At 35.7% G+C, this 128,320-nt stretch overlaps 14 protein-coding genes across 24 annotated transcripts; 8 read left to right on the top strand and 6 right to left on the bottom strand.

The window, feature by feature from the left end:
• Positions 1 to 11,009: 11,009 nt before the first annotated feature.
• Positions 11,010 to 16,450, top strand: LOC121252297 (putative pentatricopeptide repeat-containing protein At3g23330). Of its 2 annotated transcripts, XM_041151898.1 has the most exons (6): positions 11,010 to 11,368; positions 12,328 to 12,397; positions 12,549 to 15,087; positions 15,177 to 15,290; positions 15,390 to 15,437; positions 16,157 to 16,450. In XM_041151898.1, exon 3 carries the CDS (start codon positions 12,601 to 12,603, stop codon positions 14,872 to 14,874), a length of 2,274 nt encoding a protein of 757 aa, XP_041007832.1. In that variant the 5' UTR covers positions 11,010 to 11,368; positions 12,328 to 12,397; positions 12,549 to 12,600; the 3' UTR covers positions 14,875 to 15,087; positions 15,177 to 15,290; positions 15,390 to 15,437; positions 16,157 to 16,450. The 2 variants fall into 2 exon arrangements, with proteins under 2 accessions (XP_041007832.1, XP_041007823.1); XM_041151889.1 differs by having other exon boundaries at positions 12,328 to 15,087.
• A 1,416-nt stretch (positions 16,451 to 17,866) lies between these two features.
• LOC121252373 (uncharacterized protein At4g14342) lies at positions 17,867 to 20,764 on the top strand. Of its 4 annotated transcripts, none has more exons than XM_041151985.1 (5): positions 17,867 to 18,008; positions 18,346 to 18,431; positions 18,558 to 18,681; positions 19,647 to 19,684; positions 20,511 to 20,764. In XM_041151985.1, the coding sequence occupies exons 1-4, from the start codon at positions 18,003 to 18,005 to the stop codon at positions 19,656 to 19,658; spliced, it is 228 nt and encodes a 75-aa protein (XP_041007919.1). In that variant the 5' UTR covers positions 17,867 to 18,002; the 3' UTR covers positions 19,659 to 19,684; positions 20,511 to 20,764. The 4 variants fall into 4 exon arrangements, with proteins under 4 accessions (XP_041007919.1, XP_041007912.1, XP_041007902.1 ...); XM_041151978.1 differs by having other exon boundaries at positions 19,644 to 19,684; XM_041151968.1 differs by lacking the exon at positions 19,647 to 19,684.
• A 10,776-nt stretch (positions 20,765 to 31,540) lies between these two features.
• LOC121252349 (casein kinase 1-like protein 11) lies at positions 31,541 to 38,646 on the top strand. The gene is made up of 14 exons (XM_041151960.1): positions 31,541 to 32,371; positions 32,487 to 32,527; positions 33,110 to 33,179; positions 33,331 to 33,479; positions 33,611 to 33,706; positions 35,882 to 35,952; positions 36,511 to 36,572; positions 36,668 to 36,731; positions 36,818 to 36,902; positions 37,100 to 37,226; positions 37,378 to 37,451; positions 37,551 to 37,611; positions 37,902 to 38,035; positions 38,132 to 38,646. The coding sequence occupies exons 1-14, from the start codon at positions 32,296 to 32,298 to the stop codon at positions 38,354 to 38,356; spliced, it is 1,335 nt and encodes a 444-aa protein (XP_041007894.1). The 5' UTR covers positions 31,541 to 32,295; the 3' UTR covers positions 38,357 to 38,646.
• Positions 38,647 to 45,256: 6,610 nt separating this feature from the next.
• On the top strand, positions 45,257 to 46,761 carry LOC121235690 (clathrin interactor 1-like). The gene is made up of 3 exons (XM_041132061.1): positions 45,257 to 45,407; positions 45,577 to 45,738; positions 45,957 to 46,761. Exons 1-3 carry the CDS (start codon positions 45,337 to 45,339, stop codon positions 46,564 to 46,566), a joined length of 843 nt encoding a protein of 280 aa, XP_040987995.1. The 5' UTR covers positions 45,257 to 45,336; the 3' UTR covers positions 46,567 to 46,761.
• A 9,296-nt stretch (positions 46,762 to 56,057) lies between these two features.
• On the top strand, positions 56,058 to 65,920 carry LOC121247132 (COP1-interacting protein 7-like). Its single transcript, XM_041145475.1, has 14 exons — positions 56,058 to 56,582; positions 56,988 to 57,167; positions 57,410 to 57,530; positions 57,614 to 57,653; positions 58,040 to 58,092; positions 58,175 to 58,230; positions 58,889 to 59,041; positions 59,134 to 59,342; positions 60,034 to 61,649; positions 62,059 to 63,015; positions 63,420 to 63,426; positions 63,731 to 64,135; positions 65,484 to 65,546; positions 65,660 to 65,920. The coding sequence occupies exons 1-14, from the start codon at positions 56,524 to 56,526 to the stop codon at positions 65,725 to 65,727; spliced, it is 3,987 nt and encodes a 1,328-aa protein (XP_041001409.1). The 5' UTR covers positions 56,058 to 56,523; the 3' UTR covers positions 65,728 to 65,920.
• A 289-nt stretch (positions 65,921 to 66,209) lies between these two features.
• LOC121247687 (putative protein phosphatase 2C-like protein 44) lies at positions 66,210 to 68,884 on the bottom strand. Of its 2 annotated transcripts, none has more exons than XM_041146097.1 (5): positions 68,727 to 68,884; positions 68,204 to 68,491; positions 67,680 to 67,938; positions 67,072 to 67,205; positions 66,210 to 66,633 (listed from the first exon to the last, which is right to left on the bottom strand). In XM_041146097.1, the coding sequence occupies exons 1-5, from the start codon at positions 68,757 to 68,759 to the stop codon at positions 66,496 to 66,498; spliced, it is 852 nt and encodes a 283-aa protein (XP_041002031.1). In that variant the 5' UTR covers positions 68,760 to 68,884; the 3' UTR covers positions 66,210 to 66,495. The 2 variants fall into 2 exon arrangements, with proteins under 2 accessions (XP_041002031.1, XP_041002038.1); XM_041146104.1 differs by having other exon boundaries at positions 66,498 to 66,633; positions 67,072 to 67,186.
• A 6,773-nt stretch (positions 68,885 to 75,657) lies between these two features.
• LOC121237254 (60S ribosomal protein L14-1) lies at positions 75,658 to 77,974 on the bottom strand. Its single transcript, XM_041133921.1, has 5 exons — positions 77,839 to 77,974; positions 77,574 to 77,675; positions 76,812 to 76,941; positions 76,082 to 76,194; positions 75,658 to 75,945 (listed from the first exon to the last, which is right to left on the bottom strand). Exons 1-5 carry the CDS (start codon positions 77,839 to 77,841, stop codon positions 75,889 to 75,891), a joined length of 405 nt encoding a protein of 134 aa, XP_040989855.1. The 5' UTR covers positions 77,842 to 77,974; the 3' UTR covers positions 75,658 to 75,888.
• A 7,107-nt stretch (positions 77,975 to 85,081) lies between these two features.
• LOC121248994 (dCTP pyrophosphatase 1-like) lies at positions 85,082 to 86,039 on the top strand. The gene is made up of 2 exons (XM_041147635.1): positions 85,082 to 85,346; positions 85,706 to 86,039. Exons 1-2 carry the CDS (start codon positions 85,116 to 85,118, stop codon positions 85,928 to 85,930), a joined length of 456 nt encoding a protein of 151 aa, XP_041003569.1. The 5' UTR covers positions 85,082 to 85,115; the 3' UTR covers positions 85,931 to 86,039.
• A 609-nt stretch (positions 86,040 to 86,648) lies between these two features.
• On the top strand, positions 86,649 to 90,349 carry LOC121239236 (glycolipid transfer protein 1-like). Of its 4 annotated transcripts, none has more exons than XM_041136459.1 (8): positions 86,649 to 86,854; positions 86,947 to 86,970; positions 87,485 to 87,611; positions 87,979 to 88,034; positions 88,704 to 88,834; positions 89,312 to 89,447; positions 89,661 to 89,792; positions 90,194 to 90,349. In XM_041136459.1, exons 3-8 carry the CDS (start codon positions 87,494 to 87,496, stop codon positions 90,227 to 90,229), a joined length of 609 nt encoding a protein of 202 aa, XP_040992393.1. In that variant the 5' UTR covers positions 86,649 to 86,854; positions 86,947 to 86,970; positions 87,485 to 87,493; the 3' UTR covers positions 90,230 to 90,349. The 4 variants fall into 4 exon arrangements, with proteins under 4 accessions (XP_040992393.1, XP_040992384.1, XP_040992366.1 ...); XM_041136450.1 differs by having other exon boundaries at positions 86,947 to 87,138; XM_041136432.1 differs by having other exon boundaries at positions 86,650 to 86,854; positions 87,482 to 87,611.
• Positions 90,350 to 98,686: 8,337 nt separating this feature from the next.
• LOC121247121 (CRIB domain-containing protein RIC7-like) lies at positions 98,687 to 99,728 on the top strand. Its single transcript, XM_041145465.1, has 3 exons — positions 98,687 to 98,784; positions 98,954 to 99,032; positions 99,158 to 99,728. The coding sequence occupies exons 1-3, from the start codon at positions 98,704 to 98,706 to the stop codon at positions 99,538 to 99,540; spliced, it is 543 nt and encodes a 180-aa protein (XP_041001399.1). The 5' UTR covers positions 98,687 to 98,703; the 3' UTR covers positions 99,541 to 99,728.
• A 922-nt stretch (positions 99,729 to 100,650) lies between these two features.
• On the bottom strand, positions 100,651 to 108,137 carry LOC121247110 (polyubiquitin-B-like). Its single transcript, XM_041145455.1, has 2 exons — positions 107,956 to 108,137; positions 100,651 to 101,733 (listed from the first exon to the last, which is right to left on the bottom strand). The coding sequence occupies exons 1-2, from the start codon at positions 108,019 to 108,021 to the stop codon at positions 100,651 to 100,653; spliced, it is 1,149 nt and encodes a 382-aa protein (XP_041001389.1). The 5' UTR covers positions 108,022 to 108,137.
• On the bottom strand, positions 105,542 to 106,734 carry LOC121234899 (polyubiquitin 11-like). Its single transcript, XM_041131040.1, has one exon. The coding sequence runs from the start codon at positions 106,728 to 106,730 to the stop codon at positions 105,702 to 105,704; it is 1,029 nt and encodes a 342-aa protein (XP_040986974.1). The 5' UTR covers positions 106,731 to 106,734; the 3' UTR covers positions 105,542 to 105,701.
• A 1,453-nt stretch (positions 108,138 to 109,590) lies between the features above and the next one.
• On the bottom strand, positions 109,591 to 114,232 carry LOC121239230 (kinesin-like protein KIN-10A). Its single transcript, XM_041136420.1, is given in 8 exon segments — positions 109,591 to 109,978; positions 110,291 to 110,832; positions 110,947 to 112,024; positions 112,114 to 112,224; positions 112,327 to 112,434; positions 112,503 to 112,658; positions 113,358 to 113,401; positions 113,404 to 114,232. Coding segments are annotated over 8 exon segments (2,910 nt in total). The 5' UTR covers positions 113,993 to 114,232; the 3' UTR covers positions 109,591 to 109,696.
• A 5,065-nt stretch (positions 114,233 to 119,297) lies between these two features.
• On the bottom strand, positions 119,298 to 126,341 carry LOC121238938 (plastid-lipid-associated protein 6, chloroplastic). 3 transcript variants are annotated; one of them, XM_041136058.1, is made up of 4 exons: positions 125,834 to 126,277; positions 124,990 to 125,226; positions 124,465 to 124,591; positions 119,298 to 119,347 (listed from the first exon to the last, which is right to left on the bottom strand). In XM_041136058.1, the coding sequence occupies exons 1-4, from the start codon at positions 126,101 to 126,103 to the stop codon at positions 119,313 to 119,315; spliced, it is 669 nt and encodes a 222-aa protein (XP_040991992.1). In that variant the 5' UTR covers positions 126,104 to 126,277; the 3' UTR covers positions 119,298 to 119,312. The 3 variants fall into 3 exon arrangements, with proteins under 3 accessions (XP_040991992.1, XP_040991977.1, XP_040991984.1); XM_041136043.1 differs by lacking the exon at positions 119,298 to 119,347 and adding an exon at positions 124,031 to 124,346 and having other exon boundaries at positions 125,834 to 126,341; XM_041136050.1 differs by lacking the exon at positions 119,298 to 119,347 and adding an exon at positions 124,031 to 124,368.
• Positions 126,342 to 128,320: the final 1,979 nt, after the last annotated feature.

The raw sequence follows: 128,320 nt of genomic DNA, 5'->3' as shown, positions 1-128,320 counted from the left end.
GGATATGCCTTTGGATTTGGCTCATACTAAGCTTCTTGAGGGAGCTAGATCAGATTCTATCGTTGTTGTGGAGTGTGGAAACACATCAGAGATAGAAGGGGAAGGCCTGTTGATGGTGTTTGATCCATGTTTAACAGAGGGGGTGGAGTTTGTAGGAGATCCTACTCTAATAAGTATGATTCCTCCTACTGGTTCAGAGGATTGGGTATTGAAAAAGGTAGAGGAACTTCAAAGTTGTATGGGAATTTCTTGTAAAGGCTATGAAGATCAGTTTAAGGCACTAATTATAGCCATTGAGGCAGGACAACATGGTGCAGGATCAAAGAGAGATAGGGAGTTGAAGAGGTTGACGTGGTCCATTAATTATGATGGGAATGAGGGGAGTGCAAGTCGTGGAAGAAACAAGGGGAGGGCTGGAACAGTTGATAAATGAAGCCCAGAATATTGTGTTGGAATGTTAGGGGGCTGAACGAGATAAATAAACGTCTTCAAATAAGAGCTTTATTAAGGCAATGGAAAGTGGACATCATTTGCCTACAGGAAACAAAGTTGAAACTTATCACTAGAAGAATTATTTGGAGCATATGGAGTTGTCAATATGTAGGCTAGTTATATTTACCCTCAAAAGGAGCATCGGGTGGTATTTTGATCATGTGAGACAAGAGGGTGGTGGAGAATATTGATGAGTTTGTGGGAAAATACTCAGTGGGGGTGTTTTTTTAAAAATTTTGAAGATGATTTTTTATGGGCATTTGTTTGGGTATATGGTCCTAACTTGGATAGTGAGAGGAGGTTGCTTTGGGATGAACTTGTTGGCCTATGTTCTTGGTGGGAGGTCCCATGGTGTATTGGTGGGGATTTTACGTTACAAGATTTTCCAACGAAAGATCAGGGGAAGGACGACAAAATCAAGCAATGGTGGAATTTTCGAATTTCATTTTTGAGGTAGGTCTGATGGACTTACCGTTAATGGGAGGAGATTTCACTTGGTCTAATAATCAAACCTGGTCAAGACTGGACAGATTTCTCATTTCTCCCTTGTGGGAGATACAATATCCAGATGTAAGTCAGACAAGGCTTCCAAGGTTATGCTCAGATCATTTTCCTGTATTGTTAGACTGCAGTGGTGTTCAAGGGGGTAGAAGGCCGTTCAAGTTTGAGAATATGTGGTTAAAGATGGATGCTTTTGTGGACTTGGTCAGACAATGGTGGAATTCATACCTTATTGAGGGCAATCCGAGTTATGTATTGGCTGGAAAGTTGAAAGTTTTGAAGAAGGATTTGAAGACTTCGAATGAACAGGTGGTTGGTAATGTAATCTCGCAGAAGAAGAGTTTGTTCCAAGAGTTAGAAGGCCTGGAAGGTGTAGGGGATGAAAACAACAGAAAAGATCAAGTAGTTGTTGATTTAGAAAGACTGACTCTAATGGAGGAGATTTCATGGAGACAAAAGTCAAGGGCTTTGTGGTTTCGAGAGGGGGATAAAAGCACAAAGTTCTTTCACCGTATTGCCAATGCACATAAGAGGTTTAACTCCATTGAGTCCTTGAACATAAATGGAAATGTATCCTCAGATCAGGTGGAGATAAAGGAGCATGTGGTTGGGCATTTTGAACATTTGTTGTCGAAACCTCATTCATGGAGGCCTTCCGTAGATGAACTAGCCTTTAGGTCATTGATCAAAATAGTATGGCGTGGGTGGAAAGACCATTCAAAGAAGAAGAAGTAAATCAAGTAATCAAGAAAATGAATAAAGATAAAGCTCCAGGCCCAGATGGTTTCACTATGGCTTTTTTTCAGGAGTGTTGGGAGGTGGTGCGTGAGGAAGTAATGCCGGTTTTTCAGGAATTCTTCACTTATGACAGATTTGAGAAAAGCTTAAATGCTACTTTCATTGCATTAATCCCTAAAAAGGCCGGTGCAAGAGAGGTACAAGATTTCAAGCCGATTAGTCTTGTGGGCAGCATGTATAAGATACTCGTCAAAGTTCTTGCTAATAGGATGAGCACGGTCATGGAGAAGATTATCTCAAAGACCCAAAATGTCTTTGTGTGAGAGAGGCAAATTTTGGACTTGGTTCTTATAGCTAATGAATGCTTGGATAGTAGGATCAAGTCGGGAGCTCTAGGAATTTTATGCAAACTCGATATGCAGAAGGCCTATGATCATGTTAACTGGGATTTTCTGATATATATGTTGAGTAAATGCGGGTTTGGGGAAAAATGGAGGAAGTGGATGAGGTATTGTGTGTCAATGGCTCGCTTTTCGGTTCTGGTTAATGGCGATCCTGTGGGTTTCTTTAATAGCTCGCGAGGTCTACGACAAGGTGACTGTAATGCTCGTCCTTGTGGTGGGACTTTTTGTAAAATATTTTTATAAAGGACGACGGGAATTACCATCCGATTTAAAACTTTTTACTTGCATACCCAGGGTGCAAGACTCTACATTTATATCATAAAATGTGCTTTTAGAATAAAAGAAGTTTACAGCAGAAAACATTATTCTTACAATAAAAGGGTCTCTCGTACGATTAAAACTCGTGCCTAGACTTACGTGCTCTTCCCCATGGGCTGTATCCGTCCTTTTCACTCAGTTCCTGTGAGGGGAAGGGATATGCATAAAAACTAAAATGAGTCGATGACTCGTAAGCATTACTTCATACAGTTAAAATATAACAACATAGGTGTTCATTCATGCATTCATCATTTGTACATACTATACGTACATGCTTACATGCATACGTGCGTTCGTTTGAAAACATCACTGGACGGGATTTTCCTTTGAAAATAGATTTTTTTTTTGTAAAACATTTCCCCCATCAGTGACTTCATTTTTGCAAGAATGCGGTGCATTCTTGCATATGTGCGTTCATTCGAAAACATCCCTGGATGGGATTTTCCTTTCAAGAGGGACTTTCTTTTTGTTAAACGTTTCCCCCGTCAGTGTCTTCATTTCTTAAAAGTTCACACGTTCGTGCGTACATGCATTCATGCATACATACATTCTTTCTTATCACTTTCATAGGCCAGTACACACTGTTACGTCCCGTGTGTTGGGGTTAGTGGTCTTCCTTTTGACCCGGACTCCGTCCGTGGCCACGAGTTGGGAATCCCTTTCATAGGGGGTAGCACTGGGTGCACTACCAGTACTATTTACCCAGCATTGCAATTTGCCCATTCATTGGTACCCTTTCATTCATTCATGTGGCCGTTATGTGTCTTCATACATTTAATGCTTTTATTCATTCTTGTTTTTCATTCGTTCATGCTAGCTCTAAAGAGCTGGAGCTTTCATTCGGTTCTTTCTTTCATTTAACAGTTCAGTTCATGAGAAAACATTGTTAACAGTCCGTTTGTGGAAAACTTCATTTTAAAACATGCATGGGCTTAAACGTTGACTTTCGTGAAGTCCACAAGCGTCACCTTGAACTTCGTCCTTCACGGCATCCGCGAGCATCACCTCACGGCGCGCGTGAAAGCGTCGGTTCGTAGGATCCGCGAAATCTTCCGTCTTCATGCCTTTCGTGCAGTTCGTGGATTTTCTCAGAAAATACATACAATAGATACATCGTATAGTCATCAGTTCACATGCGTACAATTAATACTTTCGTTGCGTAAAAAGGGGCTGCCAAGGAGGGCCGTACATACGTATACCATTGAACACTTAGCTTTTTCTTTCATAAAACGTCTTTCGCGTCTTTTCGTGAGGCATCGTGAGGAAAAGCGTTTCGTTTTCGTTTCTTTATATTTTAGAAGACTCTAGAAGAGTATGAACGTAACACTTACCTGGACTCCATGCTATTTGCATACCATGCAGTCCATTCATGTGCGCGTCAGATGGCAACCTATATGCATACACATAACCTTAACGTCATTCTCTATCTAATGCATAATCAACTTAAACTAGAAATAGAGCTACACATCACTTGGAACACTCTCCTTCTATCTCGTGCACTTACGTGCCATTCACTATGCTAACCCTTCAGAATCTACTTACGGTCACTATCTCTTCCAAACTCAATGTTCTACTTCGAGTGCTCATTCACTAAGGTGAACCCATGATTTACCTTAGGATTAAGACACTAGAACCTTCGTCTTACTTTCCTTATTAACCACATTTCGATGCATGATTCTGACTGATGAAATCACGCATCCCAATCCTAACAATACATCTGTCATTACTTTCATGCACCTTAGCCCACACTAAATCATTATTCCCATCCATACAAGCCACACGACTCTAAGCCAACTCTGAGGCTTAAGCACTGTGTAACTGTGCTCAAGACAGGCTACCCATTATATATGGTGAATCCGTCCGGCACATGTGTCTAACCAGATTACACATATACCTTACTGCTTTATCACCTAAGATCAACATATAACATGTTGATCACCTGATCGGAGGGACAAGGGTCATATTCCGATACCAACCTTCTCTTAACCCGGCTAGCATGGCTCCTCATGCTATTCGTCCATTTTGACAGTTCATTCCAACACTTAACATGACAAGACTCCATTCACAACCACGCCTAATGTCATGTCATATAGCTCGAGACTATACCCAAGCTACACCATGACCTTGTCACGTCACTTGACATTCCGCTACGTCATTCTTACATCAACCCTTAACTCATCACAAGTACGGTTCCTCACGTATTCCTATCACATCGTGACATCTCGTCACGTTCCTGCTACGCCATTTCTATAATAACTCTTCACCCATCATAAGTATGACTGTCAGGAACCACGTCACTTCGTGACGTTGTCCAGTCATGCTTCTGCTGCGTACTCTTATACTTGTTCTGCTGCTTCACGCATTCTCCTAGCCATAAGTCCATCACGGTGAAACTTGTCACCTCAGACTACAGACTACGCCATAACTACTTTGGGATATTGTTCTACAGTTCCCGACACTACTCATCACATTCGACGCCCATCATCACACAACCATCATTTTCTCTGCAACATGCCACATGGAGTGTCGCTGCCTCGTGGAGTACACTCCATGTATACTCTATTTTCATACACTACAACCTATCATCAATATGGCATGCTCGCCATACGGTGCATCACTCTATCACATGGAGTACACTCCGCGTATACTCCCTTCATACACGCCATGTCACATCATCATTATGGCATACTCGCCATATAGTGTATCACTCCACCACATAGAGTACACTCCACGTGTACTCTCTTCACACACATTACGCCACATCACCATTATGACATACTCGCCATATGGTGCATCTTTCCACCACATAGGGTATATTTCTCGTGTACTCCATTCACACACGTTACGTCACATCACTATTATGGCATACCTGCCATATGGTGCATTGCTCCACTATATAGAGTACACTCCGCGTATACTCCATTTTCACACACTACGACCCATCACCATTATGGCATACCCGTCATACGATGCATCTCTCCACCACATAGAGTACACTTCCCGTGTACTCTCTTCACACACGTTATGCCACACAGAGTACACTCCAGGTGTACTCTCCCCATTTCGCATCACGCCAGGAGGGTATATTTTATATATACTCTCCTTATTCCACACTACGCCACACACAGAGTATACTCAGCGTGTACTGTTCCCACTCCACATGCTACGTCACCAATACAACACATAATCCGCAACTACATTACACCGCACAGTCCACACCATTGCACAACACAATTCCCAACTACGCTCCACACTTCACAATGCACTACACAGATAAGCCCAACACTTCGCTACACAGGATGCCCAACATTTCACTATACAAAACGCCCAACACTTCACAGAAACTCCACTAATACTAAAAGCACAGTTCACAACCTAATCAACTAATCAATATCTAATATAAATAACGAGAGATAGATGGTTATACCATCGACGGGATAACCCGTGCGTTACTCGCTGATTGTCACAGCCGATGACGTCGGAAATGTCGTACGTGGTGGGTAACTCACGTACGTTGACTGTTTGGACGTTTGGATAGCTAAGTGTGGTCTTGGAAGGGCTCGTGAAGGCCTTGTGATGGTGGCAAGGAGCGTAACACAGCGGATCTAGCCGTGTACAGTGGCGGTCAGTCACGCGTAGTGACTGTCCATCACGTGCAGTGGTTACTCACCACATAAAGTGGTGGTTTGGACCTTGGGTTCGGCTAAGGGAGGTGCGGTGGAACTCATGATGGCGTCGAGGTGGAGCCACGGTGGCTCACGGCAGCGGTTCTAGCCGCACAGTGGAGGAGAAGTCGTGGGAGAGTGAGAGAGAGTGTGCGTGCATGGGTGGCAGATCGGGGCCATGGGTGGTTAGGTTGGCTTGGTGGTGGCCTGAGGAGGCTCATGAGGGTGGTTACCCGCCGTAGGTGGCAGCACACGGCGGTGGATGTGTGCAACCCGTGCACTTGAGGGAGAGGGAGAAGCCGTGCATGGAGAGAGGCTTCTAGCCATGGGTCACGTGGAGGAGGAAGGGGGAGGAAGAGGGAAGTCCATGGCAGTGTTTGGTGGTCATGGGTGCCGCCCACGGTGAAGCCATGCGTGGGTCTCTTGTGCGTGCGGTACAGGGAAGGTGGCTGCATGGGAGGGGCTGGGTTCGCTGGAGAGTGATGGCCGGCGACAGAGGAAGCTGCCGTGAAGGTGGTGGTGCCGGAGGACGGCGCACGGCGCTACATGCATCAAGCCCATTCAGGCTTTGCACTTTCGAAAGGGAGAAAGGGAGAGCGTAAGGGAGAGAGATCGGGCTGGGGAGGCTTGCCGGCATGAGGCGGAGTTGGTGGTGCTGGCGGTGAGGTCTGGCGACGCACGGCGGCGCCGGGCTTAGCAGTGGAGGCTTCGGCGTGAAGGAGCTGCATACAACATACGTCGAAGGAGAGAGGGATGAGAGAGAGAGAGAGCGGGCTGGGAAAAAAGTGAGGGAAAGAGAGATGGGGTCTAGGTATTTAATCCAGTCCCTTCGTCTGGGAATCTTCAAAACGATCTAACATTGAGATACTAAAACACTAATTTGAAAATGCATAAACATTAACTTAATTAAAAGTACTTAGAGAAATTAAGGTAGAATATTATTTAAACTAACTTTAGTTTATAAAATACTATTTTCATCATTAATAAATGATAAAGTCTTATTTAATATATTTAAAAGGATAAAACCATTTAATTAATTAAAACTTTCAACATAATTTAAATCCCATAATAATTTAAATAGCTGAAATCATTTTAATAATAATATTAAAATGATTTCCAACAATTATAATATTTTTGGAGCTCTTCAAGAATATTATAATTGTCGTATTTAAAATCAAGCTTAGTTCAATAACATTGGAAATACTCCTTATAAATATTTCCAGTATATTTAAAACACTGGGCATGCTTTAGAAGTCACATAATATCTTTTGAAACATGCCATCGTGGTTCGGCACTCATGATGAGGCTCGCAGTTGCTAAATAGAAGGGGCAGACAGATCACATAATCTCTGCCCTCGAAATTTGCTTACGTCATAAAAAGGGAACGTACGTCAGAAAGAGAGAAACGTACGTAAGAATGAAGGAGCAGGGTATTATAGTGACCCACTATCACCCCTTTCATTTGTCCTAGTAATGGAGGCTCTAAGTCGAATGGTGACGGTGGTGGTAGAAGGAGGATTTTTTCAGGGTTCTCATTGGGAGATATCCACGGCTCCACCATTATTTCTCACATTTTATTTGCAGATGACACTTTGTTATTTTGTGAGGCAAATGCAGGACATATCCAATCTTTGAAGGCCATTCTACTTTGTTTTGAAGTGGTATCTGGTTTGAAGATTAATCTTTCCAAGACGGAGATAGTTGCGATTGGCAATATTAGCAATATTAGAGGGTTGGCGAATATTTTGGGATGTGGGGTTTCTTTATTGCCATTGAAGTACCTTGGACTCCCGTTGGGGGCTTCTTTCAAAGCTAAGAGTATTTGGGAGGTGGTACTGGAAAAATTTGAGCGTAGGTTGGCCGGGTGGAAAAGGTTGTATCTTTTTAAAGGGGGGGAAATCACACTCATTAAGAGCACCTTATCCAATCTCCCCACATATTACTTATCTTTATTTCCCCTACCCGCTAGTATTGCTTCTAGAATAGAGAAGCTTCAACGTGATTTTTTGTGGAGTGGGCTAGGAGAGGAGTTTAAGTTTCACTTAGTAAGGATAAGGTATGCTCTCCTTTGAGAGACGGTGGATTGAGGGTTTGGAATGTGAGGGCGTTCAATAAGGCATTATTAGGTAAATAGTTGTGGCATTACAACCATGAGATGGAAGCTTTATAGAAAGGGATGGTTGACATGAAGTATGGAAGTGAATGGGGGGGGTTGGTGTATGGAAGTATATACGAAAAGGTTGGTACTCTTTTGCTAGTAATACTCGGTTGTGTTTGGGGGATGATAGTAGGATTAGTTTCTGGCAAGATGTGTGGTTGGGAGACACAGCCTTGAAGGATGCTTATCCTATGATTTTCAGAATTGCACGAGAAAAAGAAGCTATGGTAGCTGATTTGCAGGTAATTAATCAAGGTTCACAGGAGTGGAACATCAGCCTTTTGAGATGCACATGACTGGGAAGTGACTGTGCTGGTGAAATTTCTGAACATGTTGTACAACATTTCTACTGCTGCCACAAGGGAAGACATGATGGAATGGCGACATTCTAGAAAAAGGAAATTTTCGGTATGCTCTTTTTATGACTCTATTACTATGCATCAAAGGCATAATTTCCCTTAGAAGAATATATGGAGGACTAAAGCACCTACAAAGGCTGCATTTTTTGTCTAGATGGCAACTCTAGGGAAGATTATGACTATTGAGAATCTTAGAAGACGTGGCCTCATTATTATGGATTGGTGCTGTTTGTGCAGAAATAGTGGTGAAACGGTGGACCATCTACTTTTACACTGTGAATTTGCTTGAGGTATTTGGACTTATTTTCTCAGTAGAATGGGTATAGCATGGGTGATGCCGGGTAGGGTGGTTGATTTGTTAGCAAGCTGGAGAGGGATCACAGGGACACCACATATTGCAGTTGTGTGGAAGATGGTTCCTATATGTATTTTCTGGTGTATTTGGAATGAAAAAACGAGAGACTCTTTGAGGATCATGAACGCTCATTGGAAGAGTTTAGGAGATTTTTCTGGAAGACTTTATTTTTGTGGGCCATTGCTCTTTATTGGAATGGTCGCAGCTTCTATAATTTTCTTGTAACTGTTTCTAGTTCCTAAATAGGTGTAATCATATATATACTTCTAGTGTATTTAGACTATGCCTACCTTTTTATCAATGAAATAACTTATTACTTATCAAAAAAAAAAAAAAAAAATCTTGGAGGGCGTTGATCAATTGATATATAATGATGTGCTTTGTCTTATCAATCATAAAAAAATTCGTTACTCTTTTTTATTATGTTTAAATACATTGATTAATATAAGATATTTTAAAAGTTTCATAAATCAATCCCATTTCAATAAAAATTATTTAGAATATATAATGACAAAAATTAAAATAAGGAATAACAATTAAATAAACAAATTTAATTCAACTGCCTTTTTTTATTTTTTATTTTTATAGCAATTCAACTACTTATTAGTAATTACGTTAAAGTTAATTGCGAATTTTACACTCGGGAATTTGACGGACTCTACACTTGCGAATCCCATCCAATCCCGTATGCCCAACAAATCGGTAAATCGCAGTCCCTCAGCGCGATGAAAGTTGGCTCGTTCCTTGTTGCTGCACTGCTCGTTCGGTTGTAATTTGTGTTTTCGGAACGTGCTGACGTTCGTATTTTGTCAATTAAGAACATTCGATTATAAATTAAATGTGTTCCTAACTCATTTAGATAACGGATAGTAACTGTGTTACTCGTTTTGATTTATTTAATAATTAATTAAAAAATAGTTAACATAATATAATTTATTTAAATTCATTTCATTTAAATGGATTAAATCAACATGTATAACACATTTGATTTGATTAATATAATTTCACATAAAGTTAAAATATATATTTTTTAATAACCACAATATCTTAAAAATTATAAGACAACTTATTAACAATAAAGTATCAATATTTTTCCAATTTGAACATATAATAAAACTAATATTACAGACTATATAGTAATAAATATAAGTATCGGTCCATAATTACAATCCAGATAATATAAACATAAACATATTGAGGAATTTTTTTTTTTATATAAAACACATATTGAGAAATACTAATATTACAATTTAACAATAATAAAATTATAATTTTAAAATAAAATTTATATGGGTGAAAATGAGTTAGATTTCAGATTAAGCAGATTAACTCGTTTATAAGTCTTATATTGACAAATCAATTTATGTTGATCTAAACCCATTAACATCAAATTCAGACTTGTCAATTTTTCATGGTATTCATATTAATTCATGAATTGCATCCACCCTTAGCTTGTTTATAGTTTCAAGATGGTCTCGTTTATTTTCACAAATGAGATAAATTGAGATTAAAGTTAAAAGTTGAATAAAATATTGTTAAAATATATATTTTTAATATTATTTTTGTTTTAGGATTTAAAAAAGTTGAATTGTTTATTTTATTTTGTGTAGAGATTTGAAAAAATGTAATAATTAGATGAGATGAGATGAGATGAATTGAAAAGAATTGTAAAAACTAACGAGACCTCAAGTTGCACCATTTTGTTTTTAAAAAAAATTAAAGATTTTAATTATACGTTAAATAATCAGGTATGAGTAATGATACTCACACAATATATTTCACAATATATTTTATAACACATCTTTTAAAATAATAATATTTTTATATTGTAATATTATTTTTATAAAATATTTTACTAAACTACCCTTTATTTCAAAACATAATTATAGTATATTGTGAAAAATGATATCTATTTATTATTTTTCATCGAGCCATGCTACTCATAATCATCACATTCTACGCACCACAAGTCATTTTATTTTTTTTTTATCTCATTTTACTTACAACTAGGCAACTCCTCTTCTCTGTCGAAGCCTTCTGAGTTCATAACACAGATTAGGATTTCTTCCCCGACTACGACTTCCCAATCCCATTCTTTTTTCCTCACATCAATAATCTACACACTACCAACTTCCATTAAAAAGAAGGCCTTTTTTCTTGCTCTCTTTCCCTTCACATTCCTTTTCCCATCCCGATTACCCCGTTGATTAATGGGGTTCCCTTAGGATTGGATTGGATTGTAAGCCAAGACGGTGAAGGGGCTGAGCTTGCTGCTTGTCTTTGTTTGATTGGGAACTGAATCATGGAGCATGTGATTGGTGGAAAGTTTAAGCTTGGGCGGAAGATCGGTAGCGGATGGTTTGGCGAGCTTTATTTGGGTATGCAATTCATGCTATAAAGTAGTATTGTTTCCTCGTTCACTTTTTGGTTTTCTATTTTTTGTTGAGAATTAGTATGGGGGTTTATACTCATAATGCTTTGGCTTGATGTGGGTGTTTCAGGGGTTAATGTACAAAGTGGTATGTGGAGAGGGGGGAGGCTCATTTTCTTTGTTCCGCGTAAATTTTGAGGTAGTGATAGGCTACTGCCCATCTATTATTTATAGTATTTTTATTTTTTTATTATTTTATTTTAAGTATTTTTTTAAGATCTTTAACATTAAGAAAAAATTTAAAAAATATATAAGATTACTAATAATCACTTCTTTAACCTAAGATAAAATTAAAAATTAAAAAAATATATTAAATATAAAAAAAATAATAAATGAGTAATAGGTAATAAATGAGTTTCGGAAAATTGTTTAAGTGGAACAGTTTTTCTTTTTCTTTGCCGTAATTTAGTAGATCGACGTGTTGAGTTGTACTGTGAAGGTCCCGTCATTGATTGAATAAGCGAAAAAGCATGGCGCTGGTATCCTACCATATATTATTATTTATTGGTTGCCTCCCTCGGTTAACTTTTTTGTATGGAGGATTTTGCTATGCCTAAAAACACCTTAATTTTAGGAAACGCATTTTCGTTTGCAAGCGAAGTCTTTTTCCTCCAGCATTCTGCATAGTCTTTTTCCTCCAGCATTCTGCATATATTACTATCTTCACTTATTTTGGTCTTAATACCCATTTTAACCTGTATGTTGACTGTGCATCTGGTGTTAATACATTGTTTAATTGATATTTCTTGTTGTATGTTTGAATGGTGTTGATACAAGGGCTTGTACTTCAATTGAAGTTTTTATTGTTTTATTGTATCTTTGGAATCTATAATTTTGGTTTTATGGATTTACCTTATTAAAGTCGGTAACTTTTATTGGATACCTATATTTTACCCGTTTCCCCAGGAGTCTGTGGAGACCAAGCACCCTCAGCTTCACTATGAGTCAAAATTATACATGCTTCCTCAAGGAGGAAGTAAGTTTCCGATTGTAGTCCTCTTGTTTATAGTGAGTTGATATGGAAAGTCAGATTTATTATATGTTTATTGTTTATTAGTCCTCTTTTCGTCTTTTTTATAGTGAGTTCAAATCAACTTATGTGGCTATTATCTTTTCTCTGTATGAAGCGGGTATTCCCCATCTGTTGACCAAAGCCCATGTCCAAGACCCTTCTTATCAATGTCTTCCCCCAAAACCCTGCTCAGAACCCTCCTCAGAAATTCCACAACGATCAGAACCAAGTCCCAGGCCAAACAGCTTCACGCCCATATCCTCACAACCAAAGGCACATGTTCCACTCACTTGTCTGTCCTCTTATCGGTATACTCAAACCTTAACCTCTTGCATGAGTTACTGCTGGTCTTCAACACCATTCACTCCCCTCCTGCTCTTGCTTGGAAGTCACTCATCAAATGTTACACTTTCCATGGCTTTTTTCACAAATCCTTGGCTTCTTTCATAGAAATGAGGGCTGCTGGTGAGCACCCGGACCCCCATGTGTTCCCTTCTGTGCTGAAATCTTGCACATTGATGATGGACTTGAAGTTAGGCGAGTCGCTACACGCCTGCATTATAAGGCTCGGTATGGATTTCGATTTGTATACGGGCAATGCGCTTATGAATATGTACTCAAAATTTCAGAGCTTGGGTGAGAGTGGGACGCTGTCTGGTGCGCCCGAAGTGCTTGATGGAATGCCTGAGGAACGGGGAAAAGGCGAAGGTGAAAATGTTGTGGTTACTGTTAGGGAATTGACTGGAAGAATTGTGACTGGGGAGTTAGTAGACCAAGGACGCATGCTATACTTTGATGAGAAATCAAAGAGACAGATGGGTGGTGGTGAGGTTTTGAATAATTATAAGAATAATAGTAACTCGAATCAAAGCAGTGTGAGAAAGATATTTGATATGATGCCAAAAAAGGATCTTGTTTCTTGGAATACAGTGATTGCAGGAAATGCACAAAATGGAATGTATGAAGATGCTTTAACAATAGTCAGGGAGATGGGGAATGACAACATGAAGCCGGATTCCTTCACTTTGTCAAGTGTCCTTCCTATCTTTGCAGAATATGTGGATGTTATTAAGGGAAAGGAAATACATGGGTATGCCATCAGACATGGGTTGGATGCGGATTTATTTGTTGGAAGTAGCTTAATTGACATGTATGCAAAGTGTACTTGCGTGGAAGATTCATGCCGGCTGTTCAATCTCTTACCTTGGCACGATGGCATCTCATGGAACTCTATAATTGCAGGGTGTGTGCAAAATGGTCTGTTTGATGAAGGTCTGAGATTCTTTCGACAGATGTTGAAGGCTAAAATCAAGCCGATGCATGTTTCCTTTTCAAGTATCATGCCAGCTTGTGCTCACTTGACGACCCTACATTTGGGGAAGCAGCTACATGGATATATAATTAGGTGTGGATTTGATGATAATGTGTTTATAGCTAGCTCCCTTGTTGACATGTATGCCAAATGTGGGAACATTAGGATAGCTAGATGGATTTTTGATAAGATGGAGCTACATGACATGGTGTCATGGACTGCCATGATCATGGGATATGCTTTGCATGGGCATGCCCATGATGCCATTTCCTTATTTGAGCAGATGGAAATGGAGGGAGTAAAACCAAATGATGTGGCTTTTGTGGCTGTGTTGACTGCCTGCAGCCATGCTGGATTGGTAGATGAAGCTTGGAAATATTTCAATAGTATGACAGAGGATTTTGGAATTGCTCCTGGCTTGGAGCACTATGCTGCTGTTGCAGACCTTCTGAGTCGGGCAGGAAGGCTGGATGAAGCTTACAAGTTTATATCCGACATGCATATAGGACCAACAGGGAGCATATGGTCAACACTTTTGTCAGCTTGTAGAGTTCAGAAGAATGTTGAATTGGCAGAAAAGGTGGCTGAGAGAATATTCAGGGTTGATCCGGAGAATATGGGAGCTTACATTCTATTGTCAAACATATATTCTTCTGCCAGGAGATGGAAAGATGTAGCGAAGTTGAGAATCTTCATTAGAAATAAGGGCATGAAAAAGAAACCAGCTTGCAGCTGGATCGAAGTTAAGAACAAGGTGCATGCTTTTGTGTCCGGAGATAAATCCCATCCATATTATGACAGAATAAACGAGGCCCTGGAAGTTTTACTAAAGCAGATGGAGCGAGAAGGGTATGTTCCCGACACAAAGGAGGTGCTCCATGATGTTGAAGAGGAGCAGAAGAAAAACTTACTTTGTAGACACAGTGAAAGGCTCGCTATAGCATTCGGCATCATTAGCACTCCTGCGGGAACAACAATTCGAGTAACAAAGAACATTCGTGTCTGCGTGGACTGCCACACAGCAACCAAGTTTATATCAAAGATTGTGGGGAGAGAGATCATTGTGAGGGATAATAGCCGATTTCACCATTTCAAGGATGGAAAGTGCTCTTGTGGTGATTATTGGTGACTCGGCATAGCGAGATCATGCCATTTTGGTTGTCAGATCACAGTTTTAAGCATGTCGAAGACATTGATTGCTACACAAGTTTTGATTCCATTGATTGGTATATCTGTGATTAGTTTTATCAGAAACTCTTATGAAACCTTCTTTTTCAACAGTTTATCATTCGAAAAGTGGTGTTTCTATCGTCTTGGAACAAAAGGCGCAGATGAAATAAAGGTGTTGTATGATGTGTTTATTATATTGGCTTGCATTTTAACTTTGTGTTGCTAATTAACAAATTTGCTTGTTGACCTGGTTATTTTTAGGCTCATCCATGGTTCAAAGGCACTGAATGGGACAGATTGTATCAAATGAAAGCTGCATTTATTCCCGAGGTCAATGATGAGTTGGATACTCAAAACTTTGAGAAGTTTGAAGAGGTAAATTAGTTTGTATTTTTTTTTTCATTTCGTAATTGTATGAGAATACATAGACCTAATGTTTATGTTCTTTCTCATGATTCATCATTGATTCTTTAGGCTGATAAGGAAATTCAAACTTCATCAAAAGCAGGTCCATGGAGAAAGGTTGGTATACATAATTTGAGTTTATGCATTCCAAGCCTAAAGACTTGGCATGGTAGTATCTTCACTAGTATCCCACATGTATGCTTTTTCTGCTTGTGCCGTTTCACAGCTAAGCCAGGGTCCCTTTTTCTCGATAGGTAGTCGGAAAATTTTATTAACCAATGCAAAGTCTTTGCCCAAGTACCTGGGGACTGTTTATCCTCAGCTTGGCTAGTATCTCAATATACAGTACACTCTTTATGAAACGAAGTCCCGTTTGTAGTTTGTGTATTTATAATATTGACTACGAGAATTGTTGGTACTGTGTTTTTCCTATAAACACCATTGCTGTTTTAGCTGTTGATAATTACTCGCTGATAATGGAACCACTGCTCAGTTTGCATTTTTTTGTTTAATCTATAGTTGTACAGTTGAGTTTCTTCTACAGATATAGCAGCAGGTACTTTTAGAATGCTGTTAATTACTAATGAAAAAAGGAATCTATTTGGTTACTTTGCAATGAGCTCATTTGGAGTAAGAGGGCACTGACGGGATGATTAATTTTTCTTCTATTTTACTTATAAAAAAAAAATCTTCTATTTTGCTAGATATAGTTTATTAGTAGTTTTCTTCTATTAATGAAGCATCTTCAGAGTGATTCTGTTTAGCATATGTTTCTGCTTTAAATATAGCCGACCAGTTTCTGCATTTGTTATTAATTTGGCTCATCTATATGACAGATGATGAGTCAGCCAAGGCTGCCAGTCAACCTGTTCAAGGGAGCTTTCTGAACCTCTTGCCTCCCAACTAGAAGTCCCGGAGAAACAGAGTCAATCCTATTGAGCTACACTAATATTTCTAATAACATCAGATGGCCACAAAGAGTGCTTTGTTCCATGTTGAATGGCTTTTGTTTTATTGCTTCCTGGATTTGGTTGTTTTAGGGTCAAAGTTTTTGGGGACAAAGGCCCCAAACGAGCTGAAACGTCTCTACCAAATATTTTCTGGAAATATATATTCTTTGATACTCTTGATGATAGTTGCAATATTTTTTTTTTTTTTCTTCGCAAGAGAGAGGCTGGGGCAACCAGCTTAGCCATCCTCACTGGGCATGACTATATGAGCCCTTATCTGCTATGGAATATCTGGTTTGAGCTATAGCTACTGCTCCAAGGGCAAGTCCGTCACCACATGACTCCCAAAGTATCTAGTTAGTTCAAAGTCTATCTCATGGTCCAAAGGTCATACTGTACTACTATAAGTGGTTTCAACTTATATTATGACTCGAACTCCTAACTTCGAAGTCATGAAATATCAGCTCGTTTTGTTTGAGCCACCATCTTGGTGGTGATAGTTGTACTACTTATATGTGAAAAAAGAGTTAATTAATCAATTTCTTTGAAATTAGGTTTGTTATCTCGCTCTATTTGAATGAGTGGGCGCGACTGGGTGATTACGGTTCAAAGTCAAAGCCTAATGCCAATGACGACGGTCAATAACATGTTTGAGATTTATGAGAGTACATTTTAAGGGTGAGAGAGATATGGCTTTGCTTTTCAAAATTAATAAATAAAAGAAAATTCTAATATATAAGTCGGTACACACACACACACTTAGCAAATCGATTATATATGATATGATTTTATTTGATTGATAACATTTAAAATTAAATTATTATAAATTAGATTTTATCATATAAATAATAATTTAAATATGATAAATTAAATTTTATTATATAAGTGATGTGGATGATGTATCTTGCATTGATTAATATTTTAGATATATTTTAAAAGAAACAGAACTCTGGTGTATGTTAGGGGACGTTGATTAATCGATATATAGATGTGTTTGTCTTATCAATTATAAAAAAAGTTGTTACTCTTTTTATTATGTTTAATTACATTAATCATAGAAGATTTTTTAAAAGTTTCATAAATCAATAAAAAATTATTTAAAATATATAATGACAAAAATTAAAATAAGGAATAACAATTTCTAAAAAAATAATTTAATTCAATTGTCCAGGAAAAAGATTAAATGAAAAGATTATAGAATTAAAATATTTTGATAATATAATTTTTTGAGGTTTACTATTCATTATCAACACACACCATACTTTTTTTTTAAATATTTTAAATATTTATTTTTGGTTTTATTCTTCCTAAATTAATTGAATTCTTTTACTCATTATCCATACACCACATATTTGATAAGTTGAAAAAATAAAAAATAATATATGGTGTGTAGTGTGTGGGATGATGACTATAATTTTTCTAATTTTTATTTTGAGATTTGAAAAAATTGAATTATTTTTTATGTTTTGTTTAAAAATTTGATAAAATTATAATGATTAAGTACTAATTAAATAAAAAAATTAAATAATATTTATATTTAAATAATATTTAAAATTTTAAATGTTAAAATGAGATGAGAAGTATATCTCAACATCCAAACGGTTAAGAATCCCATCCAATATCGTATGCCCAGCAAAGTCGGTCTGTCGCATTCTACCTGCGCGGGGAAAGTTTGCTCGTTCTTCCGTTGCTCGTTCCTCGTTACTGCAGTTCAATTCACCCAGACGTCAATATGCAGGTAAGTCTCTCCCTCGAGTTTAACTTCTTGCATTCTGAACCCCTTACGACGGTACAATCGAAGCCCTAAACCCTAATCCCCTATTCCTTCTAACTCCCGTTGCTCGTCAAAAACCTAATACACTATCGGTGCTGCCTTGTGGAACACTTTTTGTTTGTCTTTCATTTTCTACAAGTGTCATACTTTGAAATTATTAGCTATTCGATTTAGCTTGACTTTTGTCTTTAAAATCGTTGCTGAATTTTGAATTTTTACATCCTTTGATACTAAAATCTTTATATTTTAATTTCTTTAGTCGCTTGAAAAATCGATAAGCTTGCTACGTTTGACTGTGCAGGCCAGCGACAGGTTTAACATCAATTCCCAGCTTGAGCACCTTCAAGCTAAATATGTCGGTACTGGGCATGCAGATTTGAATAGATTGTGAGGCTGCCAATTCTTTGAAAACCCATGTTTTATCTTCTTCTTCTTGTTTTTTTTTGTAAAGTTTACTTGTTAGTTTGTTGTTCTTCATTTGAATGTGTATATACACGTACTTTGGATGGGCAGTGAGTGGGCAGTGAACATTCAACGAGATAGCTATGCATCATACGTTGGCCATTACCCCATGCTAGCGTACTTCGCTATTGCAGAAAATGAATCAATTGGGAGAGAGCACTACAACTTCATGCAGGTTTTGTCTAACCTGTTGTCTTTTTCTCTACTTGATATTTTGTTTATACCTGTATTCTGGATATTTTCTTTATACCTGTATAATGATCTTAGGCTTTAGTTTGGGGTGGTAATTTTTCCATTTTGCACTTATCACTTCTCGTGAGCTTTTGTATACGTAGGTTAGGTAACAGGTTACATGTTGAAATTTTACGAGGCCAATGTTATACTTACATACTCAGTCTGTACCAAAGCTATAATGTGGCTTGAAGCTCAATCACGTGTTATAAGGTTTTCCTGAACCATCAAAGATTTCTTTTTGTAGATCTGAAGGACTTGATATGATATACTTCACAGAGAGGAAGACACTTGACTTTGTTTTTTGCTTTAGCCAGATAATAAGTTCGCCGAGTTATGCCTAGTTTGTTTACTCACTGTCATATGACATATTTCGAAATGCTGTTTAAGATTGCTGATTTGGTTGACGTCATGATAAGTCAGGATGGCTTGTGATTGTGGTTGAAAAAACTGTAAAGTTCGCCAAGTCTGTTTACTCGCTGTCATATGACATATTTGGAAAAGCTGTTTAAGATTGCTTATTTGTTTGGTTGACATCAAGATAAGTCAGGATGGCTTGTGATTGTGATTGAAAGAACTTACAGTTTTTAATTAGATTGATCATGGGGATGGAGGACTAGGTTATGAAGGCAGGAGTGTGAACATGAGGGAATCTGGTTACACGAACTTTCTGTAGTGGCTAAATATGAGGGATTGGGGTTGGTTTTGCTGGGTTAAAAAGATGACTGAAGGAAGCTGAAAACTTTTCACCTATTTTCTTGGTATTTCATATGCACAACTTTAATAGAATATCTCTTCTTTTTTTAATAAGAAATTGAATATCTCTTTCTTGCCTCACATTTGTTTCATTTAATAGAGCTGATATTCTTTTATTTCTTGATAAGTAATAAAAAATTTTATCGAAAGAAGTTGAAGGCCTAGCCCAAGCACAAAGAACGGACACAGGAGTAAGGAAAGGACTCTCTTTTATTGTATTGAGGTTTTAGCCATTGTATTATGTTGTCTTTTTCCTTCAAGATAGAGGTTCATTGCCCCTCCCCCCTCCCTCTTTCTCCTCTTAAAACTGGTATTAATTTTTATTTGTTATATATCCTGCTTTTGAACACAGTGCAGATGATGTGGTTTCTATAATCCACGCACATTTCCTTATAGATGACATATTCTACACACTAGTTTTCAATCTAAAGCTTTATGTCTGAGTGATGATCACCAACTATTTCTTATTCAATTAACGCTATTCTTGGTTCGTATTGAACCATCTAAGCACTTTCTTTGAATTTTAATCTAAAAATGCTTGGAGAATGACATGAGATGAGAATTTTGTGAATAACAGTAAGATGTTTTGTGAATAGTAGTAAGATGGTTTAAGTTAAATATTTATTGGATTTTGAAAAATGAGAGAGAAAAAGTTGAATAAAAAATATTATAAAGTTAAAATATTGTTAGAATATAATTTTTTAATATAATTTTTGTTTTGGAATTTGAAAAAGTTGAATTGTTTTTTGTTTTTGTTTAAAGTTTGGGAAAGTTATAATAAATAGTTTGAAAAAACTGTAATGATTAGTTTGAAAGTGATTGTGTTTGAATGATATTTGGAAAGGAAATGAGATGGAATGCAATGGGATGAGATGAAAATTTTTTTCCAAACATCTCTGATTTTGGATGACGGCTCAGTTATTTTTAAAACCGTACTGACTTATCAAATTTTTTTTCTTTTTAAACCTTACTGATAAATCACCTAATCCTTTCTGCCACTCGATTTTGGTTGTGCAGAAAATGCTTTTGCCTTGTGGTCTCCCCCCTGAAAGAGAAGACGATTGAGAACTGCCATTTAAACCAAAATCTGAAGCATGTCAAACTCTTGGTCCGGCAGGCTGAATGTTTATGTCCCCATATGTGTAATGCATGCTTGTTGCGTAAAGGAACTATTATCGTTTGTAAGACCAATGAATCGAGTGCTCATCTAACTTTGTGTTTTTGGGCGTGTAAAACATCAGTCATTGGTCAGGCTTGGATGTTTTAGTGTTGATCTGGTTATGGCTTTAATCTGACCTCTCAGCTTCTTTTAAATTTCAATTGAAGCACGCATCTAAATTTTGCTAAAGAAAGTTCTTCCTGTCGAATCAGCTCACACGTTCAATTCCTTCATGTCTTCATGACAGACCCGGTTCTGGTGCATTGATTAAATGGAAGATGATGGACATACATTTTTTTTACGACTCTGTTTCAAATGAGTATTTTTATAAAATAATTTATAAAACTAACATTATTTTATAGAAATATCTTTAATTTAAAATAGAGTTATATAAAGAGATGTAAAAATTGTTGTATGTATATTATTTCTCGAATGAAGTTAGAATATGGAACGAAGTAGGATATCAACGGTCAATGACAAGATACATCGGATTAACCACTCAAGAAATGGCTATGTAACACTCTCTTGGGTACTTGGGCTTATACACTCACTTAGAGGAGGAGCATTCTCTCCAAAGGAGAAATTTTAAAAAAGTTATGCATTCATCAATTATCTTTTCAAAGGGAATTACATAGTATATGAACAGACACATATAACAAACTCTGTCATTCTGTAGGAATATTTTCTAACATGATATTGACTAGACACCTCTACATAACAGAATACAAATAACAAAAGATATAACATGTGCATAATAGACTAATACTAAATTGACTCGTACTGGACTGGGCCAAGGCCCGTCTCTTATTAGTACTGTGTCTTCAACTTTTCACTTAAGCCCAACTTCCACTTCAAGTCTCGGCCCACTAGATTTGAAAAGGGAGGAAATGGAATTCGTGGTGGGGGACATGGTTTTCCTGAGGTTGCAGCTATTTCGTCAACTTTTGGTGGCCCAAACGGAGGAATGCCAAGCTAGCCCTGAGATTCTATGGATTGTTTCCTGTGACTTAGCATATCAGATCCGTTGTCTGCCGTTTGAAGCTTCCTGAGTCTGCCATGATTCATTTGGTGTTCCACGTGTCTCTGTTGAAGATGAAGTTGGGCCGCTTAGAAGTCCTTATGGCCCAATTGCCTCCCGTCGATGCCATGGGGGTGTGCAAACCCAGGCCCAAAGAGATTCTGGAACGACATCTTCGCCAAGTCAAACAGCGGCCAGTGGTGGAAGTTTTGACTCGATGGTAGGGGCAGACAACGGAGGACGCCTCCTAGGAGCCCTACCACCGTCTAAATGATGCCTACCCACACCTTGTGGGCAAGGTGTTCAAAACGGCGGGGCAATTTCACGAGCAACCCTAGGAGTCCAAGAGAAAAGGGAGAAGAACGAAGGAGGCATTGTGGATGGATCAGAGTAATACAATAATGACTTGATTTATTCCCTGAAATGAAGTGTGGAGTCCACTGCTTCCATTGGTGATGATCTCGTTAAGTAACTCAGTAGGCTGGGTGGGGGTAGCCGTATAGGGCTTCAAAGGGGGTCATCTGTATCGAGGAGTGTTTAGTGGTATTATACCACATTTCTGCCAATGGGATCCACAAGGCCCAATCTTTGGGCCTTTCACCTATAAAGCAGCGTAGGTAATTTTCAAGAGTTTTGTTGATTGCCGCTGACTGACCATCTATTTGAGGATGGTAGGCCGTACTAAAGGCTAGTTTCACACCCTGTTGTTTGAATAGCTCCCTCCAAAATCTGCTGGTGAAGCTCTTGTCCCTGTCAAAATTAATTGAATTGGGCATGCCATGAAGTCTGAAAATATTTTTGAGGAAGGAGTGGGCTAGGGAAGAGGTAGTGTAAGGGTGAGAGAGGGGGGGGGGGTTGAAATGAGAGTACTTAGTTAGGCGATCTACAACCACCTATAATAGTTAAATGTTTGTGAGGTGGGAAGGCCTTCAATGAAGTCCATGGTAAAGTGGGTCCAGGGTTTATAGGGTATGGGTAGAGGGTTCAAAAGGCCTCCATGGAGGGAGTTCTCAGGTTTAACCCGTTGGCATACATCCAAACTCCTCACATAGTCACATAGTCACCAACTTCAGATCTTAGGTCTGGCTGGTAAATCTCTCTTTTAACCCTGTGTAGGGTTTTATCTAGCCCAGAGTGTCCACTTGAGGGACTGTTGTGTAATAGGTAGAGCAGTTTAGTCTTGAGGCCAGAGTTATTAAGAATGTAGAGCCTATTTTTATAGTATAGGCATCCCTCCTTAACTGATAATTGGGGATTAGCTTCTCCCTTATCCACCTTCTGCAAGAGCTTCTATACCTCAGAGTCATCTTTATAATAGAGTTGCACCTCTTCCAATAAGTCCCAAGTAGGGACAAAAATCACTGAAAGTGCCACTTGGCCTTCATCTTCACCCTTCTTAGAGAGAGCATCTGTTGCTCCATTTTCAGATCTTTTTATATATTCCACCAAAAAGTCATAGCCTAGGAGCTTGCTAATTCATTTCTATTGGATGGTAGATCCCACCATTTGATCTAACAGGAATTTCTAACTTTGATGGTCTGTTTTAACAATGAATGGCCTACCCAAAAGGTAAGGTCTCCACTTTTGCACTGATGAGACTAGTGCAAAAAGTTCTTTTTCATAAGTTGACATACTCAAGGCCCTACCCTTCAAAGCTTGACTAAAAAAGGAAATGTGGTGCCCCTTTTGCATAAGGACAACACCCGCAGCCTTTCCCGATGGATCACACTCTACTTCAAAGGGAATGGATAAATTTGGTAGGGCTAACAATGGAGGGTTGGTTATTGCCTCCTTGAGGTCATAGAAGGTCCTTTCTGCTGCAATAGACCATTTGAACCCTTCATTCCTGAGTAAGTTAGTGAGGGGAGCAGCCACCCCACCATACCTCTTGATAAACCTCTTGTAGTAGCTAGTCAGCCCCAAGAAGCCCTTAAGGATCTCACCGTGGTAGGATTAGGCCATTCACACATGGCTCTAAGCTTCTCATGATCAGTTTTGACCCCCTGGGCAGAGATAAAATGCCCTAGGTAAGCCACCTCAACACATCCAATTGTACATTTGGATGTTTTTGCATATAGTTGATACTGTCTTAGAGTGTCCAATGCAATTTTCAAATGTCTTCCATGTTCCTCTTCACTATGGCTGTAAGTCAAAATGTCATAAAAAAAAAACAAGTATAAATCTTCTTAGGAAGGGAAATCAGATTCATTAGATTTTGAAAAGTTGATGGGGGCATTAGTCAAGCCAAATTGCATGACTAGGAATTCGTAATGGCTTTCGTGGGTTCGAGATTGTTTTGGAATATCTTTTGTTTTGACTCTAATATGGTGATAACCATATCTGAGATCCAGATTAGAGAATATAATCAAGCCATTAAGTTCATCCAGTAGCTCATCCACCACTGGTATGTGATATCTATCATTAACAGTGACTTTGTTTAGAGCTCTATAGTCTACACAGAGGTGCCAGGAGCCATCAACTTTCCTTACCAACAACACTGGTGAGGAACAAGGGCTCTGACTTGGTTGAATAACCTCTAAAGTCAGCAATTCCCACATAATCTTCTCTATCTCATCTTTTTTATAGTAAAGGTACTATAGGGTCTCATAGAAATAGGGTTGGTTTCAGGTTGTAAGGGAATGACATGGTCATGAGATCTTTGTGGTGGTAACCCTGTGGGTTCAATAAATATGTCAGGATATTGGTTTAGGAGTTTTAGGAGGGATGTTGGGATTTCAGGTATTTTTTTATTCAGGTTTCAGGTAGTGTAACAATATTCCATTGTTCCTCATGTTGTGGGTCTTAAGTACCCTTCCCACCTCCACTAACTTCGAGTTGAATAACTCCTTAGTAAACTGCATAATTAGCGCTTGGAAACTTCATAAAATAAACCCCAAGGTTTGAAGCCAAACCACTCCGAGAATCATATCACACCCAGCTAGTAAGAGTACATAAGTCTCACAAAGGAATGGGGTATTTTGTATAACTAGGGCAAAATCATTCACTCTTCCAATACTATAAACCAATTCTCTATTAGCCACCTTAACTTGAACTTTTTCATCCTCATGCACCACTGCCCTGGTTTTAGTCACTATAGCAGGGTCAATGAAATTATGGTTGCTGCCTGAGTCAATAAGTATGATTATCCAACAGTCCCCAATCTTCCCTTTGACCCTCATGGTTTTGGGGTTTCCAGAACTAGTGATAGAATGCAGGGAGATTGCCGGTCCCCCTTTTATAGTGGTCAATTATAACAGTTGTTCTTCAGATTCCTTCCCATTTAAGTCCCATCATAGCCACTTCTTCATCTGAAATATCACAGATCTCCCCAATTAAATACAACTTAGGTTTATGACATTTGTGGTCAGGGCTCCACCTAACTTCACAATAGTAGCACAGACCTTTGTCCCTAGAATCTTGCATTTGGGTTTGGTTGATTTTTTGTACTGGTAAGGTCTGTTTTTTATTAGGTTTCTGTGTATTAGTTTGGGAATGGAAATTTCTAGACAGGGTTGGTTCATTTGGGTAAAGTAAAGTTCCTTTATGGGTTTTCTTGGTAAGGGTTAAATTCCATTCTTGTATCTTAGCTAAGCTGTAGCCTGAGATAAGTTTGGAGGGTTGAGCATCCTCACAGGTAGACAGATGTCATCTTTAAGTCTACTAAAAAAATAGCTTAGCTTATAGGGATCTGACAAACCCTTCAGCCTATTAGATAATGACTCAAAGTAGGTATTATAGTCCTCTACAAACCCAGTTTGTCTTAACCTTATTAAGGCCTCCATGAGGTCATCATAACAGCTTGGACCAAACTTAATGAGTAAAAAGCCCTTACAAAGTGCTCCCAGTCCATTAATTGTCCAGCTCCATCCAATTCCTGGAACTAAACCAAAGCCCTACCTTCTATATGGAAGGATGCTAACCTTAATTTGTGTTGTGGCAGTGTATTGTGGAAGGTAAATAATTGTTATACCTTTTACAACCACCTCGTTGGGTCACCACCAATGAACACAGGAAAATCAAGCCTTATCAAGCGGGTCTGCACCTCATCCATTTGCACCATCTGAAGATCTTGATGTCCTTTTAGCCTAGAGGATGATTAGCCTGCTCCTAGTTTTTCTTTTGCAACTCCATTGTCAAAATTGATAGTTGTCTCTTCAAAGCCAGCATTTCAGTCTCTAAACTTTTGTATTGTGACTCAGAGGTCTTTTTCAAGAAATTGAAGCCCTCTTGCAGCTGGGAAAATCTTGGTCCTTCAGCCATTAGCATGCTCTTGTATGAAGGGGAATGGGGTATCTTTGATACCATATTTGTAACACCCTATAGGGTACTTGGGCTTATACACTCACTTAGAAGAGAAGCATCCTCTCGAGAAGGAGAAATTGTAGAAAAGTTATGCATTCATCAATGATCTTTCCAAAGGGAATTACAGAGTATATAAACAGACACGCATAACAAACTTTGCCATTTTGCTGGAATATTTCGTAACATGATACTGACTAGACATCTCAGCATAACATAATATAAATAACGGAAGATATAATATGTGCGTAATAGACTAATACTAGATTGACTCATACTAGACCGGGTCAATGCCCATCTCTTATTTTAACCTAAGTAGTACTGGGTCTTCAACTCTACACTTAAACCCAACTTTTACTTCAAGTCTCGGCCCACTTATCATTAGTGTATTACTCTGATCCATGTAACCCTCTATGCCTCCCTCATTCTTCTCCCTTTTCTCTTCGATTCCTAAGGTTGCTCGTGACACTCTATAAACTCTGTGTCATTGTGCCACATTGGTTGCCTACCCAAGTATGTTGAGTTCAGCTGGATACAACCCCCCCATGTCAAGACATATTGGAACACATTACTTTTTTGACAACATTTTATCTTTAAAAAGAATTAGTCTTAATAGAATATATTAGAAAACAAAATCAGAAATTATTTTATTGTTTAAAATATGTTTTGTTATTTAAAATCATATTCTCTCAGGAAGGTGCATGCTTTTGTGTTCAGAGATAAATCTCATCCATATTATGACAGAATAAACGAGGCCCTGGAAGTTTTACTAGTGCAGATGGAGCAAGAAGGAAATGTTCCCAACACAAAGGAGATGCTTCATGATGTTAAAGAGGAGCAGAAGAAAACTTTGTAGCGACAATGAATGGCTCGTTATAGCATTCGACATCATTAGCACTACAAAGGGAACACAAATTCGAGTAACAAAGAACATTTGTGTCTGCGTGGACTACCACACAACAACCAAGTTTTTATCAAAGATTGTTGGGAGAGAGATCATTGTGAGGGATAAATATAATAGCAATTTCACCATTTCAAGGATGGAAAGTACTTTTGTCGTGATTATTGGTAACTCGGCATAACAAGATTGTGCCATTTTAGTTGTCAGAATGCAGTTTTAAGCATGTCAAAGACATTGATTGCTACACAAGTTTTGATTCCATTGATTGGTATATATGTGATTAGTTTTATCAAAAACTCTCATGAAACCTTCTTTATCAAAAAGTGGTGTTTATACCGTCTTATAAATCATTGATTCTACTTTGAGAACTACTCAAATATGTCTGAATTGAGGGTACTTGTTCAACGAAATAATTAGTAACATGAAGCTATGAGTAATAATACACCTATATAACTATTTTATAACATCGAGAGAAATTATGTAAAATACACTGACATTATGTGGTGCTTGTGAATGGAGAGAAATGATGAGTGCTTTGAAGATTGGAAACGTCCGTTAGACGGGTTGAAGAGATTCTTTTTTAACACACTATTTTCTTGAGTTTTGGTCAATGTTTGTAACGGAGATAGTTTTCATAATTTGCTTGTATTCATCATTGGTGCTTAATGGTTTTTAAGTATATTCTGTAATACTTCTTGTGTCACTGGTACTAGCTATGCCTTTTACCATCAATAAAGTTTTACTTTTTCTTACCTTATAAAAGACTATGCAAAATGAAAAGATTCTAAGTAAAGAAAACATTTACATTGTTGATAAGGTGACATAATCACGTTGAGGATTGCTTATAAAGGAGTTCTAATATAATTATAAGTTCATCATTTTAGCAGAAGCAATTGTTTCCTAATGCACTCTAATTTATTTGAAGATTGGCTACCTGGGCTGGTAAAATTTAGGGCTGGTCTGGTTACATAAAATAAAATTATTTTTTCTCATATAATCATTATAATTTTTTCAAACTCTCACATAAAATATAATAAATAATTTCAATTTTTTCAAATCTCAAAATAAAAATAATATTAAAAAATAATATTATAAAAATATTTTATTTATTTTTTAAAAATATCTCATTTCATCTCATCTAACTGCATAACTAAGAGCATCCTCATTGGCTTGGTCAAAGTTGAAGGATGGCTAAAATTTAGATAATCTGTGTCAAAAAAATCTCACATTGGATTGGGCATCTCTAAAACAATTTAGATTTCAGCTACAGTACTTCACCAAATATAGCTAACTACAATTGTTTCATCAAATATTAAAATATTAGTTTCTCACTCCAAGCAAACAAATTAAATTAATTAGAATATAATTAACATTTAACAACAAATTAAATTAATTAGAATATAATTAACATTTAACATTTAGAATATAATTATTATTAACATTTAATAATAATTTTTTTAATAATAATTTAATTTGAATATAATTATTATTAACATTTAATAATACTTTTTTTAATATTAATTTAATTAGAATATAATTATTATTAACATTTAATAATACCTTTTTAATATTAATTTAATTAGAATATTAATTATTATTAATTTAATATTTTTTAATATTAATTTAATTAGAATATAATTATTATTAACATTTAATTGGTAGAACTACAAAATGTGATAAAAAAATTAATTAATTAATTATTAAAATAATAATAATTTATTATTATATAGAGAGTAAATGAATAATCTAATGTGGTGATTGAATTTAAATAGAATAGGTAAATATAAATTCATGTGATATTAATTAAAATTTAAATATGTATTTAACCAATCCAATAAGAATGCTCTAAATGTTAAACAAAGCCCAACCAGCCAGCCCTCATAACTGTAGGGGTGTAACCGGTCCGGTCCGGTCCAGTTTTTGACAAAACTTAGGACCGAACCGGTATGTACCGGTTTTGTATTTTTCAAAACCGATTACACACCGGTTACCCTCCTAAACCGGTATCTCCGGTTTTACTGGTTTCCGGTCCAGTCCGGTTTTTTGATTTTTTAAAATGTAAGTTTGTCATTAAAAATAAAAATCTGTTAATAAAAAAAACTGCTTCAAAAAATCTGTTCTAAAAATCTGTTCCTATTACAAAATCTGCACTACTAAAAAAATATGTTTTAGTAAAAAAAATTAGTATTAGTTATAAACTTATATATTAGTTTATGTATATAATATATTAGACTATATAATAGTATTAATATTATACTATTAGTATAGTTATATATTAGTATTAGTCATAAACTTATATAGTAGAATAGCTATATAATATATTAGACTATATATAATATAATTTAATATATATTTTATGTTTAAAGTATATAATCAATTAAATTTTCATATTCAAAATTAAACTTTTATTTTATAAATTATAATAACATTATCTTGTATATAATTATATTAATAATATATGATCAAACAAATTATAAATGTTTATATTTAAAATTAACATTTTATGTTATAATTTATAAATTATAATATGAAATTATTTTATATATGATATATAAAACTTATACATAAAATATTAATTTTTATATTTTTTTTAATCGGTCTAGTTCAGTTCTAGAAATTGTAAAGTCAGAACTGGTGGACCAATTCCGACTTGTTTGTATAATTCAAGAATCGGTTTCGAATCGGATCGATTCAAAACCAATTTAATCAATCTAGTCCAATCCAATTTCGAATCAATTTTCTGATTTTTCGATTTAAATTTACAACAGTACTCATACTCGATAGGTTTAATCCTAAACCCATATGCAGTATACGTTTGGTTTCTGTCCCAAAGGGGAAATTAAAAGAATTCAACTTTGTGGACAAGACCCAATTAACAATGTCAAGGTCAAATCAGCTGCCATCCATTTGTCGCGATGTGCACTACCGAAAGCTACGCTTTAGAGTGAGAGATATTCTCCAATTAATTATTAATGAAATTTATTATTTTTTAATTTTTTTGTAAAAAATATTTAAACTTATTTCAAAAAAATTAAATACATTTTAATTTAAAAAAATTAAATACATTTTAATTTAAAAAATAAATTTTAATTTAAAAAAAATTAAATCTATCTTAATAAAATTTATAAAATATTACTATTCACAATTTCGACAAAGCTGCATTTGGATATTCTTAATTACTAGAGATGCTTTTTTTGGTTGTGTGTTTTATGACTTGGAGAGAGAAGCTCGCCCAGAGACACAAAAATAAAAGATAAAGAAAGAAAAAAAGGAAAGGACTGGGGGAGGACTTCATCATCGCCTTTAAGCCTTTTGAGGGACTTGAAAAGAAAAAGAAAGTGCACGTTTGCTACAAAGGTGTCGAGTCATGGAGGGTCTGTTAAGCAATTAAAGTTTAGACTTAATAGATTATCCTTCACCCACCCTTATCACTACCAAATATATCCCACCTTCTCACTTTTTGGTTGCAATATGACATTAGAATGGTTTTCATTTTCCTCTTCTTTTTTTTTTTTTCTTTTTTAAAAAAAAAAGTTTAAGGTTAACACTCAAAACTTCACCTAGGAATCCATCTTTTATTTAAGGTTAATCAGGAACTTTTAAGACAACATTACCACCCACCGGTGGGGACAATCTTAAATGATGCTTTCCATTGATATTTATTTATTTATTTATTTTTAAGCGAATTTGTTTGAAGTTCAAATTGCAAATTAAATGTCCGTTGTTGTTATGTCCAACTTTCCTATTAGATAAATAATAGTTATAATTGTGAGTACATTATTGTAATGTAATCACTTTAAAAAAAAAAATAAATATAAAATTTAAATAAAAATAAATTAATTTTTTAATAGTAGACCACATTCTTTTTCAAAGTGACTATATATTACTTGTGTACTCTACAATTGTATATAGTATTACTCTTTTTACTGTGACATGATTCACAGTAAAAAATCTTTCTATCATGCATTGCTCTTTTTTCAATGAGATATTATACTAAGGCCAAGAACTTAAAGAGAGAGTTCCACCACTTTATTTTTAATTAAAAATTATGCAGGTGATAAAATGAAAGTGAGAGAATTTGTAGTTTTTTTAAATTTAATGATATTAATTATACATTAAATAATAAGGTATATAGTGATCACAAGTGTGCATCAATTGTCTAGAACAATAATACAGGGGCTCATAAAAAATTCACTTCAAAGTTCATACATAAAAGTCTTTAAATAAAAATGCAATGACTTTACTTTTTTTAAAGAATAAATATTTACAACCTTTTCACATTCTATACTTTACATTTTTTTTAATTTTTATTATTTTTTTTATCAAATTTTTATTATATGAATAATGAATAGAAAATTTGAAATTATTTTAAAAAAATAAATTCAAAAAAAATATTAAAAAATTTAAAAAAATATAAAATATAAATTGTGGTGAAAGTTCCGTAACAAAACTCTTGTTTAAATAGGAACACTTTCCTTCCTAAACATGCTCGTAAACTGTACTGAAGTTGAATAAAAAGTTGAGAGTTCATGAGTAGCGTAGGGCAGCGTTCGGGTTATAATTCGTATAATTTTCTCAGTTCAACCAAATAAATACTATTACAATAATAAAAAGTAAAATTAAAAAAAAAAACCAAATTCAATAATATCATCAAGCTTTTGCTTCATCAATCATCCACTTTCTCGTCCATCTTCATCAACCCTTTCACACACCCACCACACCCCCCCCCCCCCCCCCCCCCCCACCCCCCCCCCGCGTCTCTGCCAATCTCCCAATACTCCTTTCCAGAGAATCTGAAGAATTTTCCGAGAGAAAAAACCAATCCCGGTCCCAAACCCAGATCCAAAAGACCCCTTCGGAGTCTACCTTCAGAGTCTACCTTCATTTTTTCTTGACGGTGATCGTTAGCAGATTAGGATTTCTTCTCCGACTACGAAGTCCCAATCCCATTCTTTTTTCTCACAACAATAATCTTTACCCACTACCAATTTCCATTAAAAAAGAAGGCCTTTTTTCTCGCTCTCTTTTCCTTCACGTTCTTTTTCTCATCCCGATTAGCCAAGAAAAAACTCCCGTGTGATGACCCTAAAACCCGAGTTTAATTCGGTGATTAATGGGGTTCCCTTAGGATTTTAATTTTCTAGTACAGCTAGATGCTAGAGCTCTCTCTACATATATCGGTTAGACTTTTTTTTTTGAGGAAGTCCGGATGTTTTAGTTTGGTTTTTGATGTATAGAAAAGGTTATTTGATTGTTGTGTTTGTGTTGGGACGCGATGGATCTGAGACTGAATTGAAATCGAAGATCTGTCGGCGATGAACAAAAGCTTTTAGATCATTGTATTACCAGATTGTATTGGATTGCCAGCTAAGACGGTGAAGGGGCTGAGCTTGCTGCTTGTCTTTGTTTGATTGGGAGCTGAATCATGGAGCATGTGATTGGTGGAAAGTTTAAGCTCGGGCGGAAGATCGGTAGCGGATCGTTTGGCGAGCTCTATTTGGGTATGCAACTCATGCTGTAAAGTAGCATTATTTATTCGTTTCACTTTATGGCTTTGTATTTTTTGTTGAGAATTAGTAGGGTTCATAATGCTTTGGCTTGATGTGGGTGTTTCAGGGGTTAATGTACAAAGTGGAGAGGAAGTGGCTGTCAAGCTGGTATGTGGAGAGGGGGGAGGTTCATTTTCTTTGTTGCACTTAAATTTTGTTCTGGGAGTTTGATCTTTTCGCCCTTTCGGTGTTGGATGACAGTGAATTATTTTTGTGTTCGATTTTTCGGAAAATTGTTATAAGTGGAACAGTTTTTCTTTTTAATTCAGTAGATCGACATGTTGAGTTGTACTGTGAAGATCCTACTATATATTATTGGTTGCCTCTCTCAGTTAACTTTTTTGTAAGGATGCCTTAAAACGCCTTAAATTTGTAGGAAATGCATTCTCGTTTGCAAGCGAAGTCTTTTTCCTCCAGCATCCTCCATATATTACTATCTTATCTTATTTTGGTCTTAATACCCTTTTTTTTTTTATAATCGTAATACCCATTTTAACTTGTATGTTGACTGTGTATCTGGTGTTAATACATTGTTGTATGCTTGAATGGTGTTGATACAAGGTCGTGTACTTCAATTGAAGTTTTTATTGTTTTCTTATATCTTAGGAATCTATTATTTTGGTTTTATGGATTGACCTTATTAAAGTCAATAACTTTTATTGGGAACCTATATTTTACCTGTTTCCCCAGGAGTCTGTGAAGACCAAGCACCCTCAGCTTCACTATGAGTCAAAATTATACATGCTTCTGCAAGGAGGAAGTAAGTTTTCCATTGTAGTCCTCTTGTTTATAGTGAGTTGATATGGAAAGCCGCATTTATCATGTGTTTATTGTTTATTAGTCCTCTTTTCATCTTGTTCATAGTGAGTTCAAGTCAACTTATGTAGCTATTGTATTTTCTCTGTATGAAGCGGGTATTCCCCATCTGAAATGGTTTGGTGTTGAGGGTGAGTACAATGTTATGGTTATTGACCTTCTTGGACCAAGCCTAGAAGACCTATTCAACTATTGCAACCGGAAGTTTACTTTAAAAACAGTTTTGATGCTTGCAGATCAGTTAGTAAGTCAATTGATTGTTAATATGTTTGGTATTTTGTTAATATGTTGTTACTTATTCAGAAAAAATGGAGGTATCTATGGTTAAGTGGCTTCCATTCTGATGCCTTTTCTTTTCCTTTTAATTTAATGTAGATAAACAGAGTTGAGTATATGCACTCACGGGGTTTTCTTCACCGTGACATAAAGCCTGATAACTTTTTAATGGGTTTAGGGCGCAAAGCTAATCAGGTAATTTTTCCATATGGTGTTGATTTCTTTATGTATGCTTTCAACTTGCATTAGTTTGAATTATGTACTCATTGGATCTTAATTATTCCATAAATGTCTGTGTATGGATTTTGTTAGTAATATCATGTTTTGTGACAATATTCTCAGTTTGTATTCTACCCCAATCCAAGTGTCTTGTTGCTGATTTAGAAGATTGCATGCTTAAGAGAATCTTATATGGGTTTGGTGATTGAAACAGTGTATGGTTTTATTGGTAGTTTTTTGGGTTCCTAAGAAATACTTGTTGGGGATCAAGGGCAACAAATTTCATCTCAAATTCTAAAGAAGTCTGATTTCCAACTGCCTGTTATAGCACTTCAATTAGTGAGACCAAAATGTGTATAGGTTATAATACGGGGAATCTTTTAGTTGATTTGAGGAGTTTATGTATTTCATGTGCATTCATGGGTGAAAAATAACTATTGGGTAGGCCAACACTTATGTTAAATATTGTGTTAGGTAATAATACTTGCATTATGAGCAATTATGCATTGGCATACTGCTTTTGGTTCTGTTTTAAGTCCTAAGGGCATCTAATCTCCTAGACTGAGTATAGGTGGAGGTTGAATGAGATCCCACATTTCCTGGGAAAGAGAAGCTTTTACACTTTATAATGATTCCAAAGGGCTCCATTAAAAATTTGACTTCTTTTGTCATGACAAGATAGGTGACTTATCACTTAACAAAAGACTAATACCAGTGGCAGTAGCAATTCATAAACGACTAAATGGTCCTAAAAGTCTTCTTCACCCTTTTTTTTTTTTCATATATGTATAACGGTGTTAGTGATCCGTGATCCCCATGCTTCACCTAGCCACAAGAGAGTTTACAAATGATTGATCAATGTCTTGTAGTTTACTCTCCATAGTTGCGAATAGAGAATGCGTCGTCATTAGAATATGTAAACTTTATTGAGTAATGATACGATGATCAACTATGGGAACTTGAAAGATCTCCTATATGGCTAATCCCAAGTTGGTTGAGCCTGAATGTAAAGATCCAAGGGAGGCCCAAGCCACAACTAAAACATAGTCCAAAAGACTAGTCAATGGTACGATTGGAGTATTTTAGAATCCTTAGATAGAGTACAAACTTGTCCCTCCCAAGCTAAGAGCCAAATAATAAAGGCCTAGGGGTTGGCTCAAGTTGTAAAGGCCTTGGGCTTGGGGTATGCTCCCCCAGGTCTAAGGTTCAAATCTCCTTGGGTGCAAACAATCTCTAGGGGTCATCGGACTGAGGGATTTTTCCCTTGAATTATCCAAGGTGGACTTGCGGGAAACTCCTCATCGAGGGTCTGTGTGCACCCCTGGGATTAGTCGGGATGTTGTTCTACCAATCAAGAAAATAACTTCTCCCTCCCAAACAATATGAGATCCCATTCACAACCCATACTCACTCAATATGGGGGGTATCACAATCCCCCCCCCCCCCCAAAAAAAAAAAATACTCGTGCCATTTCATCATAGGTGGCACGGCTCAAGTCAATTTTGGTTGGGATTGACTTTGATGGTGCTATATGTAATGGCCCAAGGGAGGGCCCAAGTCACATCTAGATCATATACTAGGATCAGTCATTGATACAATTGAAGTAGAATTATTATTATTATTATTGTTATTTATGTCGGGGAACCTCTCCAAGGCATGGCCCTTCTGACCCACCCATGCAGAGTAAACCCCGGTCCCTTGCACTGCACCCTCAGAAGTTTTCCTACACGGAAACAATTGAAGTAGAATTATTATAAAGAGCAATAACTTCTCATTCCCAAGCAACGTGGGATCCCATTCACTACTTATTTGTTTTCTTCTGAAGTGAAAATATCTCAACCTTGTATCCAGAGGGGGATCGGTAAAGTACGATATCATGGGAGAGATAGGGGTTTTGATTTTTGATAAGTATAACCTGGCTACTTTGCCAATCCCTCACTTGACTGATTTCACTTAATAATGTTGAATGGCATATTGTATTGGCAAATGCCCTAGTCACTTGGCAGCACTGATCTGTTTGATTGATGCTTGCTTAGGCTCATGTACATTACCAAACTCCCTCTGAAACTAATTGTTTTGGTGTTTTAGATGTGTCCTTACATGCATTGCTTGGCATTTCCTTGCTTTAACTAGGTTTATTTTGAACAACAGGTATATATAATTGATTATGGTCTGGCAAAAAAGTACAGGGATCTTCAAACACACAAGCACATACCGTACAGGTAATCCAGCATTCTTGTTTCTTGTAACTTTGATCAAGTTATTCTCAGCACTAGAGAACCTCATTGGTACCATTTCCCGATTAGGTTTTAATTTCTACGCTGTATTTACTGCTTTGTGGTTTTTGTTGGGGTCCCCACTCCCTTATGTATTTTTTTTCTTATTAATGAAATTATCTCAACTTATACAAAATAAAACCCTCACTGAAAGCTTCTTGCATATAAATGTCATGCAAGAATTTCAACAACCTTGAAACACTAATTTTAACATATATTATAAGTGGAATGGGAGCTTTAGCAAGTACTGACATGATCCTGTAGGTGTCTATGTATGCTTCGATGGGTCTACTTATAATACAGGCTGTTGAGCGTTTCATTATACCCTTTCTTTTTGTTATGTTTAAGCTCCAATCACAAGTGAATTAGTGGCTTCCTGATGTATCTATATGCTACATGTCTTTCACATGTTTAGTATGTCACCATATTTTAATACAAAGCCCCTCTTCTTCTCCCTCTTCAAGTCTTTCTGCTATCGTTTTGTGAGATTTTCTTTTGGTTCAGGGAAAACAAAAATCTCACAGGAACTGCTCGTTATGCAAGTGTTAATACTCACCTTGGAGTTGGTGAGTGAACTTCTGTTTATGCAGCTAATGTAATGTGAGATGGTTTTGTATTCTTCCTGTCATGTATTTAGATGGGACAATGATTCTACTTGCAGAACAAAGCAGAAGAGATGATCTGGAGTCTCTTGGTTATTTGCTTATGTACTTTCTGAGGGGAAGGTTGATCACTTAATTTATTGTCACTTTTCCTAGTTTGATTAAGCTTATTCATATTTTTAACTCATTGCATATAAATTCTGTTTCAGCCTTCCTTGGCAAGGATTAAAAGCGGGTACTAAGAAGCAGAAGTATGACAAGATCAGTGAAAAGAAGATGCTTACTCCCATAGAGGTATCATCACTTGCTCCTGCAAGCAGCTTATGCCAAGACACTTAATTTTATGATGAGACATGGTTTGAGTTCATAACAGGAAAAAAATCACCAGTTTATGCTATCAAGAGTCTAATATCCAGTCCTCCTCCTATTTTTCAAGTGCTCAAAACATGGGTAAACTAAAGGCATATAAAAACATATATGCTATTTGACAGGTCCTTTGCAAATCGTATCCATCAGAGTTCACCTCATACTTTCATTACTGCCGATCACTAAGGTTTGAAGACAAACCAGATTATTCATATCTGAAGAGGCTTTTCCGGGATCTATTTATTCGAGAAGGTTACTTGCAGATTATTATGCCCCAGCCCTTGAGATTGTTTTCACTTATTTTATTCAAGAAGTGTTGAATGATTCTTTCTCCAATGCTCATCTTGTATCTGATCAAAGGGTTTCACATAACTTGGAATTCAGTAAGTTGTAATTGGTGCAGGTTATCAGTTTGACTATGTATTTGATTGGACGATATTAAAGTATCCTCAAATTGGCTCCAGTTCTAGAGCACGAGTCAGTAAATAATTTGTTGGTGTTTATTTCTTATTAAAGAATATTCTATACATGGGTAGTAAATGATCTTACTATCTTTTCTTGTCAATTTTCTAACAGCCAAGTGGGAAACCTGCATTGAACCCAGGAACATCTGCTGAAAAAACAGAGAAGCCTTCAGGTCTGTTTCCCTTTCACATCCTAGGATTGTAACAAATTGTTTTTGAACAATCAAGTTCCATAGATGATTATAATTCAACTAATATGTAATGAACACTTTGAGCTTCAAGTGTTTAGCCTGTTCTGTGACGTGGCCTAAGATATCTATTTTCATTTTCATTTGCTGGATTCCATCTTTGATCGTTTGGGGAATTCTTTGTTTAAATTGTAAATTTATATACGCAGTTAATAGAAATAAGAAGATGAACAAATTTTTAATGTATGGCACGTACCATTGTATGTTTCTTCTAGTGGGACAAGAAATTCGAGATAGGTTCTCGGGTGCTGTTGAGGCCTTTTCTAGAAGGAATGGCTCAGGGCACGGTTTGCATGGTGATCACTCGAGGCACAGATCTTCAGATGATGTGCCATCGTCCAAGGATGTGGTTTGTAGTTGCAAGTTGCGTTATGCACTTTTTCTGCATTGGTTCCATCGGTTTATCCTTTTAAATTCACTTTTTTGTTTGTTTTCCACTTTGAAGCAACCTGATTCTGAAAGGGGACGCAGTTCTTCTCGTAATGGCAGTACCTCAAAAAGGCCTGTAAAATCAAGCAGCCGGCCTAGCTCCTCTGGTGAGCCCAGTGAGAATCGGTCAAGTCGGCTGGTTTCAAGCAGTGGTCGGCTGTCCACCACCCTGAGGATTCAACCTGGGTTTGAATCCAAGACATCATCTTTTAACCGTAATGCAGCCACCAGAGGTGGTTGAGATGATGCTCTTCGGAGCTTTGAGCTCCTGTCGATCGGCACAGGAAAGAGGAAATAAAGCACGAATCCATGTGGGAAGGAGTGCCTAAGTCAAGGCTCAAGACGACTCTTTTCAGTTTGTGACGATGCCAGTAATGTTATGGTTTTGCCTCGGTTACTTTGTATATGTGTATCAATTGTTGGGTTCAATTCACAGCTAAAAGCTCACTGAAATTTCTCCCAAAAATACGTCCAGACGCTTGTACCCCACTGGGTCTCAAGCCTTTATAATGAGATGTGGCTCTTTAGACTCGTCCAAAACCCAAAACCTTGCTTTGTCAACGAATACGTCCTTTGTTTTCTTGTAGTGCGTTTCATAATATATTTATCATCGTTCATCGAGCTTCAGTTGGAGTAAACTAAGTTATCATATATATATATATATATATATATATATATATATATATATATATATATTAATTTGATCGCCACATTAATTAGATATCTTGAACTTCTCCAATTAATATTAGACTTTAAAAAATTATATGATTTCTTGTGATGCATGCATCCATCAATTAAATTAGCCCAATCTTCTTTTCTTTTATTGTTTTGACACATCTACTTCTTATGAGAGCATCAAATTTCCAGCATTGATAAGACACTGACCTGTAGGCTGTAATCGAGTCGAGTCGAGCCAGTTTTTGGCTTGTTGAGCTCGAGTTCGAGTTCAAGATTTTTATTTAATCTTTATTTGAGTTGTTTATTTGTTTTTCTACTTTTTGAATGAGATTTAATATTGAATAAATTAGATTAAAAAAAATCTACTATTAAATTTGTACAACTAACAAGTATAATCTCTATTAAATTATAAGATTTTATAAATTTATAAATAATTAATATATAACTAGTTTAATATTTATCTATAATAATAATATATTATATGCCTATATAAATTATTAATACATACACATAATATGATAGTATATATCTATTTTATATATGATTTTCACATACTAGTATATGAAATTATTAAGTCTTAGCGACTAATTATTATACAAATCATTAACTATAGCTATGAAACATATTCAATACATAGGCATATGTGTCTAGGTTATATATATCATATATTTAATTATAAAAGTGATATGCTTATATCATTAGCTAATACACATATATATGTATATATACATAAGTCATATATGTATATATTTAATAATATATAAATGAGTTTTAATTAAGTCGAGCTAACAAGTTAACTCAAGTATAAACGAGAGCAGGCCTTAGTGAGCTTTAGTCGAGTCAAATCAAATTTGGTCAAATATGTCTTATTTACTAATTGAGTGGATATCTGCTTTAATGAGCGAGCATTTTTTTTTTTATGAGTCTAGTTTGATTCAAATTTAACCGAGCGAGTATCGAGTAAACTATCGAACAAACTGGTTTATTTATAGTCCTACTGTCGTGTCTGGTTTTCAATCAATTATAGAATTTCAGTTTTCCGCAAAAGGAAACTATATTTCATTATATGCCTTTCGTGTGTTTTGTGACGCATCAATTTCTTTGCTGTGTCCGAATTCTGGATGGTTTCTGGCTGTAAGGGATAAATATTTTTATCCCAACTTAAAACATCCGAAAATGTTTCAACATGATTTTTCGAGTTTTAATTCCCACCAATCAATGGAAAGCCAATAATTTTTTTTTTTTTATTTTTTTTCCAGAAATCAAATATTTTCCCCTTGAAACGTGTGCAGACCTTATTAATGAGTAATAATATTACTTGTTTATACTACACAAAATCACTAATACTTCTAATTAATGAAACGCGAATTCAAAATAAGTGTAATAATTATTGCAAAGTCGGTCGTTTTCTTCGGTTATGGAATAATATCTTAAGGCTAGATATTATAGAACATCGTATTATGACCATGAATGTAAAAAGGGAAAAGTTACTCATCAGCTTCTTTGTTTGAGAATTGAGGCGAATATATATATATATATATATATATATATATATATATATATATAATATATGGGGGGATCACCTGATCATTAAAATTCACGTGATGATGATCATATGAATATCATTAAAACAGAAGAAATTTAATTAGTAGTGCCACCAAAAATGAACAGAAGAGATATCATTCATGGATCACAGAAATGGTTTTATAAATTACCGCTACTTTTTTGGAAATTAGCTTTAAATTAATATTATGAACTTTCTATTTAACGACGGAGCGAGAAACCAATATATAGCCATGCTGCCATGCAAATAGATTCTGGAACCACAGCACTATCATCCATCCTAAATATACAGCCATAAATTAAATTCCCTTCCATTTTTGGTGTCACACTCGTGCTTTATTATGACAACAACTTGATGAGCAATATTATATCAGTCAAACACAATTATGGCAACATAAATAACCTGCATCCCATTCCTTGCCAGCACCTAAAATGGTTAGAAATTTACCTATAAATTGCTCACTTGTCTAAGGCTCTCGTCGCATCATTCCTTGTCCTGTTCCAGTGCCTGCCCACCAAATCTTGCCAAGTAAATCATCCAAAAGTCCAATCCTTTTCTTCTTAAACTGATCTCTGATCCTTGTCTAGCTAGGGTTCCCTCACCATGGCCGAGTATGGATGGAACATTAGGAGGCATAGATACAGTGCTAATGGGTTAAACCGAGGTCGGCAAGTACTACGGCCTCTTAATCGAACGCAGATTGCATGTCGATTTTGTGACCTTGTGTTTATGAACACCCAAGCCTTCATACGTCACGTGGAGTCTCACATGGTGGAAGAGGAGTCTTCCTCGAGAAGAAGGCAACATAGAAGATCAAACCGCATGCCCTCCCAAAGAGCTATCTTTAATTCTTTCGTAACCGCCAATTACTTTTCTTTGCCAACACCACCACGAGGAACTACTGTTCCACTTTTCGTGAACAGGTTACGGCCGCCGGTGCAATTGCCCTCTGCAGTGCTGCCAGAAAGACACCCTTTTCTTGGTGTTAACCGGATCGTTGCCCCGCGGCCAAGGCCAGCCCCACCACTGCAAGTTTCTTCTCCGATGGCAAGGCGTCATGACTCCTCACAGCTTACGTCGTCACGGTTGACACCTGCTGCTGCCCCGCAAGCGCAAACGAGAGCGTTGGAACCGGAAGAGACTAGGCCTACCGATAGCACTCAGCCGTATCTTAATCAGTTGGAGCACCCCATCACGGCAATAGTTGAAGTTGTTGATAGCAACAATGACAACTGCACAATTTCTGGCTTAAACAAGCTTGATTTGGCCTTGAAGCTGTAAAACGGCCTACTTTACGGTTTAGGCATAAGTTTTTTATATTCTAAATAATAAGGGATAAATACTCTTTTTGTGATCCTTTAACTAAGAAACACCTTATACTCTATAGTTTATACTCTAAATAATCAAAATTGAGACATTATGACGTCCAATTATTAAAAATTGACAAAGGCATTGGACAATACGTAGAGATTAGAAAATGGGTACTGCTGGTGGTGCACTAGTGTGTCAATTTTGATACAATTTAAGGTGCAAATTGCAGAGTGTAGAATGTTCATTAGTTTAAAAGGGTGAAGAATATATTCTCCCAACAATCTTGCTATGCTAGCCCTATTGTGTTACCATTCATGTTGCCTATTTCATTTTATAAAACCAATGACTCTTTTGGAATTGATTTTTTGTTCTTGCCCTTTTGGATTTGGTCAATTCAAATTGAAATTTAAGAAATCGTGATTTTTTTTTTTTTTCTTTTAAGCTGCATCTTTTATCTAGGAGATAATGCATTAAATCAAGTAATTTTAAGATCAAAGATAAAAGAGGTGCAAAAGAGTTTATCTTTTGATCTTTTCTTAATTTCATGGTTTTCTTTACCATTGATGATTTAATCCCAAGGACAAGAGTCATGAGGGAGTTGCCTCTAGGGTTTCCAGGGTTTCTTTCTTTTATTGTCCCAACACCAAAAACTCACTAGGGTTTATTTCTTTTCTCTCCGGCTCCTCCATTTCCCAAAACTTAACCAACTACCCCAGCCCCAAACCCGGCCGGAGGTCCACCCTCACTCGTCCCCTTTGCCCTTCAATTTTCTTTCCTTTTCTTCTCATTTTTCTCTTTTTTTCAAGTCATTAAAGGCTAGATTTAGGTTTTTTATCTACAAAATCACTACACCAACCCCACCTCCGGAGTCGGCATGTGGCAGCCTCTAGCTCATCTCGAATTTGAGCCTCCTCTTGTTGCCCGACACTTCTAACTCATCGATGATTTGCAACCTTGTTATATTGATTTTCTATTTTTTTTTTCCCCTTTTTTAGGGACTTTCAACTACATATTTGTGTCCAACCATCACCGGCCACCGTACATGCATGTGCCCCACCGGAAAGTCTTCTAGTGTCTAGCTCCTTCTTCCTTCCAAACGCTACATTTTGATCGGCGTGTGGGCCACATGTGCCTCCATGTTTCGCTACCTATGATTCTGCCATCCGTTACTTCGTATGCTCCACTATCTAACAATGTAGGAAATGAGATCCTCAATATACAAACAGCTGATGGACTCTCCTCCAACCAGCAAAACTGTATTTATGACGACTTTTTCTTGAACATGAGTCGAGAAGTACTACTTATGGGACTAGAATTCATATATTCTATTTTTCAATTTATTTTTTATTTTCAGCACTAAAATGTTTGGTTTGACTATATGGTTGTTGGGTATCTCACCCCTTTCAATTTTTATTGTTCTAATTTTCCCAGTAGGAAAAAAACTTAATCCCCAAGTTTTCGCCGATATTTTAGTTTTCTTTTTTCTCCATAAGTTCTAGAATTATTTAATATGTAAAGGAAATAAAAAAGATTAGTGATATATAATAAATGTCTTCATCTTGCAATGGAAATTTAGAGTAATTATTGTCCTATGGTTGGGAATGAACTTTAGATGGATTATACCTTAATGATCTACCGGCCAGTCTGGGCGGCCAAATGCAAAAACCGCATCATCATAATTCGGAGCATGTGTATAACGTATGAAGTCTGAGATGTTTATATATACCAGGAAAATGTTATTTACACTTACAGCTTTTACTTACATAACCGTGCATGCTGACGCATTAGCTATTGATATATTGAACATTATGAATTTTGAATTAAATTCAAAATTCAAATTAAAAAAGAAAAAAACTAATAAAACATGTTGTCTTTTACTCAATACGTATAATGTTGTGCCTAAAATTGTAAGTACATATGACACTACTTTATATACTAATATAGTTTGAGATCTATAAAATTTTGGAGACCAAATTGAACATCACAATATTTATACTAGCAAAACATAATTACAAATAGTGATAACCCGAAACTATGTTCACTAAAATGGAAGACGTTTATGTGACCACTCAACAAACAGGAGCTACGTTTGGATGCTAAGATGATCTGAGTTGATTTATGAATAATAATATTTTGTGAGTCTCATTAAGATGTGTTTAAATATAAATAGGTTGAAATATATGTTTAAATGTATGAAGTGGGTTGATATGAGTTTAACTTTCTTATAAAAAGTTGAAAAAGTAGTAGATCTCATTAATGATTAGATTGAGATGAGTTTAACAACCAAATACAGTCAATACTGGATAAAGAACGTGAAAGAAGGATTTATATATATTTCTGGGCATGATGGTACTTTTGATGGTCCTAAGCTTCAGTTCAGTCCATATACATACGCGCGCGCACATATATTCAGATTGGAGAGAAAAATTATATGGATTATAATTGGTCAAATTCTAATATTAGCCAATTTTGTATTCCCTTTTCATGAAAATACTTGTCCTTTATTATCTGAGCTAGAATCATGGATACCCAAGTACAATGGTTGTGGTCTAATTCTCGTCTCAAAATAGTGCATGGGTTTTCTTTGGATAAGCTAGCTTTTTTTTCCTGTTTAAGGAGCTCATCATGTAGTGGCCGTGTGGTGACTTTTATTTCTCATGATGTTGTGGTGTTCGAAAATTAAACTTCTTTTAAACGTTCAACTATATTGGCTTTCAAGGGAAACTCTTGCATTCAGCTCGTCTGGCTGATCATGGTTTATTTTCACTGAAAAGTAATCAGAATTGGGTTTCGTTAATCAAATAAGGGTTCAAACTAGCTAGGGTTCATATATATATATATATATATATATATATATATATATAATTAACTTTTGCCGATCGAAGAAGTCTCTGCCTTCTTATGGGGTCCTTATTGCTAGGCCAGTTTAAAAGGCAAACATCTTTTTTCCTACAACAGAAATACAGAACTGCCAGGCTGGTCTTCACTGATGTTAGTGAAGCTGAACTGTAAGTGATCTTTTTCTCCTTTTCTTTTCATCACACTCATAAACACGGGAGCACACATATACATGTATAGCAAATAAATTATATACCTTTCTGAACAGTACTAAAAGAAGCATGCATGCATCATGCGATCGATCATGCGTAATGCAAGACTACCGATTGACAGTGCCTATATATACCTTTTGTTCGCTTATAAAATTAAATATTATGATCAGTTATAAACCCTAATTTTCTTGTTTTCGTGATCTGTTATTTTTACGAGCGACGTTTGAATTCATGAGAGAGAGAGAGAGCTAGAGACAGAGAGATCAGAGGGAGGGAGGGAGAATGGTTAGATCGATCACCAAGCATGAAAGAGGTCATTTGTTGCCAACCAAATGATTTTTTTTTTTTTTCGGAAGGGTACGTTTCCTTATAGAAAAGAGGGAAAATTAAAGTAGAGATTTATAGTTTGGTACTGAAAAGTTATCCCTTGTGTTACGATATTAAAAAGAAATGCAAAAAGGTTTTTTTTTTTAGTTTCGATTCAGAGACACACACACGTATATTCGCCGTTTTCTCTGTCTGTCCTGCATTGCGATAACGTATCAGATTGATGTTCGTTTCTCAAGGTTGGCCGAAGAAGCTACAAATAACGATCCATGTAGCCCTGATGCGAGAACAATGACAAGAATAGCTGAAGCATCCTTTGAGGTGGATGATTATTGGAGAATTATTGATGTTCTTCATAGAAGGTCGGTTTGTTTACTTTAGCCTAAAAAAGTACGTTGATTTTTTTGAACATTACATGACCATTTAACAGTCTTTATTCGCACGTACGCATACATCACCATTCCCAGCTTGTTCTGTTAAGACCCCAATTGCTACCGATTCTTAAATGTTAATATAGAAATATTAATGCAGGTTCTATAGCATTGATTGGAAGCGATGGAGACAATCCTACAAATCACTGGTACTTCTTGCGTTCTTACTAACTCATGGTCCTGAAGATTTGGCTGAAGAATTCCAACGTGATGCTGATCTTATTCAAGAGCTTGGAACATTTAAACACATAGATGAGAAGGGGTAATTCCTTAAAATCCTCAGGTTTCTCTGGTAAAATGTATGTATATATATATATACATAGCACGAGCTATTTTTTTCTTTTCCAGGCAATTTGAGCGCGTTAGAGCCTTGTTCCTTTAAGGGATTGCCAACAATATTGGCCGACAGGCCATTAGTATAGCACTAGCTTTATATCATATGCTTGCTTTCATTTTCAAAATCCTGGTGAATGATGTTAGGTTCAACTGGGGCGTCAGCATGCAGAAGAAATCAGAGGAGATACTTAAACTTCTAGGAGGAGGAATAGCACTCAAAGAAGCGCGTCTGAAAGCTCTCAAAATAACAAAAGAAATCCAAGGATTTGGAAGTCCAAACACGACTTCTCCTTCCTCTAGTACTGCTAGTACTACTCCCTCATCTTCCTCCGAAACGTCAAGGTTTTCTTCAATTCTCTCATCGTGTTCTACAACAAGTACTCCCACATGGAATGATACATATGAGTTGAACAAACATGATCAACTGCGCTCACCTACAAAAGATTCTAATTCAGAAGAAGGAACACGCGATCATGAGGAGAATAGCAAATATTTCACATTTAAAAACAAGAATGTTAATGTAGGATCACACCAATGGGATAGCCCTGAGGTTCTAGAAACGGGTTTTTTGCTTGATTCTGAAGATGAAAAGGCGGATGGTTTTATTAGTGGAATTTGCTCAAAGCTTGCTGGCATTAGTCCCTCTGGAGGCAATGATGATCAGGAATTTGGATTTAGGAGTGTTTCTGATGCTGGAAGATCATCCTCAGTGACGAAGAAAAAGTTTGATCGCCAGTATTCACTCTGGTATTGAAAGAGTCACGGGGATATAAATTATTTTTGGTCTGGATATTTCTAGTACTTATGTTTCGTGTGAACATGTGTGTTACGTACGTAGTACCATATATAGTAGCTAGAGCCTGGAATATGCATGGTTTTGTAATAAACACATTTCTTAAAACATCTCAAAACAGCATTAATGATCACATAAGATTTTTGTTTCACCCAACGCACTTTTTGATGCTTGAAAAGGAATGGAGCTAATCCCAAAGCCAAAGGCCGTAAACGTCATGCTTTCCAACCAATCGAGTTCAATATTATTAATGTATCCGAAGTACATCTTATCGTGCTCACACCAATCCCCATCTAAACTCTATCATGCATAAATACTGTACCCTAGTTAATTACTATATATTATATTTTTCGCTCGACAGTTTACTATTAAGTGAGATGCGCGCCTGTGCAGCAAATGAATAGATCAGTAGACAGCACACAGATCAGTTCCGGTTTTACAGTCTGAGTCATGCGGCCGGCCTTCAAAGAAGATCAGTCGAATAAGGCACGTCACTGTAATAAAACTACTTATATGTTGCAGTTATTTTTTACGAAAATTATTTTTCTCAGTTAAAATCAGTCTATTTTTGTTGTAAAAAGTCATTCTCATCGTAAATAATTCGTCACAAATAATTATTTTTCTTATAATGCGTTTGAAACTTATTTCACTTTAGTCTAATTTTAAGTTGAGTCTAATATTCAAACATTCAATTCTCACGATTTTTTTCAACTCAATATATATTTATATACGGGACTCATAACCTCTTTTAACTTCTCGTAAATACATCAAACTCATCTTAACATCCAAATATATTTAAACTCACCTTAAGTAAACTTCACAAAATTTACTCTACCATCTCAATTTATTACTATTCATAAAGAACTCAACTTATATCAACTTAGTTCAACATCTAAACGGACCTAACTGTTCAGTCCGTGAGCCATGAGCACTAGTGAGATCAGACTTATAACTTGAAAGTACCAGATTTCCCATGCATGAAGTGGTCTAAACGGTAGTCTTGTTGGGCCTTAACCTCTTCAAGTGATGGCCTGCATCTGCAAGCGTTATATACCCAAGCTACTTGCAATAGACATTTGAAGTTGGAGTCTAGAAAATCATGAGTACCATGCTATGTAGGAAACTTTCTAGAAAAAAAAAAGAAGAAGAAAGGAAATGACTTAAAACATAAAGTTATGAATGGTAAGCAATTAGTTTGTGTATGCATAAAACGATTGACTGGGATGCAGATTAATCAATTATGTAGTTGGGCTGTCTTGAGTGTATGTGGTCATTTTCTCATGTCTCAGGGTACTCTTTGTTAATTTCTTTCCTAATTATGTTTTTTTAATGCAAAGTCCGGTGTGGTGTCACTATAAATTCTTGACTCGTCACTGTCTGATCATGAAGATGTGGGTTCTTATTTATGCCATTGCCTTTTTCACTTTGACGCCATTTGATAGTTAATATATAACTAGTACTGCGCTGGCCTTTATCTTGATGATCTCTAGATAAGATATAGTGATTAGTTCTTGTTGATATTAAATGTACGCAACATTTTTGTTATGGTATCAAATATCAATAATATTTATTATTAATATTTTATTAAAAGATTTTTTTTTTTTTTTAAGTTCTGAGGTATTAAGGGAAAAAAGAAAAGAAAAAGAAAACGCTAATGATGCTCTAAGGCTTCCGCTAATCATGATTTGAGCTAGCTAGACAATGTTGTTCCGGTAGGACAACTGATGGAACTGATCCTAAGAGGTAATTGGTTGACTGGGAGTAACTTTCTTACAAGACAAACAAGATCTACCATGTCAGGATAAAAGAAATGAGGCTCCCTCAATCTCACTTAGTGCATTGGTATTGGCTTCATCAAAAGTCTAGTTAAATAGAAAATATAATGAATTTCATCAAAAGAGAACTGCATTGAATTAGCCAGAGAGATAAGTGTGAAACTTTGAACTACAGTAAATAGATATATTTCTTCAAATTTAAAGGACTACTGTTCACTCATCAAATTTATTTTTTATTCACTTTTAATCTCTAATTGTCTTTTTTATTCATGTTTAATCTCCAATCATCTTATAATAATCATATAAGAATAAAATTAAATTATTAATTATAATATGATTAGTATAATTATAAAATATAAAAAATAATACTATTATTAAAAAATAATATTATATTATTATTTTTATGAATTCAATAGCTAATCCAATGTAGAATTATGGATAAAGAATTTTTTATATATGAAAAAAAATATACTTTTCATCAAAATTTGAAGATGAATTTGACGAGTCTAATGCTAATGCTCTAATTTTGATAAAAAAAAATAACAATTTTGATTAAAGCGTTGTCCTTGATTAATTAGAGACTAATTTCAAAAATTTTGTTTTTGGAAAAATTTTATATATAGTTATTTTTGTGTATTTATTTATATTTTTTTTTTTTACTCACAAGTTAACGTGATTGGCTGTATTATTTTTTTTAATATAAAATAGTTGTTGAATTTTGTCAGATCAGTGGAGTACGCTTAATTAACTGTACGTAACAAAATTGCTTAGGAGATTTAACTAAGATTATTCACACGACTCTTCCACATGAACAGAGTAAAGAAATTAAAGAAAAACCACCTGCAAAATACTAAATCCCAGCTAGTTTGGGCTGGCAATTAATTTCCTTTTGGGTAGGGTTTGGTTTATTTTTGCTTTTCTGTAATTGACTAGCTGGCTTTAATTATTGGCTTTACACATACGGCCCTATTATTTATATCGAGACATTAATTGACGATTACGAATATAAGATCAGTGTTAAAAACATGATGTCACCCAGATCACATGAGACTATACATATTGTCGCCCTAATATAAAAGTAAAAGAAAAATAAGATTGCATAGAAAATATAATACTATATATATTCACCTGATCTATTCAGCATATTAAATATATATATATATATATATATATATATTCAGTCCAAACTGAAAGAAGTTTGTCCTATGATCTCGTGACTCTTATTTTATCTAATTTATCGGAGTGATCATCAGGACATATTATAAATATTTTTTACTATAATGTCTGCACTGCAGGCACACGACATTTATTATAACAGCACGAAGCTATATCAGGCCAAGGCTCGAAAAAAGGAATCAGGTACTTCGGAGTTCGATAAGCACCGATTGATTGAATTGGCAATGATCATGACAATTTTGAATCGAATATCTCAATATTAATAAGAGTTATTAAAAATCATATTTGATGTAATTAAAAAAAATATAAAATAAAAATTCATTGAATAGCTTTAATAAAAATATGATATGTATCTAAATAATTTCAATAAATATGTAATTTATGTATTTAACTATCTTATATATGAAAAAGATAAAAGCCATTAAGTTATAAACACATGGTAAATATAGCATTTTATGCATAACTATAAATTTAATATAAAATAGTACTAATTCATCTCTTTAATTTTTTGTTCATCTAAAAAAAAAATAACTACATGTTTTATCTTTCTGTTTTTTTACTATTTTTATGGAATACAATAATGAATAAATTAATATATGTTTAATTCTATCATATTTTTATACAATAAATTAAAAAAAAAACTCAATTGTTAGACAACTTAAAAATAAATATAGTTTTGAATCGATTGAAACCGGTCAAATAGATCTAAAATTGGCTTGAATTAATTTGAATCGGTCAATTAAATCGGTTCAGTGAACAATTCAATACATTCACTAAAATCAATTCGGTTTTTTACCGATTTAATTTAAATCGGTTAAATCGAATAATTTTTTCAAGCTTTATATCATGTACCATTCACATTGTTCTACCATGCATGCCGACAGAAATAAAAATAGAAGTTGCATTATTTTATTTTTATTTATTAAAGACAACGTCAAATTAAATAAAACAATAGTAGATCTATCGGTTGGCGGAGGGAATCGGAACCACCCCATGCCTTGAAGTTGGAGGACTCACTCGAGCTCAAGTGGACCTGCAGTTCCTTGCTGCATTTTATTTTTAAAAAAACTTTCATCATTCATTCATCAATAAATTTATATTTATGAATAGATATATTCTGAAATATACTTATATCAAACATGATATTATAAATCAAAATAATACATTTAGAGTTCTATCACTACACTATTTCATTTTGTGATTAATTTGATATTCATTACTACTGATACTTTCTATAAATAAACGTTCAAAAAAAACCCAACTTCATCCTTCATAGAAGAATATGACTCAACCTTTACAGATAAAATTTGAAAATGATTTTTTTTATTTTAATTAAAAATGAAAAAGAAAAATAGTAAGATAGATGCGAAAAATAACAGATTATAGTTTAGACCAACTCCAATAAATTTTGGAACTTGTGACAGCGTAAGAAGGTAACACATTTGTATATTTTCAACCACAAAGCTCAAATTTAAAAAATTTAATGTGGCAAGTCCGGTGATCTATCGCTTGTGGCAAGAAAAGCTTGCCTGAAATGATGATGTGTGAGGACCACTTGTGATTTTCTGCAAAACCGTCACTTTACTTCAAACGATTTATAACCTAAGAGTCTGCTTGTTCATTGCTTGTCTATCGGAAGGGGAGACGACTAGCCCTTGCTGCATCTTGATATATAATATATATGATATAATCAATGTATGTACCGCGAGATCTCTTAGGATACTGTATGTTAAAAAATATATTTATAGATATATAGTTGCTTTATAAATTATAGCAAAATGATAATCCTACAACCATTTTATAATTCTATTTAAAATGAATGGTATTTATGTAAAATTGAGAATATTTTTTAATGAAATGACATAATTACATTACTTGATTTGAAGTGAGTAATAAAATAATTATAAAAGAGTTGTAGGTGTATGAATATCCTTAATTATAGACTAAACACAGTTGATATGAAAGCCTGCAACGTAAGTTAATATAAAAAATATTAGTGTTTTAGTTTTTTTATAATATTTATAATAAGTTTTACTATATACATTATATATACCGTGTTTATTCATAAGTTGTAACTGACAAAACCCTTATTTATATATATGCGTGTGTATTTTTAGAGTTTTGTTACTCATCATTCTCATACATTGTATTATATTATACATCACATTTATTTTTATTTTTTTAAATTTTATTTTATTTTATTTTATTTATTTCTAAATTAATTGAATTCTTCTATTCATTATTTATACACCACATATTTAATAAAAAATAATTAAAAATTAAAAAATTATATATAGTGTTTACTGTGAAAATGATAGTAGAATTTTACATATGTTTAATTAGATAATTGGCACATTCTGTCACTTCCATTAAAATATATCTAGATGGAGGGGAGAAGTCAAAATAGTCGTAATCATGTCATGATGCTGCCCAAAGCCAAAAATTAATTTAAAGGAAGAAAAGAAAGGCATAGCACGACTTCCACCACACATTTCTATTTTATCTTAATGTCATTTGATAAAATAGTCATTTGATATCTTAATGTCATTTTATCTTAATATTTAAATATGTATGTGTTTAAATAAAAAGATAAAAATGACAAATTATATGTTAATTAAATAAAAGTATAAGATGTAAGACTTTTTTATAATATTTTTCGTATATATATATATAGGCTTGGATTACTGCTCTACTCATACACCCTTGAGTGGGTTTTGAGTGGTTACAAATTTCCAATTATCTGATGCATGATCGGTAAGAGTATTATTCTAACTACAATGATGGCATGATCGGTAAGAGTATTATTCTAACTACAATGATGGCCGGGCCGGGAGTTTCTTTCTTTTCTACTTTTTCACTAGGTTTTTTCTTTTTCATGAACTTAAAAACCATCCTTCTTTCACTTTTGAAATTATTATTATTGGCTGAGTGAGGATTGCCGTTACTAATTTAGGTGCACTATCTCCATTTTTTTCTTTATTGAAATCTCACTGTCTTTATGAGGAGGTAAAATACATCAAATCCATAATAATTTTCAAGACCCAGCTCATTAAGAGGCCGTCATTAAGAGGCAAAATAAGAGAGAGAGAGAAGGGACAAGAAGGAATAAGGGAGTAATGGTATTAAGAGGTAGAGATGTGTGATGAGAAAGTAGGAAGGAGAGAGACGGTCAGACACGCAAGACAGACATCTCTCACCACTAATAAGACGCATGCGTGAAGAGGGCTAGATAAAAAAAAGCAACTAGACGACTCAATAGGGTTCTTCTTTGACTTATTTTTCAACCTCTAGACAGAGAGTTTCAAAGAGAATCTCTTATCCAGCAAGTGGATCTTCAATTCTCATTATATAGTGAGAAATAAAAAGTTATGAGAGATTGTAAACAAATATATTATAGTGGAATCTCCCATCTCCAAACTCCCGTTGACATTATGCCTAGTATCGAACCACATAAATTTATATTTTATCTCTTCTTATTTTATCTGCATTTAAATAATGTTCATTACCATGGACGTACGCATGGACACCGTACAATTATACCGAATTACCGTCGGGGGCTCCACACCTCATCGATCGAGGCCCAGCCCACCTTAGTGCATTTGAGAATAGATATTTCTTTCCTTTTGATCTGTATCGTTTTTGGGCATTAACAGTCTCGATATTAATTAACTTGAAAACAATTAAATAATGAAAGGAAGTAGAGTGAAAATCAAGCATATATATATATATATATGTTTAAAAAAGAATACGTAGACTTGGGGAGAGCTGAATTTGCTACATACGCATTACAATAACAGTTGGTGCAAATTATTACCAACAAATATAGCATTGCCAGGCTTTTTTTCCTACCGAATAGAGAGAGAGAGAGAGATTTTATAATGCCCATAACCATAAGAGAACATCTTCAAGAATTCAATTATTATATCTATAAATTTTCTTTTAATTTGACTCTTTTTGGTTGTGGTTGTTGAGAAAACTAAAGGTAACATTTTGTTTTCCAATTCAAATATTCAATATTGCATGTTTTCTCTACTCTTAATAAAGTTAAAAATAAAATGATAAAAAAAACTAATAACAACTAATATGAAATAAATGAAAAATTATTTACGAATTTGAGTTAGGTACCAGACAATTGTACTCGGTCCGATAAAAGGGAAAAGAGGACAAGTTTATTGGAGTTATTTAAAGAGTAAATTAAGATTAATTCTATTGGATGGCGTAGTAGGTAAATCCCAGTGCCAGTGGCTCGAGCACACAAGTCAAGTCATACAGATGGACGCTAGAAGGGCATGCTAGTCATTGTGCTTGCCCGTAAAAAACGAGTGAGAACTGAGAACAGATATTTATTATTATTATAAAGAAGAGGAATCTCCGTTACCGCTGTTTCCATTCCCAATTTGGACCACCATCTTTATTTCAATTCACCGCACCGTCTTTACTTTATGCTGGCTCCTTCTCCTGCTGTTTTTAGGGAAATAAATATTCTCCTGCTGTGCGTTTAGCACGGCCAAAGAGGAAGTTTGGAAATAAATATATCACATTTATTGAGAAACTTTTTACTATTTATAAGTTAACGTATAAATTCGTCGCTTACTGTAAAATCACGTTAATCATAAAATATTAAAAATACAAATATTTTTATATGAAAGAACGTAGTAATGATGCCAATAATTTAGTTCAAAATGGTCATTCTCATTCATCTTTGACTGGAAGAATATATGCCTAAACCATACATACATACAGCCAGCCGCCAAACAAGCCTTATGAGCATTGGCATAGGTTTAAAATTACTAAAAGTTAAGATTTTGACTAAAATTAAAGCCATTGAAGATATTTTATATTGGATTATTTATTCTAGAGTTAAAATAATAATATAATATTATCTATTTTTATAATACATTTTTTTCAATATTTTTTTTTATATTTTATAAATACACTATATATATATTAATTAATAATTTAATTTTTACTTAAAATTATTGTTTCTCAATTATTTTTTATATCAATTTAATTATCCAACATAATATAACATTGTTTGTAAAAAATATTTCCTGAAAATTTTGAATATAATATAGTCTTGTTTACTATTAAAAGTTTTAAAAATAATTTAATAAAATTTTATTGATTATTTGTGAATAAAATATGAATTTGATAGATAAATAATGACTTTCCAATTTTAAAAATTCTTTTAGAGTACTTAGCTCAAAATGCTAAAAATTTCTAACTAATCCAATACAGATCTTGACTAACCCAATATCAGTATCCTAAAAGGCTACTCCCTCTCACCTCCCTCCTGTCTATATGTTCAATATGTTAGTTTTGTTTTATTTTGACGTGTTTTCGTTTTAGCTCTATTAAGGGGTGCTCTTTTAGGTGATCCATTTTTTGCATAAATTTTGTTCCTCTTTCTTTCTATGTTTTGTGTTTCTGAATATACTTATAGATCTAAAACCTCATCTTTAATTTTTTCTTTCGAACTCGTGTGTGGTGTTGAGTCGCCTGGAACGACCGCAGCTGGGGCAGGAGTTGGTCGAGAGGGGCGGGCGATGCTATGGCCGGTTGGTCTTGCAGCGGAGCTTGTGCGTAGGAGGTCTTCTGCGCAGTGGAGGCTGGTGTTCGTGCGAGCTGGGTGCTTGTGCCGTCTGGGCTCGAGATGCCAATGTTTGCGATGGACGCACTGTTCTGGGCTCACGCCGGTGCTCGTGGAGGGTGGTGGTAGCAGAGAGGGAGATGGCCTTGGGAGAGAGCGGCGAAGGGGGGTGATGGGCAACGTAAATCGCAGAAGAATAAGGTAGAAGAAGGTAGTAGAAGACAGTAGCAGAAAAAGAAAAGAATAGAAAAAAGAAAATAAAGGAAAGTAGAAAGGGGCGGCGAGCCCACTTGTTTTTTCGTGTTTTGGTATTGTTATTGTGTTTTTCGTGTGTAATTTTCAGTTTTTAGTTTTTAATAAAAAAAGAAATAGGCTATTTTGGATTTGATTTTTATAGTAGCAGAGTCCTATATTCCTTCTGTCTGGAAGGATAGAAGGGTCTAATGCTTCTCTTCTTTGGATGAGGGTTTAGTTCTGTTTTTACAGAGCGCTCTCTATGTTAGGAGAGAGTTTTATAAAAGTTAAGACAATGTCCGTCATAATTAAATTTATGTGCAGAGGTGCCTCTGAGCAGATGCACGTAATTTAACTTGTAGTTCAGATTTATCCTATATTTATAAATCATAAATGTAATTTTAATTTATGAAATGAAATAAAGTGTATTTAAAAAAAAAATAATGCTAAAAGGCCTTCAATTGCGTAGAAAGTGGCATTTCAGTGATTTCCGAATAAAAAAAACCCGGAAGTGCGGGACATCTCCAGTGTACTGTATGATATTTTTGTCCTTCCGCTGTGCTACAGCGTTTCCCGTGCCGTTGGTCACCTCCACTATCAATTTACCAGAAAGTCCTTACCTTTTTCACCTATGGCGATATCCACTCTAGGCAATATTCAACGAAGCAAAGCAAAATACGATTTTTTTTATTTTTTATTTTGATGTGAAATGTAGTTTATTTTGCAGGAGTTTCTGGTTGGCATCCTATGCCAAACTGTCTTACAGATCCTTTTATTTCTTATTTATTTATTTCTTTTTAGTTCTCACTCCCTCTAGTCAGTAATCACACTCTCTCTGGTGGCCATTGAAAGCTCATCTTTCGGAGCTATGGCTTTCCTCTTTTCGTGTTCTGCAGGAAACTTTTTTTCTGAGCTGTAAAAGAAAGAAAATATATAAAGGAAAAAAAAAAAGAGAAAAAGAAACGCCCACATATCCAAGCAGAACCTATTCGCCGGTCGCAGAGAGTGTAAATCCGCTTTTTCACGGGTTTTACTGATTTTTGAACTTCTCTGATCCAACTTTTTCAGTTTGCTCTTCTTCGTGGACCTGGACCTGTTCAGTTACAGCTTCTCTTACCGTTTCTCCTCTTTGTCTTCTAAAAAATGAAGTCTTCGACTCGCCTCGACTTGGCTGTGTTTCAGCTAACGCCCACTCGAACCAGGTTTCTTTTTCTTCTTCTTCTTTTTTTTTTTTGTTTATTTTCTCTTCTCCTTGATGAATAGAAAGGTAATAATCTTGAATCAATAGCGTATACTGCTTGTTCCTTTCGGTTTGTTTTACTATTTCGAAATAAGTTTTAGTTAAAACAAACGGCTGAGTTTTTGGTTACATTTTTATCTCTTCAAGAGAAATTTACTTGTTTCTCAAGCGGTCTGAATAGCCGTGCTTTACGTAGTTGGAAGTTTAAATCTTGCGGCAATTCTTTGTAGCGTATTCTATAAAAATGTAAAATCTTTCTTCCTGAGACTTGACTGTGATTTTGGTAGAGCTGTAGGGAAACTATGTGAAATTTTCCTTGGCTACTTTGAGATTAAACTATAGTAACCTAATTTTGGATTTTTCTTAGGTGTGATTTGGTTATATCTGCAAATGGGAAGGAAGAAAAAATAGCTTCAGGTTTGCTGAATCCATTCCTTGCACACTTGAAGGCTGCACAAGAGCAGATGGCAAAGGGAGGTTATTCGATTGTTCTAGAGCCGGAGTCTGGAAGTGACGACACATGGTTTACAAAGGACACGATCGAAAGGTGTTGTGTGACTTTTCTATTTTACTTACAAAAATTGTTATCGACTTTTTCCCCCTCACGAGAAAGGGGAAGTGTTTCCTTATATCTACCCGAACCATGCCTTGTTGGTTACACATGTAGTCATACTGATGTCGTGCCTTGTGACCATTGATGTTGCTACACACATCGAACTTGTAATTTGCTACATTAACACTTTTTACCCGTAAATTGCATGTTTGACTAAAATGTGATGCTTTCTATAGGTTTGTTCGTTTTGTAAGCACTCCAGAGGTCTTAGAAAGGGTCTACACTCTCGAGTCAGAGATCTTGCAAATTGACGAGGCAATTGTGATTCAAGGCAACAATGATATGGGGCTGACTACTGTAAGTAAATTCTATCAGCTCCCTATTATTTCAAGGTCAAATTGAGAAGGAAAGGTTAATTTCAGTTTTTTTCCATGTTGCAGGTAGAAGATTATCAAGCTAAACCTGGAGAAGTCAACGAAGGTGCATTTTTGCACTAATTTTGTGTTGTGACACGTTTTGATCATCCCTGTCTTTGGCTTCATAGAGTGTCTTCTTCTTCTTCTTCTTTCTATTTTTGTTTTTTTTTTGCATTGGTGCAGGGAGAGAGTTTTTTTTTGGGGGGGGGGGGGGGGGGGGGGGGGGGGGGAGTATGGGAGCTGTAGGGGGCATAGGAGATTGGGTTATTCTTAACTAGCATACTCTCTCTCTCTCCCCCCTCCCCCCCACCCTAAAAAAGTTGTATATATTGTCATACTATGAAATTTGGCTTCTGTCAAGCATCAGCTTTGGCTAATAGACGCGACCTGACTTGCGAACTTTAATGGGTTTTGTATTTTTTTTGTCAACATTTCCTCCATTTTTGACAGGTAGCAGGCCTGTGCCTGATTCTAATGAGGATAAAGCAATTGTCCTTTACAAAGTGAGTCCTCACTGATTACTCTTGCAATACAATCGACATTTTAGCCTCTTAGTTTAAGTGGGTTTCTTTTGGTCTCTGGCAGCCTGCAGCAAATCCAACTGAAGTGAATGTATCCACCACACAGGAGGGAAATTCAAAGTATCTTTTCTTGCTTATATGTCTTAAACATTCCTGCCATGAGTAATAAAATTATCAGAAAACTAAACTGCTTATCCAGAGTTGTTGTGTGTGAGGGATAATATATGGTTTTCACTATTCACAGAAAACTATCGGATTTGTTGTGATTACATTATATTTTAGCCTCTTACAAGTTTCTGCTTGTGGTGAGTAAGTTATGGATGTCATAAATATGTCCAAGTGCAATCCTATTTACGCTTATAAGCTGTACAAAAAATTTATTGTATCCTTTATCAATGACATTCCATTTTTTGAATGTATGTTGTTTATTTTCACACCAATTTCTAACAGGCAGATGAGTTGCTTAGAAAATTCTGCCCAAGTATGCATGGACTTCTATTCTCCCACTACTAAGAAAATGTTTGTTTTGAGGGGAGCCATATTTGGGTTGAGAATAATGCAGCATAACTTTTTTTTTTTGATAAGTAATGATCTTTATTGATGTGAAATAATGCAGCATAACTTGTCTCCAGAAAAAGGAAAAAAGAAAAAAAAAGAAAAAAGAAAAAGAAAAAAAAAAGGAAGTAATGGGTGGAAACTCCTCATGTTGTGCCTAACTTTGAGATTGCTATGATCTTAATGTCTTTTTTGTCACATATTTATGACCGGTTTGTATTAGGGTTCAACTTTTGAAAGTTCTGGAGACACGCAAAACTGTGCTGCAGAAAGAGCAAGGCATGGCCTTTGCACGTGCTGTAGCTGCCGGTTTTGACATTGATCACATGTCACCATTGGTCTCATTTGCTGAATGCTTTGGAGCCTTGCGTTTAATGTAAGCAGCTTGTCTTTGAGGGACCATCTTTATCATTTTGTGGTGGAGATTTCATATTTTTTCAGCAAATCGACCACTTATCAATGTAACAGGGATGCATGTATAAAGTTTATGGAGTTATGGAGAAGAAAGCATGAAACTGGTCAGTGGCTTGAAATCGAAGCAGCTGAAGCAATGTCTAGCCGATCAGACTTCTCTACCATGAATGCATCAGGCATTATGCTAGCAAATGTGGACAATAAGCCCAAAGACTATGAGTTGGCTTTAGAAAATAACGGGAAAGCTAGTGCCGTAAGTGCAGGTATATTCTCATAGCTACCCTTTAAATACATAATTATGGTGCTATCATTAGTAATATGTCGGGGCCCCATTTTTCTTTTTTCTTGAAATGTTTGCCTGAACTGCTAATTTCCATTTCTGAAAATAGAGAAAGGTTTCAGTTGTATTTCATTAGATGGATGAATGTGTTTGCATGATGAAGTTTGACTTGCAAATACAAAAGGGACCACTCAATCATTTATTCTAACTATTACTTATGGTCTAATCATATGGAAAGGAGAGTTTCAAGTGACATGCACAGGTTAGAATAATGGCCCCAAAACTTTATGTGTGACTTTTCAAAGTAAACAGTGTTTGTATAACTAACCAATTGAATTAAACAGTGAACCCTTATGTTGGCTACGTTCTGGGCTTATAGCTTCAGAGCTTTCTGAAAGATTCAGGGGGTAATATCTATTTTCTGGCAGCATCCCTGAAACTCTTGAGAAGGGTAAAAAATAAGTAAGTCTGGCACTGGTATTGGTGTCAAAACCATGAGGTGTCCACATAGCTCAAGACAATTGGACTATGTACAATTATTAGGGCTTTAAAGGTGCTTACTGATTGCATGGATTATTTTCAATATTATTCCTCTACTAACCCTAAATGTGGTGTTGTATGTATGAATATATTTATAATTTTCAGTTAGAAAACTTTTCTCCTTATTTGCCCAGATGAAAAGCCTCCTGTGGATCACAAAACACCATCAGGGCATCAAGAATACTTTCAGGGGCAGTTTCCTCCTCATATGTTCCCTCCCTGGCCTGTTCATTCTCCTCCTGGTGCTCCCCCACTCTATCAAGCGTATCCCATGCAAGGCCTGCCATATTATCAGAATTATCCAGGAAACGGCCCATTTTTTCAGCCACCATATCCATCAGTGTCGGACCCTAGACTTAATACTGATCCAAGAATGGGACACAGGAGGCATTCTATGGATAGTAGGAACAGCAATGCTGAAATAGAAACTTGGGAGACGGATGCTTTAAAAACAGTATCACAAGATGAAGTAGAGTTGGACAAGGAAGCTTTACAAACTCGAGATTCACGGAAGAAGGCTAGCCGATCAGGTAAAAAGCAATCAGGCATGGTTGTCATGCGGAACATTAATTACATCACTTCAAAGAGGCAGAACTCTTCTGGTAGTGAATCACAATCAGCTTCTGACTCTGAAACTGATGAAGGTGGAGATTTACAGGCTAGTACTCTGGAGATGAGGCGTATGGACTCCCAGAGATCTTCCAGGAGAAAAGGAAGCCATGCAAAATCCATGGATAAATGGAATTCATCTGACAAAGAAGAAATGACTCATGGTAAGGACGTAGATGGTGGACATTGGCAAGCATTTCAAAATTATTTACTGAGAGATGCTGATGAGGACAAACGTGCAGTTGACCAAGGCATGTTTGCAATGGAAAAGGAGGCTCAAGTGAAAAGGAGACAAAATACTGTAGGTGATGATCCTTTAGTTTTTAGTGGGCAAGAAAAGGGTGAAACACAAGAAGATAATGTGATGGACATGCATAAATTTAGTGGAAACATGACCTACAAGTCCAAGGCATCAAATGATGAATTGTTGAGCTCTAGAAGAGACGGTCGATCTGGTGATGGTAGAAGGCATATGGATATACAGTCTGCAGAAATAGATGGAAGACGAGGTGGATATAGGAGGGGTGGCAGTGATGATTTTATGGTACATAGACAAGGAGGCCAGTCTGGCTATAGAAATTTGCCCTCGGATGTGCTTGTAAATGGATTTGATCGTGTAGCCAATAACTTGGACAGAAGATCATCACATGATATGGATGATGATTCTTACATTGTTGCACTAAGGGAAAATTCACTAGATCAAGTTGGAAACAATGTCAGAAATGCTATTGACATGGATTCTGAATTCCCATTGGCATCTCAGTTGTCAGAGAACTCGTCTAATAGAGTTGGGAGCCAAGTCAATCATGAGCCAGATGAATTGAGTTTGATGCCTGAACGTGGAATAGAAAAGGAGTCAATTGGTTATGACCCTGCTTTAGATTATGAAATGCAGATTCGTGTTCAAGATGGTGCTTCTCTAGATAAAAAAAATATCGAGGTGGATGTCAAGCAAGGGTCTAAAAGGTTAAGCAACGACCGTAAATCAAGACTTGTGCCAGATAATTTAGATAAAAAGAAGACTGTGGGACCAATAAGGAAAGGAAAACCTTCGAAGTCAAGTCCTTTGGAAGAAGCACGAGCACGTGCAGAGAGGCTAAGAACCTTCAAAGCTGATCTTCAGAAAATGAAGAAAGAGAAGGTTTGTTTTTCATTCTACTTGTGCATTAAATTTTGGGGGAAAGCAGCAACCGGGACCCCCCGGGTGTGGGGGGGGGGGGGGGGGGGTGGGGGGGCGGCATGCTTGCTTATCTCTTCAAATAAAAAAGTAGCTTAATTAGTGGCCAGTGATCTAGGCTACAACCTATCCATTCAGTTTTGTATACTAGTTTTTTTTTTTTATATGAGTAAACCTTTTGTTAATAGAGGACTACGCAAAGTCCGAGTACACTGGATGTATACAAGAGAACACCTAGTTACACCTCTTGATTCAGTTTTGTATACTTGTTCATCAGCTATGTTATTTTTTCATTCTGGTGAAGACTTTTTCCAGCTCACCTCGCTTGCTTATTGAACACATGTTTTTGTTTTTTCATTGTCCGTTTTCTCAGGAAGACGAAGAGTTAAAACGATTGGAAGCTTTAAAGATAGAGAGACAAAAGAGAATTGCTGCAAGAGGGAGTTCCATCCCAGCTAAGTCACCACTTGCGTCAAATCAAGCCAGGAAACCATTGCCAACAAAACTTTCCCCAAGCTCTCACAAAGGATCAAAGTTTAGTGACTCAGAACCAGGATCATCGTCGCCTCTAAAAAGGTCCTCCATCAGAACTGCCCTTGTAGCCAGTGATTCTCAGGAAGCTTCTAAACCCAGCAGATTAAGTACTGGAAGTCACTCGGTTGGAAACAGGTTAAACCACACTGTGTCTCCACTGCCTGAACCAAAGAAAGAGAACAGCAGTGTTATAGCTGATTCTAAGGCATCCATGGCACGGATTAGAAGATTATCTGAACCTAAAATGGGTAGCAGCCATCATGGTACTTCAGTGAAGTCACGAAGTGCTGAATCAGTATCGAAGGCAAAGATATCCGTTGCCCCTGAGAGTAAGAAAATATCTGCAATTATGAACCATGATAGAAGCAAAGCTGCAACCCTTCCAGAACTGAAAATTAGGACATCAAAAGGACCTGATGTTGCCCAGAGCAAATCAGGAGCTAAAGATACAGCTCAGAAGGTTAATGGAAATAAGTATTCTACAACTTCTGAAGGTGCTGAAGTGAAGAGGAACCATGAAAATAATTCTCATCATAGTGACGGAGATGACAACCCTGTGATTGAAAAGACCGTTCTGATGCTAGAATGTGAGAAGCCGTCTGTTCCCACTGCACATGCAAAGGAAGGAAATTTGGGGGCACAAAATGGACAGTATGATAACTTTAAGATAGGGAAGAAAGTTGAGTTGGTGTCTGATTATGCTGTTATATGTGCTCCAGCTTCACCACTTAAGATGGATAAAATTGATGGCGAATCTTCGGAACACCAATCCCAAGAGCAACACACTTCTTTTGAGGTATGATTGGTCAAATGAAAGGGCTTTGATCATGGGTAACTGTTTTTGGTTTTTCTCTCATAAATATATATTTTTATGGGTCTAAATATATTTCGTTGCCTTAGAACTTTGATGGATATAACATGCATCAACATTCTTTAAGAAGTAAGCTTAAATTATATTCTCTTGATTGTTGCACGCCTTGCTAGAGGATATAACACGTTATGATGTGTGATTCACCAACTCAGTGTTGGTTCATAATATCTTGATCTTATTGCTGTACTTTCTACAATGTAATATTTCCAAATAATAGAAGTAACAAGTAGTTTCAGGTAATTTCTTACACCAGCAATCCTTGATGTTGTTACCTTGCCAGTTAAACGGTTTATTGTATTTATATGATATGTATCTTTATGTATGTTAAGAAAAGTGGTTAGCTACTACTAGCAGAGCTTGGTGAAAATTTTGTTCTATCATCTATGGTTAAACTTGATAAGCACGTTGCCTTATTGTTGAATAATTGTCCTAGTCGTAGTAATGGCAGTCTCGGTCCCATGCTCTGTTATATTTTTGAAGTTATTTTTTTCCTTTCTTTCACTTCAAAACGAATAATAATTAAAATATCTTTGATTTGGGATACATTTTAATTCTTTAATTTCTTTGGCAAAGATGAGAGTTTTTCACAATAGTCTGATTTTCTCTCTTCTACTTCTTTTTTAACATCATCTGAGGTTAGGTCACGACAAAAAATGCAGACAAGAACCTCCACAGTTTTTAAGCACTAGTATTGCTAAGAAACCATATCTAGCCCCCTATGCTCAGGTTTCTTCTTTGGAAGGTCGATGTACTGGGAATTCTGAGTATGGCAGAACTCCACCAAGCTCGGAGATTGTGACAACAGGCACAGAGTCTGTCACAGCACTCATATCTGATTCTAGAAACTTGAGACTGGAAAAGATTTCAGAATCATTGGAGAAACCTCAAGTAAAGGACTCGCCTAAAGGGCTTAGACGGCTGTTGAAGTTTGGAAGAAAGAATCATAGCTCAGCTACAGGGGAACGTAGTATGGAATCCGATAATGCCAGTGTCAATGGATCTGAGGCAGATGATGCTGGGACAAACTCTGTTTCTACTAGTGAAGGTAGTGCCAGTACACCTTCTTGCACTCTGTTGAGCAATTTAGAAATGCATGATTGACGTTCATTTGAAACATTTGAAGTCTACTGACTATGGCTAACAGATTATGCTCACACGTAAGTTTAAAAAAAAAGTGACATTTCTCGGAATCCCATTTGTGCAAATGATTATTTAATGTAAAGAATTAGGCTACGTTTGGGTAGTGAGAATACCTGAGAAGTGTTGAGAATGTTTGTGAATAATAGTGAAAAAGTAGTGAAAAAGTAGTGAAAAAGTAATAATAGAATAATGAATAGTAGGTAAAAAGTAATGAATAGTAAAAAAGTAGGTGAAAGTAATAATAAAGTAAGGAATAGTAGTGAGAGTACTTGAAGTACTCTTGGTACCCAAACGTAGCCTTTAAACCATTCAACAATGGTAAGGTTCTTGTTTGTGCTTGTATGTGTGATGTTGAAGTCTCTACTGACGATGGCTAACATATTATGCTCACAAGTCACACGTAAGTTTAAAAAAAAAAAAAAGTGACATTTCTCGGAATCCCATTTGTGCAAATGATTATATAATGAAAAGAATTAAACCATTCAACAATGGTAAGGTTCTTGTTTGTGCTTGTATGTGTGATGTTCTAGAGATTTGTATGAGAGTGAGAAATCGACTCTTGGCTTTATCACACCACCACAAAGAAAGTGTTAAGATTTTATTTTACTTCACTACTTTTTAGATATAAAAACCCAGTTTAAAATTTTTGTCTATGTCGATTGTGTTGAATTTATGAAACTCTCTTCCATGATCTATGTTCTGAATCATTAAATGTTCTATATTCCTACATTGACTACATTTCCATTTTTTTGTAAGAAAATTTTAGTTTTCAATCAGAAGTGCTTGTTTTGTTAGAGGTTATTGCATATATATATATATATTCATTCATTTTTCACTCATTATAAGGCAGTCTGACCTTCCCTATTCCCTTTTTAAGTAAGTCAGATTCTTTTACGATTTTTTTTACAACTAAAGACTTCCTTCTGTTATATATATATATATATATATAAACCTTCCTTCCTTCAAAGTTGCAAAAGATGCACTTCAAGTACACAGGAAATATACAAATAAATCAAATTATTCAAAAAAAAAAAAAAAAAAAAAAAAAAAAAAAAAAAAAAAGAAAAAGAAAAAGAAAAAAGTGGGCATATATCAATTATTGACTTGGCTAAAAGTATACAAAGTTTTCTTACTCAAATGCTTGAAGATCAAATTTTTCGGTGATGTAAGTTCTCAAATGGGAGTTTAATAATAAGATCTTGTTTTACTGCACGAGTGCTAACCACCATTTTTATTTTTGTTGATGTCATTAGTACATACATTGAAGAATTTGATCTCTCAAGACGAAACGCCCACAGCTGGGTCTACTCAAAAGGGTAAGTGCTGTTTATGATGCAGTGTACTTGCCAAACTCCACTTGTTTCTTTAATTCTGGCTCTTCCCCTGCCGGCTGGATGCGAGATTGAGGATTTAATTTGTCTGCCTGCAGGTTCTCGCTCTTTCTCCTTGTTATCACCCTTCCGGGGCAAGACTAGCGAAAAGAAACTTGCATCATGAGAAGTGGATGATGTATCTGAAGGTGAGGAACCAGTTTGTAATTGTATATTTCGCACTATCTGGATTGTGAGTTTTACAAAAATAATTGTTGTAATGTGAAAAAAAAAAACATAATTATTAGTCACATTATTGTCAAAAGCTCATTGTACATCACATTCATGTTTTAAATGTTTGAATGGTGAATTATTCTGGAGCTCCTCGTGTGAAATTATTAAATCAACATTAGCTGTAAGCTCTACATAAATTTGTTTGGCACATGTGGATCATATCGGAACGTGTAAAATGGCTAGACTAAGCTAAAATCATTACAAATGATTGCGTATACATCCGAGTTTTTTAGTTCTGTTTGGTTGACGAGAGAGTAGAACTGTAATATGCTAATATTCTACTACATTTACCTCAGATCGATATTGCATCACAGACAGACAGACATATTGTAAAATGAGAAATACTTTAGTCATAATGTGAATACATAAAAGTAATCTTACAAAGTGCCTCACTTGATGTGATACATTAGATTGTAAAGTTGCTTTTATCATAAAGTAGATCTGATAGATTACATGAAAATACGTCAGTTTGTGAGTTTGTTTTTATATTATTCCTTTGTGCCTAAAGTACTTCTCAAAGTAAAATAGACTCCGCGTGTAAATATCAATACCATTCATTTATACCATAAAGCAAAATCTCATTGAGCATCTAACAAAAAAGTTGCAGTTAAAAAAAAAAAAAAAAAAAATCCCAGGAAAAACTTTTTAAAAATCTCTGCAATTAGTCAAAGCGAATGATTAAGCAAGAAACATTGCTTTTGCTCATTCTGGTTAAAGCCTCCTTTGCCAAGCACTCAGCTGCTTCTTGTGGGTCTTCTAAGTGCCTGATGAGATTCACGGCCTCTTGGTTCTTCATAACCTAAATAAACAAGACAAGTGTTGTGTGCGCATTTATCCAAGAAAAGAATTACTATTTGCAAGTCCGTTTATTAACACACCCAAGACACCACTAATATTATCAGTAAGGCAGCATAAAAAAAAATAAATAATGGCGTTTTGAACTTTCTTTTTTCAATAACTGTAATGGGCCTAAAAAAGTCATGGCTTTTTCAGTAGCAAAGCTCTTAGTACGACCCAACAATAAGCAAGAAACCATTTTTGTTGTGAAAAATGCATGCATGGAACTTGGAAGCAGGAGTGTCTGATGCCAATCAGCGTGAAACCAATTGGAAACCATATCAAATTGGACTTGTATTTGGGTTTTTTATTTTCCCTTTTTGAAGTGGTGAAATAGATGTATACATATTGGAAACAGAGTCTCTAGTGCTAAATGGTGTACTGAAAAAATGCGTCGTACCTCCCATATGCCAGTGCTTGCCAAGACGACAAATTCAGTACTGGAATCAATTCTTTCAGAACCAACGACAAGCTCAGAGCTTTTGGTTTGTTTACTGCCTGCAGATCTGCCCAAACTGTATCCAAATATGCGTACTTTATGCGCAAGAAATACCGCAGTGTTAGTTATATGGTACATTTAAATGAAGTATGAGGACCCATTCACCCAAGTACTTATGTAATTTGTTAGCTGCGTCTCTTTCAAAGTATTCAAACTCCGAAGAGTCGCTATCATTTCGGTTCTGTTCCACTGTCTGGCTCCCACCAGGATTTTTTTGACTCCGTAAGGTGGACTTGTTAAAATATCACACAAAATGTCTGTGGGGTAAATTTTCAAACTATTTTTTAGCTTGAAAATATTTAAGGAATTAATTCAAGGGATAAATTTCTTTTGGGGATAATCTGGTGCCATCATGCACACCCCAGCATTCTGATTTCAGTGACATAGATGCAGCAAAGTTAGGGCCACAGAAACACTATTTTTGCTTTAAAAAACTCTGTTCTGCCAATAACAAATTGAATGTATCCGGTTTTAGAGTAACACAGATAAAGTAGGGAAATGTTCCAAACCTGAAATGAGTCTGCGAGGCCAATGTCTTTTGGATGATTGGTGGGCGGTGCTGCTGATCTGATGAGCCACACCATCTCTGCAGACAACAGCTCTATAGTCTCCCATGTAAGCTGTCACAAGTTTTTCTGCATTGGTTACCAACACTGATACTGACCCCACTCTCAATGTCTCCTCTTCTTTCTGCGTCTCTCTTACCTTTGCTCTTGCACCAAGGAGAGCCTTTCTCATTGTCTCTTTGCTCTTTCTTCTTATCTGAGACTGCTATCCGCACCATGTAAAATTATAAAGATACAAGTTAGAACAGAGACAAAGGGAACAACTACAATTTGTCCTTTAAAAAATCTTTGATGCACAAGCCGATCGGCCAAATTAGGTGGGTATCTCCCAAATGTAACTTTTCCTTAAGGAATTGCCTTTTTTAAAAACATCCACTATTTACAAAATCTTGTTATACTCTCGACTGTGGACATTCATTTTCATTCAATTTAAGCTTAAAGGGATATAGTAATGTCGAATCTGTTACCCCTTTGAGGTTCCTGTTAAACAAATGGGATTGCATGTACTTGGTAACTCCATCTCCAACTTGAGCATCGAAAACTCCGAAAAACCACAGCTCATGCTCTTCGATTTGCTCTCTCTGTACCACGACTGAGTCAGACTCGGACTCCCCTGAACCAGTTCTGTATGATTGATCCTCGACGACATAATACCCGTGCGATACTGGTATCATCCATGAAGGTTTCCTTGTAGTCTGAGGCTCTCTTTTGGTGCTCCCGCCATCTCCTATCAGAAAGCGTTTCAGCCTGAATGCCTAGACCATTCAGTAAACAAGTTCGTCACACTAAAGAGAAGAGCTTTTGCATTCATTTTTGTCACATTTGCATACGAATGTTTCTTATACCCCGAAGAAGATATCAAACAGAACTCAAAATCCCAGTAATCTAAATTATCCGATTGGGGCAAGAACTCCAAGATAAAAGGCTAATGAAACAATATATGTTATTGAAAGAGGAGGAAAAAAAAACAACAGAAAATTATGGGCTTACCTTGAGCTTGAGATGAAGATCCTGCAGTCCCATGTCTGTCTCTGAAATTTGATGAAAGCCTTTTTGAGTATAGAAAAAGATAAACACACAAAACTACAACATCTGGAAGATAATCGCGAGAAACGGAAACTTTTCAAAGTAGAGAGGAATGGGGGGACCGAGAAACTTACTTAAGCACGGTTCAAAGTCAAATAAGAAGTACAAAAGACCAGACTTTCTCCTGCACTTGCTAATTGCTATTTTTTGGGTCAACGCATTAAAAGTAAAAAATTTAATTTACTTTTAATTGTTTGTTACAAAGAAAATTAAACATGTAACGTTCAATTAATTAATTGTGGTTCTTATGGAAGCAATTTTAAAAACGCAACATGATATGATGGGATGAAATTATCTAATAATATTTAGCAATGCATGTTTTATTTTTTTTTTTATTTTTTTAATTATGAACATAGAAATGAGAGAAAACTGCAGTCTTGTTGGGCACGATAACTCTTTACTCCACAATTCAGGGTTTTTCACCTGCTTCTAAAATTTGAACTAACAAATTAAATAGCAACATAAAATAGGGAAAGAAAAAGAAAAAAACAAGTCTCTGAAGTTAGAACGATTTTAGAGGAATTCAATCACCCTTTTGATTTGATTTGATTTGATTTGTTTTTATTAGTTTAAACAGTTGTAGCATTTGTTTTGGCAGATTAAATCTCGTTTAAATTTAAAATTTACTTCAATTTATTTCATCTTATTATTAAAATTTTTTCAAATTCACACATAAAATATAATAAACAATTCAACTTTTTTAAATCTCAAAACAACTTTTCTAAATTCCTACATAAAATATATAAATAATTTAATTTTTATTCTACTATTTACAAATCAACTCATATCTGAAACCAAATCTTAGGAAACTCGACCAATAAATTTGCAGGGTAATAAATTAATTTTTGGTGACAACTTGATTAGAAGTGTAAAATTTTCCATATTGGTTTATACCTCCCAAAGCCACGTATGCATGATTGCATATATGCCTCAAAATTTAAGCCACCACCAAATTGTTTTGGTCCATGACTTCGTAACTGTCCTGATTGATTTAGGTGGATGCTACCATCAAAGGAGTTTAATGTTCCATAAAGGAAATAAAATGAAATATCATTTTGCTTTTCATAGCATTTGGTGTAAAAGGATTTCTTGGAGTTTTGGGGTGAATTTGCTCAGTTTTGAGACTGGAATATGTAGGAGTATTATAGTAACCGGAAAGGTTCCTTTTCATTGTATTTGAAAGTAATGGTTCAAAGAGAAATGATTTGTACCTACAAGTCTCGTACACTTATTTTGAAAAAAATTTGTAAATCAAGAATTTACATGAAAAATCTATTTTTATAGTGTGTTCTACTTTTTTCAAATAACTCTACGAAACTTACACATCCTAAAACAAGTGTATATTTGAGATTGTTGTGGGAAATATAACTTTTAGTTTTAGGATTTATAACTTATAACTTAAGTAATAAGTTTTACTATTAAAAAATTATTTACTGTTTAGTAACTTTATGTTTGAAGCACTTTCTAACATGTTGTGTTTGTTTGAAAACAAATTAAACAAGTGATTTTTAATGTAGAAATTACGATTATTTGAATTTTTAAAAATTATGACCATATCCTTGAAAGTATGAAAGTTGTAAATAACTAAAAATTGTATAGGTATTTTTATCCATTGACAGTCTTTTAAAATTTGAATTATGTTCCGTATTATCCGGAAAAACATATTTGAGGAAAAACATTAAAATGATAATTTTCCTCAAACGTACTTTTTAACTTATTTGAGATTAAAAATACTTTAATAGTTTAATATGTAACACTTAAATAACCTAATTTTTTTTTCATTAAAGAACTTTAAAATTATTTAAACACTTTTTAAGACTCATACCACAACCCTAAACAGGCTCTAAGAAGTGAAATAATGATAATGAATGCGCTTTCAAATATAAGTGAGACAGAAAATTGCATTGAAATATGATTGGGGGTGGACTTTGAATATTGGAGGTTATCAAGAGAGTTGGATTTTTAACAAACTTGAAATATTGAAGGTCATCCACGAAGAAGAATTAATTCGAATTCGTATTCAAATGTGTTTTAATTCACATCTGGATAGATCTATCTTATGCCTTGCAATATATATAAGATAACTAATTTTCTTCAAATTCGGAGACTTGTTTATCTATTTGGGACTGACAACATCTTGTCGATAAGATTCTGTAGAGTATTGAAAGCCATTGTTGCGCGCAACATGAAATAAAAATGGGGAAAAAAAGAAGAAGAGAAAAGACACGTACATCATAATGATATTGGAAGAAGGTGGTTGGGTTTCCTACAGTCATGGTTCAGAGCTCAAAATAATTCAAAAGAGTTGTTTTTGAGCTCAACCCAGTTGTGGGGTTGTGTTTGCCAATGAAATAAATTGAAGCAATAAAGTTTGGAGAGTAATAAATTGAGCTTTGGTGAGATATATAGGTGAACAGCTTGAATTAGAACCATTCAAGCTCCCCATACATATTGGTGGTTTATGCTTCTAACCCCCGCCCGGATGCATAAATGGCTTTCCATGCTGCAAAATTACAAGCCACCAGTTGCACTGTATTATGCCAAGTAGCTCATCTTGCTCCATGATGACTTCTCATCATGAAACTGCCTGCCGATTAAGTGGATGAAACCATTGAAGGAGCTTTTAATGTTCATGAAGTGCAGTGTAGTGAAATGGAATTATTTCTCATTTTGGTGGTCTCTCTCTCTCTCTGTTTGAATTCAAATGCATGGGGAAAAAAACTCTTTGAAATGGGTCAACTCTTTGAGACGCTTTGTAGAATAGAGTTGGAACTTAATGCCCTTGAAAGAGGAATATATGGTAATAGAAAGAAATATAATTAATGTATCATCTTTTGCATAATTAAATCAGGGGAAATTTATGTTTATGAGAAAACATTGAACTTTGCAACTAAATTGAATAAAATAAAATAAGGTGATGCTATGTTGTTCCCAAGTTGCCTCCAGTGCTTTTTCATTTTTTTTAAATGTTGAAAAAAAAATACACAAATTCACTAGTGGTAACTTATTTTAACATTTAAAAAACAAAAGAAAAAAACCAAAAATACACTAGGGGGCAACTTTGGGGAGAACTTAGCATTTTCCAAAAAAAAAAAAAAAAAATATATATATATATATATATATATATATATATATATATATATACACACGTTCAATGGAGTTTCATGAATTGAGTGGAAGCATTTGCATTGCATGGTAGTTCACAGCACGTGTTGAGGGAAGTTAATTAAAAAAACTAAACTAAACTAAGGGAAAGCAGAGGAGTGCAAAAGGCTCAGCTTCTACCAAACGTCTTTTGATTTACTCTCTGACTCTTTCCCTTGCTATCCGTCACCGTCGCTTGGACTACGTTGCTGACACATTTCTTGAAACAAAAATTATAAATATCCAACCATTACATGACTTAAGACGTTATAAATTTTAAAATAATAATAATATTAAAAAATAATATTATAATAATATTTTATCCAAACGGGATTAATAAAATAAATTCTGATTTGATTCGAATGTGCTCGAATTAGTCCATTTGTCGATGAAGACTTTACAAGGTTATTGCACCCGTCTCATTGGTCACAACCAACATCACGAGTCACCAGGTCTTGATGTTGGACAATATTAGGATGCCTATCAAATGTTCTCAGTAATGTGCACGCTAGTACAAATAAAACTTTTTTCTTTAATTATTTTTTAAGTATCCTTAATTATTAAGAAAAAATAATAAAAAAATAGAAATTCACTAATAGTCAGTTTTTTAATCATTAAACAATAAAAAAATAAAAATATATGTGTTGATACATTTGGTGAACATATTTAGGGTAGGTTTGGAGGGTGAGATGAAAATTTTATATTTTGTTTGAGAGTTTAAAATATTGTGTTTTAGTATTATTATTTTTTTTGAAATTTGAAAAATATGAATTAGAATTTAAAAAAAGTTGAATTGTTTATTATATTTTATATAGAGATTCAAAAAATATGTAATGATGAGATGAAAATTTTGCGTCTCATTTTCCACATGTAGTTTATTCTCTGGCCTAACATCCTTCTCGTACGTATGAGAATACTCCTTTGTGTGATTTTTGGACGCTATACGAGAAGGCTACTTGTATTTCATTTTGGGTCTTCTCTTGATTCCTTTTATATTAAACTCTTTAATATAACATCTGCCGCAACCTTGATCAGAACCCAAGCGATGCCTCAAATATAAAACCCAGACAATCCCGGATTACACAAACATAGAATTTAATGTTGTTAACCTTGAACCGTCTAATTTTGATAAAACAATTCGATAAATCTCAATTATTGGAATCCAACAACGAAGACTCCATATCAGTGTATAGTAGTTGTGAGATCTCTAGTTTCACTTGATTTTTATCCTTATTATTCTAAGTGTTATTTTATTGTATTAATTAAATATGTTATTTGTTTTAGTATTTTATTTTAATTTAGAGAATTTATTTTTATTTGCTCTTTATTTTTGGACTTATGTTATTTAGGCTTTGCTTGATTTTTTATTGGGCTTTGTGTGTATTTTTTCTCTGTGGGCCGTGGGTGTGTGTGTGTGTGTATGTGTGACCCGAAAACCGGCCCAGCCCAGCAAGGGGGGCCCAGGCCTGTGCGGAACACGGCCCAGCCGTGCGGCCCGTGAGTGCCCAGCCACTCATTGCAGAAACGGCGTCGTTTTGGGATGGAGCCCTAGCTCCATCTTATTCCTTTCTTGCGCCGCACCTTGCACCTTCTCCTTCCCGATTCTTCTCCTTCCTTCTCCTTTCTTCTACGATTTCTTCTCCACGCAGCTGCTGCCGATCTCCACGCAGCTACTACCGGAGTAAATCCCAGCCGTGAGCCACCTCCACCTACTCGTGTCGTTCGGCATGCGCCCCGAAGGTTGCCATCAAACCCGTGGCATCGCACGGTCGCTACCATTTCCGCAAGCTCCTCGGTGGCGTCGGGCATGGCTTCCGTGTGTGCCGCCGTGCCACGCTTCCGCAAGAGGATCTCTTTTCCTCCACGGCATGCTGCCGTTATTTCCTTCCTCCACCGTGCGACACGCACGCCATGCGAACCGCCATTTTTGGCCTATAAATAGGCCACGGCTTCTCTTGGTTTAGGGATCTCCATGGGTGTGTGTTTGGTGTTGTTTGTGTTAAACAAATCGGGATTTTTGTGTGATCCGAGAACAATTTCTCGGAAAATTTCTGGGTTTTGAATCCGTGAGGTGTGTGAGGTTGCCGAACTCTTGTGCTACCAAATCTTGTATTTTGGTTGGGATTTGTTGTTAAGTTTTTCATCTGTGTTGTTCAAAACCGTGAGTTGAGAGAAACGGTTTCAGCCGTGAGACGCCGTCGCCACTGTCGGCTACACTTCCTTTCGCGTGATCTTCCAGATTTTTATCAATTTCATCGTGTGTATGTAATTTTCTCTTTATTTAAGTATTATTTGTAATTTCACAATTTTATAAATAAATTGTTATATTTATTGGCTTTATAAACTGTTGTTTATTTGTACTTTATTGGTTTGATGAAAATGTATTGCATTTGTTGAAATATTGGGCTTTATTGGTATTGTGAAAAAATGGGCCTTGGGCCGTCAAAGTTGTTGGGATTTTAAATGTAATTGGGCTTTGGGCCGGATTAGCGGATGGGACTATGCATGTATTTATAAAACTGTGTTTTCGGCATTTATTGAGAACTTGTAAAATGAATTATTTAAATGTGTATTCTAATAAACTGTTGAAAAGCATAAATTATTATTTTGTTAATTATGCGGTAACGTCACGAAGTCTGTTGCATATTGATACTGTTGCGTGAGTGCGTATGTTTCACGACCCCAAGCCGAGATGGGGCATTATCTCGGTGGAGCTTCTCTGGTCACTCAGAAGCGTAACAGACTGATGTGACATCCCCTGAGTTGTCGCAGGGCGACGACGGGAACGGACGAGACGGTAACGCTCTCGTACCGATTCCGTGACCTTTGGCTGGCGAGGTTAGAGGATGCTTGGCCATGTACGCGCTGGGCGCGGAACTGAGCATCGCTTGTTACGAAGTCTCATGCACGGACGTTACCCGTGATGTGACGAAGAGAGCCAGGATGTGCGGACGGTCCATAGGGGAGACCGTGGTGCATGCGTAATTCTTAATAAATATAAATGGGACACAAAAATGGGATTTTCGAGGTATAGTAATACAAATGATATTTTTGGGAAAGAAATGTAATTTGTTATTTGTCCGCATGGAAACACGTGTTGTATAGACATGTTTTAAATCTCTTGGGTGTTATTTTGATTAATTACTTGCTGAGATGTCATAATCTCATAGTGGTGTTTACCCTACGGTTCCGTTTTATGGTACCGTAGAGTTTGACGCAGAGCCCGAGTATGTACCTGAAGGACCGACTCTGCCAGAAGCTTAAGTCGCTGTTTTGTTGTTCAGCATTTTTGGGACTTGTTTCCTTTATGTTATTTGCTTTCTTTAAATTATCTGACGGAAGACTGTAAAATATTTGTAAAGTTATTTTTCTGTTTTATGAACAATTCTGGTACTTAATAAAGAAAGACCCTTTAATTTTCACCGCTGCGAAATTTACTGTACATTTTATATATGTTGTACACTTTGAGCATCAGAGTTATTGGGGTGCATGATCCGTGTGGTCATCATCCCGATATCACGAACTCCATAAAAATAACACGTGGAGGTCGAGGGCGCCACAGTAGTGCTTTTAAAAGACCAACTACTTGCTCCTCTCAAAGGAGGAACGAAGGTACAAATTCAAAAAAGCAGCGATATGCAACCATAATTCTTAGTTGGGCATATATACAGGACCACATAAAATAACGATATGCAACCATCCAAAGATGAATACCCATATTAAGATTAAAATATTGAGTAACATGAACATCCAGATAAGAAAAGGTCTACCAATAAAACTAAGTATCAATTAAGTCTTGTCGGAAATATATAAAAACTCAAGCTGCTCTGAAACTCTGATTTGATTGAAACAATCTCACCATCCTAAAGTACAACAGCAGAAAATTCATAACAAAATTGGGAAACAGATATAAAAACTATGCTTAAGAAGCATTCTCCTTTTTCAGTTTTGCGAGCTCTTGCCTTACCAGTCCAGCCCTCTGCACAAACAATATTTAAGAGGTCCCATTAGCATACACAATCATAAAATTCCAATGGTTTCCAAATGTGGAGAATTGAGAAAGAAAATCATTAATAAGTTACAATACAAGTATGTAGAGGCATACTACAACTGACCTTAATCTTTGCCAACATAAGTTTAAACCTATCAAAGTCAGTTAGAGAAGCCCTTCTCTTCTGAACAATTAACTTTCTGCCCCAGGAACTATTCTCCCACTTCTTCTTAACATCTGCCAATACATAAACAACAGTATAACAAGAAGGAAATCACCAAATATAAAAGAGGGCTGCTACAGACAAAAAGGGATCCCACACACTGATGTGGTGTGCCACGTCTCCCCACTCTTTTTTTTTTCTTCTTTTCCCCCTCTTCTTGTGCGTCTCCGTGGCTGCCATAGTGGTCAGGGACCACCTTAGGGCTGGCAGAAGCCGCCATCAGTCCAAGCGGCACCGTCATTCATGGCAGAGCCTCTCCCGTGCATCTCCCCTCCCCTCCTCCCCCTGTCCCCTTGCCTCCGCCCTCCCAGTGGCCGCCATGGTGGTCGGGAATGCACGGCAGCTCCCATCCCCCCGCCGGACGGTGCCGCTTGGACTGCCGGCAGCTTCTGTAGGCCTTGAGGTGGTTTCGACCACCATGGAGGCCACGGGGAGGGCGGAGGCAGACAGAGACAAAGGGAAAGGGGGAGGAGGGGAGGGAAGACGGGCGGGAGGAGGAAAAAATGAAAGGAAAAAAAAAAAAAAAAAAAGGAGGAGATATGCCATATCAGTGTGTGGGATCCCTTTGTGTCTATAATGTTTTCCAATATAAAAATGAGGATCACCCTATTCAACAACTAGCAGCCCCTACCAGCTTTCTCCATGGCATCAAGCAATTCCTTCTTCTTAGGAACCCTCTTAATGTCAATTTTAATGTCAGTCAGAGAGAGCCTCTTGAAATTCATTTGGGATCTTTCCATATCAGGGGCATCCACGAGAGCCTATAACAGTAGATAAAGCATATCATGAGATGGCTAATAATTAACAAACATTTCACACACGAAGTGAAAAGGTCTAAAAATGATGTGAACCAATGCATCAGAATCCATAGATTTACCACAATTTATAAAAGAAAGGTAGTATTCCCTCCAAAGTTCAAAACTTCAAAAGAAAATCTTCGTGAGGCATTTTTAGGTCAAAATCTAACACTAACGGAAACAAATTTCAGACGGATTGTACCATAGACTTAATTTTCAGCAAGGATAGCGAGCTCAAACATTTAAACTAATTCTTTTCAAAGAGTTGAAGCTAACATGGCTGACTACATACAAGTATAACCAAAATAAAATCGCGTATTGCTATTTAATTGATAATTCTAACTTCACTTAAACATTTTGGACAGAAAGTGTACCTTTTGAAACGAAAGTTTATACGACTCTAAATCCATTCTCCAAATTGCAAGCAAAAAAATAAATCAAATTGAGACATTCATTTAACAGCATACAAAATATGATCTCAAGTAAAGCATAGGATAATAAACCGCATAATTTTTAAAATTTAAATTCACAAACAGGTTAGACGGGCGTAAATCTACAAGAGTCCAACTAAAGAAATAACATTAAAAAGAGCGTACTCGGTTCTGGTCGATGACATCGACGATGACAACAAGTTTGCCGTAGTCTTCGCCGTAGTTGACGAGGGCGACCCTCCCGATCTCAACGTATCTCTTGAAAGGCTGCAAATCACAGAAAAAATAAACAAAAAAGATCAGAACAAGCGCACGAAGATGACGTCGTAAGGAAAAGAGAAAGAGAGAGAGAGAGAGAGAGAGAGAGAGATCTTAAAGGATGACTAGTTGGTGTGAACAGTAGTGTGAAGAGATGAAGAGAGAGGCTCACCATTTTGGGATCGTGAGAGAGGCCGGAGGCTGAGCTTGAAGGAGAAAAATGAGGGGAGGGTAGGAACTAGGGTTTTTCTTTTAAGAGTGTCTTTATAGAGGTTTTTTGCCCGCCCGATTCGGAGTTCTGGTTTTTCGGTTTTCTGGATATAAACGAACCGGCTCCGGTAGCAGGTGTGATCTAACAAAGTTGGGCCCTTTAGACGTGCCGTAAAGTCCAACCCAAACTGTATGCCTGGGCCTTGAGCCCAAACTATATCCAAAATATCAGGTCTTACAAAAGTGCAAGTCCAGCTCATTCTAAGAGATTCTTTGTTAACTAAAAAAACCGCTTTGTAAATTGATATATAGAACACAATCTTCGTATCGTTGGAATAATAAGTTTATTTATTTATTTATAATCAAACATTCATTCATTCATAAAAAGAATATTGCTCATCTTTTAACTCTTGAACCAGCAGCATATAATCACTCTCAACAACTAGTTTTGAAAATCTCAAATGGACACTCAACTGTAAGTCTTGTAGTAAAGCCAACAGTTCAATAGTAGCTGGATTCTCAACCTCATTTTCAATCTTGCTTGTAGCCATCACTAGTTTACCTTTGTCATCTTCAAGTACCACACCCACACCATCCTTTCTCAACTCTGAAAACACGACTTCATCAACATTCAATTTTAAAAAACCTTTTGGTGGAGGATTCCAACAGCATATTCTTTTAGCAATTTGAATTGTAGAGCTTCTTAGATCAGTAAAAGTTTTATGTAGAGATAGAGAATGGTTTATAACCTGCTCGGGCTGAAGCAATATCTGTTCCATTTGCATCTTATTACGTCTAAACCACAAGCCCCAAGTAATGAGAAAAAACCTAGTAAAGTCTGAATTTGTTCTTTTATCAAGAATAAATTTACTCGCATCCAAAAAATCCATGTCTAGAGGCAGCTACTACATAACAGGCACATAATACTTCCATAAGCCTCTAAATAATGGACAAGAAACTAAGACATGATGAACATCTTCTGGGACTGACTTGCAAAAACAACATCTATATTCCACCTCTACTCTCTTTTTTTTTTTTTCCAGATTTGTAAGAGTTGGCAATATATCTTTATAGGCTTTCCATGCAAAAGTTTGAATTCTCTTTGGGACCTTCATCTTCCACAACATTTTCCATAGTTTCTTCTAACCCGTAGCACTCGAACTCTCCCTGGCATTGTTGTTACTCAGGTCTTGGATTGGTCAATAACACTTTTAACACTGAAAATCACATTCTTCTCTTGTGTCTATATCCATTTATCCTCATATTGGTTTGATGATAGCCTTAGTTTCAAAATGTCAGCTGCTACAGTTAGATTAAAGAGAGGTCTAATATGATCCACCCTCCAACCTTTTGTTTCTGAGTCAATGAGATTATCCCCCATCTCTTCCAGGTGAGTATCTTCCCTCAATATCAGTTCCTGCACCAAAGCCTTATGGCCAGGAATCCATGCATCCTTCCAGATATTAATGTTTTTCTCCTGTCTCTACTCTCCATCTGCACCCTTACATCAACCATTTTTTAACTTCACATATCCCTCTCCATGCATAAAAGGAATTTGGTCCTAGTTTAGATTCAAAAAAACTCCCATGTGAAAAGTATCTCGCTTTAAAAATTCTATGTAAAAGGGAACCTTCACTTTGTAATATCCTTCATCCTTGATTAGCCAATAACGCCATATTAAAAAACTATAAATCCTTGAACCCCATCTCTCCTCTAAACTTAGATTGACACATACAACTCCAACTCATCTAGTGTAATTTTTTCTCATTATTTCTCTGACCCCACCAAAAACTGGCCATCATCCTCTCCAAGTCTTTACAAAAGCTAGCCGGTAGTTTTAAACAACTCATTATATATGTGGGTATGAATAAAGCAACGAATTTGATCAGCACCTCTCTTCCCCCCAAGACAACAACTGTTCCTTCCAACTTTGTAGTTTATTCCAAACTCTATTCTTGATCTCAGCAAAGGTCCCCGATTTTGACTTACCTACCATGTTAGGCAAGCCTAGGTACTTTTCGTACAGCTGAAATAAGCTAACACCGCACAAACTCAGAAGCTCTCTTTGATTCTCCTCCTTCACATTTCTAGAAAAAATCAGAAAAAGCCATAGTAGTTTTTTCTCTATTAATTTTCTGACTAGAAGCAAACTTATACTTTTCTAGAATAGACTAAATGTTTCTTGTTGTACAAACATCAGCCTTACAGAAAATGATGCTATTATCTGCAAAAATAAGATGATTAATCTTTGGAGCTCCTCTACAAACACGCATCCCCCTGACTGTGCTATCCCTCTCAACAGATTTTAAAAGACCAATTAAGCTCAATGTGCATAGAAGAAAAAAGTAAAAGGATAATGAATCCCCTTGCCTTATCCCTCTACTAGGAAAAATAGGACCATATGATAAATCATTCACCAAAACTGAAAAAGAAACAGTTCTAACACACTCCATAATCAACTTCACAAAGCTGTGAGCAAAACCAAGTTTCAGCATAATCCTTTCTATAAAACCCCATTTCACCTTATCATAGACCTTACTCATATCGAACTTTAAAGACATATACCCTGCTTTCCTTTTCCTCTTGTTTCTCAAGTAGTTCACAAGCTCATAAGCCACTAACATATTATTAGTTATCAACCTCACAGAAACAAAAGCTCATTGTGACTCAGAAATAACAGAAGGCAGCACCCTTTTAAGTCTATTTGCAATTACTTTAGATACCAACTTATAGATCACGTTACAAAGACTAATAAGGCGGAAATTAGCAATCATTTCACAACATTTCTTTTTAGGAATCAAACTAATCAGGGTATGATTGAGTTCAGTAGGCAACATACCTAAATTTAAAGTCTGAAGCACAGCTGAGGTAACTAAATTGCCCACGACATGCCAGTACTTTTGGTAGAAAATTGGTGCCATTCCATCTAGTCCTTGTACCTTTGTGGGGTGCACTTTTTGTAGAGCAGCATCAACTTTATCAGCAATATAAATCTTAGTAAGTTCCTTATTCATCTCATTAGTAATCCTCTGCTCTATATTCTCCAGAATATTCAATTGTCCCCTCCATTCAGAAGCAGTAAAGAGGGATCTAAAATAATCTACAATAAGTTCATTCATTTGATCACCCTCATATCATAACCCTCTATCATCTTTTAATCTTTTAATGGAATTTTTCTTCCTTCTTTGATAGGCCTTAGAATGGAAGTATCTTGTATTCTGATCACCTTCTTGAAGCCAATGCATTTTGGATCTCTGCCTCCACATAACTTTTTTCATTCTAGCCAGATTTGAACCTATTCTCTAGCTGAATTCATTCTCACAGGGTCATACTGTAATGGCTCCATTTCATGCAACTGCTCTAATCTCTTCCTAGCATTATTCAATTGTTGTCTTACATATCCAAAACTTGACTTATTCCACACTTCCAATTTCTCATTGCAACCTTTAATCAACCCCATAACTTCCATCATACTATTTCCAACAACTTTCCTATCCCACACATCCTTATTTATCTAAGCACACTTTTCCTCCCCCACCCACATAGTCTTAAACCTAAAAGGTTTTTTCCTCCTTACCATAACATCACTCACCTTAGTATCAAACCATATTGGTAAATGGTCTGAATAGGCTGCAACCCCATGTGTCACCACAACCTATGGAAATAAGTGATTCAATTGGTAATTTCCTAAGAACCTGTCCAACCTTTCACTAATTTCATAACCACCACCACGCCCATTACTCCAAGTAAACTCAGGGCCTCTATAGCCCATATCTCGCAGAGAACAATCTTGTAACACTACTTTAAATTCCATCATTTGTGTCTCAGGTCTTAGTCTTCCACCTCTCTCTTCTGATAGGTCCAATATCTCATTGAAATCCCCACATAACAACTAAGGATATCCTTCCCCCCGATTTAAGGACCTAATCAAATTCCATGTTTGAGCTCTACAAGCTGTATCAGGGTTCCCATAAATTTTCATAAAAAACCATTCATTTGATGACCATCTCTAATCACTGCATCAATATGAAATCTACTGAAAGATTCAACAAACAGATTTATTTCCTTCTTCCAAAGCAAAGCTAAACCTCCACTTCACCCAATACAATCAATCGAAAGACAGTTAACAAAACCTATACTAAACTCGCATTTTTCCAAAGCTCGTGCATTTAACTTCGTCTCCTGGAGGAATGCTAGGTCAGGATTTTCCTTCTTGATCAAATTGCGAAGGGATTGAATTTCTTGTGGTTCCCAAGCCCACAGGAATTCCAACAAAGGATTTTCATGGCTGTCGGCAGGGCTGGATTCGCCAGCCATGAAAATCCAACTTTGTCTCCCTTTCCACCTTTAGACTCAACAATTTCCTCTTCTCTGCACCAACACCCTCTTTCTGTTTGACGGATTAGCAGAGACTTTCTTCAGTTTCCTTTTCCATTTGCATGGGCCTACAATAGTTTTGTCAGGCCAACCTTCTATCTACTGCCCATCTACCAAGCCCACATTCTCCTGGCCCATAACCTCCTTACTGCTACGTTGGACCATCGTACCATCCAGGTCCTCATCTCTAACCTTCGTTCGAAATTCCTTGTTTAACCGTAAATCTCATGATTCCCGCAAAGAATCTTCCATAACTGCAATCCGTCCATTATCACATCTGCTCCTTGAATCTCCTCCACTATTCACGTCTGGTATAATGGTTAATGTTGGGTGTGATTCATCCATAATATTTTCCTGATTTTCTGTTGTAACCAACTTGCCACCAATTGGTGGTTGTGCATCCCCCTTCGGTGATTGTTTCCGACAACTTTTTTTCCTGTAGCACCATTCCTACTTTTCCCAAATCTTCGTTCTCGACCTTCACCACGCAACTATTGATCATATGGAAAATTCCCGTCCTTCTCAGAAACTTTCAAAGCATGTTCACACTCCCGAAGACCATGTCCTATTTTACCACAACCATAGCAAAAATCCGGCAATCTTTCATATGAAAATCGAACCTAGTATGGCATACTGGATCCAATACACAACTTCTTCCCCCTTAGCAATGGGTTGGTAATATCCATGCATACTCAAACTCTCATGAATTCACCCCAAGCCATCTCCCCCTTAACAAGATCCACTTCCTCAACCCGTCTGATTGCACTGCCAATTAGTTTACCAATATACTCATTTCGAGCCATTAATGGTAAATCATGAATCCTTACTCAGAAAGAGGCCTCAGTCAATTGTATATGATGAACTTGTTGAAATCCATCAAATTTTTTTACCAACACCAATTGCTTATCAAATGACCACGACCCTTCACGAATGACCTTCTCTTTATCTCGAACATCTTCAAATTCAGCAATAGCAAATTTTAATCCAAATCTTGAATCTTCACAAATTTCACTAGAAGCCAAATTTTCTTTAATGTTTGTTTGAAAGCTTCCCTGTTATAGTACTGGTTTGTTAGCAGTTGAACCATCAAACATTTCTCCCTTCTAACGATGCTATCCTGTAGCACCTCAGCCTCAACATGAATAGCTTCCTGCTTAGTCTCCGTCAGAGAAAGATTTCCATACATTCGCTCCAATTCATCATTCATAGCAACGAAATTTAGCAAAATAGAGTTTGCTAAAAGCCTATACAAGGATAGGAAAGAGAGCCCCTACTCGTGAGCCGAGGGAGGAAATTTTTTAAGATTTTATTTGCATTAAAGTTATACAATTGAGTTCTTTTACGAATCAAATTTTCATATCAACATTGTAGAGGGCGTGTTCTCCACGCCGACTTATAAATATAATTTTTTTTAGGTAAAACACAATACCACAAACATGGTGGGACTAAGCCATTACTTATTTTTACTCATTGTATCCCCTGACACTAAGGTTTTATATATAAATTCATCTTACTAAGTTCACTAATGTCAATTTAATTTTGTTGGTATCTGTTTTAACAAGTGGGTATTTCTGTCGATTACTGCATCAAAATAAGTCTTAAATCTTTTGTTGGTGCCTAATGCTTGAGGTATGCCCATATCCACTTGCTAAAAGGCACAGGTATTTCTCTTTATTTGATGGCCTGTGGGGTTAGCTACGGCATCATCTGTCTGTCATTAACGTGGAGAATCTATGCCTGCTGTAAGTAGAAGTCCATTTTATATTTTATCATCCGACAGTGATGAATTTTCTTTTTATACAATACCATATAGTGATCTCTTTTTTCCCTTCCTTTAGTCCAAATTTCATCACAATCTGAAAAATAAATATTCTCTAATGTCTATCTTAACATATCTTCTACACAATAGTTTTTTTGTATGGCACTGCTAATTTGCCATGACAATCATTTGCATGATACACACTGCTGAGTCCAGTTGAATGACATGATCTGGTCCTCTTTGATTCTAGATATTTTATATGCAGCAATCACAGAATGTGTGGCACTTCGTTTAGAATCTTTGATATGCATACGAGTGTCTGAAAAGAAATTATTCTTCAGTATATCTATATATTATCCCACAGGAGAGAGAGAGAGAGAGAGAGGAATCAGGCATATTTCCATTTGACTTGGATGTGAATGCCCGTGATATGGTCGGTATACTGATGGATTTCATGGCCCATATATATGTCTGTTTTCTAATTAGCAGTTGCAAAGTTAGTAACTTTTCAGGCTTGTCTTTATAAACCAAAAAATTGCCTAGGGGGGCATTCATGTGCAGCAGCCATTGAAAAGGAATGGTATCAAAAAAAGGTAAAAAAAGAGAGAACGTATAGTATATTTTCCCAGATTGAGGTTGTGTGCTTGTTTTGCGCCATCAGTAATCAGTATTCCTCCAGGATCAACCTATTAATTCATTCTGTGCTGCAATTTGAAACTGTAATTATACTTAAATGGCCAACTCATTGAGCCACCTAATCAATGAGTTGTTAGATAACTAAATGCGTGTATCTCCTCAATTCACATTGATGGGCATTTCTCACTCCCAGATAGTCATTCTGATACAGTGGGAGTGTATATGGTAGCAAATTTATACCCTATGGCTGGATTCGGTTGCTGTGTTTCAAAGATAACCAATTTGGAATGGTAAAAATGGAATCTTCTTTATCAATTTTTAATGAGTTGAAGTTGGCCATTTTGCATGGTGGCGGCCGTGAGGAATCTCCTGTATTAACCCATAAGAAAGGTATTTTCTCCCACTATCATCCCTTAATTTCTCTCAATTTCATGCCATATAAGATACAAAATTCCTTCTTAAGCAATATGCATTTAGGTCTCTTTAAACCTATATATATATATATATATATATATAAGAACCCCTCCTCTCCCTCTCCATGCAGACACTCCAAGAAACTGAATCATGGTGGAGAAGACGTGCCGGAAGAGAAAACCACGGACATCAGTCTGAAAGATCTGTCAGTGAAGCTCGAGGAATTTGCAAAGGCCAGAGATTGGGAGAAGTACCATAGTCCCCGGAATCTACTCCTTGCTATGGTAATCTCAGCATGCATATATATGTATCCAATGCTGATTCATTCATCGATGCTTCCATTGCAAAAATCTTGCTAATCCTCTTTTACAGGAATACTCCTATTAGTTTCCGGGTCCCATCCATGCAAAAGTATCTTTTCTGTCTAATTTGATCAGAGGCCTTTGAAGAGACGGGCACTCTTTCTTTTGAATGTGCAAAGTATTTATATCTGAAATGCTATTTTGCAGGAGCCATCATGATCCCTTAATGCTCACACGTGTTTTCTTTTTCTACCATCCTCTTGATTTGGGTCTCAGTAATTTGACAAAAATGTTAAACTTTTCCCTTATGATTCTCTAAACTCTTCAAATCTCAAGTGTAGGTTGGAGAAGTGGGAGAGCTATCAGAAATATTCCAATGGAGGGGAGAGGTGGACAGAGGTTTGCCAAATTGGGAGGAATCAGATAAGGAGCATCTGGGAGAGGAGCTGTCTGATGTCCTGCTATACCTCATCAGGCTGGCTGATATATGTGGCATTGATCTTGGTGATGCTGCCACCAAGAAAATTGTCAAGAATGCAACCAAATACCCACCCAAAATCCTATGAAAAAGCTGTTTTTCTAGGTCATTTTCTTTTTGTTTCCCGAGCTAGAGAAAATATTATGACAATGAAACTCCCATGTAGAGTTTACAATAAATTAACCTTTTCCGTTCTAGAATTATTATGATTAATGCTATATTGACAGTTCTTTTTCTTTTTCAACAACTACTGAGGCAGAGGTGCAATAGAAAGATATTAAAAAAAAAAAAAAAAAATTCAGGAGTCATGACTATCAAAGCTGGCATTTTTTAACGTGTATATCACCGCTTAATTTTACTTTACAATGTTTACATCATGAACTATACAAAAAAGGCAATTTATAATGGGAAATATTTTAATCATAAAAAAATTACATAAAAGTAAACTCATAAATTGATGTTACTTAATGCAGTACATTAGATTGTAAAGTTATTTTTATTGTAAAATAGATCTAACGAATCCCATCAAATCATATTAATTTATAAATTTATTTTATGTAATCTCTTTGTATATATAGCCGTTCTCATTTATAATTGATATTTTGACCTTAAAATAAATAAAATTTTCACTTCTAAATGTTGGTGGTGAAAACAAATTAATTAATTAATTAATTTGTTATGTTAATATGTAAAGTAAAAAATAATTATAGATTTACATTTTTTTTATAATTATTTTGCAATCTTATCATACAGAATAAGTGTAGAATAGTGTGCTTTACGAAATTACGAGTAAAAAGAACTAAAAAAGAAGAAACGCCTAGTAATTCGTTGGACACGGACGCAAACGGAGTCACCGACGGGAGCCGTTTCTCGCTTCCTCCGATTGCAATTAGTAAAGTGCAGCGTTAAATCGCGTCCCACCAAAAAAAGAAAAAAGCTCAATCGTTAACGGATCGAATCTGATACGTTGTCGATCGGTCAGTCTCCGACCATTGATCATCATCACCAAAAGGTTCGTTCCTCCGTCGGATCCAACCCTCACTTTCCTCTACTCTATTTTGCTTTTTTCTCTTACCGAATTGATTGTTGTTTCTCTCTCTGCAGTTCAGATCGCCTTGAAGCAGCTCAGTAAGCGTCTCCGAGCTCCTGAATCGCACGAATTTTATCCGCAATATCCATTTACATTTGGATCCCCCCCCCCCCCCCCCTCCAAATTTGTTGCTTTTCCGATCCTTGTGATTGTTGGTGGATCTGATCGAATTGCTTTTCTCTCTCTCTGTTTGAGATTTATACGATATACGAAATATGGGAAGATCTTATATCCTGATGCTTGTCAAATGCGTGTGTGTTTCATAATGAGATGCTTCACTTGTGATTATAGCTTTGAATTATATACTTCGCATGGATTGATTCATTTCCATGTATGAGATATTGAAAAATATGTATATAATTTTCTCAGTATATAAACGGGTATAATTCAGCTAGTATTGATAGGGATTGGTTTTTTTCCCATCTTAAGCTTTATTTTCAAAATAATGAGTTGATGAATTTTAACACTTTTAACCTTGCTTGATAATTTTTTTCCCTCTTTCACTCTGAAATCTGAGACTAATTTATTTACTTCGGGTGCTTTATGCAGTAGAACATAGAAATGGAGGGAACAGCGTTCACTCCCGCATTGGAAGGAATACAGCATGTGAAGCTTGAGGAAGGGGACATGCTAACCACTCCTTTCTTGGAAGTCTGCAAGCACATACTGCCTGTAATAGGTGCATTCTCTTGCCTCCATTATTTGAATACAGTAATGGATGGATCATGAAACTATATCCATCGGCGGTAGCGTCCTCATGGATACTATGGCAAATGCATACTTGGTCTTAAATGTTGCTAATCCATTGTAGCCCGGTTTTCAAACTTTCAAAACTCATCCTCGATTTGAATTAAGTACTGTGACTATTCTAGAATATGAACTTGTGTAACTTCACGCCCCATGTGATTTTCACTCAATGTTATGGTGTCAGTGTTTTTTCATGATATAGTAATAAAGTATGGTTGTAAATATCAATATTACAGCATGCTAATCTGGGCATGTTTCCTTGATTAATTACTTTATTAATTCATTCTTTCTGATGGCAGATAAGTTTGGAGCTTCTATGATCCTTGTTAAATCTGATATTGGAGGAAACATATCGGTAAGATGTCCTCATTGTGTATTTTCCACAGTCAAGCTCACTAGTTTGTGTTTGAGACAAATTATTTTCTCTTGCTTGTGAAGATGTCTTTATGATATGTCATACAATGCATGTCTGTGATATTAAACTGTAAGAAGCTCTGAAGATGGAGATTGTGAGCTGTACTTCTATTTCTGCTAGTGAGCTAAATATTTTTATTGAGTTACTTTTGCTTATCTAGTTCTAGCTTAATAAGTAAATTTGTTTTTGTAATGTTGGATATCACTGTTATGTTATTAAACATGTATAAATAAAAGTGATCTTCCAAAGTACATCAATATGAGTTGAATAGTATAATTTGACATAAATACACAATGCCCCCTCAAACTACCACTCAATTTGCAATCACCCCTTAAACTATCAATTTTGGCAATTGCCTTTCAAACTAACAAAAAATTGCAATGTACCCCCCTGTATAAAAATTTGACATAAATACCCTTGATAAAATTTTAAAAATTCAAAAATTACTTTAAAAATTTTTAAAAACTAAAAAAATGATTTTCCCAAAAAACTGAAAAAAAGATTTTTTAAATTTCTATTTTCTAAATATATTTTTTTAATTTTTTAAAATATATACTTAAAATTATTTTTTATGTGTTCCCATTCCGCCTGTGATATTTTTTCTTGTAGAGATTGGAATCTAAACATTCGTCAAATCCATCCGACTTCAACCACTTGTATAACATGGTGAGAGCAGAGGTTGAAGCTAAAACAGCAAAAGCATCATCCAGTTGCACCAATGGACTTCTTTGGTTGACAAGGTAAATGATGCTAACTATAGTATGTCATAGGGTTAGAAAAAAATAATTTATTTGGAAAATTATAGCATTCAATCTCCAGAAAAGGACTTCAAAGATATCACTAAACTCAATCTAACACATGGATTGCATCAAAAATAAAATAGAGGAAAGTAAAAGAAGCAGAATATGGATTTTTTTATAGGTATGAAGCAGAATCGGGAAATTAATTGGAACCTGACTCTCTTTCTCTCTGTGTAATGCATGTCCTTGCCCACTTTGTGGTATTTGCATGTCTACTTTGTCAGTGTGCTCTATGAATCTGACAGCAAGTCATAATTTTCCTTGGTGATAAAATTGTAATCATGTTCTAACCAAAGAGTATTGGCTTAAATGAGAAATGTAATGCTTAATAATGTTGTTATCGGGAATGTTTATCATTTATTTGCTTTGAAAATGTGATTCCTTTGTGCTTATGATGTTAATACAATAAATCTTCAGAGCAATGGATTTCTTGGTGGCTTTGTTTCACAACTTACTTGAGCACAAGGATTGGACAATGTCACAGGCCTGTACAGATGCCTATGGAAAGACCCTGAAGAAATGGCATGGCTGGCTTGCTAGTTCAAGTTTCACTGTAATGTCTTCAATGCCCACCCCCTCACCCCAAGAATTCTTAAATTATTGATGGAAATGGAAAATTCACTTGGATTCTTAGAATAAGTTCTGATTTTCCTTTGCAGACTTTTTTCTTTGTTTGGTCTGACCTTTAATTCAGACATTTTGAATTACATATTTGCTAACAGGAGTAATTTCATTCAGACGTTTTGACTTATTAAATACTTTGCAGGTTGCAATGAAACTTGCTCCAGATAGAAAGAAGTTCATGGAGGTGCTAGGGGGCAGTGGTGATATTTATGCTGACATAGAGAAATTTTGCACAAGTTTTTCCCCTCTTCTTGAAGAGAATCACAAGTTTCTGGTAAGATGTCTTGTAAAATTGGAATTGTTGCTTCGAGTCTCGCCATAGTTTGTTTGTAAAATTTGTAGTTTGTGACTGATTGTAAAAACTTGAGAAGAAATTAGAGGAAAAAAGAATCCTTAGTGATGAGGCTGGTCATAATATCCTTAGTAACTTTTGAAACGATGTTCAAGCTGTTCAAGCTTCTTCTGGATAATGGAAGAAAGCAACTGTGAGATTGGGAATTTTGAGGGATGGGTCTAAATTAATGGGGCCGAAAGTTAGTGGGTTTCGAGAGGGACAGAATTTTGAGCATCAATGGTGGCATTGAATTTTAATTACCATGATTTTTTCACAAAAAAAATATTACTACGAGTTTTAGATAGCTATAGAGGCTCATGAAAGTTCCTCTCTTGACACAGGCTAGTGTTGGCTTGGACGATCTGAAGGCTTCATGAGGAAAATGTCTCTGGATGAGTGGCTCTTGCTTCAGGCTACCCTGTCTTGTTTACCATCCTTTTCGTTTAGTTTTGAGTGTTGGATAATTTGTCTTGGGTTCTAAAGTTTGACTTCATAAATTCCAAGTTTGTTTGTGTTTGTGTTTTTATTTTATTTTTTTATTTTATTATTAATTGGGGCAGGCGGGGAAGTAATTACTAATAAGTTACGTCAAACCATTACTCAAATTACTCCTTTGAATCTTGTATTTTTTTTTAACATTAATTTTTCTTTTAACGATTCTCTAGAAATTTAGTATGTACTTAGAGTGGCATGAAGATTTACTGCTGCGTTTAGATATTGACATGAAGAGTTGAGTTGTGAATATTAGTATTTTGTAGGTCCTATTGAGATATATTTAATTTTTTAGGTTGAGATGAGTTTAACTTTTTTTATAAAAAGTTGAAAAAAGTAATGATTCACATCAATAATTGGTTTGAGATAAGTTGAAATAGGTTCAACAACCAAACACACTAGTATACTGAAAAAGTAGTGCATGTTTGAGATTGCTATGACTAATATAACTTTTAGCTTTAAGATTTTTAGTTGTACTCTACTATTAAAAAGTTATTTACTGTTTGGTAATCATATGTTTAATCTACTTTTAAACATGTTATATTTATTTGAAAACAATATAAAAAATTGTTTTTACATAAAAGGTCCTTTGAGGTAGTATCGTGCTTGTGATAAGATCACAAGATAATAATGTAATTATCTAAAAATTGTAAGAATATTTTCACCATTTAATAGTCTTTTTTAAAATTGAAACTACGTTTCACGTTATCCGAAAAAATCATGTTTGAGGAAATTTTCTTTAACGGTACTTTTTAGTTTTTTTAGATAAAAAAGTAGTTTAATAAGTAATTACTAAACAATCTAATTTCATCAGTAAAGAGCTTTTTGAGGCTATTTAAATACTTTTTATTGCCCTTAATGCAATTTCAAATAGACATTTAGTCCAGGTGCTAGAGTAACACATTTACATCTGTGTAGAAGATCGATGCTTAGCGTTTCGTACAAACGGTCATCTAAACCTATCCAGGAATTGGAGAAATATGTGTGAAAGTCTTCCTTTTTGAAAGGAACATAGATCATATCATTAATTAGAACAATTACAAGATTGTTCTTTCAACACTAGACTTTGAATAGATTGATGAACATCTTCAATTCAACAATGAAAACCCTGTTTTCCCATTTCAGTATTATGGGAAAGCAGTGAGCCAATTCATTACATTCTTTATGAACAAACTTAACATACCATCCTGTTTTGGATCTAATAACCCCTTTGATATCTTCCACAAGCTGTCCATAATACGCCATATTAAGTCCCTCTTGGCTTATAGCATTAATCACTGAAAGAGCATCCCCTTCAAATAGAACTTTTGAAAAACCTAGCTTTAAACACAATTTAACAGCCTGCCACATAGCCAAACATTCAGCTACAACAGGTTGGTATCCACCAGATTGTTGTGCACATGCTGAGGCCATAACCTCTCCTTTGCTATCTCTGATGATGATACCAATGCCTATCTTGTTCTCCTTACACTGCACTGCAACATCAAAGTTTGCTTGGTAGACACCATCTTCAGGTACAAGGCACTGCCCTTTCTTAAGTACTTCTAGTCATCTTCTTCAGCACCTGAGCCTCTTTATAATCCATCAAAGAATTTAGTGCAGCTCTCATCACCAAACTGGGGCTTAAAAAAAAAATCTTCAAATAAATATCTATTTCTTCTAAACCAGATCCCTTTCATAGTTGTGGTTGTCACCTCAAGTTGTTCTGTCTTCAATGTACTAGATAGAATTCTCCAAAGCTCCATGAAATCTTCACCTTGACTAGCCATCTTATGGACAGGGCTACCATTCTCTGCCTATACATCTCTTGCAGCAGGACAAGACCAGATTGCATGCATCACAGTTTCTACTTCTCTCATACATATCCTTCTGTGTGGTGAATCAGTAACCTTTCGACTATAAGTTTGATCTTGTAGGTAATATATCATTGCAGCTTTCCACAAGAAAATTTTCACTGCAAGGGCCACATTCATATACCATAGATTCTTCCAAAAATCACCCATTTCTCTGCTCATAGAATTTTCCCGTTTATCCATTTTCTTCATAATTTGAGCCAAATGATACACTCTTCACACTGAAAACCACACTTTTGGTGCAATTCCATATCAATCTGTCCTCCCCTCCCAGTTTTCTCAGTGGTAAGGAACAAATAAGTTGAGACTCTTCCGGATTAAAAACAGCTTCAATGACATCTTCATTCCAAGTCTATGAATCTTCTGTGACCAAACTATCCACATGTGCATTAGGATTCAGAAACTTAACTGTAAATTGAATAGCAAAGGAAGATGGTCGTGGCACCCATTTATCCCCCAAAATTTTAATTAGTTTACCATTCCTAACTCTCCAAATCAACCATTCTTTCAACAGACTAAAAGACCTCCAAATGCTTTTCCAAACTAGAAAAGGCTGCTGTCCCAACCTAGCATTTAGCAGTTGAACATGTCTGAAATATTTGGCTTTGTACACTCTAGCTACCAAGGTGTTAGGTTTCTGTAAAAATCTCCAGCTGTGTCTTGCAAGCAAAGCCATGTTAAAGTCTTCAATGTCCCTAAATCCTAGACCCCCTCTCGATTTTGAAGACCCCAACTTACTCCACTTACTCCAATGAATACCTCTTTCCTTCTTGTTTGTACCCCACCAAAATTTTGCCAGCAAAGCAATGATCTCTCTACAGAGATTCCGTGGCAGCATAAACACTGACACTGTATAAGTTGGGATTGCCTGCAAAATTGATTTAATAAGGACTTCATTTCCAGCTTTAGAGAATAAATTATTTTTCCAGTTCTGAATTTTGCACCAAACTTTATCCTTTATCCCCCTAAAAATATTATATTTAGATTTACTAACCATGGCTGGAAGACCCAAGTTCTTTTCATAAGTTCCACAAGCTTCTCCACCAAATTCCTCTTGATGTACCCTTTAAAATTTTCTGATGTGTTAGAACTGAAAAAATGAAATTTTTGTGTCTATTAAGAACTTGCCCTGAGGATCTTTCATAAAGTTGCAAAATGGACTGAAGTTTCTTCCAATTAGACCTCTGAGCCCTACAAAAGATAACACAATCATCCGCAAACAATAAATGATTTACTCTAGGCCCACCTCTTGCCATTGCCACCCCTTTAATCTCCTTATTTCTTTTAGCTAACTGTAATAGAGAGTTTAATCCTTCTGCACAAAGTATAAACAAATAGGGAGATAATGGATCCCCTTGTCGAAGCGCTCGTTTTGGAAAAAACTTTTCACTAGGCATACCATTAACCAAAACTGAATATGAAACTGATCTAACACACCTCATAATCACATTAATTCACTTCACATGAAAACCCATCTTCACCATCCTTGCCTCCAAAAAACACCACTCAATCCTGTCATAAGCTTTGGACATATCTAACTTCAAAGCCATACTTCCCATCACTCCCTTTTGTCTGGTCTTCATAGTGTGCAACACTTCATAAGCTACCATAATATTATCCGTGATTAATCTATCAGGTATAAAAGCACTTTGGGTATTTGATATAATTACAGGAAGAACTCTCTTCAGCCTGTTTGCTAAGATCTTGGCAATAATTTTATATAGCACATTACATAAACTTATAGGCTTATACTCATGCACAGACAGTGGATTAGTTACCTTTGGAATCAATGCTATAAAAGTGAAATTTAAAGCATCATACCCAAATGTGTTATTAAAAAAATTCTTGAACAACTTTGCAAACCTTAGATCTAACAATGGTCTAATGATCTTGAAAGAATCCAGCACCAAACCCATCTGGCCCATGAGATTTCAGTGGAGAGATCTGTTTCAAGGCTTCTTCAACTTCTGTTATAGAGATATCCTTGCACAATTCATCATTCATTTGAACTGTAACTCTTCTTTGAATTGCTTGTAGAAAACCCTCCATATCAGCGAGTGTTGGATTACTGGAAGTAAAAACAGTTTCAAAATGATTAACAATTAAAAGCCCTTCCTATTTCATGTAAATCTGTTAGTACTCTTCCATTAGAATCTGAAATAGACTTGATCATATTTCTCCTTTGTCTCTGATTTGCACATGCATAGAAGTATTTAGTGTTTTGATCTCCCAACTGATACCAGTATCTTTTAGCCCTTTGTCTCCACTTCCAATCTTCTTGTTCCAGCATAATACTAATAGCTTTCCTTACTCTCTTGATTTCCACCTAATTTCTTGCATTATTGTTTCTTCTAACATCTTAAGCTCTTCAGCTTTCAATATTAGATCTTGATTTCTATTTCTGAAACGTGCCTTATTCCATTTTGTTAACCCTTTTTGACACCTATTAATACCACTTAGCATAACACCTATAGCATCATAATTGTGTGAAGTCCCTTGCTACTCATCACCAATAATTTGCCCACAATCCTCCTCCAAAGCCCAACCTACCTTATACTTGAATTTATTCCGCCTTAAGCATAGTTTATCAGTAACTGTATGAAACTGGCAAACTAGTGGCTTGTGGTAAAAAGTTCTTGCCACCAAACTCTCCATACTTACTTCACCATAAAGTTCAGACTTTGGAACATTTGCTACCACCCTATCTAGCCCCTCCTTAGTATGAGAGTGACCCATATGATCATTACTCCAGGTAATGTTTTCCCCGGACCAGCCAACATCAAATAAATAACTTCTAAATAAAACATCCCTAAAAGCCTCCATCTGAGATTTTGCTCTTTGACACCTCCCTTGTTTTTCATCTTGTGATACAAATTCATTAAAATCTCCAAGAACACACCAACCACATTCAATTGAAGGCTTAAACGATACAAGTAAGTCCCACGACTCCATTCTCTTACAAGTTTCTGGGTGTCCATAGAACCCTATAAGTAGCCACCTTGACTGCCCACTACCTCCCCACACCCAAGCATTAATATGCCTCTGCGAGAAATTCAAAATTTCTAACTACTGCCTATTGCCATAACATCACTAGCCCACCACTCCTTCCAACAGGTTCCACTACAAAATAACATTCAAAACCAATTCTTCGTTTCAGAAATTGCAGTCTTTTTTATTTAAGCTTAGTTTCCATATAAAAGAAAACATTGGGACACTTCTCCTTCACTAACAAGCAAAGGTCTTGAACTGTTCAAGAGTTCCCAAGCCTCCAACAGTTCCAACTTAAGATCCTCATTGCTCTAGGTGGGGTTGTCTGGCAGCCTCTGCCTCTTCATGATTATCTAATATCAGCCCTCTTCCCTGAAACTTTCTATTTTTTAAAAACACCATTGCATCCCTGACCTCCATCTTTCCCTTTTAAACCCTCTTTTTATCCACTCCAGCTTGAACAGAATAAAAACACTCACCTTTGTCCCTCGCTAGCCGTTTCCACCTGCCCAATGGCAATATCTCCTGGATGGATGTAGCATCAGTTGAATCCACCAAACCTGCCAACTGCACTGAAATGCCTTCTGTTTCAATGTGGAACCTTGACACTGGGCTTGAATCTACGACATCACTTCCTTGAATTAAACCGGCAGCATGTTCCTCGACCAAGGTCTGACAAACCTCTATAACAATTTTTCCTCCCGCAACGGACTTGTGGTCGTTAGATTGAGAGGCAACTCCCTTCTGTACTCAAATTTCCCAACATATTTTTGGACCCCTCCCCTTCTATGGCCTTCAATGACACTGGGCCCGTCTTCTTATTGGGCCCATCAGTCAGAAACATATCCTCAGTCAAGTCCAATTTTGCCTTATCCTTAATATTTGTGAGAAACCGTGTAACTGCTGCCTCCCCCTCAACTGCCATAGAAACAACATCATTTCTTTTGACAGTTTCTCCCCCACCTTCCTTCTGTTTCCCAACCACCCCTACATTCTCGCCTAGCATCTTGTCCAACCGAAACGGTTGTTCTGGTTCATTGAACTGTGAAAACTCTAGACTAGCGCCGATGTCAGAGCTATTCCCTGCCACCCATGGCTATCTATCGGAAACTCCATCTTTTTCTTCACTACGTCTTGTAGATAACTTCATACTTGGAGGCTGGAACTTTCTCTTCAAAGTTGGTACCGCTCTAAGCCAAGGTCCAAACTACTTGGCATCCATCTTCTCGCCCAATTTACCTTTGGTTTTTTTTTGGTAAGATTCAACACTATGGACTAGTCGACCACATAAAAAATAGAACTTGGGTAACTTTTCATACTTCAAAGGGAGCCATTCCTTCTTATCTACTATAGTCACAGTTCGTCCCCTAGCCAAAGGCGTAGATAAATCCAGTTTCACCTTAACTTTTAAAAGGGTCCCCATCCCACCCCATAATCCTGAACGTCTACCTCCTCCAAGCACCAATAGAACTACCAATCTGTATACCATACTCCCTTGTCATCCAACCTAAAGGCAAGTTAAAAATTTGTACCCAAAACCATTCATAATTAAAATTAACCTTTGAAACTTGTGTGAGACCTTCAAAGTGCTGCAGAACAAAAACTGCATTATCAAACAACCAAGGTTTACCATCCAGTATCCTTTGTTTGTCAGCATGTATAGCAAAGGTAATGATAAAGGCATTCTTCCCTGCTTCTTTGAAAGTTGCAGCCCGACTCACTCGCCAAATCTTGGCCATTGTAGATTCAATAGTTTCTTTGTTGATGCGAAGGACATCCTCTAATTCCTTCCCACTTAATTCCAAAGAGACTTCTTCCTCTTTTGTTAATCGCAGTTGATTGCATCTCTTTTCTAATTCTTCCATTATTTCCCCGTTTGCACCATTCGCTACCATCCTACACAAATGTACCTTTCTTCGTAGAAGGCAATAACGCACTCCACCTCTATATTCTCACACAAGTAAAGAGAAGATGAGAGAGAAGGCTTATCCGTTGAACCAGTTAAAGGTTGATGTGTGAAAGTCTTCCTTATGTTATATACTTAACACACAATTGAAGTAATGTTGAAAATATATGAGTGTTTTGATAACTGTAATGGGTCTATAATAAGTTGTATGATGATACTTAGATAGTAAAACTCTTTCGTTTATAATTATTTTTTCTTGAAATTCATATTTCTTGGATTCTCATATTCTAATTAAATAAAATAGATGTGTATATATATATATATATATATATGCTCATGCTACTTAAATCTCAAACAAGTTTTTTCTTAACTTTATTACACAAATTTTTAAATATCTCTCGAGTCAAAATGCTTGATATAGGCCTTAAAAAAAAAAAAAAAAAAAAAAAATCGTTCCACAATTGCCATACGTTACCTTCTTCCAACCGTTTTTCCCGCGCTCCCTGAATGACCGTTAAGACTTAAGAGATCTGCCCATATTTAGCCTATGGCCATGGTTTTTTCTTCTTTCTCTCTCTAATTTTCTTAGCTCTAGACCTGAAAATCCGCTAAAGCTACTGGTTTTGATTTCACCTATCACAATCCGAACCGAGACCGCGTCGTCGAACAAATTCAACCTCATAAGTGTCCCCCCCTCCTTTTCTCTTCTTTTCTTCTTGATTCAATATCGCTAGAGATCAATGATTTTCAGTACATATTTTCTTGGTTTTCTTACTACTTTGAAAATTTTGATTGTCTCTGTAATACCGATGAAATGAGGTTTTTGTCATCAAATTCGGTCGGAAGATGTGATCTGATTTCAGCATCCCATGCATGCAACATTTGGCACTTTTAGCAATTTTTGTTCATCTCTCCATTTTTGATCTCGAGGCATGCTTTCCCCACAAAACCTTTTCTGTTTCTTCCTTATTGCTAAATTTTAATCTATACCTTTTTGAGAGAGTTTTGGAAGATTCAAAAACGCAAAAACCCACCATCATTTCCCATTTGTAAAAGAAAACATAATCCCAGGTCGAAAGCTTCTTTCTAATGATTTATCAGGAGGTGCCCAAATTAACGCGCACCTCATGCTCTTTCGCAGGGTAAGGTTTCTTCTGGTGCATATAGCCAAGTACTTCAGCCCAAATGGCGACGAAGGTGAAGGGTCTCTTGAAAGGCCTAAGATATATTTCACAAATATTTGGTAATCAAGGCTTCCTTTCATGGATTACATTATTTTGCCACAAGTTTAAAATTACTTGGTCTATCATCAATTTCTTCTGGTCTTGATTATTATGCTTTCAAAACTAAGAACTCCTCAATTTTTCTATATCCTTTATATGCTCTTCTCAAAACTAGCATTCTCTTTTGAATCCTATATTTTTTGTTGGCACATCCATGTTTCATCCGGTTGCAAAGAAAAATGTGTGCAAATTCAAAGCTCTGCTTCCATTGTAATTGTCTTGTACACTTCCATTTATCCAGCAACAATGAGTGAGTAATTTCCTCAATCTGGGTTTAAGAGATTTGAGGTGACAAAAGTGCCAATTTTGCAGATGAGAAAGAACAGGACATGCAAATTGGTTATCCCACTGATGTAAAGCATGTTGCGCACATTGGATGGGACGGCCCCTCTGCCAATACGCCGAGCTGGGTATCTCCCACTCATTTTCTGAATTCTCTGCCTCCTCAATTTCTTGTTATTAAGTAAAAGCAATTCATCAATGTTGCCAAGCCTCATAGACACCAAGATTACGTATCAAGCTACCATATTTGTGAGCGTTGTTTAGGTAACTATGATTGTGATGATATGATTTATGCAGATGAGAGAGTTTGAATCTTCAAGGGAAGTTTCATCCAGGTCTTTGGACTCTTTTGGAGAAGATAAATTATCATCCAAAGGTTTGATTCTTCTAAAATCATGTCTATGACACATTTGGAGCTGGTATTAGTTAGGATGATTAATCATCTATTACAACTTCTTATGTAAGAACACTCAAGTGTTGTATTATTGCCACTATTGATAGATATAAAAAAAACTGGCGCTGAAATTGAAGAATCCTTGCTACGACATGCTAAATCAGCCGGAATTGGCTCATCTACTAACTCCCTTCAATGGAGTTGTGATGCACCAAAGCACTCCAGGCGCCACCACTCAACGGATGTGTCATCAGATTCCCCTAAACGAGATTCATCAGGCAGTTCAAGACACACAAGACGGAGCCGAAATATGAAACTTGGAAATGACTCGCTAACACCAGATCTACCTGCTGTCCCCAAACAATCTCGTCGTAGGAAGTCAAAGGGGTCATCTGGTGGTGGTTCATCAAAGTCACAGAGGCCAAAAGACCATAATGCTTCACCCGACATCCCTTTCATAGATATGGGATCCGGATCTGGATCTGTGTAAGACTGAAAAACATTTAGAAACGCCTAAATTAGATTTTGGAAGAGTAGAGGGTTTGATGGGAACTCGAGAGGGAAAGTGTGATTTGTGTAAGTTAGAGGTTTTAACCTGATCTTCTAGTTGATGATGTGACTCAAATGATCTTATTTGTCATTATATTCTTCTTTGGATTTTTGGTTTCCTTCTCATGCTGGTAGCTAGAGTTTTAAGGGTTAATGATGGATCGGCAGTCGAAAGATTCATGGCTTTCTCATCCAGCAAATAGGAAGAAGCATTATGGAATGGAATGTCCAAAACGATAAATCCAACAACATTCAAATTCCATGGATGCCTCTTCAAAATGCGAATGGTAGTATATCCATATCCTACAAATTCAGAAGTTCCTCTCAAGATGCATGCGGTGGGAACGCAAAGAAGAGAGCTGATGTCCATACCTATACGAATGATATCAGACACTGCAGGCTCAAAAGACTGAGGAGCTTTTCCACCTGGAGATACTTTTTAGAGCTGTAATAGAAACGTTACTCGAATTCCAGAAACTTTCTGAAACGTTGACCAAGATAAAAGGGAAGCATATGAAAAACTGCTGTTTTTTTTCCTTTTGTAATTAGCTTGTTGATATCAGGCTCTGAAAAATTCGTAAGGAACATATTATAGAGAAAAACAATAGAGATGACTCAAGAAAAATAAAAATAGTTTCTAAGTTACTAAGTAGGGGAACTAGACATGCCTTATTCGATCCAAACAAATTAGGTAGTACGGTGAGGAAAATTATACTTTCAAACCAAACCACATAGGAGGACACAGCCCTAAGATTCATTTACCAATTAGAGTACACCATTTTCTAAATAATCCATGTAGTAACTCCATGTTTTACTTCTATGACCCTGCAGTATCAAGATCTATATGGGTCAACTTTAAAATGCCTTTCAAACCATGTGAATTCCATCTATTTCACAACTCCATATTTGTCACATATTCTATATCTGCAGAATTACACGGTATATTAAAAGACAATCCACTGCATGTCTATTCTCATGTTTTCCAGACACATTTAGATTTCGTTACACGTCTAAGATCCTTCAAAAAATAACCTCTACCAATGCATCACTGTTAATCCAGTAATCTGCGAGTGAATGATCGTCTTGCAAAGCTGTTCCCTGAAAGTAAATTCCCTTTTCCCTTCACTGGAGCTTTCATTTTCTTCTCCATCAAACTCTTCAAAATGCGAATGGTAGTAAAGTTTTGTACTGGTTTCCCGATGTCAGCTAATTTCATCTGCCCGATTCTTGCTGAAGGCAAAAAGACCACGTGGAGAGTGGAATGCATCTGGACACCATTACTTGCTAAATCTTTGCCCCAATTAAACCTTTTACCCGCAAATACAATCCGCATATTGCTCAGGGGAACACACATCCTCAGTTTGTAAACAATTTTGCGCCAGAGATCTGATATTGTATCACATTTTTGTACATTAAGAGTAATCGTCTTTCCACTCCATGTCTTCACAAATATCTGCATCATGGCAGGAGACATCTTTAGGTTGGCTTCTTCTTTGATGTCATAAGAAGCCAATGTCTTGCAACCCTTGACTCGCTTCTTTTCTGCATAGATCAGATCGAAATCATTCTCCAGGACACCAGTCATGCTCTCAATTATTGCCTTGACATCATGGACTGTATGCAAAACTTTAACTTCGAGTTTCAAAATCTCTCCAGTCTCTGTTCTGACAAAAATTGGTATGACATCTTTTGGATTAAAAATCAAATGAATGGTTGATTCATTTGGAATATTGAGTGCAGCTAGGATCCAGTCATTGTCAAGTACTTTTCCATTGTGGATAAGAGTGTACCGATCTGGTTGAATCCCCTCCTTCGCTTGAATGATTGATTTGATGTTTTGGATAGTATCATAAGTCCTTAAATCAACTGCAATGATTTTCTGAGCTGATGGTATTTTAACATATATTCTCATTGCAACAAGATTCTGGAGAACAAGGTGGAGAGTGGAGCCTTGCGGGATACCATAATCAACTAGCCTCCGGTCGTTCTTGAGCTGATTACCAACAAAAAAGAGCTCCTGGACATTCTCTGAAACGCCTGCCTTCTCGCATATCATTGATTTGAGATTGCTAATTGTCTCATATCTTTTAACTTTTAAAGATACTGTATTTATTGTCTTCAAGTATAAGCTTATCTGTGACCAAAAGCCAAGCAGTATTTTATGTAAAAAGAAAACAAACGCCAAATACATTCAAGTGGAAGTAGGTTATGCGTCTATTTACTGCCTAAAATCTGCTCATACCGTATAGCATGTCACCTGACGTTAACCATGCTTCTAAAATGTCAACTAAATATTAAACCTAACCTCAGACTGGTTTTCCCCCTATATACACACTTCATGATCTTTATAACCTAAAAAGTAAAGCAGGAGGCAGGGATGATTTAACTATCTGCCACTCAGTTCCATGAACCTCCACACATCACGTGGCACACATAGATGAGAAAAATTCGAGGTCTATCTATATCTTTCGCTCTGAGAGCATCGAGCATACTCTTCTATCAGACAGACTTTGCCTTTGCATTGCAATAGCCGAGTAATATCATACCCCTACCCTTTTAGAAAATATGAAATGTTCCTGGCTAGCCCGTATAAAGAGAAGGCCAAAATACTAGAATTTGATTGACGAATCTTTGAAATACTCTGTTTCAAAATAAAACGCATTGGCTAACATGGTTTGGGAACTCATATATGAGCCACTTTTATACAAAATACCCTTCATCTGGGTTTCGGAGGAAAATGAGTACCTAATGATATAATGGAAAACACAATTGAAAATCTCTACCAAATAAATATAAATTAAAATTTACGTTCCCAAGTGGACTCTTCAACTCTACTAAATATTGATTTTCAAAACATCAACATTCAAACTACATAGTTTCTTCTCTTTTCTATAACAAAACGCCTCAAAACAAAAAGGAACAAAAAAAAAAAAAAAAACCTTTTTTCATTTCAGCGCATTAGACGCATTTTTGGTACATAAAAAAACCAACAAAACCATTCCTCCGACTCTCAACAATCCATGCAGTTCAAGAATCTAAAAAACTTAGATTCTAACTGAAAGACAAAGAGAAGTAAGAAAAATAAGAAACAAGAAATCCAACTGAAAGACACACATGGTAAACGAAACAAAGAATTGGAGAAGAAAAATTGGGACCTCTTCTTCGGTGGAGTCGACAGAGCTCGACGGAAAACACCCACTGCCATTTGTTGGGGATTCCACAGAAAAGAATTCTACGTAAAGCAGAAGTGCAAGACGTTCCGATGAAAAAGCCGAGCTTGTATCTGATCACGGAGTTGTACACGCTTGCTTATTTACCTGCGGCAGTGCACGCCCTTTGGTCTTCCAACTTCCAATATTTTAAAATAATAATAAGAATAATCCAAAGGCCATAATTCACCCTCTTCGTAAAGTGCGCCGTTGAAACGTATCGTCTGAGAACTCGAGTGAGAAAAAACTGGATTTCAAAAGCAAATCATAAAAAGTAAAGAATGCCTTACGCCTGCAATACTAATCGGTTTTTTTTTTTTAACGAGATTTGAGGTGACAAAAGTGCCAATTTTGCAGATACGAAAGAAGAGGACATAGGACATGCAAATTGGTTATCCCACTGATGTAAAGCATGTTGCGCACATTGGATGGGACGGCCCCTCTGCCAATACGCCGAGCTGGGTATCTCCCACTTATTTTTCTGAATTCTCTGCCTCCTCAATTTCTTGTTATTAAGTAAAGAGAAAGCAATTCATCAATGTTGCCAAGCCTCATAGACGCCAAGATTACGTATCAAGCTACCATATTTATAAGCGTTGTTTAGGTAACTATGATTGTGATGATATGATTTGTACAGGGGTAATGATATCCTTTACACTTCTTTTACTATTAATTTTATTCAATTTTTTTTTCTCTTCAAATCCGTATTAAAAATCTCAAAATATGATATTCTTACATAATTTAAAAGAAAATAAATTCAATCAACAAACATAATTATGTAATTTCATTAAAAATAAATTCATTTTTATAAATTGACATTCTTTTACTTTTTAAGTTAATTTTTATAAAATTGAATTTATTTTTAATTAAATTACATGATTAGTTGCTTATTTAAATTTATTTTCTTCTAAATTAAGCAAGATGGTTATGTTCTGAAATTTTTAATCTAGATTCAAGTAGAAAAAGAAAAAAATAAAAATAGTAAGATAGTAAACCAATAGTAAATGAGGTGTAAGTGTATCATTACTCTTTATGCAAATGAGAGAGTTTGAATCTTAAGGGAAGTTTCGTCCAGGTCTTTGGACTCTTTGGGAAAAGATAAATTATCATCCAAAGGTTTGATTCTTCTAAAATCATGTCTATGACACATCTAGATCAGCTGATATTAGTTAGGAGAGAAAAGATATTTACAATCGTGAATTGTATAATTATCGTGCAATCGTTTTGAAAAAAGTGAATAAAATAGAAAAAAATAATTTTTTAATAGTGGACCCCACTATTTTTTAAAGTGATTACGTGGCGTTTACGAACTTTACGGTTGTATGTAGAATTACTCTAATTAGGATGATTAATCATCTATTACAACTTCTTCTATAACAACACTCAAGTGTTGTATTATTGTCACTATTGATATATATATATATAAAAAAAAAAAAAAACTGGCGTTGAAATTGAAGAATCCCTACGCTACTACGACATGCTAAATCAGCTGAAACTGGCTCATTTGCTAACTCCCCTCAATGGAGCTGTGACTCACCAAAGCACTCCAGGTGCCACCACTCGACGGACGTGTCATTGGATTCCCCTAATCGAGATTCATCGGGTAGTTCAAGACACACAAGACGGAGCCGAAATATGAAACTTGGAAATGACTCGCCAACACCAGAGCTACCTGTTGTCCCCAAACAATCTTGCAGCATGAAGTTCAAGGAGTCATCTGGTGGTGGTCCGTCAAAGTCACATAGGCTAAAAGACCATAATGCTTCACCCGACATCCCTTTTACAGATATGAGATCTGGATCTGGATTTGTGTAAGATTGAAGAACATTTAGAAACGCCTAAATTATATTTGGAAGAGTAGAGGGTTTGATGAGAACTCAAGAGGGAACATGTGATTTGTTCAAGTCACAGGCTTTAACCCGATCTTCTAGTTGAAGATGTGACTAATTTATCTTATTTGTCATTATATTCTTCTTTGGATCTTTGGTTTCCTTCTCACGCTAGTAGCTAGAGTTTTAAGGGTTAATGATGGATCGGCAGTCGAAAGATTCATGGCTTTCTCATCCAGGAAATACGAAGAAGTATTATTGAATGGAATGTCCAAAACGATAAATCCAACAACATTCAAATTCCATGGATGCCTCTTCAAAATGCGAATGTCAGTATATCCATATCCTACAAATTCAGAAGTTCCTCTCAAGCTGCATGCGGTGGGAACTCAAAGAAGAGAGCTGATGTCCATACCTATACGAATGATATCAGACACTGCAGGCTCAAAAGACTGAGGAGCTTTTCCACCCGGAGATACATTTTAGAGCTGTAATAAAAACGTTACTCGAATTCCAGAAACTTTCTGAAACGTTGACCAAGATAAAAGGAAAGCACATGAAAAACTGCTGTTTTTTCCTTTTGTAATTAGCATGTTGATATCAGGCTCTGAAAAATTTGTAAGGAACATCTTATAGAGAAAAACAATAAAGATGACTCGAGAAAAAACAAAAATAGTTTCTAAGTTACTAAGTAGGGGAACTAGACATGCCTTATTCGATGCCAAACAAATTAGGTAGCAAGGTGAGGAAAATTATACTTTCAAACCAAACCACATAGGAAGACACATCCCTAAGATTCAATTACCAATTAGAGTAGACCATTTTCTAAATAATCCATGTAGTAACTCCATGTTTTACTTCTATGACCCTGCAGTATCAAGATCTATTTGGGTCAACTTTAAAATGCCTTTCAAACCATGTGAATTCCATCTATTTCACAACTCCATTTTTGTCACATATTCTATATCTGAAGAATTACACGGTATATTAAAAGACAATCCACTGCATGTCTATTCTCATGTTTTCCAGACACATTTAGATTTTCATTACACGTCTAACATCCTTCAAAAAATAACCTCTACCGATGCATCACTGTTAATCCTGTAATCTGCGAGTGAACGATCGTCCCGCAAAGCTTTTCCCTGAAAGTAAATTTCCTTCACTGGAGCTTTCATTTTCTTCTCGATCATACTCTTCAAAATGCGAATGGTAGTAAAGTTTTGTATTGGTTTCCCGATGTCAGCTAATTTCATCTGATTGATTCTTGCTGAAGGCGAAAAGACCATGTGGAGAGTGGAATGCATCTGGACACCATAACTTGCTAAATCTTGGCCCTCATCAAGCCTTTTTCCAGAGAATACAATGCTCACATTGTTCAGGCAATCAGTTAAAATCCTCAGTTTGTGAAAAATCTTGTCCTTGACATCTGTGATCGTATTACCTTTTTGTACATCTAGTGTAATGGTCTTCCCATTCCATGTCTTAACAAATATTTGCATCATGGCAGGAAACATCTCTAGGGTGGCTTCTTCTTTGATGTCATAAGAAGCCAATGTCTTGGAATCCTCGACTCGCTTTCCTGCATAGATCAGATCCAAATCATTCACCAGGACACCTGTCATGCTCTCAATTATTGCCTTGACATCATGGACTGTATACAAAACTTTAACTTCGAGTTTCAAAATCTCTCCAGTCACTGTTCTGACAAAAATTGGTATGACATCTTTCGTATTAAAAATCAAATGAATAGTTGACTCATTAGGAATATTGAGTGCAGCTAGGATCCTGTCATCCTCAAGTACTTTTCCATTGTGGATAAGAGTGTACCGATCTGGTTGAATCCCCTCCTTCACTTGAATGATTGATTTGAGGTTTTGGATAGTATCATAAGTCCTTAAATCAACTGCAATGATTTTCTGAGCTGATGGTATTTTAACATATATTCTCATTACAACTAGATTCTGGAGAACAAGGTGGAGAGTGGAGCCTTGCGGGATACCATAATCAACTAGCCTCCGGTCATTCTTGAGCTGATTACCAACAAAAAAGAGCTCCTGGACATTCTCTGAAGCGCCTGCCTTCTCGCGTATCATTGATTTGATACGCTCCTGTGACAATGAGAATAGAAGGTTGATCGAAGCTTAACAGGAACACAAAACAACTCTGTAATAGTGTAATAGGTATCTGACAAACCTAGGGAGCCAAACTTAGCTGCAGCTTTATTTCATGTGTTACGAGACACAACACAACATATGAAAATTATATTTGGCTCATGGAGAGACTTCAAGTGAAAATATAACATCACAGAGAAATCCAAGCACGATTTTATGTAAAAAGAAAACAAACACCAAATACATTCAAGTGGAAGTTGGTTATGTGTCTATTTACTGCCTTAAATCTGTTCATACCGTATAGCATGTCAGCTGACATTAACCATGCCTCTAAAATGTCAACTAAATATTAAACCTAACCTCAAACTGGTTAGTGGTTTTCCACACTTCATGATCTTTATAACCTAAAAAATAAAGCAGGTGACAGGGATGATTTAACTATCTGCCAATCAATTCCATGAACCTCCACATATCACGTGGCACACATAGATGAGAGAAATTCGAGGTCTATATCTCTTTCGCTTTGAGAGCATAAAGCATACTCTTCTATCAGAGAGACTTTGCCTTTGCATTGCAATAGCCGAGTAATATCATACACCTACCCCTTTAGAAAATATGAAATGTTCCTGGCTAGCCCGTATAAAGAGAAGGCCAAAATACTAGAATTTGATTGACGAATCTTTGCAATTCTCTGTTTCAAAATAAAACGCATTGGCTAACATGGTTTGGGAACTCATATATGAGCCACTTTTATACAAAATACCCTTCGTCTGGGTTTCGGAGGAAAATGAGTACCTAATGATATAATGGAAAACACAATTGAGAATCTCTACCAAATAAATATAAATTAAAATTTACGTTCCCAAGTGGACTCTTCAACTCTACTAAATATTGATTTTCAAAACATCTACATTCAAACTACAAAGTTTCTTCTCTTTTCTATAACAAAACACCTCAAAACAAAAGGAACCAAAAAAAAAAAAAAAAAAGCCCTTTTTCATTTCAGCGCATTAGACGCATTTTTGGTACATAAAAAAACCAACAAAACCATTCCTCCAACTCTCAACAATTCATACAGTGCAAGAATCTAAAAAACTTAGATTCTAACTGAAAGACGTAGAGAAGTAAGAAAAATAAGAAACAAGAAATCCAGCTGAAAGACACACATGGTAAACGAAACAAAGAATTGGAGAAGAAAAATTGGGACCTCTTCTTCGGTGGAGTCCACAGAGCTCGACGGAAAACAGCCACTGCCATTTGTCGGGGATTCCATAGAAAAGAATTCTACGTAAAGCAGAAGTGCAAGACGTTGCGATGAAAAAACCTAGAGCTTGTATCCGATCATGGAGTTGTACACGCTTGCTTATTCACCTGCGGGAGTGCACGCCCTTTTAAATTTTTAATCTTCCAACTTCCAACTTCCAATAGAAAAATAATAATAAGAATAATCCCATAATTCACCCTCTTCGTAAAGTGCGCCGTTGAAAAGTTTCCTGCGAGTGAGAAAAAACTGGATTTCAAAAGCAAATCCTAAAAAAGCTACTACTCTCAGGCTCCCGCTGGAACTTTATTTATTTTTTTTGCCTGAGGATTAAGTAAGGCATTGTTTAGATTTACATTTTATTATTATAATTTTATTAAATTTTTATATAAAATATAATAAATAATTTAATTTTTTTAAATTTTAAAATAATAATAATATTAAAAAATAATATTTTAATAATATTTTTTTAATTTTTATTTAAAATCATTATATTTAATTTCTGAATCCAAACCAAACTTAATTATTTTTTAGTGATATTATATTTTTTTAAAAATATTTAAAAAAAAAACACAATAACACAATAATTATACTAGCGGGAACTCTAGCAGTGACTGTTGAGGCACCAATCCAAAAATATTCAGCTCAAAGAGCTAAAAAATAATAATTATTAATTAACCCTTCTGATTATAAAATACAGACTATATATATTTTAATAAAAGATATTTGTAGTTATAGATCTAACGTCTCGCGAATTCTTTTTGTAAAAAATTTATATAAAAAATTTAATTTTTTAACGATATGACTAATACACAATGCATTCTCATGCATTTTTAAGAATTAATTTGAGGAAATTAATTTAATTTCATAAAATCTTGTTTTAAAAAATCATTAAAAGTCCATTAAATGACTTTTCTTTTTCTTTTTTTCTTTTTCCACCCGGAAGACGGTGCTTTGTGGGATTGTGTAGATCAAAAGCACATGCTTTGTTGCCAAGCAAAAGAAAAAGGCCATTATGCTTTGTCAATTGTTTTAAGAGGAAAACTAAAACACATGATATGCCACCCAAAAATAAAAAGTTGGTTAAAAAAGACCGTAGTATAAAGACTAGTACGGAATAAAAAAGCAATAAAGTCGTTGTAAAAAGAATACATATGTGCACGTACATGTCTTCCTTCTTCAATCAAGAGATAGGTTTGTATTTGTTTTTATTTAAAGAAATTATATTTAGAGAATCATGAAAAGAAATTAAAAGAAAACTATTTTACAACCGACAAATGTGGCAATGTCATTTCGTTTAAAATATATATTTTTTTTTTTTTTTGAGAAAATTGAGTTTTTCATTTGATCTGAATTTCAGATTTTGTATCATCATCTTAATCTTTGAAAGAGTTGTAAAATAATTATAGAAAGAGTTGTGATTTTTATCAGTAGTTAATTAACTTCTCTACTGGAAGGAAGAATCTGACTTGGGACGACTTTTCTTTCTTTCATTTAAGAATATGGAATCATAATAACATCCAAATTGAAAGCAAGAGTTCAAACTTCAAAGGTAGTGGCAGAGAGGAGGCAGCCAAGACAGGAAAAAGAACATGTAACTATAAACACACTGCGCCACAAAATATCAATATACTGTATAGTATATTTTCAATACAAAAGTATGCATACAGCCCAGTCAAAAAAGATTTTACATATGCCTTCGAACAGTAATATAGGGGGTAGAAGAAGTGTAGTTTGGTGATAAACTGTCATCGGGCTGCAAGCAGCAGGAATTTGGGGTGAATGGCTGTTTGTTTTCCAGTGGCCTCAATGGGAGCGGACTTGGTGGAAGATGATGACTAGGGCATTGCATTCCCTTTGCTGATCTCAAGCAAGCTAAGTGGCCATTCGCCTGGTTGTTGCAAAGAGGAAGTTTGATGGCCTGTATCAATCCTTCCTTCTCTCTTGGAACGGGAGCTGCAGTGGGGTCCTGTATATTTATCCAAAACATTATAGTAACATTGCAGAAGAGTTTCGCATGAAAGAACAAAACCCCCAGAGAGTAGTGGTGTAACTACATCCTGTGAGTAATCCAATTTAAAATGATTTTAAGAGAATTGCTCTAAATAATAAGCTGAGCTAAATTTAACATACCCCAAGCAGAAGAAAAGTGAATTCGCATGAAAGAACAAAACCCCCAGAGAGTAGTGTAACTAGTGTAACTACATCCTGTGAGTAATCCAATTTAAAATGATTTTAAGAGAATTGCTCTAAATAATAAGCTGAGCTAAATTTAACATACCCCAAGCAGAAGAAAAGTGAATGCTTGATTGTCTGCGCCAAGATAGATTTCAATCAACTTCCTCAGGTCAGCAAGGCTTGCATTCTTTACAACCTTTAGGGTGGTAATGAAAATGCCAGGATTTTCCTTGGAAGCCTCCCATTTCACGTACACGTCAATCTGTTCATCATTACCATCATATGAGGGGTTGTAGTTCTCCTTTGAAGCCAAAACCATCTCATTATATACTGGATTCTTGTTCAGTTGTGATTCTATTAGTTTCTGCTCATTCACTTCTTTGATTGATCCAAATAGCTCCACAGTTAGTGCTGGACTTGTTGCTCCACGTTCAGGGGCCTCCAAGTTTTCCTTACTGAAACTGTTCACTGCAGTATCCCCAATTCTCATCACTGGAGATGTTTGGGGATCAATGGTCCCAGATCTCTTTTTGGCAGGTACTGGGGTGCTGATGTGTTGAGACAGCTCCCTGTGATTGCCACAAAGTGTGAATATATTTTGGATTCTCAATCGTCTAGAAGAGACAGAATCCTTACCATCTTCTGGTTCGCTTATTGATTCTGAGCCTATACTCCCATCCTCTAATCTTTCCTTTAGATAGTCTTTCACCCTTGGACTTCTGCTATGCAGATTTGGCATCTGCTCCTTACCATCTTCTGGTTCGCTTAGTGATTCTGAGCCTATACACCCATCCTCTAATCTTTCCTTTAGATAGTCTTTCACCCTTGGACTTCTGCTATGCAGATTTGGCATCTGCTCAACTCTATGTACAGGGCTACACTGTTCAACCATACAGACTTTCTCCTCTATGATTTCTTTGTCCACTTCACCTAACACTCTCTCTTCCTGTTCTTCCTCCCCTTCTACTTCTTCCTCAAATACTGTGCTCAGACTAACCTTGTCACCAAATCTTGTTGCAAAAATATCATGATCCACTAGATGAGAATGATCCAGAACGCCTTGGATACCAGCAGGTTTATAAATAATCCCGCCAACTTGTTTCACCTCACGAATAACTGGTTCTTCGTCATCCATGTCCAAATCCATTGATTTTACCAAATCCATTGATTTTACCATTCCTGGGTCCTCATTGGTATATATCCCCAATAACCTCTTGGCAAATCCACTTCCATCCATATCCTTCAATGCACTTTCATCACCACTTGTGTCTCTTGAACGGCATAGCTCAGACTCAATCTCCTCCAACCGCTGTCTCAGCATTTCAACTTCCTTTTGTTGCTGGAATATCCTTTCTTCCATTCTCCTCCTCTCGAATTCAAAGAACTCATTGGTCATTCTCTGGCACTCCTCCAATTTCTTTTCTAGCTCACCTTTCAGAATCCGAGTGCGCTCGTTCACCTGTGAGTTTATCTCCTCCTCACTTGCCCTGGATCCCCTTCCTTCCATAAGTTCAAGTCTAGCTCTGAGTGCAGCAACTTCGTCTTCTTTCTTCAAGAGCTCTTTGTGTGCTTCATTTCGCTCTTTCTCTCTGAGTTTGTTTTCCCTCTGTAGCTTAAATATGAATTCGTCCATGGCTGCAATCCTTGATCCTAAAATGACTGCAGATGAAGAATCTTCAATGCCAATTTTATCTTTAATTGGTGTATGAGGGCCACGGACAATGCATTTTGCTTTTGCTCCGTATTCAAGGGTGGAGATAGTCTTATGTATCTCCTTTGGATCTGGGCTTGCACACAGGATCATTAAAATTTTTGACTTGTCATCCTCAAAAGAATCCTTAACAGAAGAACATAAAACCTCATTAATCAAACTTCATATAAACCATCTAAACGACCGTAACTGACAATCATATCAAGAGTAGTTACCTGCAGAAGCATGGTCAATTTGCTATCTCTAAATGGCACATGAGAATCACCATTTGCAATGGATTCGACCACTCTTTTCAATGCTATGTTTCCTTGGTTGATCTTTGCTGTCTGAGATTGGCAGGGAATGCCTCTGAGATCATTACTAAAGAAAGCATAGGAAAAGAAGAGCAAACAGTGAAGATACAAAAACATAGTTTTGGCCAATCTTACCTGCATTTTGGCCTCAAATCCAATTTGACCAGCTTGCTCAATATTTTCAGATCCCGCCATGTCTACAAGCATCAGGCGTCCACCCACTGTTGGGACATCAAGGATTACCTGTAGAAATTTGCAAAGCATGTGACTCCAACCACATACAAGATAAGTAAAATCCAAAAGAACCATACCATGCAGTGACTTCGAGAACTTCTCTCATTGCAAAGGGTGCTTTTAACAATCCTTCGCTTCTCCACTTTTTGTATCTCTTTCGAAATCTTTCCAGCTTCATTACCCGAAATATAAGCTGCATTCTTTGCCTTCTTTCCCATTACTTCAAGTTTCACCTACAAATAAATAATTATTTTATCTCCCAACAAGAGTCCTCATAGGCTCATAGCTCAAGAAATTGGCTATTAGCATAAAATGAACATCAATAAACTTCACAAAGCGATGAGAATAAGCACGTGAGTCACTTCTGCACAAAAGTGAAAGTTGATCAGCTTTAAAATAAAATAATGCGGACATCAGCCTGCTCTTTGGTTATCTGAAGAATGCAAATAAGGTCAAAAAATTTGATGGACCATAAAGATGGTGCTAGTTCAATACAAGAGTACATGTATAATAGTTACCATTCTGCATTTTTTCAAATGATGGAAGTGGATTCGCTTACTTGAATGCCAATTACCGCAACTGAAGCATTACCAGTAATATAAGAATGAGATAGGAAGGTGTGCATGCAAAATATTCAGTGAGAAAAGGTCAAAAAATGCTAAAAAGAGCTGACCCAGTTATTTAATCTGTTGCAAAATCATAAAGAAGCAATAACTCTAACAGATACACGGACCTAGTATCATGCAACACTAATGGTTCTCATTTCATTTTGCCTAAAAAATTACAGCAATAAGGCTTTCTATATTAAAGAAACCTCCAATAACCGTAGTCGATTATCTATTTTTCATGTTAAATAACACTTTAAGAATCATCAAGCAACTACAGCTTTCAATGCAACAACAATTATTCCCAAATAATGAGCAGAATATTACCTTGGATGCGCTGCCCTTGGGCCATCCAAGGCCTAATCCTCCCCACCATTGCTCGACAAAAGATCATAAATCTCTTCGTTATAAATCTCCAATACCGTAACTTGCACGAACGTTCCTCGGGAGCCATTGGAATCACTTTCTTCCTCCTCATCCCCAAGAATACCCCTCAAAGACCGGTACACAATCCCAGGCTGCTTCAAGCACCCAAACATTGTGTGACTCTTGCCCGAACCAGTCGGCCCGTACATCATTATCGTACACTTGTCCCCTAGCTTCACACTGTTAATCCTCGACTCTACGAACTTTTTGTAAAATACATCAAGGTCCTCTTCTTCTGACAAAGAAACCCCATCGAGGCTAAAGTCCCGGTAGCCAAAATCTGCTCGGACCCGTATAGAGTGGTTGTTGGGATTGATTTGCAAAACCGAAACGGGTTTTTCTTTTCGATCCGGGTGGTCGCGGATCCGGGCGATTACTTCGACTGGGTGGTCTTGTGGAGTTTCTTTGGGCGCCGCGTTAGGATTCGGAGATGGGTGTGTTTTGGCGGCATTGAAATTTATGCGAAGCTTCGATTGCGGGGTCTTCATCTGGGTCGGGTGGGTTTGGTTTGCTTTAGAAGATGGCGTGGGAGCCATATGAAACAGAACCCAGAAAGTCCAAGATTTAGACTCAGACTCGGAGAATTAGAGAGAGAAGCCAAGTATGAGGAATGAGAGGTTTTGCAAAGAATGAGAGAGAAATGGAGAGCTAGGTTTGGGAATTCTTGGAGGAAAGAGAAGGAGATAACTGGGAATTTGAAACGAGGTCTTTGAAGTTTAAACCAAAATCTAGCCGTTATGTTTCTAACGTTTAGTTTTTTCGTATCAGAGGGTACTGGGACGATCGCGATTCCTGAAATGAGCCATTTGACCTGATTTTACTTTCTCAACTTTCCAACTTCACCCATTCATCCAAAAGAAAAAGAACTTTCCAAGTTGACGCCATTCTTAGAAGATAAATGATTTTCTTTATTTTTAATTTTGCAATTTCCATTCACACTGTTTTACGTAGTTTTTTCGTTTGGTAACTAAAATCATCTCAATTAATTTTGACTAATTATTATAATTTTTTTAAATTTTAATATAAAATATAATAAATAATTCAACTTTTTCAAATCTTAAAATAATAATAATATTAAAAAATAATATTTTAACAATATTTTATCATCTCAACTCAACTCAACTCAGTTCAACATCCAAACGCAGCCGTAATATCAATAATGCTAGCTTGTAAGAATTTTAAATAGATAAGTCATGTGTGCAGACATTTTATAAAAATGTAAATCTTTTTATAAAAGGAAAATATTTTTTCATATTTTTTATAATAAAATTTATTTTTTTATAAAATAACTTTGCGAGACTTGTCTATTTAATAGTTGTATAAATCATTTCTCGTAGAACATTGAGCAATCTAGATACGAAACCCTTGAATCTCGGGCTCGTTTGTTTTCGGAGATGAGATGAGATGAAATGAGATTAAAATTAAAAAGTTGAATAAAATATTGTTAGAATATATGTTTTAATATTATTTTTATTTTGGGATTTGAAAAAGTTAAATTGTTTATTTTATTTTGTATTGGAAGTTGAGAAAGTTGTAATGATTAGGTGAAATGAGATGAGATGAGATGAGATGTTTTCTGAAAACAAACGACGCCTCAATCTTTCTAATCTCGGTTCTATGCTTCGGACGCTAAATTCTAATAACTTGTTGTAATAAATAAAATACAACTTTTTAAATCAGGATTGTTAATTCCTTCTTGCACTAATTAATATTCTTGACTTTGATCTATTGATACTTTTTGAATCTTGAATTTTCCGATCACAATTTTATGGTATTAATTTACCCTGCAACCATATTCATCACCACTTCTATTGAATCATGAAATGCAGTTGCTATCGAAAGTAATCAAGTATTTCTGATTCATGGAGTGTGTAAAGATGAAACCCTAGGAGAGGAAGATTCTCGAATGTTGAGAGAAATTCTGAAAATGATTTTATTGATCTGAATCAACTGTACAAAGTAAAACTAAAGGTTAAGTAAATACATGGTATTTATATTATGTACAAAAATAATCAAGTAAATGTACATATTGATATGACACGGGTATAAAATATGTGTGATATCCCTTCAATATGGAGAGTAAATAGAATGTACTCACATCTTGGTGATTAAATGGTAAAATTGTTGATGATCAATAGACTTGGTTAGAACATCAACAAGTTGGTGATGAGAAGCCAAATGAAAGGTCTTGATGATCCTCGCCTGAATTTTGTCACGGATGAAATGGTAGTCGAGCTTAATATGCTTTGTCCTTTCATAAAATACTGGATTGGCAGTATTGTGCAAAACAGCCTGACTATCACAGAATAATTGAGCACTATTAGGATGTGATATACCAAAATTAGATAGAAGAGTAAGGAACCCGATAATTTCATAGGTAGTAGATGTCATCAAACGATATTCAGTTTCTGCTTAAAAACGAGAAACAATTGATTGTTTCTTGGTCTTCTAGGAAACCAAAGTATTCCCAAGAAAAAAACAATAACCACTTGTACAACGAAGACTGTCAGGACAATAAACTCAATTTGAATCTGCAAAAGTCTTAATGGATAAAGAATTAGCAGTTGGAAATAAGAGACCATGACCAGGAGTACTATTTATGTACTCTAAAATTCTATAAGCTGCTATTAGATGAGGTTGTTTTGGCTGAGCCATATACTGACTGAGCCTATGCATAGAGTAAGACAAGTCTGGCCGTGTCAATGTAAGGTAAAAAAGTCTAACAAGAAGTCTACGATAGACAGTAGGATCAGGCAGTAAATCTCCTTTTTCTTTACACAACATTACATTATACTCCATAGGAAAAGAGACAAGTTGAGATGCAAGAAAACTAGCATCTTGAAAAATCTCTAAAGAATACTTTCTTTGACATAGAGAAATGCCATATGGAGACCGAGCAATTTCTAATCCAAGAAAATATTTGAGCTGACAAAGGTCGTTAAGCTTGAACTTATCATCAAACAAGGACTTCAAGAGCTCCATAGATTTCAAATCATTACTAACTATGAGAATATAATCAACTTAAACAAGAAGTGCAATGAAAGAGGAACCTTTAAACTTTGTAAAATGTGAATAATCAGCTTTGGATTGCACAAATCCCAAGTCAACAATAAAAGTTGAAAACTTGGAAAACTACTAGCGTGAAGTTTGTTTCAGACCATAAAGTGATTTGTTCAACTTACAAACCTTGGACCCCCCCCCCCTTTTAACATGGAATCCAAGAGGCAATTTCATATATACTTCTTCAGATAAATTCTCATGTAGAAATGTATTATTAACATCAAATTGTGTAAGATGTCAACCTTAACAGGAGCAATAACTAGTAGTGTTCTAACAGTAGCCATTTTAGCTACTGGAGAAAAAGTCTCAAAATACTCCAAGCCTTCCTTTTGGGTATAACTCTTAGCAACCAACCTTGCTTTGTAACGCTCTATGGAACCATCAACATGATACTTAATTTTGTAAACCCATTTACAGCCTATGGATTTTTTGTCAGGAGGTAAAGAAGTAACATTCCATGTATTATTGTTTTCTAAGGCTATAATCTCAGCAGTCATAATATCTTTCTAATAAGAGTGCTTGATGATAGAACTCAGGTTCAATATCAACAGTAATGGACAAGGCAAAAGATTTATGAGCAGAAGAAAAACGAGCATAAGAGAGAAAATTGAAAATATCATACTTGGTGTGTGAAAGAGAAGAAGAAGAGAAACTTGTTGTAGGATCTGATGTAGAGTGTGCAGAAGAAGAAGAATTGCAGTAAAAATTATGCAAGTAACAGGTACTTTTCTAATTCGAGTGGATCTTTGAGTAATTTTAGATATTATTGGTGAGGTGACAGGGTTCCAAGGTGAACAATAGAAGAATGAGAAAGAAATGAATGATCTAATGTTGAATGATTATTAGATAAATTATCAGGAGAAGACATTGTTAAAGGCACAAACAATAAATCTAATGTTGAAGATACACAAGGAAATAGAAGATATATGGTAGAAGGAAGAGATAAAAGGAGAGGAAAAAATTTGAGAAATAAAAGGAAAAATATGTTCATGAAAAATAACATGTCTAGAAAACAAAAAGATATCCAAGGAAAATACTGGTACGAGCTTTAGGATCAAACTTGGTGCAAGACCTTTGTAGAGTGGAGGCAAAGCATAAGTAACGAAATGTCCTTAAATGATCATATGAAGGAGAGGACTTGAACAAAAGTTCAAAAGGAGACTTGTGGTTCAAGAGAGGAGTAGGTAAGCTATTAATAATGTAGGTGGCTGTTAAAACAACATCACCACAAAATTTAATAGGTAAGTGAGATTGAAACATCAAGGCTCGGGCTATATTAAGTATGTGCTGATGCTTTCTCTCCACAATAGAATTGTGGAGTTTCAACACAATTGTGTTGATGTAAAACACCTTTATGCACCATGGTTAGTGCAATTTTTTTTATATATATATTTTAAGATGAAACTGAGTATTGATCATTTAAAAAAAATTAATAAGAAGTGTCACCTCATATTTATATTTAAGAATCTAGAAGTGGAGACGAATTGGAATAGTATTTCTTATTTTTTAAAATAAGGTACAATCCGTATGTCTTATTTTCGGACGTGATGATTGATTTTGCTCTGGAATTGTGGGATGATCCTTAGTATTAGAATGATATCTGCCTCTAGTATAAACATGAAGCTCAGAAGAGGGATTATTTTGTAGCAATTCTCCCCCTGTTTGTGATTCCCTTATGCTTTGTACAGGCAAATTGGAATCTCTATTTTTTTCACTATTAAAAATTTTAGTTCCTTGAATGTTTTGTAGATGGATGTCAATGTCAAGGAAAACATTAGGCATTGGTATAGAAGTTTGCCAAAACTGATCTTCACTACTTTATTTCTCCCCCTGAAGATAAGTTTGGTTGAAGTAAAACTGATTTTCAATAGAAACGACATCCATACTTATGTAAATTTTTTTTTTTTTTTTGGGATTCAAACATTTGTACCCTCTCTTATTAGGAGCATATCCAAGAAACACACATTTTTCAATCCTAGGATCAAGTTTAGATCTAAGATGAGCTGGAATGCAAATAAAAACAGTGCATCCAAATACTTTTGGTGGCAAATAAGAAATTATCGTATTATCAGGAAATGATTTTTTTTAGGCATGTCAAAGGAGTAATATACTGCAGTACACGGGTAGGCATTCTATTAATAAGGTAACAAGCAGTTAGAATAGCATCCCCCACAAATATTTTGGAATATGCATAGAAAACATTATAGGTAAACGACGATTTTTTCTTTCAGTGATGCCATTTTGTTGTGGGGTGTCACGACACGTGGATTGATGTTGAATCCCTATTTTTTTCAAAAAATTTCCAAAAACTTAGTTGAAATATTTTGTATCATTATTCGTACGAAGTGTGCTTATTTTTTTATGAAATTGATCTTCGATCATACTATAAAAATTCTTGAATAATATTTCAACTTCAGTTTTTTCATTCATCAAATATACCCAACAAATTCGAGTATGATCATCTGTCACGGATAAGGTAGTAACCTTAGAAGGACCCCAAACATCACTATGAATCAAATAAAAAGGTTCTGATGAATGGTAGCCTTTTGAATTATAAGGAACTCGATGATTTTTTGATAAATGACAAACATCACAATGAAGAGAAGTACAATCCAAATTTTTATACAGACTAGACAACAAATATTTTAAATAAGAAAAACTAGGATGTCCTAACTTAAGATGCCAAAACATTATTTGTTCACGCACAGGGTTTATGAACTAGTACTGCCACTCAATCCCTGAGCTTGTTTATTGCTGAATAGGGTATCATCAAAATAATAAAGACCATCGATCATCCTAGCACTGCCAATCATCGCCCTCGAGCTCTGGTCCTAAAATTCACAATGAGAATCAAAGAATATGATATGACAGTTAGAATCACAGGATAATCTACTAACAAACAGAAGATTGCAAGTAAGTTTAGGAACATGAATGACATATTTTAATTCTATATTCCCAGAAATTCTAATTGAACCTGTTCCTGCAATGGATGAAAAACTCTCATCTGTAATCCTAACCTTTTTATTACCCGGATAAGGATAATAAGATTGAAATAATTGAGATATACAAATCATATGGTCGGATGCACCTAAATCAATAATCCATGGTGCAAAGGCTAAAGAACTAGAATAGGCACTCGGCATATTACCTGTTTGAGCCAAGGAACCAATAGAAGTACTAGATATCAAATTGGATTTCAGCAGTTGAAGAAGTTGATCCATATGCTCTGAACTTAGAAAATTGGTCTGGGCTTCATTTACTCTAGGAATCACTTTTCCAGGTCTAGGTTTGCTGCTCTTACAATGTGCTGGTTTTCCATGTAGTTTCCAACAGGTTTCTCGGGTATGGCATGGCTTATTACAATAGTCACACCATACTCGAGATTTTTGATTGGGATATGATCGTTGTACAGAGGCATTAGTAGCAACCAAAACAGTAGGATTAGCAGCAACCAAAGCTGAGTTCTCCATTGTTCCATTAGCCCATTTTTTCTTTAGCATAACATTTTGACTACAATCTTCAAGTCTCACTTTAAAAAATACCTTTCCGATTGGAGGCAGAGGTTGTCTACCAAGAATCCTCCCCTTGACTTCATCAAACTCATCATTGAGTCCAGCTAAAAATTTAAAAATTCTTGCATTTTCCACCATCTTCTTGTTATAGTTGCAATCATCCGGGCTCTTCCATTCATAACAATTGAATAGATCCAAGTCCTGCCACAATCCATTAAAGACATTAAAATACTTAGTCACACTGTCTTCCCCTTGTTGGGTCTTGTCAATTTTTTGCTGCAATTCATAAATCCGATAATAATTTCCAAGGTCAGAATACATCTGACTAACATTATCCCAGAGTTCTTTTGTAGTAGGATATCACGTGTAATTAACACTAATATCTTCATCCATTGAATTCACAAACCAAGCCATAATCATGGAATTTTTATCATCCCATATAGCATATGACGGGTCTGCTCTGTCAGGGGCCTTGGTTTCACCAGTAAGGTATTCAATCTTACCTCTCTCGAGAATATACATTCGAACTGACTGAGACCATCTCAAGAAGTTGGCTTCATTGAGACAGATATTTGTGATTTGGACTGAATGGGGTTCGGTATGGGCTACTTTGGTTTCAATTTTGGTGTTAACCGTATGTTCAGGTCTGGCCATGGTGGAAGTTTTGGAAATTTTAGACATAATGGAGGCTGAACAAGGTTAAGGCAATAAGGCCTAGGTTTACAGGCTATGACTACCGAAAAGAAAAGAAAACCAGTCTCTTGGTACCATCTAGAAGTGGAGAAGAATTGGAATAGTATTTCTTATTTTTTAAAATAAGGTCCAATCTATATGTCTTATAGACTACAAGGATAAGCTAAAATGAAAGAATAATAAATGAAAGAATAACAAAGAAAAGAATGACAATTGCTAACAAATCTCCTAGAATATCTCCTTAGAATATCTCTAGAATATCTCCTAAGAATATTTACATAATTACAAAAATCTCTCCTACAATCCAAGGAGAGTTGACTGGATAAATTTGGAAACTTTCCAACAAAAAAGATAAACCCATGTGGCACAAGTTGAATCATCAACAATAGTAAAAAAAAAAAAAAAAATATATCTATAACATTCAACAATAGAAACAAAATATGGCCCCCAAACATCACAATGAACAAGATCAAAAGGAGCATCAGATAGATGAATATTATTAGGAAAATGATTTTTTTTTTTTTTTTTTGTTTAGCTAATGGGCAAACCATACAAGGGTTGCTTGGGACAGTCAAATTTGGAACAAATTTATTCACAAACAACATTCTCGAAGTAGAAGGATGACCCAGTTTATTATGTCAAAGCTCAAATAGTGAGCATTTGGATGTTACAGAACAAGCATGTGAAAACAGATTATTAAGAAAACTTGCATTATATGAAGCAGGAAAACAAAATGAGGTTTAGAAAGAGAAGAGCTTTGTTGCTACAGTATATAAAGTCATCCTTGTTATCCACCCACTCCAATCAACCTCCGATGGGTCGAGTCTTGAATGAAACAAAGGTCAGATAAAAACAAAAAACAACAAGTGAGTGACTGAGTAAGTTTGCTGATAGAAATTAATTTGAATGTGAATGAAGGTACACATAGAACACCATGTAAAACAAAATGTTCAGAAATATAAACAGAGCCAATATGTATAACAGACACAGATTGACTATTAGGAAGCTTAACAGAAGAATGTACAATATTAGTAATAGAGGAAAAACAATCGATAGAAAGGACCATATGATCTGTGGCTCTTGTATCAATAATCCAACAATTAGAATCAAATGTAGTGGAAGAGAAAACAGAATGACTATTATTGTGATGTAATAATATACTAGAAAATGATGAATTCAAAGTTACTACATTAACAGTATGAGAAGATTCATCAAAAGTGTTTGGAGGATAAGCATGGACAACAACTGTTGATACTGAGCCTCAGTTAAAGAGAAATGAGAAGTAGTCGATGAATGGTTGTCATTAAGAACAACCTGATTGGCCACAGACTGTTGCTTCGACTTGGGTTTATAACTCGATAGAAATCCATGAATCTTATAACATTTCTCAATCACATGACTAGTGCTTCCACAATGTTTACACGCTGATCTTTCCTTCTTGGAGAAGGATTTAATATATCTGTCTCCATCATTCTTAGAAACAAACACATTTGAATCAACAGATGGAAAAGGAACAACAGAAATTTCTCGATGTTGTTCTTCTTGTAAAACAAGATAGAATACTTTGTTAAGAGGGGGAAAGGGCTCTATAAGCAAGATCTGAGTACAAGCAGAAGAAAATGACTAATTCAATCCCATTAAAAACTGTAAAACCTGCTCATGTTGAACATAAGAGTTCAACGTATGTACATCTCTACAAAAACAAGAGGGAACAGACTTGTAATTTGCTAACTCATTCCAAAGAGCCTTCAAGCGAGTAAAATAGGTATTCACCGAAAGCTTCCCTTGAGAGAGAGCAGAGATAGATTTCTATAGTTGAAATATACGATGACCGTTCTTTTGAGAGAAACGTTCTTTAAGATCTAGCCAAATCTCATGCGCAGTAGTGATATACAAAATACTAGCAGAGATATCAGAGGAAACAGAGTTTAAAAGACAAGAGATCACCATATTGTTGCAACGAAGCCATGGAGAGAGAAGAGGATCATTCAAATCTGTAGGCTTGAGAATAGAACCATCGACAAAACCTAACTTGTTCTTTGCCGAAAGAGCCATGGTCATGGAGCGACACGAGGTACAGTAGTTATCGCTGACGAGTGAGTAACAAGAAGAACACCAATATTTTCACTAGGATGAAGAAAGAACGAACTTGCAGCATCGTTAGAGACAAATTTGGGAGTCAGCACCATGGAAAAATACGCTTGATACCATGTTAAGATGAAACCTTAGGAGAGGAAGATTCTCAAATGCAGAGAGAAATTGTGAAAATGATTTTATTGATCTGAATCAACTGTACAAAGTAAAAGTAAAGGTAAAGTAAAATACAGGGTATTTATATTATGTACAAAATAATCAAGTAAATGTACATACGACACGTGTATAAAATGTGTGATAGGGTGCACATTTCAAATAAAAAATCACATGAATGTTTATTCCCAATAATTTTCTTCTAACAACCATTTTGTGCAAGCAAAAACGAATAAACGCAGCATATAAACCCGAATAGAAAATTGTAGGAGATTTTCATCGAGAATGACGGCAAATTTAGAGGTAATATTTTCATTACAAAGTGGATTGACATTCCTTGAAACTCTATGTCCTCTTCCTAATGACATTTATTATTGTTGCACACATGGTAGTAAGCCTCTTACCAAGGAAGTACACCCTTCATCTCAAAAGCTAAAGCTTTTGATTCTGAACTAGTTCTTCAAGTAACTTGGCAGGGATTGACCAACTCAAGCAGCATAAATATTAAACAATGAAATCTGCATTTTCGGGATGGGACGGAATTTTATTTCACGCCCTCAAACGGTCATCATTTACCCAAGTTTTACCATAAACTACCAAAACTGTACATTTACACTCTAAATTACTACACCATAATTCAAGATCTAACCATTTAGGTCGATGAAATCTAAAACACATGGCACCGTCTTAATGACTAAATCTAACTAGAAGTGAAAATGGCCAAAACTTAATAATTTATTATGCGAATTGGCAGTTTTAGTAGTTTAGAGTGCAGTGCAAATTGAGAAAACAATGATAGTTCAAGTATGCAAAATATAATTTTCCAAAACAAAAGACCTTCAAATCTTGCAGTTTCTCAACATTATTTGACAGGTTGAGTGCACTTGAACTGCACACTGATGGTTGAATTCTTCCTAACTGTACTATGGAAGAAACAGTTTCAATCTATAGATGGATTTTTTACAACTGTACCATGGTTGAATTCTTCATTAACCCGCCCCCCCACCCCAAAAAAAAGGGAAGTTTGTACATGAAACATTGAAGATAAACCAATAAGATAGATAACAGTAACGGTGAAGCAACATATTGAAGCAGGAAGCGTGAATATTACACACGAATATTGAATATCAGGGGATAGTAAAGAGAGTGCGCATGCCAGGGTATCATGAGATGACAAAAACCCTAAGCTCGCCTCTGTCTCCTCTAGTGATTCGGGTATCTTCATCCAAATAGGTGACCTCAAATTCACCACTTCCTCTATTTGATGCAGGCCTTAAAGCATCTGGAATCTGCGGTAGCTCTAATGGTGGCAGTTGTGACAAACTTCCAGTTGTCTTTACAGTCGTTTTCTCAAATGTGATTTTTATCTTCGCGGATCCTATTCCCATACAAAATGGAGGCTTAATCACCATACCATTTTCATGTTCAGTACTCAGATAATCATACAGAAGTTGCAATACGTTGAATGCAAGTTAAGAGCTAAGAAGGGAACCAACCTATGAGCTCAAATTTGTGGGCTAAGGTGGCTGTCACTTCAACAGGTGGTAGTGGCCATGGAGCACCTAATTGAAGCTCCACTATATTATCAAAATCTTTACTTAAAACGTCAATCCGTTGGAAAACCTAATTAGGACAAAAACATAAATTTAGACGAGGGATAACAACATTAGAAATCTATAAAAGGTTAACCTTATGCATGATGCTTGGATATTCAAGAAATGGACCCAAGAAAATATGGATAAGTTCAGATGCTTTTGGACCATCCAATGTGACTGACTCGCTATCACCTGATTGAGTAATTTGTTTTCAGAACATGCCAGCCTTCAGCTTAATCATCTAATCAATTGAAGATTATGATGGCAATAGGGGGAAAATTCCCAGCCTTGGGTCTAAGGTTCACCTAAAGTCACTTGCCACTTCATAATATGGCCTTCCAAAAGGCATTACTAATTATGTAAATGCTATCATCAGGTGTAAAATATATAATAATACCAAAGTACAGAGCAGCTTTGATAGCACACCTGACCAAGAGTTATAGGGAGTAGCCTTCCTGTGGGGGGTCCAGGACGACTCCCACCAAGAGTGCGAGATGAGAATGCACTGCTATATATCAGTTTCCATCTCCCTTGTAATTTGTCAAGATCAACTGAAAGGTCCACCAGTCCTCCAACATCTTCAACCTCCTTGGCGGCAGAATCTGCCTTTTCCAGATCATCTTCATTTGCAGCAAGACCTCTATTTAGCCCAGAAACAGCACTCTGCATTGGATAACCCATTCATGTTTAGGCACAAATTTTAAAAGCATAGAATATGGAAATCAGCACTCTGCATTGTATTACCCATTCTTGTTTAGGCACAAATCACAAATCTTAAAAGCATAGAATATGGAAATCTTTTCGATATAAAAGTAATATCGAAAATGCATTGTATTACGGACTTCTTGGTTGAACCCAATGCAACCAAAAATAAACAATTCTACTTGGCTAAACAGTACACACTATCTTCTATTTGAATCCCAAATTTATCTCATCATTTCAATCTTTTCAAATTCTCATATAAAATATAATAAATAATTTAATTTTTTTTAATTCTAAAATAATAATATTATTAAAAAATAATATTATAATAATATTTTATTCAACTTTCAACTCAACTCAACTCACTTCACCGTTTAAATGTATAAAATACCCGATCAAGTAGCGAAAAAGGGATTTATTGCACAAGCAGAACAAGAAACAATTTAAAATACGAAACCACCGAAGTATCCGTTTATCAGCCTTAACGAGTAATTAAGAAGAAAAAAACAATATACGATCAAGAATAGACAAAAACCATAAATAGCTAATCAGTAATTGAACTAATTACCAGTAATTTGAGCTTCAAGGACGAAATGAGCTCAGACTTGTCCTCCGAAGATGATGGAGAAAGTGGGGGTGGAGGGTCAGCCACGGGAACCTCGTCCAGAGCTGATCTTGGGAAGAGGCTTAGCTTACCCAAACGAGACCGTCTTGGAGACTGGGTCGTGAGTCTATGAGTTTTGCTTGGACTTAGATGCCTAATAGAAGAAGACGAAGATGATGATTGAGAAAAAAACTGTTGCAGATGAGGAAGAGAGGTCAGAGTCAAAGAGGCCATGGCTGTGAGGCTTAGCACGGTGCAGGCGAGTCCGTGCTATGGGCCTGAGAGCAGGGAATAGTAAGAAGACAAGTAAGGAGCAACCAATGATATCAGGAGACGGGAGTGTTATCTGCCATCTCATTCTGGACGGTTCTGTAGACACCTTGGTGTGTTCTTTGCTTTGTCATCGAATCTTCCTGTTTGGATGCTTTGGGGACTCTATTCAACGGTCTAAACTCACTCTGAAGCCAATGGCCTCCTAAAATCAAGTTTAAAACAAAATATTATAATTTGCTTATATTTTTATTAGTAAAATTAAATATATTTGCTTATAATATAAACAATACAATCTCACTGTTTTATTATCTAGTTATTTTTTTTTCTTTTTATTATTTGAATATAGATTAAAAATTATAAAACATGGTCTTTTTGTATAATTTAAAAGAAAATAAATTTAACCAACTAACGTAATCATATAATTTAATTATAAATAAATTTATTTTTATAAAAATTGACTTTCATTTACTTTTTGAGTCAATTTTTATAAAATTTAGTTTATTTTTAATTAAATTATATGATTATATTGGTTGATTGAATTCATTTTTTTCTAAATTATGTAAGAGATCATTTTATAAGATTTTCAATCCAAATTTAAAAAGTAAAAGAAAAAAAAATTAAATAGTAAAAGTAAATTATCCTTTTCTAAATGTTTTCAAGATAATACGCATTGAGCTTCGGTTGTGTATACACATTCAACGCACTAGTAATTGAAATCTAATAAACAACTTTGGTTCCAAAGTGATGGACTTCTGTTGGGCCCATACACAATTGCAGGACTGTGAGGTGTTGGGTTGTCATGGCCACGCACCCGTACAGAAAAGTTTTTAATTAGTCTCTTTTAATTTTTTCAACTCTTTTCAACGCATTTTACCTTATTACATCTGATTATTATAATTTTTTTAAATTTATATATAAAATAAAATAAATAATTTAATATTCTTAAAATTTTAAAATAAAAATAATATTAAAAAAATATATTATAATAATATTTTATTTAATTTTTAATTTTTATCTCAACTCGTTTCATTTTATATGTAAAAACAATGAGGCAATTTAATAGCTTCAGAACTTTCCCAATTATAACATTTTCCTCTTTCTTCAACAGTTGTTACCATAACCCAAAAGATTGAGATTCTTTATAGTTTTCTGAATTTTGAAGTTTGCATACTGTATTTATCTCTATCTGAATTGTATAAATTGTTTAAATCAGAAAATTAAAAAAAAAAAAATCGTATCTAACTCAGCATAAAATCCAACTAGTAAGTTCTTCATAGCCATCATATTTTGAAAAGGAAATTCTATTATCTTGTAGATGTGTAGAATACATCTAGTAAAATACCTATGTGATAAAATTTAATTTTAAAAATAAATTTTAAAATTTAAATCTTACAAATTAAATCTTACAATCTAAATAATATAGATGATATATTTTATATAATGACTTTAAAACACAACAACTCATTTTGAAAAGTCTAGGGTGGTTGTTAACTTCGAAGCTATTGAATTTGTTGATCGAGTGCATATGTTTGTCATCCAGTACTCCAAGGTTGCAACAGTGAACTACTCCGGCGTTCCAAATAATTATTACACACCTTCGATATCCGATTGGATTAAGACTATTCATCTTACCCGGCCTGATCCGAAACTTGGATAACTGGATTTCGGTTACGGGTTTCAACCTGCATAAGAACATTCGGGTATACCGAATTTGGATAGCGGGTTTGTACATAGGCTTTAGAACATTAGCATTGTATTGATCATCATATTCTTTAAATTTTGACTAATATGTAACTTTTTCACTTTTAGCTAATCATTCAAAACTTGAAGTTTACATTGGATTAGTCATCACACTCTCTATAATAATAAAATATTATTTTTTTATTATTTATATTTTTTTAATTAATTTTTATTTTATTTTCATAATCTTCAATAACTTCCAACAATCATATTCATATTCTTTTTCATTTTCACAATCCAACAATCTATAATATAATAATCTCATATTTATATAGATGGTAAAATCTCATATGAATAAAAATCTCATATCTATAATATAATAATTTCAAAAAATAATTTTAGACTTGCTATAGTTCTTTTCATATTTGAAAAGAAGAATAGATTTATTGTAACTTATATTTTGGATGAAAATAATTTAATTAATTCAATGTGAAGCAA

This window comes from Juglans microcarpa x Juglans regia, chromosome 1D, assembly GCF_004785595.1.
Source record: "Juglans microcarpa x Juglans regia isolate MS1-56 chromosome 1D, Jm3101_v1.0, whole genome shotgun sequence".
NCBI lineage: Eukaryota > Viridiplantae > Streptophyta > Magnoliopsida > Fagales > Juglandaceae > Juglans > Juglans microcarpa x Juglans regia.
Note: the sequence above shows the minus strand (reverse complement) of the source record. Positions and strands in the feature narration are given on the sequence as shown.

Excerpts from the sequence above, each read along its gene's own strand:
- LOC121247121 (XM_041145465.1), top strand. The coding sequence starts at position 98,704 with ATGCAAATTGGTTATCCCACTGATGTAAAGCATGTTGCGCACATTGGA. Across the intron at positions 98,785-98,953 it reads CTGCCAATACGCCGAGCTGG|ATGAGAGAGTTTGAATCTTC; the intron begins GTATCTCCCACT and ends TGATTTATGCAG. Across the intron at positions 99,033-99,157 it reads AGATAAATTATCATCCAAAG|ATATAAAAAAAACTGGCGCT; the intron begins GTTTGATTCTTC and ends CACTATTGATAG.
- LOC121247132 (XM_041145475.1), top strand. The coding sequence starts at position 56,524 with ATGAAGTCTTCGACTCGCCTCGACTTGGCTGTGTTTCAGCTAACGCCC. Across the intron at positions 57,654-58,039 it reads ACCTGGAGAAGTCAACGAAG|GTAGCAGGCCTGTGCCTGAT; the intron begins GTGCATTTTTGC and ends CATTTTTGACAG. Across the intron at positions 61,650-62,058 it reads AGAAAATGAAGAAAGAGAAG|GAAGACGAAGAGTTAAAACG; the intron begins GTTTGTTTTTCA and ends CCGTTTTCTCAG.
- LOC121234899 (XM_041131040.1), bottom strand. The coding sequence starts at position 106,730 with ATGATACGCGAGAAGGCAGGCGCTTCAGAGAATGTCCAGGAGCTCTTT.
- LOC121248994 (XM_041147635.1), top strand. The coding sequence starts at position 85,116 with ATGCATTTAGGTCTCTTTAAACCTATATATATATATATATATATATAT. Across the intron at positions 85,347-85,705 it reads GGAATCTACTCCTTGCTATG|GTTGGAGAAGTGGGAGAGCT; the intron begins GTAATCTCAGCA and ends TCTCAAGTGTAG.
- LOC121252349 (XM_041151960.1), top strand. The coding sequence starts at position 32,296 with ATGGAGCATGTGATTGGTGGAAAGTTTAAGCTCGGGCGGAAGATCGGT. Across the intron at positions 32,372-32,486 it reads GTTTGGCGAGCTCTATTTGG|GGGTTAATGTACAAAGTGGA; the intron begins GTATGCAACTCA and ends TGGGTGTTTCAG. Across the intron at positions 37,612-37,901 it reads AAAAACAGAGAAGCCTTCAG|TGGGACAAGAAATTCGAGAT; the intron begins GTCTGTTTCCCT and ends TGTTTCTTCTAG.
- LOC121238938 (XM_041136043.1), bottom strand. The coding sequence starts at position 126,103 with ATGGCCTCTTTGACTCTGACCTCTCTTCCTCATCTGCAACAGTTTTTT. Across the intron at positions 124,592-124,989 it reads TCCCTATAACTCTTGGTCAG|GTTTTCCAACGGATTGACGT; the intron begins GTGTGCTATCAA and ends TGTCCTAATTAG. Across the intron at positions 124,347-124,464 it reads CCACAAATTTGAGCTCATAG|GATCCGCGAAGATAAAAATC; the intron begins GTTGGTTCCCTT and ends GTATGGGAATAG.
- LOC121247110 (XM_041145455.1), bottom strand. The coding sequence starts at position 108,021 with ATGGAATCCCCGACAAATGGCAGTGGCTGTTTTCCGTCGAGCTCTGTG. Across the intron at positions 101,734-107,955 it reads TGGACTCCACCGAAGAAGAG|ATAAGCTTATACTTGAAGAC; the intron begins GTCCCAATTTTT and ends TTTTGGTCACAG.
- LOC121252373 (XM_041151968.1), top strand. Across the intron at positions 18,432-18,557 it reads CATGCAGATTTGAATAGATT|TGAGTGGGCAGTGAACATTC; the intron begins GTGAGGCTGCCA and ends TTGGATGGGCAG. Across the intron at positions 18,682-20,510 it reads AGCACTACAACTTCATGCAG|AAAATGCTTTTGCCTTGTGG; the intron begins GTTTTGTCTAAC and ends TTGGTTGTGCAG.
- LOC121247687 (XM_041146097.1), bottom strand. The coding sequence starts at position 68,759 with ATGGGACTGCAGGATCTTCATCTCAAGCTCAAG. Across the intron at positions 68,492-68,726 it reads ATCTTCATCTCAAGCTCAAG|GCATTCAGGCTGAAACGCTT; the intron begins GTAAGCCCATAA and ends TGAATGGTCTAG. Across the intron at positions 66,634-67,071 it reads CAAGCACTGGCATATGGGAG|GTTATGAAGAACCAAGAGGC; the intron begins GTACGACGCATT and ends TTGTTTATTTAG.
- LOC121235690 (XM_041132061.1), top strand. The coding sequence starts at position 45,337 with ATGACAAGAATAGCTGAAGCATCCTTTGAGGTGGATGATTATTGGAGA. Across the intron at positions 45,408-45,576 it reads ATTGATGTTCTTCATAGAAG|GTTCTATAGCATTGATTGGA; the intron begins GTCGGTTTGTTT and ends ATATTAATGCAG. Across the intron at positions 45,739-45,956 it reads AAACACATAGATGAGAAGGG|GTTCAACTGGGGCGTCAGCA; the intron begins GTAATTCCTTAA and ends GAATGATGTTAG.
- LOC121252297 (XM_041151898.1), top strand. The coding sequence starts at position 12,601 with ATGTCTTCCCCCAAAACCCTGCTCAGAACCCTCCTCAGAAATTCCACA.
- LOC121239236 (XM_041136459.1), top strand. The coding sequence starts at position 87,494 with ATGGAGGGAACAGCGTTCACTCCCGCATTGGAAGGAATACAGCATGTG. Across the intron at positions 87,612-87,978 it reads GCACATACTGCCTGTAATAG|ATAAGTTTGGAGCTTCTATG; the intron begins GTGCATTCTCTT and ends TTCTGATGGCAG. Across the intron at positions 88,835-89,311 it reads GGACTTCTTTGGTTGACAAG|AGCAATGGATTTCTTGGTGG; the intron begins GTAAATGATGCT and ends ATAAATCTTCAG.
- LOC121237254 (XM_041133921.1), bottom strand. Across the intron at positions 76,942-77,573 it reads ATGTCATCGACCAGAACCGA|GCTCTCGTGGATGCCCCTGA; the intron begins GTACGCTCTTTT and ends CTACTGTTATAG. Across the intron at positions 75,946-76,081 it reads TTATGTTGGCAAAGATTAAG|AGGGCTGGACTGGTAAGGCA; the intron begins GTCAGTTGTAGT and ends TTGTTTGTGCAG.